General features: G+C 35.4%; 3 protein-coding genes and 1 long non-coding RNA gene across 7 annotated transcripts; 2 read left to right on the forward strand and 2 right to left on the reverse strand.

The window, feature by feature from the left end:
• Positions 1-6511: 6511 nt before the first annotated feature.
• Positions 6512-17865, forward strand: LOC121418882. The gene is made up of 2 exons (XR_005970523.1): positions 6512-6568; positions 17698-17865. It is a non-coding gene; the product is annotated as an uncharacterized LOC121418882 (long non-coding RNA).
• A 14584-nt stretch (positions 17866-32449) lies between these two features.
• LOC121418883 (spectrin beta chain, non-erythrocytic 1-like) lies at positions 32450-92651 on the forward strand. 3 transcript variants are annotated; one of them, XM_041613074.1, is made up of 40 exons: positions 32450-32787; positions 39743-39886; positions 40258-40409; positions 48617-48790; positions 52559-52847; positions 54674-54974; positions 58151-58268; positions 58975-59297; positions 59807-59945; positions 61366-61531; positions 63048-63292; positions 63739-63939; positions 64296-64412; positions 65107-65127; positions 68320-68397; positions 68818-68982; positions 69230-69432; positions 69801-70026; positions 70277-70393; positions 71987-72262; positions 72795-72962; positions 73439-73611; positions 74111-74348; positions 74880-75143; positions 75536-75757; positions 76448-76738; positions 77371-77579; positions 78064-78268; positions 78711-78905; positions 79336-79404; positions 79730-79840; positions 80349-80593; positions 81073-81211; positions 81670-81754; positions 82346-82437; positions 83020-83124; positions 86345-86541; positions 87154-87399; positions 88282-88455; positions 89542-92651. In XM_041613074.1, exons 2-40 carry the CDS (start codon positions 39769-39771, stop codon positions 89747-89749), a joined length of 7065 nt encoding a protein of 2354 aa, XP_041469008.1. In that variant the 5' UTR covers positions 32450-32787; positions 39743-39768; the 3' UTR covers positions 89750-92651. The 3 variants fall into 3 exon arrangements, with proteins under 3 accessions (XP_041469008.1, XP_041469007.1, XP_041469009.1); XM_041613073.1 differs by lacking the exon at positions 32450-32787 and adding an exon at positions 34981-35142; XM_041613075.1 differs by lacking the exons at positions 32450-32787; positions 65107-65127 and adding an exon at positions 34982-35142.
• A 984-nt stretch (positions 92652-93635) lies between these two features.
• Positions 93636-117621, reverse strand: LOC121418884 (REST corepressor 1-like). 2 transcript variants are annotated; one of them, XM_041613076.1, is made up of 13 exons: positions 117315-117621; positions 117156-117212; positions 116386-116391; positions 106009-106092; positions 103150-103364; positions 102490-102617; positions 101779-101851; positions 101294-101403; positions 100551-100752; positions 99339-99471; positions 98287-98453; positions 97875-98044; positions 93636-96480 (listed from the first exon to the last, which is right to left on the reverse strand). In XM_041613076.1, exons 1-13 carry the CDS (start codon positions 117451-117453, stop codon positions 96318-96320), a joined length of 1647 nt encoding a protein of 548 aa, XP_041469010.1. In that variant the 5' UTR covers positions 117454-117621; the 3' UTR covers positions 93636-96317. The 2 variants fall into 2 exon arrangements, with proteins under 2 accessions (XP_041469010.1, XP_041469011.1); XM_041613077.1 differs by lacking the exon at positions 116386-116391.
• Positions 117622-123987: 6366 nt separating this feature from the next.
• On the reverse strand, positions 123988-126788 carry LOC121417992. The gene is made up of 2 exons (XM_041611700.1): positions 126464-126788; positions 123988-124947 (listed from the first exon to the last, which is right to left on the reverse strand). Exon 2 carries the CDS (start codon positions 124872-124874, stop codon positions 124044-124046), a length of 831 nt encoding a protein of 276 aa, XP_041467634.1. The 5' UTR covers positions 124875-124947; positions 126464-126788; the 3' UTR covers positions 123988-124043.
• Between the last annotated feature and the right edge of the window lie 2895 nt (positions 126789-129683).

Consider the following 129683-nt stretch of genomic DNA (forward strand, 5'->3'; position numbering starts at 1 on the left):
AATGGCCATGAGCCAAGAATAGGGAATTCCATAAGTACGTGGAATTTTGATATTGTACATGGACAACAATAACAAATTACAGTGTATGTATCTGGCATCTGTTTGTCAACCAACATTTGCTGTACTTTATAGATTCATGCTCTGAAAGCGTTGTAACTTTTGTAATGAGATTTAAAGAGTGAGACGCCCCCCCCCCCCACCAGAAGACGTCAACATCATATGAATCACAGATAATTTGAAAAAATGTCCTCTGAACAGTTTTAATTGTTGGCCTGCTATGTTCCAGACTGTATGTGCAATATTTTCACATGCAGTGGTCATATTAATGACATCCACTTACAAAATCAGATGATCAGGGAACAAATGTTTTCACAGATTATTGGAAAGGGTGTCAATGATAGATAATTGTTTAAAACGAAGATTGGGAATTTGGACTGATTTCATTTCATCACATCTGTGAGAGTGATCCCAGTACATGATGCTGTTGTAAGCCACTCTATAAACATAACATATAACAATGACATTGGCTTCAGAGCTGTTATGACCAAGACTGCAAAGCATTACCACATGCATCATTAGCAAGGGTTTTTCCAGCATGATATATTGGGTGATATACCAGCAGATGGCATCCCAGCAATGTAAGCACTGGAAGAAAGCAGGAGTCTGGTGCTTGTTCCATCGCCTAGTGACACTAACAACATCACCCCTTCCTCCATCTCCCAATATCACTCGTCACCCACATCAGGAAGGGACGGAGGGGGGGGGTCTATTTACCCTGTGATGCACATTAATCATGGACAGAGATTCAGGAGGGGGCGGTAGGTAGGCCTATAGAGTGTGAAAAATGTAGCCTAATGTGATTTTAGCAATCAGATTAAAGCAATTTGCCTTAATTGGGTTTAATTAGAGGAAATTTGAGAATGTAAACAGCACTGATAGCAAATTTTCTGCACTATGCATCTAATGTAGAAGCCAGCTCCATGATATGTGATAATCATGAGATCTGATAGGAACTATGTAGGCCTATAGATCTTAGGCTCAGATGCAGACAAGCTGCACCTTGAGAGATAATAAATAGAGAGTTCTGAACCTATACTGCCAATTTGAGGAGCACTGTTCGTAGTAAATTAATACTTTTCAAACTTTGATGATGTTCTAATTTTTTTTACTGGTTTTTATGGAACTTTTTTTTTTATTTGCTACTCGCAGTCTTATCTTTTAATCAAAATTTAATTTACCCATGGCTTAATTTTCATTCCCAGATAATCAAAGGCTTTTTGATCTTCTATTTACGTCGGAATTTATATTGTAGTAGTCAAGTAGTCAAGCCTCAGTGACTTTCACAACCATAAACCCTTGGCTTGCACTTTTAAAACATTTGAAGTCAGGATTAATCCTAAAAGAGCTGTTTGTTGAGATACTTTGAAGTATCATTTATATTTTCTGTTGAAGTGATTCACAATAGAAATGGTATTTTCTTGACTCCTTGTTTACAAAAAGTAATGCATGATGAAGGGCTGGCATTTTCACTTTCCCTATTTTTTTTTTTTTTGAGGGGGGATAGTGTGTAGTGTGTAGTGCAATCATGTTGGGGCCAATCATTGCATAAATTTCACAATTTACTCCTTATCACTGTGGATCAGTGTCTATGGAATGAAGAATTGAGAAAATAGATAAATAATGAGGGGGTTTATATAAGCACAGATCAAAAGAGAGATCATGGAGTTATGGACAGATGCATTATTCAATTTTAAAAGTTGATGTTAGAGTATGTAGGCCCTACCTGATATCTTTTTGTAAAGTTAGTGATTTTCTGTTGGAACTGGTGTGGGCCTAAAACTCAAAACAATTAAGCTTATGGAATTTTAGGGATTGGTCTTTCAAATGGTAGTTCTCAAAGAACCAAGCAAAAAGGATAAAAACTTTCATCTTACATATCCACAAGTTATTTTGATTTTTTAAAGAGTACCTTTAAAATAATATCTCAGGAGTCTGAACCCTATATGGTAATTTGTGACCTATGAAAAGAAAACAAAATTGAATTTCGCCTCATCTCTATATCTCCCCAGCATGCAGGCAAGAGGCTTCAACTGCATGCTATCATTTGATCATTAATATTGGGAATGTGTGCAAAATATGAGCGGAATTAGGAAAGAGTGGAAGCTTTCTGGGGTAATGTATACAGGCATGAATGATTCTGTAATAAAGAGGGTTTTATTAGTCACAAGTCTCTCTGGTGAATAATATATAGCTTTGGGTCATCAATTCATGTTAAAGATTGAAAACGGAACACAGATCATGTGTATATAGATTGTTCTTTCACTGTTGAAGATGACATTTTAAAAGGTTAGATTTTTTTTGTAATTCAGTGTTTTTGATCAAATTAGGTTTAATGAAAAATGACAAATATGAATGCGTTGAAAGACATGAATGTTTGCCAAATATTTTAATATTGATTTTTTAAGAAATAACAGGTTGAGACCATTTAGAGTTGGGAGTGCTTCGATAATGTAAACAAACTATGAACTGTTGATGATTACGATTCAAGAGAGATAACAGCTAGAATAGGAAAATATATTCAGGTTTAATTTTTATTTGTGTTGGTAAGTAAATTATGACTTAAAAGATCATATTATGCTTCCTTTTTAAAGGTCCTTGATGCATGATACTTAGCACCGTTCTGACTCCGGTGGAGCTATACCAAATGCACAATTGATATGTATCATGCATAGAAAAACAAATAGCAACCTCCTAGATTGAAAGCGTTCCAATCTGAAATTCAGTCTGACAAATCCTGGTTTCGCCTGCATCTAGAGTTACCTTCATGCATAAAGCTGATGGAGCAGCTACATTCCCTAATCCTCCCAAATACACTTTGTTAAATTGGGTTTTGATTGGATATGTGCTGCTGCAATTCGTTTACATGGGGTATACTGTATCATCCTTTGCGCATTGTCGATGGATATTACTTAGTAACAGACATACATGTAGAAATAGTGAAATGACATTTTATACTAAACCACTCATTCCCTGATATCCCTGCTCCCTTCTCTACAAAATAAAAAGATATTTCATTACAAGTTGTCAATAATTTGTATACTACAATAATCTTATATTTTTTAATATTTTGCATATTTATGATTGAAATGCAGCTTGGAAGATGAAAAGAAAAATTATAGACGACTATAAATTGTTCTAAATAAAAAAAAATGTTTTTTACTATCTTTGAAAATCACTAGGCTATGCAATCTTAGTACTGATGATTATACAGTGTACATCATAGTATTTTAACAAATTTGTACTGTCACATTTTATAATTATTTTATCTGCCAGTGTATCAGATACTGCACCCATTTAAAAGAACGTGCTCTGTTGGAAATTCCCCTTTCCCTGTATTTGAGCTCTCTGACTTATAAATATTCACAATGGGTCAATCTTTGGTCAAATCATCATCTAATTTCCATAGCTTTGCACTTGTCCTTAATGCTGAACTAAAGAAAATCAAACAGACTATGAGAAAAGTCACAAGCCTTTTTTTTGTTTTCATTTTGTTTGGAATAGATATTTTAGCATTTAGATTAAAGGGTAAAAGACAGTAGTTCCAGCAAATAATTATTTCATGATAGTAAAAGTCTTTTAAATCAAGGTTAATTGTCAAAATGTTATCATACATCAAGATCTGGTACATTAATGTAAACTTATCTTTGTAACATCATGAAAACTTAGCTCGAAATCCATAATTCTGATGATCACTACACAGAAAAGCATATGTGGTTCAGTGTATTAATATTGCTTCGAAAAATACCTGACATTTGATGGAATTACATGCTTATTTTGCTCATTTCTTAGCAATTATTTCTTCCAGAGCTATTTGGCACATATTTGTTATTCATACAGTACATACAAACACTTAAGTGGTAATTTCATTGGATTCTGTCCGAATTAATTTTGAGATTGTTACCAACAACTGTCATTTACCTTTAAAAGTATGGAAGTGGAATTAATATGTTACATGTAAAAGTCTGATACTCCCCTTAGAAGTCACTGACAATAAATGATAAGATATTCTCAAACAAGCATTATGCTAATGTTACCAATCCATGAATGTTGATCATCTCATTATACTCTTGAAGATAAGGTGATAGGCACAGCCCCAGTTTCCTCATGACTCAACGGGTTAAGAGACATGTTTATTGCTAAAATTGATTTTAAAACAGAGTGAATGAAAAAAATATGCAAGGTAATGATTACTCTCTTTGAATCCTGAATTCCTTTGTAAAATATAATTTTCGAATTATGTTTTCAGTATTGGTCTTTTCGTTTGGAATTTCATATTATCAGCAGTATGTTTGTCCAATGATTGCCCTATATGCCAGAACCTGTTATGCAGAAAGAAGGGGGGGGCTTTAAATACTGTATTAAAATTTATCATGATACTATGATGGCACCAAGCTGATCAAATGCACAGAGAACTTTTGAAAGGAATGTATTTTGTTTGTGTGATCCTCTACTTTTTTTATTTCTTAGAATGGAATGCTTCAAAGCTTATTTCAACATTAGTTATCTTTATTTAACCTTTTTTTATTGAACAAACAACATTATCTATTGAAATGAACTTTGGTTTAAAATATGAAATAGCAAATACAATATACAGGAAATTTTGTATCTTAATCATCTCTTATCAAACAAATTTTAGATTGGTATCAGAGGGCACGGTTGCAGAGTGCATTTATTCTTGTCTGAAAAAATAGAAGTATTTATTGCGAATGTGTTCCCAGTCACGTAGCGTGGTGTGGTCCCTCGACTGTATGATATGTATAATTCATTTATATTCAGGCAGCCACCTGTTGATATACATCAATAATAACAAATCTATATGCTTTTGATGTTAAAGTACACAATTTTTGTTTCACAACAGATTATAAGCTTGTACATGCATATAAGATCCATAATGAATTGATTTATAAACTTTCTTATTCTGTAAGGTGCCTTACTCTTCTAAAATGCTAATTTGGCGGCTTTGTTCAGCTAACAAATTTTCAGTTGTATGATTCTAACCATGGTAAAATTTAATCATGTTTTCATTACTTTGTAATAAAATAAGCATTTATCCAAATGCAAATATGAAACTCTGGAGGAAGGCCGTTTTTAAAGGCGATTCTGCAGACCACAGACGTAAAATTTGATTGAACACAGAAGAGAATCTTCTTCCAGTTTGGTTGTCAAGTTGACCTCTATTTTTTAGGTCAAACTGTGCAGTGGGTGGGCTTGGAAAATAGAGGAACTGCTTGTACACTGGCAGTTGCCATCGTCTTATTTGTGTTTGCGATTCCCCCATGTATCTTTAAAAAAATCAATAGAATGTACTCATTGACTTGAGCATACTTTGATAAACTGGTTTAAGTGATCCAGGTTCTTTCTTCTGAAAACTGTAAGCCACAAACTCCACATGAACAGTTGCCAAGAGCCTGTTGAAGTCATGCAGTGTGTATCATCTTTTTAATTGCTTGACGGTAATGACTTACAGCTATTGTCTTAATGTCATGACTCAGTTGACCACAGTCAATGAAAGTCTGAGTTTGTGTGCTACTCTATGATTCAGATGTGGCACTTGTCATTTAGCCCTGTGAACCCTGTCATTTAAGGCCTGTTCACACCGCCCGAGCGTTCTTGGAGCGGTCGTGGAGCGGAGATAAAAATCATCACCGCTCGCTACCGTTCACCATTTTCGATTTCGATTGTTTTTTTTTTTGTTTTCGATTTTTCCCCAAATTTTTTGAGCGAAATTCGACCCTCTCTCCCTACTGCTCCACGACCGCTCCAACAACGCTCGGGCGTGGAACTCCTATTATGAATAGGATCTATTCTCGAATCCTCTTTCATATTCTTTAGATTAGTAATTCTGACTGGTTTGATAATAAAATAGTACTCAAATACCCTGTCTTATCCTCATTTTTTAATACTTTAAATAATTGTAAAGATTAATCTGACCAGATTCTGGCTATTTAACACCCCCCCCCCCATTATAAATGAAGAATATATGAGTGTGTATAATGGAAAAAGGTCATGATAACGCATCTTGCCCAAGCTTGAAATTGAATTTCATTTTCCCCATTCATACTCATCGGCAATATATTTAATTATTATTATTCATCCTATTATCACCTGCATTTGCCAGTAATGCCTCTTGAAATTTCTTTCTATTTTTTTTTGAACAGTATAAAAACAATAAATAAATGCTTTAAAGACACATCAGATTAGATATAATTATTTAATTCTGTTCTATCTTTTCATTGATTTCTAGTAAGGAGACAGTACTTTATCATTGTTCAAAAATTTCGTGAAATTATGTTCATTATTACCATTCTCCAAACCCCTTTAGCTTTCCCCTCCCTTGAAAATGCATAACGAATGCTCATTGCATTTTGACCAACTGCATGGACATGCAGAAAAGAGAATGAACATCACTTTATTCAGAATTAAATTGATTCCATTTCTTTCTCATGTAAAAAGAATGAAAGGAGAGGGGAGGAACTCCAACTCACTGATATCTAAGCCTAAATCTAAGGTAAGAAAATGGAATAGATGACATGCCAGATGATGCCTTGCCTGATTACCAGACCTTGATCAAAATCATGGAAAATACCTTTTTATTTTGCTAAACGCTTTTTATTTTACTCTATATGCCTAATTTCATACCCCCCCCCCCCCTCTTCCGATTCCTTGGAATCGCTTCCTTTTGACATGTACTGAAGATACACATGGCTTTTTTTTTTCAAGCCAGGCTCAGAAACTTATGATTTTGAGATATATTCTTTTGTTTCTGTACCCACGATATCCACCATGCTCGACTTGAGTGAAGAAATGCGCAGAGTGAACATGGGAGCATGCCAAATTCAATTCCGTTTATCATATTACATTAGTTGGGCATGCCAAGAGTTTCATGTTGCTTTTTATTGGACCCATGGTGCTTGTTTTGGTGTCTAGCCAGTTATAATGACCTAATTACAGGATGAAAATAGCATATTAATTATAAGGATTGATTTTCCGCATGCCTTTCAAACAAGGGGTTGTTTCAGATTTAAAGAAAAGGACTGATTATAAAGATTAATACATTATGTATCTTGATTTAAGAAATAACTTTAAAGTATATCAAACCATGATAGGTTTCCCCTCATATTGATGTGGATTTTGTTTTCAGTAGCAGATCACTAGAGGAAAATAAAGGTTCAATCATTCAGAAGGTAAAATTTATGAAGAATTGCTCAGGAATTGGTTTTAAAAAACAATTATCACTTGTACATGGATAGTTTTGAGCCCCCCCCCCCCCCCCTCCATTGGGACATTGACTTTTACATTTTGATATTGAGTTGAAATGATGATTGGAATTAGGCCTGTATTCATATCTACTGAATTTTATAAATTTAGTTTTAAGGGAATCTTCAGTTGAGGGAAAGATGGAAAAAAAATTTTTCATCAATTCCTGCAAAGAAAACCATAGTGAAAAAGCCATTGCCCTTACACTTGTACATTCAAAATAGGACAAGAAAGAGCTGAATTTTTCTGCATGATATTTTTATGTAGTCCCATAAACATACACTCCATTGTGCAGTGCAATTGACCTGGAATAATAAAATTTTGTTTTGAATAGGATTCCCAATACAAAATTTTACAATCAAACAAAAAATGGATTTTGCCAATAAAGATAATGTTTTCTAAACACTGACCAGGAAACAATAAGAAATGTTGATTTTTTAAGAATAATTTGCAATCCATCAAAAACCTCAGTGCTATTAGGCCTAGAACTTGTCTTCATCTTTAAACCACAATGCAACCATGACAACTGCGACCTGTTTTAAGCCATGGAGCTTCAAGGGCTGCTAACCTGGATATCATTATGTTACTCATGTTGCCCTACTTCATCTTAACATTAAATGAAATAAGCAGATTTGCTGTAATCAAGTCAATGGAGGATAATCAGAAGGGAAATGTGAATTATCGCTGACTTTATTTATAATCCTGACTTTCAACGTTACTTCTGTGGGTGGTGACATTTGAAGCTAAATATTGCTCATGAGCAACAATATATTTCATTTATAAACCTGACCTATAATGGGTATGGTATGCACTGATAACTGTTAAACAATCTTGTTTTTGCAGAGCTATTTTAGGATGATTTTCTAGGTTTGACATCATCTTCCTGTCAGGATTAAAAGAGTGTGTATCAGTGGAAGAAAATAATGTTTAATTTGTGATAAAATAGCTAAAAATGTCCCAACTCTGTTTCAGGCATCTCAAGGGGAAAAGTCATGATTTTGTTAAGGAAGACGGATCTACGATCAGAAATATTGTGACTAATTCTTGTGGTTTAGGATATAAAATATGTTTAATTCCTTGAAGATGAGCAGCATTTTCAGGCTTTCTCTGAGCTTGGTTATAATGAATTTATATGAGTTTGGCTCTATTGCTCCAATTGATTGTGTAGGCCCTGTATTAAATATCATGCTTACAAACTGATTCAAAAGATTAATTTGTGAAAATTGTGTATCACTACATATAGTATATGTCATAGAGGGAATGGCTATGTAAACCGACTGGTATTCATCTGTAGGCCTATTTATCTGTTGCAAGCTAGAATTGCCATTATGTTGAATTAAAAACACCTCTCATATATGAAGTTTAACCAGTAATAACAAATGTGAATGTGCATATCATTACCAGTAAAAAATCATACAGGGTTTATATTCATCTATATAGAGAGAGGAAAATGAGACATAAAAGAAAGAAGAAAGAAACAAAGTTAAACAGCCATCAATGTCTCGACCAAGCTTTAGATTCATTGTTTCCTTTTGAAGGTACACCAGTACTGTATAGCAGAAGGTAAACACAGACAGTACGCTCTGTCAATACTAGTAAGGTCTTGTCAATAAGGACTTTATATCCACTTTTATTCCCTCTATTCAGGAGTATATAGATGTAGAAACCATGCTGTCTTCCAACACAGGTGTGCTAGGACAAGTTCATTGAGTTTAGTTTCATTTTGTATCTAGGGCTCTAAAGTATATCATGTTCCATGCATGCCCTACTTCTACTTCGGTTCTTGCTTATAGCACTTAACTGATCACATTTACCAAATTTAATTTTAGAGAGTTGACATAATGTCTATTTAGTCTGAAGGAGGCACAGTATTTTTATTTTTCTTTCTTTTTTGGAGGGGGCGGGGGTAAATGATATCCCATAAACATCCTCTTACATAGGTAAATGTACAGTGTACTGTTAAAAATTGCAATGTACTCCAGTTCCCAGCAAAGTGTATAGTGTAGGGCGAATTGGTATTTTTATTTCATAAATATTCTTTGTAGCTATTCAGAATTATGAATTGAAGAATTAAAGGACAATATTTAGTGATCCCATAGAAATTTGAACCACTAATTCAAACTCTTATTGCACAAAGAATGCTCTGACATCTGGGTAGATTAATTCAGAAAAAGGAACAAAAACCCATCACTTCCCTTGAAACATCAGTTATCCAGAAGTTTGGATGTTTGCTAAATTAAATAAACTTCACAAATTAATTCTTGAGTGTGAAGGAAGGTCTGCATATCTCTTGAATTACACAATACCATCAGGGAAATTTAGCAAAGTTCATTCACAAATCGGGAAAATCAGAGGATCCTTTGTGGCTTTAATTGAATACAGCATTCCTTTTCAACTGTATGGCAACAAACTGATGCCCAGTTAAGAACTGCTGTTGTATGTAAAAGTGAGAATAGTAGGAAATAGCAATGAAAAGTATTTTTGAAGCAGATCATCAAAATTGCTTTTCTGTGAATAGCGAAAACAGAGCTATTGAGTTATATCACTTCTGACAGCTAATCTTATTTACTGGGTCAACGGTTCTTCTCATTTCCAACCTCTGAAAAGCTCGGAAAGGAACAATTCCTTTTCTCAAAGAGCATGCTTACAGGTGTGTGATTAAAAGAAGCTCACTAGTGTGTAGTGTATCCAACCATTTCTAATTTGTGATAATCCCTAATTGATTTCAGCTGATTAGTTGGGAGGCTCATATATTCTTCATATTCACCTTCCTGAACACATTCTACCCATCATGTCCTTTCATTTTCTTAAGCCCAAGATTGATTCTTTTTTTTGTCAATAACTGTTCCAAAATGTAGTATAACAAAAGTAATTTTGAAACAATACAATATTTTTTTAAATGCATTGGATGTAAGAAGCAATAGTACACTGGGACTCTTCTTCAACTCCTGCAAAGAAACTTCTTTCAGGTTGTTATTCCTCCTTTCCCTTCATTCTACCATGTAAACAACACAGACCCTCCAATCTGTCCCCCTTACTGTCCCTCTTCATCTCCTTGTCTGTTGCCATGGTGATGAATAGAGATGGAGGAGAGAGAGGATGACATCCAGTAAATTGATGCATCCACCCATGCATTGTTTGAAGACTATGAGCAGGTGAGAAACCCATCTCCAGTGGTGTGAATGCCATGAACAACCATTGCCCAAATTCACTTTCATCTTATTCCTGGGATCACAGGGAAACACCTTTCTCTTTCTTTCTTTCTCATTGAGGGGTACATTTCAGTGTGAATAAGCAATAATAATGGGAGAATAACTGGAATTCCATCTTTCTGTTTGCAATCCAAGCTAATATTGCATGTTCTCGGCAACTTTCGACGAGATTATTGCATTCAGATGATGCTACGTTTCTTAAGATCCTCTGAATTGAAATGTTGATGATAACAAAGATTGAAAAACATTGCTGCATAACGACATTATCACCCAGAGCTTGAATCCATGCGATGTGAATTGTGGAGTATATAAATATTGCCGAGTTGATGAATACGTGACATTGAGCCACTGATGACTTTTAAATCCGTATAAAGTCTACCCCTGAGCACCACATAGGGCCCATTTTTAATTAAAAGATATGACACCTTGCTTCAAAACATCCTCTGAGGCAACATTCATGTAGTTAAGGTTGAAACTATTTGTCCTTCAGATAAAAAAAAAGGCTAGCTGTTTGTATCATCCTGAGTCCCCATCCCCTGAGGATAATGATGAATAAATGATTAGATAGATTATGTAATAAATACATGAATAGATATATAGTAAATAAACAATGGATCCATGAATATATAAGGTAATATTTTATATCAAAACAAAATAACAAGATTAATTTATTTGAAATTTATCCACATTATGCTGCACTCAACCCAGGTGAGGTAAATGGGTATCCAGCAGAATTAATTCCTTGAATGCACCAAGTGCCTTTTGCAGCTGGGGCTAGAGTACATAGTGGGGGTAATAAATAGTAGTTATAAAATATACAACTAGATAATCAGTGCCTCATAAATGCTTTATATTATTATTCATTTTCACATTATGTGATGATAGGAATTTTAAGTAATGAAATAGGCTGATACCAAGGCCCAGGGCCTTTTCATCATTCTCCAAGTAGAATATATATAGACCCTCAGTAGCATGGGTCAATTGCCCACACCATATTGACTGACATCTTACATGTAGATGAAAGTAGTATGATTAATTAAGTTAGATTTTTATCAAATACATACAATTTCATTTTGCAGTATCCCCTGTTGAAATTCCATGAAACTTCTCAGTAAGATGTATGTGGGAGTAGATATCACAAGGTCTATCAAAGTAACTCTCTTATCAATGGAATCAGAGATGTCTTTGAATAGAAGTTGACCTGGAGGAAAGTGCATATTTGCAAAATGATACCTCTTACATTTCTTGAATACAACTTCTACACTAGCCTACAACCATGTTGCCATTCCCATAGACATAAAGATTCGTCTTTAACTTATTGAGTATTTTGCCTTGTGAAATATCAGACAAACTAAAGGCTGGTTGGCTATAGCTTTTAAAGTGTGTCGGATTTGTACATGCTTTTACTATCGATACGCATGCAGGTCCCATATCATTTTTTTTTTTTATTTTGTTTGAATGGGCTAATTCAAATACATTTCACATTAAAAGGAGATTATTTGGTACCTTGATACGTTAGGAACAGGTTTCTGTATAAAATGGAATGGATCAATCCGATCAAGTACAGTTATTGTAATTTTTTTTATCCATCAAAAATTTTCTTTACTTTTGTATACCTTAACATTTATCATATTGACATTTTGCCAAGGAACTTTTGAGCAAGTCTTGTTCAGTCTAGCCTTAAATGCATTGATTGCATAAAGGAAATTGGTTATTTCAGTGTTGAATTTATTCAAAATGAGATTTATTCAGTTATTGGAAAATTGTGTCTTGGGGCCCAATTGATAGAAAATTTAGATTGATTTACATTATTTTTTTTTTCAATCAGATATATTGGGACCAATTTGTGACTTGAATGTTACAAGATTTGTTCATAATGACATTTTTAGGAGAAAAATTATCAGTTCTGCAGAATAAATTGCTTGAGGCCCGTCAATGTTACTGACCTTAATATCTATTTATCAATTTTTCATATTATTGATATAAGTTGTATTGAATGACCAATGTAATACCATCACCATCACATGTCTCTCTAGCTTTCAGTCGTGAAAAACAAGATTTGATTGTAATATATTGACAGATGTTATGATGAAACAACATCTGAGAGTGACCATGACATCCTACAACGACAGATCATTACATGCTTGGTGCTATATTTAGATCAAATTGGCAGAGCCAATGGTCTTGTAACAAGGATTATTGGAGATCTTGGCCAAGGCATGATGGCTGGATGATTGCTGTAATTATTTCTGACCCAATGCCATGTTGATTATTAAATACCTCCAGCCATACATGCAAACTTGTAAGCAAATTCTTCTACATCGAGTATCATGGAGCTAAGATCAGCAATATGATGATGAGGCATTTTTAAATAAACATAACATTTTGAATCAGTGTACTGTGATTTCAAAGGCAGTTTAACATTTTCCAAAATTAATTTGACTATTGACAACATTTTTTTTTAGAGGGGGAGATTCACTTAAACTTAAGTTACATTAGTGTTTAAGAATAATTTGGCATGAATGCTCAGAAAATTCTAAATCTGATATTCAACTATATGGTGAATCCCTTGTGATAAAAGGATAAGTATATGACATTTTATTTTTAACATTTATAAGTATTTATCTAATAATTACCTTTTTTTCATTTCATTAAGTAGTGGATGTTTACATACACTTCTACATAAAATACATGATGGTCATTATGTTAGATAATGTTAGGATTTGACTTCAACTGAGAATGAACCTTTATACTGTAAATGAGGTCTTTAGCCCTCTCGCTGGATTTAATAGGATTCATGTGATGATTTGCCTTCCTTCAATTTCATATAAAGCACAAACAATGAATTCCCTCAAATAGGTTTGAATGTTTGAATCTATTTGAGGTTATCCCTTAAGACTCATGTTAATACTGAAGCATTGAATAATAGTTGTTTGTTTTTCTCCTCGTCGTCAAACCATTTTACATTTAATATCGGCAAGGGAGCACATTACTTCAGCCTAGCTTCTTTACTTCGGTTGCAACATTCTTATTCCCAGAACATCCCATCATGAATGATAAGCTGTCAGTGATATCCGGAAGCTGTTTTCCTCCCCCTTGCATTTTGGATATCTAGAGTAGCAACTCATTTCGTCTGAACTCCCTCTGACGAGTTTCCAAAGTGGATTAGACAAGATATCTGCCTAGACGACAGCTAAGCCAAATAAGATCAGCCAAATGCTAGGGTTGAGTTTTCAGTGAATTGGTTTTTATTTTCATTTTGGGGTCTAGATAAAACATAGCCTGGGTGCTTTGACTGGAAAGTTCACTTTGAAGGGGTTTCTCAATTAGAGATTTAAGTGGTGCTCATGTCAGTAACTTGAAGCAGCTTACCATTTATTGTATGAGAACAGCAGTACCATTCTGCTCCATTAATGCCTCAATAAGAATCAGTTCAACGACCACAGTATTGAATATCAAAACACTGTTAATCATGCATTTTAAAAGTATAATGAAACAAAGAAGACTGTCATACAAAATGTTACAATCATGTATAAGATGATTTTGTTTCTTTATTGTATAACTCAAAGATCTCTATTATCTCTCAACCCTCCGTGAAAGTCACCATTATTTATGATTTAAAGGAAAACTCCCGAAAATCAACAAGGATACATTTTTCATACATGATTGAAATGTTTGTTTTCTAAGCTAATTCATATACAGGGATGTTTGTAAATATTATACATCTGGTACTCTGCTGCTTGAACCCAACAATTTGTTTGAAGTTCACAGTTTGATGACTGCATATGCTAATTGCTATTGATATGTTAATGTTTGTCTAATGTAGTATATTTACAGGTATAAGAAATTAATTTCTCATTGCCTGAATTAATGTATTGCATCAGAAGCACATGAGAATCTACAGTCCAGACATCTTTTGATGCTATAAAGTATAAATGACAGGGAGATACTGGCACATTATAAGAAAATGATATCAACATAAATGTATATTTGCAATTAAGATGAATTGCTGCTTGTGTCGTAAGCCGCCACCCCCCCCCCCCCCACAAACACACACAATTTCCTTCATCATTTCTCACAAAAATCTTGCTATCAAGAAATTGTCACTTTAACCCTTTGAACCCTGAATTATTTGGGGCGGTTGTGACATACACCCTGAATTATTTGCACATAAATGACTTCTCGACCACATTCATACAATCCCCATGATTCGAGACCCAATGGCACCTTCCCCCCCGCTAGTACCCAGCCCGAGCCGGCTGAAGTTGTTTGGCTTCTCGTAGACCTAGTCTACGATCAGAAATATCAAATTTAGTGTCTGTTTTGGGCTCAAAATCACTGTTTTCACCAAAGTGAGATATACCAATTGCTTCCCCATAGTAAGCACGTGACTCGCCATGTATTACCGCACCTACGACACGAGCAATCACAAAAAAGTGGCATATTTTGGTCTTTTTTTAAGCTAAATCCTTCCGAAATCATTGCCGACATTGACTGAAATTATCGACTAAATATTCCCACACGTACTAGAAAGATGACGTCATTTTAGAAGATCACCTGACATTTAGAATCCATGCTTTTGAAATAAAATCGGGTATTTGCGTGTTTTCTGGCAGGCCGGTATTCCGGCCTATCGTGTTCAAAGGGTTAAGACTCGCAAGTCAGTTATTGTACTTATTTGGATACTTTGTTCATCCCATATTTATCAAGGCTGTAAAATCCAAATTTTGATATTGTTAACAATTGCATGCTCCCATGGACCTATTACAACTTTCAAATTAATTTTTTAAGGCCCTTTAAAAGAGAGAAGGGATGAGAGAGAACAAGAGAGAGATGAGAATCACAGATGATGTCTTGAGAGTAGACTAAAAGAAACCCTGTTATCTCTATAGTATATAAGTGTTACTTTGTGAGTCATGGCAGCAGTAAGAGCTGCGTTATGAATCATTCATTCAACCCCCATCTTGGATGACGTCTTTCGATCAAACTAGGCGGGATCTTCAGGTAGTCATGTTAATTTATCTATCCAGATTGTAAGGACATTGTCACTGTAGTCATAGTAGTAGTCATTCCTCCTTTATATGATAAAGATGAAATCAGGAATACATTCATGAGAGCATATTTCATAGTGTTTATGCTTTATTATAATACTGTAAGTGGCTTTTAGCTATCATTGAAGACATTTCATAATAATTATAACAACATTTTATTTACCCCGGTAGCCACTGCTCGACCAGTGGGCCCCATATACACAATGTTATTATTACCCTTCTCCAATCTAAATGCTTAGCAACTAGATCCTTGAGGCAGAAGATCCCATTGTTAAGAGTCTCTGGTATGACGTGGCAGGGATCAAACCCACAATCTTCTGGATACTCAACCACTGAGCCACTGTGAAGAAAAAAAGAATTAACTTTATAGTTATACTTGCATTTCGGATTGATTTGCATATTCCATTTATATTTAGGATTCAATTATATTGTTCACTGCCACTTGAATACATTCGAAAATTAATGTGGCGTTAGTGAATTTGCGGAGACAGCTTGCCATAGTAACATTTGAATTCAAAGTATAATATTCTGTACATGATTTCATTGTCGAAGTCATTCAATCCCCTAAAATGTAATAATTGAATTTTGAATGGAAATGAAACTGATCTACATTTATAGATGGCTTAGGAAAGGGAAATCCACCAGAATAACAGCCATAAGGCTTTTGAAAATTAAATAATTTGTCATGAGCCGAAGTGCCTGGACTTAATAGGTGGAAGTAGAGTTAGGGAACGTGTCGGAATCTGCAGATGTTAAGGGGCTGAGGTGAGAGAGCGATGACAATAAGGAGTAGTGCTCACACCACTGTTATTTCTCCAACCCATCTCTTCCTGCTTGTTTTATTTATGGTTTCTTTGTAGGAACTAGATTCATATTGGATGAGATGCATACCTACACAATTAAGTAGGTCAGCAGTAGATGTAGATGTAGTATATGTTGAAGGCCTTGTAACATGGAGGATATGCAATCAATATCTACAATATATGATTATTTGCGCATGATTTGCCATACATTTATAATTACAATTGATTATAATTTGTATAAATCAATTAATTGCATTTTTATGTCATAGGATGATTCAGCCCAAATGGACGACGAGGGCCATATTTTGTTTGTTTCCTCCTCTCTCCTAGATTTTTCACTGTTTTCTTCTCTCTTTATGTTTGATCATCAATTCCTCTTGATCTACTTCCCTTTAATGGCTATGGCTATGACTCTTGACTCCTCATCTGTATCGACTTGTTTTTATTGATTGTTGTGTATCCCCCCCCCCTTCCCACCAACTCATAAATACTATTTCTGAACTACTGAACTATACCTTAATCCCTTTTCCAACTGTATTGTATTACCCCACTCCATGCCTTCTCTCCCAACGATGTATTTGTTGTTATTGCGCAATCCATCCATGGATGCAAATGACAAAAACCTGCTTAATAGTCAGTGCACCTTTAAATCTCAGAACACCAATCCTTTATGCAAATACTTCTCTTCACCAATATCAATCACTTTGCAACCCCAGCCAAAGACCCTTGCTTTATTTGGTCCACTGATCATTTCCTAATCTCAAATCACTTTTTATCTCATTATCCTCTTGTAAGCAATCCTTGCCTATTGATCATACTCAATGATATGAAAAGTATTTAAGGGAAAATGGGGGGTGGGGTGTGAGTTGTAAAGAAAGATGTACAGCTATTCAAAGCCGATGTAATTGTTCACCGGATTGTTATTTTGGGTGCAGCTTTAGCAGAGCACTGCTAAACACTCTTAAATGCGTAATATATGGGTGACTGCGTCGTGTAATAGCAAATTTTAAGAGTATTTTGAAGTGTGTTGGTATGTGGAATTAAGTGAAGTACGATTTTAGGTAGTCCAAATGGCAATAAAATGATTTTCACATGTATGTCTTGGCATTGGATTTTCGATCATACTTCAGTGTGTTTTGAATGATTGAATGATTGTGGTTAATCCTGCGGAAAGTGAACATTGATTCCAAAACCTATAATGGTACAAAACTAAATATAGCCAATTGATTATTAGTCATGAAAATGAAATGAAATTTTGATGAATTGTGTTTCAACTCTTTCCCCTTTCTTTTATTTTTTGCTTATACACAATAGGTGAGAGAACAGCACATTCACTACCAGAGCGACCGTTGCGTCATCAATGATGAGAAGAACTGTGTGGTCTGCAAGAAACGCATAGGAAACAGCGCCTTTGCCCGCTACCCCAATGGAGTCATTGTGCATTACTACTGCTGTAAAGACCCCAAAGTCTGCCCTGTGGAACCTACATGACCTAATGAAAAAAATTTAAAAAAAAGAGTCTGTAAATCTGTAGATCCTCTGCATTGATGTCTGAATGTGTTTTATTGTCTTAATAGAACATGAAAAATATAAACAAATATGAGAGAGAGAGCTTGCCATTCGCCCTGTCTACACTTTATGTGTGATATTCTCAAAAGCGATTTTATCATAAACCATCGAATCTGTTTAAACTATGGCAAGCCAAGTATGTAATACTTTTGTTTATGATGTGATGCTGGGCTTCTAGGTCCTGTAACACAAATCTTAGCAATTGATCATATGGTTTATGATTGATTGATGACATTAATCATGTGCAATCAATTATAGGAACCCATTTCCATGTCATTGGTCATGAAAACTATTGCACATAACATTTGCAGACAGTTTCTGGTATTTTTAAATCAAAACGGTGCTGCAAAATCAAACATCGTCTAACTGAAAAATGTTTCATATTTGTGTCAAAAGGAATAGATTACGGTTAAGTTAATATCGTATGGTACTCATCACATGGGAATAATTTCTTTAGCACTTTAAATATTACCACTTTCAGATTCTTGCTTTGCCTTCAGACAATGTACACCATCGCCGCAACTTCTGAGGGAGTGAGCCAGCAATATTGACTTTCGCTTCCTACCATTTACTCATTTAACACCTGGGTGGAGAGTGGCAAATTTGGATTTCATTAGGAAATATGGGCCCATATGAATATGTAACTTTACATATGTGTTACACGTTCCTCACCCTGCACTTATTTTTTTTTTAATCTATTGTTGGGGAGCCATGCCTTTAAGCCTATGAAGTAGTTTCTGAACAAGAATATTTCATTTGCATATGATTGGTGTAGAATGTGGGTTTCTACTCTGAATGACCAATAGAAGAAAAAAAATATATATCAAACATCCAGGTAACTCTCTATACATATATAACAAACAATAAATCAGTATTTTTTCATTGAATCAGCTATAGAAATAAAATCACAACCATATTCATATTCTGTTTTTGCAAATACATGTGTTTGGTCTGAAGTAGATTTGTGGTTGTACACACAGTTATGCAGGTAGTATCAAGGAGCTCCTTGGTAGTATTTACTTTTTGTAAGTGAAACAACAATACAGTATTAATTTTTTTATCCTTTCCTTTGTTTTATTTATTCATTTATAATTTTTTTAATTTATTTCCAATATTCAGACTGGAATAAATTTTAAGTACACTTCTGTAATTTTGGTTTAAGTAGTAAACGTGTAGAAATAATGTTTTGAAACTAATAAACATGTAGAAATTATGTTTTTAATTCACTCAACAAACGTTCATTCTACATAATAAATACCATATTAAGGATAAGAGGCTGCATGCACGGCAAGCTAAAGGTAGAGTAGCTAAATGGCCAGTATGTTGAGAATGTCAGAATTATATTGCAATTTTAGCAAGAAAAGTAGAATTACATGTGTTCAATTCATGCTTGAACAGTGGATAGTGTACCCCATGCCCAAGGAGATTTTTTTGCACAAACTCCAAGCTTTGACAAAATGATTGATTCTCCTCTTCACTGAATTATTAGCATTCATCTTTTCTTTAGATATGTCAGAAATGTATTTACAATATAATGGTATATTGGACTTTGATCCAGATATATATTATTCCAGAAAAGATAAGTATTTTCCTGGTAAAAGGTCATGAAATTGTGTAAAGGGTTTTTTCTCAATTCAAGTATAGAATTCTAATATTTATCATGTGAAAGAATGAATTTGGCTCCAGAGAAAAATAATGGGAAATACTGCTAATTGTTGGCTTGATATTTCCTTTATGACTATGGTAAATGTTTATGAATTCATCTTGTTTCAGCATATTCACATCAAAAAGATAATCAAATATGATAGCTGAAATTATTCATATTGTAATATTCTATACTGAAATGTGAAAGGAAATCAAATCCCTGTTGAATGGATCTGTGCCTGGTAAACTGTGTAAACATTCGATTTGAACCAAAATCGAACTATGTCTATGCCTATGTTGCATACAGAGAGGAGAGACAGATAAAGAAGAGGTATACAGAGAGAGAAAGGAGGAGGGAAGGAAGATAGAGGATAAAGAAGGTGCTTCCATACCCACCCAATTACAAAATATATTTTTGAATTCTGAGAAATTGTTCTGGCCTTTAAATATCCTCTAATATGTTTTGTGCACCCACACCCGCCATAACCAGATAAATTACCCATACTTTGATACTGAGCCTGCGACAGGACTCTTGCTTTCCTATGCAAACAATCTGCATTCTTCTTGCCTCTATCTGAAGTTCTAATAATTTTCTCTTAAACTGGTAAGTGTAGAACCTTGGGGAAATCCCTGCAGAACTTTTTTTGTAGTATTCTGAATACTACTGGGGAGTTTAATGTTATATTCTTTGAGGTGTAAATACAAGTACTTTGCGTTTATACTTGCAAAATATCTGGTATTCGCAGATCAGATGAGAAATGCCATATTTTTTTGTAATTTGGTTGGTATGAAATCACCTCAAGGGATGTACATGTAGACCTATTTCCATAGTAACCACATGAAGATTGATGAAGACCTTGGAAGGCATGTTGCGTCTCATTTTATCTGGGTGCCATCAAAGTCAACAATAGGTGGTTTCAGACCGCCTCGAAGTTCGCCAGTTCCAGGTATTCTCTGATCGGGAAATTTACCCCGATCAGAAAATACCAGGTATTTTGGTAATGTGAAAGCAAACTACGCGTAATCTCCCCGAAAGAAAATACCCGCTAAATAGTAGGTACTTGGCGAAATTACGAGAACTTTCGTGGGGATTTTTCCAAGGTCGCAGGTATTTTGGCGATGTGAAAGCAAATTACGGGAACTTTTATCCCAGCGTGTCGTTGGGCGCGGCGGCGTGGGTGGCTGCTGGGCTAGAGATTTTGAATCTCCCGCCTTGCCTGCTTATCAGACCACACTGCGCATGCTCGTAACTTCGGGAACTTATCCCGAAGGATGTGTTTCGGGGCGGTGTGAATGCAGGAATAATTAACGGGTATTTTTTAGCCTTAAAAAGTTCTCGTAATTTAACGGGGATTCTTGTGATCGAGGCGGTTTGAAACCGCCTAGTCTGTATCAACAGCAAGAACTTATCTATCCTGGAAACCTCTAGGGAGAAAGAGCCATGATATAACATCTCATTACTTTGTCTGCGCCATGATACCGCTTGACTATGTATCTATAGGTGGGTTCATACAATTTTTGTGACGAATTATGAATGAGAACAAGGAGCACTATGCATGGTTATCAAAACATCAATTCAAACACACATTCATGCCTTTGAAATGGGCACTTTAAAGTTTATTTGAATTTTTTTGTTGCCAACAGGTTGGATACTTCATATTGGGTCACATTTTAGATTCATAGTGTAGCCCCTCCCCCCCTCCCATTTTTTATGGGGATGACATTAAAAATTGTCTCCATTGTATAGGTATGCCCATATTTACCATGGAAAGTAAAATTCTCATTTTCTGAGAATTCAAAGTCTGATAAATTTGTGATATATGATAAAGCTCCCGAATACACTTGTGTTTGGAATTGAAGTCCATATCGTTCGTTTGCAAGCCTAAAGGTGGGCATGAAAACTCATCTTATGAACACACCCCGTGTCCCCTTAGATTACCACCATTCTTGATCGCTGAATGCATTGCTATGTGAGGAGGCTTCTCAGGGGAAATTTATAGCTCATGCTGATCAAGAATCCGCCGGGTTAATGAGCATCGTTGATGAGCAATAAGCCTTCTTCAACCATCTTCATCTTCCTCCTCCGTACAACAACAACACTTTAATCAAGTCTGACATTAGATGCGTTGTATGAGGAACCTCATGGAATCAATAGAATGGTTTAGCCAGGGATGATGGCAGTAATAGTAATGTTGATGATGGTGGTAGTTGAACATGAGGCATAGGGTCTCTATTACATGAAGTCAACTAAAACAATGTAACACTTTTAGTTTAGATAACTGCTGAACATTTATAGATTTGGAATAGATCGGCCCACTTATGTATATGAGGACATACTGAGGTATAGTCGATATAGTGCATCAATCATAGAGATATGCCACCATTATTTTGTGTACATTCTCTTCAGCGAAGATGTATCAATCTCTATAGAATCTCATTTGGTATTGGCACTTGGTATTTTCATCTAGAGGCATTTTTGCAAAAAATTACATGTCTTGATGTCACTTTTTTTTAATTAAAACATTGATATTTGTCCATTTCTTCTTTATGATGTGTTATCGGAAGAAAATGAGAGAAATATTCTATTTGCTTGTACATGTACATGTATCTTGAAAAATGAAGTTTATGAGATTAATGGTGCTTATGTTTGACAGAAGTCCCCAATGTGTGTGTGCATAAGAATTGTATGACACAGAGTGCATGCTTATTCTTTATTATTCCTTTATATGACACAATAAATTAAATGATTGATATTGTGCCATCTAAAACATTAAAATCACCTTGTACAATTAAAGTACAAGTATGTTATTATTGAATCTATGTAAATTGGTTAACCAGTACCAGTCTTGTTAATAAAATTGATTGACTGTGTTATCTGAAATGAACTTTTTTGCAATTTCGATATCCCTAAGCAAACATGCAGAGGAATGAGAAATCATTCAAATTTATATAAAATTGTCTACTGTGTAGCATAATATACTGCAGTGAAGAATGCTGCTAATTATTATTATTCATTGACAATGCTTTCAATTACATTGGCAATCATTTTTTGTGTATGTTATAGATTTATTTTATCTACTGTTTGGTAATGCTTGATTTAATCAATAATGACTATTTGCCTATTATATTTGAAGCATTGCAAGTTTAGGGCATTGATTTAGTAGCCTCACAGCTAGTTATTGTAGTCTTCTAAATTTCAGTATTTATGCATTATGTATTGTTCTTGTCAAAACGTACTCTCTTCTCATCCTCTTCCACTCCCTTCACATTGTACTTATTGTCCTCTTTTGATTTCCTTCCTCCTTTACTCTTCATTTTCTTGCCTTTCTTCATTTTCTTCTTTGTTTTTGTTGTTTCTTCACCTTCATTTATCCTCTTCCTCTGCTACTTCATCTTCATGTCATTCTCCCCCCTTCCCTCTTTCTCTTTCCCTCTCTCTGTTACAACTTGCATTTCGTCACCCTTTAAAGGGGAAGTTCACCCTGAAGAAAACTTTGTTGTAAAAATAGCAGAAAAAATAGTTTAAAATATCGGTGAAGGTTTGAGGAAAATCCGTTAAAGAGTAAGAAAGTTATTAGAGTTCAAAGTTTTGGATTTGTGACGTCATAAACGAGCAGCTGCCCCATGTGTTATGTAATATAAAATGCATGAATTTCAAAGTTTGTATGGTTGATGACTTAATTTTGTTTTCTTTTCATGATCGGGTGTGAAATGATTTATCTATTGATATACAAAAGGTACAGTGAAAATCATTTTCAATTTTCTGAGAAAATGACATTTCATTGATTTTTTACCATTCGCTATGTAGGAATGCTGCTCGCATATGACGTCACAAGTCAAATAATTGAAATTCTAATAATTTTTAATTATTTGATGAATTATTCTCAAACCTTCGGCAATACTTTTTTAAAATTTTTTCTGCTATTTTTGCAACAAAGTTTTCTTCAGGGTGAACTCCCCCTTTAAGCCTACATCCTGTTCTAGCTACATCTCTTCTGAGAACCAGAAAGGCACTAAAGGGTATCATTAAACATTGACTCTACTCCTTTCTGGCTCTAAACCTGAGGAAAGATCAAAGTGCAGAATGCGTATGAACCCCACATTGATTGTATCCAATATTGCCAGACATCTGACATCACCAGACCATAGATCAGATTGGATTTCAAATTCTTTGAGCTTTACAAATCTCCCTGCACACACTGTATTTGCTATTTGGTTTTTAGTTTGCCAAACCCATCCAAGAAGGGCGAGGCAACCAGGGCAGGATATTGAAGGAAAAAAACATTAAAAAGATTTATGGGAACACTTTACCCATTCTCTTTACAGTTATGAGATTTGAGCTGAGTGCATTGTTTCCGTGTTTGAAGGTGATTTGATATTTCTCCCATTTTTGGTTGTTATATTTTGTGCAATTCAGATATGAGATGAAAACTAAGAGTACGGCAGATATATGATTGGTTCAAAAGCTTTTATGCCATTATAGATAATGGATGTTCGGGTTTTTTAGATGCTCGGGTTTATAATGTGTATGGTGATAACACACTAAATGATGTCATGGTTCTTGGTTGAAGAGACATAATGTATAACCATTGCAATATTTACTCTTTATCAATAGCTGACAATCTTTTCTTTCTGGTTGAAAACTATATGACTATTTACTTCATTATAACTTGAGAGTTGATGAAGGTCTTTAAAAGTGACCAAATGTATGCTTATTCATACATTGCTTCTCTTTGTCATGTAAAAAAAATGGATATGTTGCAGTTTTCACTCAACACAAAGGAAATCTTTTATTGGTCTAACTCTATATTTTGATAAATGTTTGGATATCCAGGCAACATTCACATTAGTACATTTGCTTGATGTGATTCAACTTCCCATACATGACACATGGTAATTTGTGTTTATTATGTTACTAATGCATTAGATAGGAAAATGTGTCAGATGACTGAAGTGATGTATATCCTTTAAACTTATTTGTACATTTCTCCTCCCTGTTTTGCCCCCCGCCCCCTCTCTCTCTGTCCTTTTCTCATACCATCTATATGTCTGTGTATTGCCTGATGCCACTGTCTGTTCTACATAATTCTTCTGCCATCAATATTTTTCTTTTATGTTAATTTTGTACTGTCAATTTCTATATCTATAAATCCCCCTATTGAATACATTGCTGTAGTATAAACCTGATATGTTTATTACAAGCAGGATTACCAAGAATTTTTGTATCAGGCCTATGTAGTGAAATATATGATGCTATAATTATGTTATATTTGCACCATTATGCTATGATTTTTTTTAGTTATTTTGTATATAAGATGATATATCAATAAATATCAACTCATTGAACTTGCTTTGGGTATAAGTGTCCTTTACTGTTTGGTGTTATGTCTTTTTTCTGTGTATCTGAGCTATAAGGAATTATAGAGTTCAGTGACGTTCTGGCTTTGATAGACAATTTATCCTGGTGATTCATTTGACAATTTATTGTGCCATACTGTTCCCTCCACTACATATCACATATCAATTCCAATTATTTTCAGAGTGAATTTCTCTATTTTTTTTATAAAAATGTGTGGTGAAACCAAATGGTGAATCATAACTGATTTTCTTGAGGCAAGAGTAATAGTTGCAAACAGCTACATGTACATTACTTTCCTTGAGATATTAGATTACATGAGAATTTTTTTTTAGTCATTTGAAGAATGATCAATGGCATTCGTAGATTTATGGTCAAATTCTGTTTACTTTTTCATATGGGTGAGTTTTTTCATCAGTCATATTCAAATTCCTTCTTTTGATATAACGTGTTCCAAAAAATGTTTTTATGCATGATGTATGAGTGGAAATGATGATGGCGATGGTGAATATGTTAATAGTAAAGAATTAACAAAACGGTGTGGTCGTGGTTGTAAATGATGATCATTAGGTTCATGAAGTAGCTACTGTGACGTTGTGATGCGTGAATTGTGCACTTATAACAAAACAACAAAAATAAGTTATTTGACATACCTCTATGAACCACCCCAAGGGTTTAAATAGAATTTCACGTGAAATGAAACTAATTGGGATTTCTACCCAGTGATTGGTAAAAACATGACTGGTTCAAAATAAATTGGTTAAAAATTTATTATAATCTATTGATTCCCCCTGGATGTGATGTGAACTGTTTTCTTACATGCATCCCCCCCCCCCCCGACACTCGATTTCTTCATGGTTAATTCATAATCTATCATGGTTCCTTGATTCTTCTTTTTCTATGACTCCAACGCCTTTTATATTATATTTCCTTTAAAAAAATCATAGACAAGTAGCCATCCATCTCTTTTCACTTTTCTGCGCGTTCAGTCAGCACTTGGCCGACAAAGAAAATAACATTGCATATTTTGTTCATCCCTTTCAGAATCCTGGATCATGTTGTGTGGACAAAATATTTTTTTATTCACCCTGTATATCATATGATTGCATTAGTTTACTGACATTACACTGGTATTAAGAGCACCACCCGGCCATGAGTTTGTTTGATTTCGGTATATCAAAGGTTAAGTGATACTAAAAATTGTTGATAATACAGCTCATATAAGACATAATCTGTGATCATATTTTTTCTAACGCATTGAGCAATGCATTGTGGTCTTTGTATGGATCCAGTATACAAGCCATTATCGTGATAAAGCTCTTTCACTGTCATGTTTATTTCATCTTACTTTTTAACAAGGGGGTGGCAGTATTATAAGAGGGGGGGGGCTATCCTAATGTGACGTATACTTTCTCCTCTTGATAGAATAACAGAGATCATTTGGAGTTACTTAGTAACTGATTGTGTTCATCCTTTCCTCCTTTTCTCTTTCATTTCATTTCTTTTGGGGGATGTAAATCCAGAACTATCGTTCTAATACTCTTCATTTTTCTTTCCTCCGTTCCCCCTTATATATATTTTTCTACATGTTGTGACTAACCCCTAATCTGTATCGCCGACGTATTTTTGGCATGATTCTTTTTGTTAATCGCAATTTTAGCACTGCACAAAATTTTAAAGGGGAATTACAGGTAGTCCTCAGTCATAGGCCTATAGAAATTCAATATTTTTAACAGTCTCTTCGGTATTCGTATAACAGTAGTCGATGGCTGCATTTCCTGTAATGCAGGACATCATGTCAAGTTCATTCCTCTGCCAAAATTACTAAATGGCGCCAGTGGATTAGATAAACTGGGGTGGAGAGTGGCAGTTTCCGCAAAGAAAAATGCTTGTACATAGAGGATTATAAACGTACTATTGTCAAATGCGAGGCATTGTTCCCATAATTCCCAATTCAGAATTAAATCAGCTTATATCAACATGAATTTTATAATTATTGTCTCAACACCTGCATGTTTCCTAAATTACAAAGTATGTCATCATAATAGAATTCATCGGGGATTGCAGTTATTTGAAATCTTTATTTTCTTGAAACAAGTCCACTTGTTAACTTAATTCATGCTCTTTTTATATATAAAACTTATATTTTATCAATGATTAGGCTACGTTCGGGTATTGGTCATTTCATAATGCAATAATGAAAAATAATTCAAGGGATAAAAGAAATCACAATCCACAAGGTGAAAATAGAGAACGCGTGCATAAAGTTGTTCATTGTCCAAATCAAAGAAAGGTTAATAAATTAATTGCATTTGCAAGTGACACTGAAATTATACGCATAATTCCTTAATTTGCATGAAGTACAACATGTCCCTGCGCGAATGGCATGAACATGTGGTTTTCTCGTGATGCTCATTATTTCTCACTAATCATCAGAATTTGACAGTTAATTCTTGAGTAGAGAGGGGAATGCTATGATAGAACAAGTGAAATGACATTCGAACGGAAAATAAAATGTCGGATTTGATACGTGCTTTTCATATGGGCAGAAATAAGAGCAATATTAGAAATGATAACGTGAACGATGATACCGTAGTACGATTATTCTCCAAGTTTTCATGTTTATATTGTAAATTACAGAAACTAGACCGTGCACCTTCATCGATTTTCGGATATAAAAAGAAAACAAAATGAAAAATACATCGCTGCTAAATTCACAACAATGTTCAATGAACTTGAGTGATAAGCCTCATCGAATGCAGAATGCGACCCATGCCTGCCTTATTTTTAGCCTTTTCTGACTTTTCAAAATAAGTTTGAATAATTACCACTCTATCCCCTCCCCCACTTTTCCACAAGGCTTAATGGTAAATCGTTTTTATAAATTATGTGTCCGTGTGCTAACTCTTGATATAAACATTAGACAAGCGAAGACAGAGTTCCTATGCAATAATGACATGACTACATTTTCCGAAAATTCCTGATACTGATTAAGACTGACTTTAGCTTGCTATAATATGCTTTCATCTTTTACTGTATTATCCGACTCGAGCGTTTACAGTCGATATATTAAATAGAGCTATGATGAAAGAATGAAAAGGTGACAGACCGGAAAATTTGTCTTTTGACTTCTTAAGTTGATCGTTTGCTTCAATTCGCTTCCTGTTCTTTGTTCAGGTTCTGTGAGTTTGCCTGACAAAAGGTCTTCTATTATCTCCATCGTCCATGGAAGGGGTTATTAATGATCCTACCATTAATAGCCAAGTATTATTCGTTTCTTTTCAAAACGGTGTGCAACCCTGCCCACGCATGAAATTTATTCATCTGGATAAAGTCGGCGATTTAGCCATTTCCTTTGAGGATTACCCAGGTTGTGCTATTTACAGTAAGATTTCTAAATAGCTGGAAAATCATGAAGACTTGAATATGCCTATAAAATAAAATTACCTTAATTTTAAAAATTATAGTTGAAAGAGAATCATTTTAAAAAGAGTTTTTTTTTTAGGAATGCTAGTATAGGCTGCCCAGCTGCATGTTATCTGTGATAATATTGAATTATTTCTTCCGTGACGCCAAATGGCCTTATGGATGTTCAAAAGATTTGTATTCTTCGGTTTATATATCTTTGTGTCAAACTTCCATTCGACACTGCCATGCTATAACACAGAGCAAAAGAAACAAAAGTACAGATGTCACACTCCAGAAGTGAACCCCTAGTACATGATGTAATAACAATGAAAGTCACTCATGTTGTACATAATACTATACAGTGCGTCCCAGAATAAATGAAACCGAGATTTAGCGATCATTTATCATAACTTAATCATAAATAGAATAGACAAATGACCTACCGACTTAAAGCTTAGAATCTTCTCTTTCATCTGATATTACTCAGAATATTTCTTATTCACGCATGAGTGAGCAAAAACAATTTGAAGAAAGGATACCAAAAACTCATTTGGCGGGGGGTATCTGGGTTTCAAAAAGAAAACCACATTTCTGTAAAGTTCAATATCTGCTCTTTAATTTGGTACCAAAATTACAGAAAATGGTCAAGAAATGAAAAAGTTCTGGTCATTTGAAATAAGGCTTGTATTTCCATAATTTCATGAGATAAACGTGTTTTCACCGGTGCACAGAAGCTTTCGCATGGTGAACAAAAGATTTAATGCATGGCTGATCGTCAACAAAACAGAGTATCGAGAGAGTTTGAAAGCCAGCCTGGAGAACCTCTTCATTTTATGAAATTATTGAAATTCAAGCATTATTTCAAATGACCGGAACTTTGTTATTTCGGGACCATTTTCTGTAATTTAGGCATCAAATTAAAGAGGAGATTTTGAACTTTTCAAGAATGAGGTTTTCTTTTTGAAACCCAGATACCCCCCGCCAAATGAGTTTTTGATATCCTTTCTTCAAATTGCATTTGCTCACTCATGCGTGAATGAGAAATAATCTAAGTAATATCAGATGAAAGAGGAGATTCTAAGCTTTAAATTGGTAGGTCATATGTCTATTTTATTTATGATTAAGTAATGATAAATGATCGCTAAATCTCGGTTTCGTTTTTTCTGGGACGCACTGTATAGAGACACTGTCAAGTTAGTGAGGTGGGCGTGTCCCTATACCAGGCACCAGGGATGGTCCCCTCGGGTCATCCAGGGTCAACGAATATAGAGTCGTCGGATAGGTCCATGGTTAAACATCATCCTTCGCTTCAGGGTCCGCACTGCTGGCCCCCTGTGGGTCGTTAAGTATCAGATTACTACCATTCCATCCCACTCTTCTCACATGATACAAGATCGAGTATAGTGGTAACTATGGAGACAGGAGTTTGTCAACATTCCATGAAGCTCAGATTTTGTGACCCGATGAGGTCACGGAAAAACTTGTTCGAAATCTTTCCGTTCCCTTGTTTCATGCATCATGAAAGCATGCAGAAAGTATGTTTACCGGCAATTAAAAAACTACTATAGGTATTAAAAAAAATAAAGCGGATGGAGGAGACGGTGATGCATTGTGGCGAATGAAGGGGATTCTTGTATCTATATAGAAAAGTGAAAAAGGATATAGAATCATGCTTCAGATCGACTCCACAGCACAAAGAGGAGAGTGCCTGTTATTTTACATTTTACATCTTCTGGTGTAAAATTTGTGGTGTCAGTCAAGCACCATGTTTTTTTTGTCTTTGTTTTTTTTTATTATGTGTTTTATTGGTATTCAAAATCACATATAATCACAATATTTACAGGTAATTGGAAATTATTTGAAACAATTCAAAAGCAGTAAAATCACAAAACAGAGATAAGATAAAAAAAATAAATGGAAAAAAAATGAATAAAAAGGGTGACATAAATCAAAATAAAACATTGGACGATACAGGTTACTCTATAGGGAATACACATCGAGATGAATTTACATGTATAATCATTTGTAGCATATTACTCTGTGCATTGTACAAGTCTCAATTTAAGATACAAAAACAAATAGAATGGAAAAGGGGGAACTACCTGTATCTAAAATAAAAGTCAAGCACCATGTTGTTACAACATAATTATTTTTGTGTAATTTCAACGCTCGGGGGGGGGTCAAACTCTTGAGTGTAATTTTGTCTTAAAAGAGACATTTTGTGCCCGTTTTTACTCAGGGGAGACGTCGCAAGGGGAAAAAGACGACCACCTCGTTTGATTTGTGAAGAAAAGGGAAAAGAGAAGGGTAAATGAAAACGCTTTGAAGAAAATAATTGGCGCTATATATTGAATTTATGAGGAAGAAATAGGAATTAAGCCCCTTCCCCCCAAAAAAACATAGAAAAACAAACAAATAGATAGAAATAGAAAATAAATGAATGAATTGATAAATAAATGAATAAATAGATAAATAAATGAATAGATAAATGAATAAAAAATAAATGAATAAATAATAAATAAAGAAGTAAATAAATGAATAAATAATGTTCTAAATCATCTTATCATTCATTATATAATTAATTTCATTAAAATTCAGTAATCTTCTCCCTCCTAATGTCTGATATAAAAATGACTCGGATTCGGCCTATTTTTTCCTGACACCTCTTTCCAAGCCGCGGCCTTAACCTCGTCCTTCGATATGAAATTTATTTCAAAATTTTTAACTGTTTAATATCAGGCATGATTTTCACCAAATCCTTAGGCCTATATTTGGATATCAGGTCCAGATTTTTATGAAAAGATGTAACACCTCAAATTTCAACCGATGGAAACGGTATCAAAAATGAGTTTGTAACACCAATGCCCGCTCCAGTGGGATCATTTGGATATAAAAAAAGGAAATTTCGACAAATTTCATACTGTTTTCATTTTGGATTGATATACAAATCATCTTAAATTCATGGGGAAACTTGACTTGAATTATACGTTATGTTAATGAATGTTTTCGAGTCATAATATAATTCATATTTGGCATTATATAGAATCGGCGAATTGGGTAGCGTTAGATAAGGTTCCACCGTGGACATGATTGCGCTAAGCATTAATGGTTATTATTAAAGTTTCACGTTATTGGTTTAGGGGCGGGGACACTAGGAGTAGGCATGGGGCGACCACCCTCTATGATTTGTCAAGTAGTGGAAAAGGGAAAATAGAGGGAAAGGGGAGAAATAAATGGGAGGAAAAGAAAGAAAGCGGTTTAGGCAGTGTAATACCCCTCTGATAATTAATATTAGAAAAAAATATGACGTTATATACCTTTATGGTAGTTTTGCTCCCGCCCCCAATCAAAATATTCATGTCGCCGCCCTTGCCTCAACATAGTAACTTTATTGGGTACACTGCCTCTGGTATAGACTACGAATGTTTTGAATATCTATCCTGGCATTCAGAATGGTGATTGATGAGGTAGGTTCTGAACTTTTGATGTATTTTTAAGTTCACTATTGGTAGGCCTATACCACACGCCTTTCCTTCGGCGCTAGCTCACGTTGAGTAGAGTTATTCAAAATTGAGGAAGTTATCGATAACACAGTGACGTCATACGAACGTTACCCATTTTATTCTGAACATGCATTGTAATGTAAAGGCCAACTTACTTTATTTTGAAAATACACGTAAAAATATTTTGTCTACACACAGGCCTGCCAGTGTTCTTTTTGTTCCTTTTTAAAATTATACTTGGCATAATAATTAATTCTATATGTATATTGTGACAGGCCCAATGCTGATGTCATACAATAATTGGGCCAAGTTAAGATATATATACTTTCAAAATTTATTTTTTGGTTTGGAGTTAGCGTATTCATTCGTTAACTCTGTCAAACAAAGAAAACGTGGCCCCATCCTATTTAGTTTCAAATCTTTAACGAAAGGAAGTGGACATCTTCTCACATTGTATACCAATATCCGATGCTTTGGAACGCCGCCGGATGCTGCTAAATGAATACCATCATTACGCATGCGCGTGCCCTTTCTCCCGCCAGACTGGATGCCCCTGTACTTTTTTTTCCTTTTTCAAAATTCATTATCATCCCGCATCGATACCACGGTCTCCGTGTATAGTACCAATGGATTATGGTGGTATCATAGACAACATCTACTTCATAACATAGATGAATACTGAAGTGTAAATAATAAGTGAATGTCGGAGATACATTTCTTTGCTGATGAATCTGGGTCGCGAATATGAGTCTGACAGACGCCACGACAACAAGCGTGAAATGTAGCAGTTTCTGGAATATGGTTTGATTCTTGTGTTTTCTCGGAAGTCTTAGTGATGAAGATCTGCCCTATATGTTTCTTCCTGGATAAATTAATAATTAGGAATATAAACACAGACATCGTTACATTGTCAACGAGATCGAGGTAGGCTATTTTTTAAAGGTTTATAGTTTGATTGTAACTATTACATCATTCGCTATATCAAATATGAAATATGATGCTCAGACAGAGGAAGGTGATTATTTTCTTTAATTCTTAACTTTTGATTTCAACCCCTCCAAAAAGAAAATAATAAAAACACAGCAGGAATAACAAGTACCATGTCATGTAGATTATATAGGAGAATACATCTGACACCAACTGAAATTGAGAAGTCATTTAGCTTTGCATCTGATTTGATGAAGTTCTCATGAGTTCTCATATTTCAAAGACTTTCTTGCATTGTGTTTGATTAATGATATGGGGGGGGGGACTTCATAAGACGGTAGAGGGCTTTGTCTAGTACAGAAAATAAGTTTACTCATGTTCACTATTCAGTGGGATGCAGGGGCGCCCATGCTTCGGGCCTCGTTGGGGATCGGGGGAGTGGAAAAAAATAACAAAAGTTTTCGGGCAGCTATAATACAGTATTCTGAGCTCTAAGCGCTCAGAAAAATAGACATTATTTTGAATGTTATAGTATTTTCATGCCAACTTTAATTGTTTGATATTAAATGATTTACTTTTCAAAATTGATGGGCGATTTTCATTGGGGTCACCTCTTGTGGGCGTCATACCTATTTAATTTCTTTATTCATAATTACCTTTTCCCCCGTTTGAGTGTACGATCATGGTCCAAACCTTACATCATCGCCATGGCTAAATACTGATCCCTGCCATCTTTATTAAATCGGTGCATAACCTAGCTTACTTTTCTCTATGAATTTAATCCAAGTTTCCCCAAAACAAGGAGAACATTTTTGTTATTGACATGTAAATCTTTCATAGAAGACCATTTCATGATGGCCGGTTTATTTTTTAACTGAACAGAAGCATAATGAGCCAAACATTTTGAGGAAGCCAGTGGCACAAAGAGCTACGAGCGATCTAGCCGTTGATGATACTCAGAAAATACTATCATATTTCACCCAGGGGCGGCGGAGAAAAGTTGAAAGTGGGGGGGGGACACAAGGAAAAAAGTGCACATTTTCTTTTAAAAGGCCACCATCTTAAAACAAAGAAAAAATGACTTGTCTAAAGAGGCGTAATGGGACAAACATTTTGAAGGGGGAGATATGTACTATCGTGTAAATTTATAAGAAGTGGCGAGCGAGTAATTTTTTAAAAACATTTTATAACGAAAATCTAGATTTTGAGAGCTATATTATTCAGAAAATAAAATCATATCCCCCTTCTCTCTTTCCTTCTTGGTCGTGAAAAATTTAGGGAGGGGCAAGAAAAAAAATTGGCACTTATACGAGAAAGGGCACTTGGTAACACCTAAAATGGGTCCTCGTTAGGTGAACGGGGCACAGTACACGTTCGTGAGGGGGCATTTTCAGTGCTTCAAAAAGTGTGGGGGCACTGTTCCCCCAGCCCCCCGGATTACCGCCCCTGATTTCACAATTTTCTCCTTTTTTTCTTGGTCGTTACTTTTTTTTTGAGGTCCATGGCCCCAAGCCTCCATTTGTACCCCAGTGTTCACATTTCCAAATAGTGTATTCATTTTCCCAGAATGTCCTTAATGCCAAAGACCGGGGGGGGGTAGGCCTATCACTTTCATTGGCGAAATGGCACATTATCAGTTTTTGGAGGAGGACCCCATGGTGCTCACTTCATCTTACATGTATTAGCTCCGGCTTCATTGTGTGGCGCTGGCAATGGATGGCTTCTTTTCACCCCACTGCAGTCTCTATCATTTTCAAAACATAAAGTCATACCTCATTACTTGAAGTAAAGCTCTAACGTAATATTTTTTGCAAAGTAATTAGAGAGTAAAAGAAAGTTCTTTACTTTTGCGGTAAAAATGGGCGTGGTCATAGTGGTCCCGAAGTGTTCTGGAATTATATTTTGAAAGTTTCACTCCAGTGGCTCTTTGACTATTGTTAAACAGTAATCATTAACCGAAATAGGAACAAATCCTTAAGATCATGTTGATTTACTTGAGAGTGCTCCCAAAATAAAACCAAAATTCTATTGCCAATAACATGCAAACAGAATAAGACACGATTGGAAGATGAAATCAACATTTTACACCATCAGCAATGCATACTTGTGTACTTTACCAGCCAGCCAAGCCTCTTCTCTGCGTATGAAACATAGTTCGACTCTTCCTATTTAGTTTGCACGTAAATGGGATACACAGATGAATGCGCGTGGCGTTGTGTTTCGGCTGGCCCGACTGAGGATCTATCGTATGTGGAATGAAAAAGCCTTGGAAATACTAAAAGGACCTGTTATCAAGCTGGATTTTAGGGATTTTAGTTGCAGGAATATACCATCAAGCTATTTTGGATTCAGGTGAGATTGTATTATATTTAATTAAAAGAAGGGTATCTTCGTAATGTTTCCGTACATGTTTCGGGTGTGTGCATCTTGAGTTAGTCAATCAAGCCTGGGTGGATAAAGGTGTTGAATAGGGGTAAAGCAGCCAGACGTAACGGGGGACATAACGGTACACGAAGATCATACATAGTGCAGCTAGCTGTGTGGACTTACCAAGCAATACCATTTATACTCGATAGTAATGTAAATCATGTAACCTGCGAGAAAGGGATGGTACTCAATAGATTATGGTTTGAGTAGTATTATTGTAGTAAATAATCCTTCAGCATTATACAGAAAAATATGTCAGAACTTTGTACGAAGTAAAGACTATTTAAACTTGTAGGCCGATGTTGAGTCTGTCTCAGTGACAGTCTGACTTTTCTTAGCCTTTTCTTAGTTCCGAACTGTTAAGCCTAAGCCCTATATCAGACTTGTCCTTAAGAACTTTAAACTTTTTTTTAGAGTTTGTATTAAGAGTAATACACTGTAGCTAACCATTGTTTTTTTTCTTCTCTTCTTGAATATATCAAAAGGAAAAAAAAATAAGTATAGACTGTACTCTTCTTTTCTTTTTACAGCGTTGGTTTTTAATAAAGGAAACCAGTCGGACCTACATAGTGTCATAGAAAGCCCGGATGCTTTCCTCAATTATTTTTGTGAATCGGATACTGGGGCCAGTATTTGAATATTGGTCAATGGTTGGAGAAAGATTCCATCGCGGCTGATGATTAGTAATAGGTGACTCGAGGAAAACAGCCGATGAAAGCACCTTTTTCAATCTAGTTCATCAGTTACCCAGCTATTCAAAGAGCTGTTAAAAAATTGAGCTTTTTATCAAAACCACTCCATGCCAAGCTTGAGCAGGGGAAATTTCAGCACAAAGAAACAAGAAGTTATGATTATATTTTAAAAAAAAAGAAAAAAAAGACACAATACTTTTAGAAGGAAAAAAAAGTGAAGACTATTTTTTTCTTTCTCCATGTGACTTTCGCTTTTTCATATTTACTTGATTTAAACTGACACTGGCATGACGTAAAAATACAGATGTGTATAGATTACCCCCGCCCCCCTCCCCCCAAAAAATAATGAAATAGGTCCTGAATAAATAAAGGCTATGCATTATACTCTGATGCCTAATGAGACAATGCACAGTATAGTGAGTGATTGTATTACCGACTGGCCTTGTATTTAATACCGAACGCGCGCAGCGTACGCATCAGAAAATAATTTCATACACTTAAAATTTTGCAACATCTTCCTATTAAAGGGAACATGAATAGAAAGATGATAAAAAATGCTGAAAAACACATTTTCAAAGTCTTTAATATTCTAAAAATAAGAAATGTGGTCAAAATAGCTCATTAGTGATTTTGTTGTTTTCTCAACTTTTCCCATATAAAACACATGTTCGGTAATACGATACCTTTTTCAAGTGACCAAAAATTTTCACATGCGAAGAGGGGTCCGATTGGAAGCTGATATCGTTAAAAGAAAAACGATTTCGGCAAAATTGTTACATATTTATATTCTGTAGGTAATTGTGTATTTATGATGAAAGTTTGGTGAATTTTTTTTAAGAATAATGTGTTTGATATGAAAAAATTCATGAAAAGTGTTCGGTAATACGATCCACTTCCATATAGCCTGAAAAAATAAAGCACATAACCTTCATTTCTGTTCCTTTGTTTTATTTTGTGTTGCTTTTGCCATATTTTTGTTTCTGCAACTTGTGCTCTTTCTACTGAAATGAAGAAAAAAATTCTGAATAATGGAGAAAAAATGAATAATCAGAAAGGGCATAAATGCAAACGCTGTTAATATAAACACCAACCATCCCTGTCAACATAGTCGTCATGAGTCTTCATGAGTTTGTACCATGTAAGGTTGATGTATTAAAATTTGAAAAAAAAGGATTGATTTGTGGTGGTGTTATGTGGAATTTAAATTTGATAAGGGCCCCTCCCCCCCCCTTTGTACATGTATGGTTGATGTAAAAGAGGATTGATTCGTGGTGGCATAGTGCGGAATGTAAATTTGATAAGATCCCTCAGCCCTTCCCGGGGGAGTGGGGAGGGGGGGGGGGTAATGTACTTAATATACATGTAAATGTATAAACCTACATACATGTATGTGCCGCTGACCAGAACCCCATTTTCAGTCTAAATTTCCATTCCAGATCCAGAGCATCACCGATTTTGAAAGCCAGATGAATTTCTATTTTTCCCTGTTCCGAACATCCCCAAATTTATTGTTTCTTGTTCCAATGCCTGCTTGTACAAAGCACAACACAGTTGCAAATTGCCATTGACTGCATTCAACGATAGCCAAAGCCCTGCACAGCGATTCGGAGGCCGCTGATTGGTTCATCGCACAGAAACGTTATGACCTATTTCATGCATATTCATGCAAAGTATAGAATTCATACCTTTCCAGAGCATTGCATTTTTAGCAGTCATTGATACTAGACCAAAGTTTAGTTCCAAATCCCCGATTTTCATTTTTGGTGTGGCACATTTCATAATTCGATCCCCCCCTACAGGCCCTCCCCCGTACCGCTCCACCAAGAGCTGGACAGAAAGGAATGTTTTTATGAAGATCCTGCATCCAGGGCTACATTGTACATGAACTTGATGTACATGTATATGTAGAGAAAGTAACGCCCTCGCTTCTAGAGAAAGTAGTGCCCTTGCTTCTACCTTCTAGAGATAGTAAATAATGTCAGTCATAGGTCTGGAACAACATGAACACTAGAATCTATCTGATATCTGGATACATGTACGATCTGATGATTAATCCTGGTAATTAATTTTCATTCCACAGCCCGTGTTCTGATGTCCGTTGAATCACATTAAATTGAAATTAACAATAAAATCAAAAGCAAGATTCATGCTGATGAATTCTGAGGCCAAATTCGGTATTACAGTTTGCACATGTTATAATTTAAAGATTTTACTGAATTAACATTAATTAGCAAACAAATATAGTAATTTGAATAAATTGAGATGGAAAAGAGATGATTTTTTAAAGTAAAAATGGGAAGTCTTTATTATTATTGCTTTTTCATGACCAATTAAAGAGAAGTTGGAGATCTGCGTTTTTAATTTACCAAGGACATGTACCTTGGATTACATTTCTTTGCTCCTTTGAAGTATTTGGTTTTGAGTGGCATGGATAGTTGGTAGAGTATGGATATGAACTATCATCAGGATTATTCCCATTTCCCGAGGCCCCTTTCCACTTCTTTTCCAAATGTGATTTGATCATGTTTACAAGTACAACTTTATCTTGTAATTTTTTTTCAGTGAATGATTCTTGGCATTGTGGTGTTCACTTGTAACCCAATCCATGTGGGGAAGTTACAAAGTGATGCAGTGGTTATCATTGTACACATCAGAAAAAAAAATTTATTACACATGCACACATTCTTTGTGAGAAAACCTCTTGTCTCTGTACTTTTGTACGAATTCGTTTCTTTTGAAGTTACATACATATGACCATTAATTCTTTCTGATCTTATAAAAGAAAAGAATTGGTCTGGAGTCTGAACTACATGTACGTGTAATGTCATCAAAGCCGGATTATTACTGCTGTGAAAAGCTGCAGTATGTCAGACCAATTTGTAGACAGGAGTACATTACATACAATGTTTTAAACTTTGAATGAAAGGCACGAGGTGTACATGAAGCAAGCCCAAGATCCAGTAAAGATGTCACAAGGGGGGGGGGGGGTTGTGATATCAATTCGTGGGCTTGTTATGCAAATAGATCTTTGTCTTTATTTACGTTAGGGCTAGTGAAGCCCGTAAATGTATTTGTCTTTGTGATACTAGATCGAGTCATTAATCCAAGGCCAAAAGTCACAGTCTTGACTTGAGATTCCGAATTCGCTCTTTTTAAGGACATTATTTTGTGCATCAATGATGAATCAGAGCCACATTGCCGTGTGTGTTTAGGTCAGTGTACATGTATAGATGTACAATGAGTAATGATGTTGGATCTTGATAATCTGTAGCAGTCAAAAAATAATGTTTTCATAATTTTGCTGTTCTGTATACATCTGCCTACATGTATACAGGTAAGAACCAACTTAAAGTCAGCAAATTTTTTCTGTAAATATCAAGGAAAAGATGTACAGTAAGTCCTGTTCATGTACGTGTTCGGCGTACAGTAAATCCTACACATTTACAGCAGGAAAAAAAATCACATAGTGGCATTTTGCCCCCAAAAAGCTCAAAAGAGCCCTGGAAACACCCCCATTCACTGCATTGTGTAAGCTTGTCTGGACAGTGTTGCAAATTTAGACAGAATGTTTTGAAAAGTAGCCCCAAAATATATTTTTCCCTAACAAATGAATGTATTATATTAATAATATCAATGAGCATAAGCTCTGTATTTTTATAATATGATCCCTGTTTCGAAATGCATTCTTGTCTAATTCAGATTACATATTTTTTCTAAGTTGTAATTTTTATGCAAATCTGTAATTCAGCAGTCCCATACGACTTTTGTTTAACAACCCAAACTAGATTTCTATTATATTCTATAATAAGATATTTTGTTTTTATTTCATGCAGGAGTAGGAAGACATAGGCTTTGAGCCATGTCGGTAGAAATGGAAAACAATGGTGTCAAGTGGGATAACAATGAAGACGTGGAAAGCAGCTTGGATGATGGAGGAGCCAAGCTGTTTGAGCGTTCTCGAATCAGAGCGCTGGCAGGTAAGAAATCGAAACAACATTTGTCAATAGTTCAGAAGTACAGGAATACATGTACATGTAGTTGGGCATGTACATGTTTTTACAGGGGGATCACTAATCCCTTTGTATGAAACAGAATTGTATTCTTCAACCGTCTGTTATCCAGCTCATTCAATATTAAAATAAAATCATTAGATTCTCTTGTGCTCAGTTATATATATATATTTTGGCAATGAAGGTGCACATGGGCAGTTACATAATTGTTCACTAATTCATTTACTTTTATATGGACTATGGAATGAAAAAGCAATTATTCATGCTTTTGTATTACCATAAAGGTTTCTGTTAATTTATGTACAAGATTGATGATGATTTTTTTTTCATTTTGCCAGATGAGCGTGAAATGGTGCAAAAGAAAACATTCACAAAATGGGTAAACTCACATTTACAAAGAGTTGGCTGTCGCATTGTGGATCTATATACGGATTTATATGATGGACGTATGCTAATCAAACTACTAGAAGTTTTATCAGGGGACAAACTGGTAAGTTGTATTATTTTGTATTTCTTGTATGTTTCTTCTTTACATTTATATGCAAAATGGTGAAAGTCTTACCAAACAAAGTAATATCAGGCCTTTGAAATGTGTGAAATGCAGCTGCACTGCTCCCAGACAAAATGGAAGTGACAGAAAAAAATGGAAAAGCTTATGAAAAAATATGTATTTTACATTGCACTTTACATGATGACCCATGATGAGATACTCTTCTATTGTCCATATTTTCTTGAAAGAATTTCATTTGGCTGTCGATCATGAAAACAAAATATTCCCTTCTTTCTCGACTCTGAAAGATTGACTTCTGGACTTACATGTACATGTATGTGAATTTTCACTGATATCTTTAGTCTGTTTTCTTCCATATTGTTGAACACTTGCCAGAATTGTAAAACAGTACGCTTTTGACAATCATTTGATTGACAGTTAATCCTTTTTACCGGGCCCTATTAAACTCCTATAGGCCTTTTTTCAAAACATATACATGTATAAAATGCAACAATTAGTGCCTCATTGCACTTGAAATCTGTTGTTGGAGCCATGACATCTCGTGCACCTATTCTCTGTCTACAGCCCCATACATGTACTATGTATGCATTCATGTCGGGACTGCTGCCGCGATTCTGTTGTACCTGTGTATATGATGCACTTCAATTTTTAAAATTTCCTGACGTAAAAATAAGTGCGCTGTATAGGCCTACACAGAACTTAACAGTACATGTACATGTACTTTGAATTGAAATCTGATCTATAAACTGGATTGGATATTGAAAGTGAAGGAAAATAAATCAGATTATTATGCCTGCATGCATTGTTAAAGGGGAAGTTCGCCCTGAAGAAAATTTTGTTGTAAAAATAGCAGAAAAAATAGTAAAAAATATTGGTGAAGGTTTGAGGAAAATCCGTTAAAGAGTAAGAAAGTTATCAGAGTTCAAAATTTTGGATTTGTGACGTCATAAACGAGCAGTTTCCCCATGTGTTATGTAATATAAAATGCATGAATTGCAAATTTTGTATGGTTCCTGATGACTTAATTTTGTTTTCTATTCATGATCGGGTGTGAAATGATTTGTCTATTGATATACAAAAGGTACAGTGAAAACCATTTTAAATTTTCTGAGAAAATGACATTTCATTGATTTTTTACCATTCGCTACGTAGGAATGCTGCTCGCATACGACATCACAAACCAAATAATTGAAATTCTAATAACTTTTTAATTATTTGATGAATTTTTCTGAAACCTTCGGCAGTATTTTTTATTATTTTTTCTGCTATTTTTACAATAAACTTTTTGTCAGGGTGAACTTCCCCTTTAACTGTTTCTAAACTCATGAATAATTTTATATGAGGATATTAATCTACACATTGTATTTCTATGACACTGCATCACTGCATTTATAATAACTGATTTCATTGTTGATTTTTTTTAAAGATATATATGACTCATGATTTTGTTAAGTTAGTGGAAAAAAGTGAAAATATGAAGTGTAAAGTATTTATTTATTATATATGATTTGAAATGTTAAATTGAAATGTTATGTTCATGAAATCAGAATAAAAACATTATTCAAAACAAAAAAATCAAGTCTCATTCTTCCCATCTCATTCTCATCGATGTACAGTACATGTACATGTAGGGATGTGTAGATGGAGTAAGGAATCCTATTCCACACATCTGTGCATATACACACAGTGGCTTATTATGTGTTGCTCAATGAATACTCTAGCTGCAAAAGGGTGTGTCTGTTATCCAGGCATACTGCAGTAACATGGTATGGTCGCTATAATGCTGCTGAGATAGAAAGGTTTCTATCAGAGGCTGATGTACGTGTAGTGTATGTACATGTAGTATACATCCACTGTGGGGCCAATTTTTCATTTCAAATTACTAGGTTTTTTCTAGAAATGTAAGTCCCAAAGGTACATGTATACATGTATATATGTACAGAATAACCTTATTGTGAAGTACATGTATGCGTACGTGTACATATACACAAATGTTTACACTATTTGTCAGTGTCATGTACATGTAGGTTACATTAATGGCTGCTGTATGTCCAACATACTATAAAGAGACATTGATTTTAGTACTCTACAATGTGCATGTATGAAAAGGGAGCAAAAATATTGAAAGCGAAAACCAAAATCCCACACGTGTCTTGCATATGACCTCGGGCTGCATTGCACATTAAGCTGGCATGCTATTCATGTACGTACATGTATAAATTCACCTTCATTTTAACTGAGCGCAATGAATTGAATCGTATTGTGACGTCATCTCCTAAAGCCGTGCAACGGTAAATTTTGGATGGTACATGTACATGTACATGTACGTCGTATGTGCATCGGTATGAATGTTTGACATTCAGCCTCCCATTTGCTCGCTTTAATACAACAAGCTATGTACATACATGTACATGTATACATGTACATGTAGGCCCCCTATTACATTGTAGGTGTTGTAAAATACATTCTATACAGGTCTACATGTTGTAAGAATGAGCACATGTAGTCTCATGTAATGGCCTAATATAAAAATCTTGCAAAAAAAAATATTTAATGTCCACATTTTTATTATGTAGGTCTAGGATGAAGATGCGCTAGACATGTACAATAGTATGTAGCATTTATTTTTTTATGTTTCATTGATGCCACACTATCTGTTTTAGTACAATGTCAAAATATAGTAGTGCTTTTAAAAATGGTTAACATCACAATAGCCTTGAACATTTTAAAAAGAAATTGAACATTATTGTGGAATAAAATTTAAAAAGGAGGAAAATAAAAGTCCAACTCTTGCAGACACTTTCAAGATACAATGTATCTACACGTATGACTGAAATTAAAATACAAGCAAATGAGTACAGATTATTTTTTGATAAGTCAAATCAATGCTCAAAGTTAACCAGCACTGAAGTTACAATGTACACATGTATCATGGTATCAAAAGTTAACTTCATCCTCCGAAATAGCATACATATTTAAAGTTGCATGTATTTGAAACTGCTCTATGATGGGAATCACACCAAAATAATTATATAGGAAGAAGAAATGTAAAGTCGATAGATGAAAGTTTGAACAATATCAGACAAACAATAAAGAAAGTTATGAATTTTTAAAAAGTTGTAAATATTGGTAATCACTATACCCATGGAGACTTCAAATTTTGCCACAAATATGTAATGACATACTGTACATGTAGTGATGTACATGTAAGGCAAGGACTACTCTTCCATGTATTCCAATACATAAAATGGCTAAAATAATGTAATTTTTCCAAAAAGTTTATTTCAAATTATATTTTTCTTTATATACCAATATACTACATGTACATCTACATGTACCTGGGTTATATTTAGATTACTACCCCAGGGGAATGGATAAAAGAGAAAACCACAAATCTCTGATCAAAGTACATGGCCTACATGTACTGAATGGGAAAGTTGTCCTTCCCCCTTGTCAGAATTTACTTACCCAGTTGCCAATTTGAATTCTGCTTTAACTTATTGCTTGTCCGATTTCTTTCAAAACTTTCACCATTTTGTTTAATTTATATTTGTCCTCTCCATAACAACATTTTATGGCCAAGGCTGGATTCCCCTTTGACACCTGACCTCTTGGGACTGTTTATGAAAATGAAAACTTTTTTTTTTTAAAGTCAAATTGAATGAACCAAATGAAAAAACACACACATAATGCAAAAAAAAAATACTACATGTACAGTAGATTGACTAAAGGGACTTTTAATTCATGCATATGGGCATCACTATAAACACATTTCCATGTGCATGTATAAATATCTGTGATTTTGATACCCTTTGAAAATAATGTCTTTGTAACTAAAGAATGCTGATGTGTATGATACATGTATGTTGCCGGAAGAAGTTGAGCTATTTGAGTTTGCATGGATTTTTCACAATGCAAGAAAATCAGTTGAGGACTTTGATCCGTTTCGTCACATGTTATATTGACGCGCCAAATTTGTACAAATTGTGAGTTTCGAGAAGAAACAAAGAGAGGGGTGTTTGCTACATGAACTTCATTTTAATATTTTCTTACAAAAAATTGTTCAAGTTGCCCTCAATCCATCCATATTTTGTTAATGAAGTCAATCAACCCTGACAAAACCTTGATTTGAACAATTAAATGAATATAATGTGAAATGAGAAAGTTCTAAAATAGAAAAGTTCTAACATTTACTTCACAAAACATGGTTGATATTCATTAGTGAACCACTGATTTCATCCATTCACTTTGGTTGGTTACTTTTGTATTTTATCATATGAAAAAAAAATCACCAACGGAGGTGGGATATCTCAGTTGGTAGAGCGGAGGTTTCGGATTCGCTTCCCACTTGTTGCATGAGTGCCGTTTGGTATTAAATGTAAAATGCATTCATCTTCATGAGAGAACCCTAAGTCGTCAGGTGTCTGGCTGCTTGTTTAAAAGCATTCATGCTTTCTTAGCAGTCAGGTTTAAAAAAGTCACCACCACCACCACCATTCAGAATTACCTTTGTGGAACACCTGATGAAGAATCATTACTGTCAAATTTGCAAAATTGAAATAATGTACTTCATTGCAATACAAAAATAAAGTATTGGCTGACTTAAAGGTCAAGTCCACCTCAGAAAAATGTTGATTTGAATCAATAGAGAAAAATCAGACAAGCACAATGCTGAAAATTTCATCAAATTCGGATGTAAAATAAGAAAGTTATGACATTTCAAAGTTTCACTTATTTTTACCAATATAGTTACTTGAACGAGCCAGTTACATCCAAATGAGAGAGTCGATGATGTCACTCACTCACTATTTCTTTTGTTTTTTATTGTTTGAATTATACAATATTTCAATTTTTACGAATTTGATGATTAGGACCTCCTTGCCTGAAACACAAAATGTTAAAATAATGGAATTCCACGTGTTCAGGGAGGAATGAAACTTCATTTCACATGACAATGACGAGAAAATCAAAACATTTCATATTTCATATAATAAAATACAAAAGAAATAGTGAGTGAGTGATGTCATCAGTTCCCTCATTTGCATACTGACCAAGATGTGCATATAACTGTTTTGTGAAATGAAGCGAAAGTTTAAAATGTCATAACTTTCTTATTTTACATCCGATTTTGATGAAATTTTCAGTGTTATGCTAGTTGAATTTTTCTCTTTTTATTCAAATCAAGTTTTTGTTGGGGTGGACTTGTCCTTTAAGAAAATTATTGAAATTTTAAAATGTCATACCTTTCTTATTTTACATGTAGTACCCAATTTGAATAACTTTTTAACATGCTTTTTGTACATGTATTTATCAACTGGGGCTTCCCCTTTAATAATGTTTTCACCTTTAAGATGTGCCTATTGTACAGTATGGGCTGCGTACATGTTGTAGGCCTACTGTAGTACATTGTGTGTGTCAGTAAATTACTTTAAATTTTGTGTGTGTTATGTCAAAGAGACATGAAAGGTCAAATGAAAATTGTCTGAATGGTGATTAATATAATGTACTTGTATATAGAAATCATGGCATGAATTCAGTCAAATTGACGATTTGGAGTATGATTACACTGGCTAGCCACCACCCACGTACTAACTGGCATACATGTAGGGCCTACATACTGTATCTCGCTAAGAATCCAGTCGAGTGTGACCCATGCAAGCATCTTCACTGTTTGCCATTGTATGAGTCATCAACATTCACTGAAACGTGGCAAGAGAATAGTGTGTGCAGATGTCTTCTACAGTAGTTATAATTCAACATGTGATCACATAATGTCAAACTCCACCATTAAAAAAAATTCAGGGATGCGTATTGAATGGGAAAAGAATAAATAGAGATGATTGTATGTGAGCATTCATCTGTTTCAAACCTCAAAGTCTTCCTTTCCCAGGGTATTGTTGATAACCTTCAATCTTCTATTGACTGTGGGGGACTGGTATTATGCATGCAGGGTGTTAGGCCTACACCCTTGGAGAGTCTGCTCTGAGCTGAGTGTGCAAACTCATTGATTGTTGGATAAATTTGTGTTTTTAAAGTATAGCCCAAGGCCCGTATTCTAAAGTCGGGTTTAATTCTAAACTCCAGTCTAAAATTGTAGTAACTATGGATAGCTGTTTGTGACATAAGAGAGGTTCATACATGTAGTATCAGCTCATTTGACTCTTATCATCCTAACTGTCTAGAAAGGATAAATATTCACTATTAAAGACTTCGGAAATAGCATAGTAACATATGAAACATACATTCTATGTGAACAAATTTTTACATGTATGGCTTCTCATAATTTTAGCACAGAGTTTAAATAGTCCACAGTGATTCTAAGTTAAACCCGAGTTCAGAATACAAGGGAACCAAGGGGCCCAATGGTGTACATGTACGTGTATGATGTACATGTAGGCCTACACTGTACATTATACACTGTAGATTTAATTTACTACATAACACATTGGTGACGATGTGTAGGGCCTACATGTACATGTACAATGTATGTAGTAAAATGCATGCTTTTTAAAATACAGTAGCAAGGCCATTCTAATGATAAGTTTTCTGTAAAAATGTACATGTGAATGATTTCATACCTACATGTACATGTACTGTAGTTCATGTAATTTGCTCTGCACTGTATATCATTTGTGAGAATTTTATTGCATTTACAGTACATATTCATTTGTGAGAATTTTATTGCATTTACAGTACATATTTGCAGGTTCGGGCGCATATAAAAAGAATAAAGAAAAGAGTTACTGTTATTAATTAACACAAATTATTTTCTATATGAAGGCCTACATGTACATGTACAGTGTAGGGGCCTGTGTAGTGTTTTGTTTGGTTCATGAGACATCACATTGTTGACTATTGGCCCATTAAAAAAAAGTTGCATTCTCTTTCAACTACATGTATAGAAAAGAAAGATTGCACACAAGTCCCAAATACATGTACATGTATTGTAAGCTTCAGGATTCAAATAAAGTTGCATAGATTGCAAATCTATGGCCCCAGATCATACTGTAGGGTCTGTTGCTTAAAAAATTTGCCATGAAAAAATCCAGATGGTAAATTAACAAAAAATTAACAAATTATAAAAACTCTGCCCCCCCAAAAAAAATTGTCATAAGTAGTCTTTCTTTTATGCAACAAGCCCCTTGTTGATTCATTAAATGATCTCTAAAAATAAGACTCAACAGTCAAGGCTAACCGAATGCTTAAAGGCCCCGTTCCAAAGCACTATACGGATGCAAAACGGATGTAAAACAGAAAAATTATGCCGTCCGTTGGTAAACGTTATATCCATTGTGTATTCTTTGCATACATGTACATGTACATGTAGATTTCCATGGTGTCACCATGAAAATCAACATGTGGGACTACACTATTTACCGAGTTTAAAGTCAAATCAGAGTCGGGAAAGAGATGAATATTCTTCATTTTTTTTAAAGTTTTCAACTAAATCAAAATAATTTCAAGGAATTTTGGAAAATAAATGGCCATTTCATGGATTTAAAGATGTAAAATGTGAAATTTTTGCAATTTTTTTAAAATTTATTTTTTTACAATTTTAGGAGCGCGATTTTTTGCTCTCCTTAATTTTTTTAGGAGCGCCAGCCCGATTGGCTCCTCAAAAATGAAGGTCTGATGTACATGTAGTTCATTGATCTGTGATATTGATGACTACCTAAGGCATGGTCACACCGCCCGAGCATTGTTCGAGCGGTCGTGGAGCGGAGAGAAAAAAAATCATCACCGCTCGCTACCGTTCACCATTTTCGATTTCGATTGTTTTTTTTTTTTTTTTTAATTTTTCCCCCAATTTTGTGAGTGAAATTCGACCCTCTTTCCCTACTGCTCCATGACCGCTCCAACAATGCTCGGGCGGTGTGACCGTGCCTTTTCCTGTATGTATCTGCACTTGTCTGATATGCATGATTTATGTTGTATGTATTTTTTCCAGAAGAGAAAGGTTTTGCTCTGTATAGTCCTTTTGAATAATTCTAAAATAGGCTCTGATAGACTGATTTTAAATTTGTGATGTTGCTGACGTCAATTCAATTTTCTTTGCATACCTGAAAATGTAAGATGCTATTGAACATTGCGTACAGTAGGCCTACATTGTATGTTTGTACAATCAGCATACAGTAGGCCTCATGATATGTCATACTAAATTCATTTATCTTGTCGTTTTATTACAGCCCAAACCTACCAAAGGCAAGATGCGCATTCACTGCTTAGAGAACGTAGACAAGGCCCTGCAATTCCTGAAAGAGAAACGTGTACATTTAGAGAACATGGGATCCCATGACATCGTAGATAGCAACCACAGATTGACCCTCGGTCTCATCTGGACCATCATCCTTAGATTCCAGGTAGGTGTCCGACTAGGTCCATATTTGTTGTTGTTGATTTTGCATCACTCAAATACATGTATGAATGTTCACGTCTTATCTTAAACCAGCAGTGGTGCCTCTTCTATACAATAGTAGAAATACCTTTTCCTCAACATATTTTATTGCATGGAAAACGTATTAAGAGAAAGCATCTGTACTTGATTTTCATGATAAAACAATTCTGTAAAAGTGGTATGCATGTACCAGATTCACGAGGAAGTTGTCATTTAATTTGTGAATCCAATGGGGTCACATTTTATTAACTTTTATCTTGGAAATTTTATCATGAAAACAAAACTAGCATCATAGATATGCGTGATGCCTTTTGATTGTTTGCCGTCTTTTTTTGGTTTTTGTTGAAACATTTAAACAGAGACGTGTCATTTCTTCTCTTTCTCCCACCCCATACAAACAAGAATCTTGTTCTTGATAAAAGAAGGTGAAATCATTTGGCAATCAGCACATCAAAATTCCATGTGTTTCAAGTATTCTTCAGTATTTGTGTTGTCAGTCTTATATTATGGGTGGGTACTCTTACTGGTACATGTATATATTGTAACATGGTTGAAGCCGCAGCATCGCTTGTACATGTAATGTAACTGTACCATGTGAATGATAGATAGGGTTTATAAACATGACCTTTCCATTGGCTGCCTGGCAGAATGCATAGTTTGGAATGTGCTTCTCGTCAAAGAGAAGATGTTAAAGTGATTAAATGTTAATTCAAGTTCACAGTCATAAATAGTTACGCATGCTATTTCAGTAAGGTCTCGGAATGTGACAGTGAGCTGGTTAATTTACGTAATACATGTATTCTCCACTCTTGCTTTAAACTGGAGTGGTATACATGTAAGTTCTTTTATTGGATTTCAATGTCATGATGTAATTCTGAAAGAAAAAAACACATTAAGATGTCATTATTTGAATTATTAAAATATGAATAAATATATTTATATCAGAGGAATGATAATGTTCACTACCTATAGAGGTACATGTACATGTATACAGCTACAGCCATTCATGACATGACATGACAGAGAATAAAGTACTTACAATATGCAAACCCAGTGGGGGACATCTGCATTATTTGAAAGGTAAATCCCATTTTATTAGTGAATAATTTTAAATGATGTCTCCCATTTTGTCTTTGTATTCATTTACAAATTTACCAATGCAGTCAAACTGTTTGATAACTTCCGTGTAAGCAAAGTAAGCTAGGATTCGTAATTGGAATAACACATCGAGAGTGCTTATTTGACGCATTAATTCTGCATCACAAATGCACTAGTGGCCAAGCCCAGTCTGAAGCAATATGAAGGCTCGGGCTTTGATGAGGCACCAAGGAGGTTGATGCGGCTTTTAGCTTCCAGTATATTGAATGTGAGATGAGGAGGAGAGAAAGAGAATGAGGAAGGGATGAGGGTCTTTATAGAGATATGTAATGTACATATATAGAGGAAGGAAATGAGAAGAATCCAAACTGTACATGTATGTGTTTGGGATGAATTATTGAATAAAAATATGCATTTATTATTAATCAAGGTCTCAGGGAGTTTATCTATTAAGATATTGATTGAAAAAGACAATGTACATTGCTTTGAACCCATGGAGGAACTTCATTCTACATCATTATGGTGCTCTTTCCTCAAGCTGGTCTATTAGGGCCTAAATCCTAAAGAATAAAAAAACATATTGGAAATTAAATCTTCAAATTCTAGAAATCTAAACTGGAAAAAAAAGGGATTTTCTGAGAGCATTTTAGGAATGCATGAGATGGTGCTTAATAAAATGAGACATAAGTAATGATAAAAATCATATTTATACACATGCAGTTCGTAAAAAAAAAAAATGGGAAAATGAAAGTGTGGGAGTGAGCGGAGAAGAGTGAGCGAAGGTGAAGGCAATTTGCCTGACAGAGAATGCTGCTATGGCATGCTGGCTTATTCATCGTTGGGTGCATGGCCTACAGGCACTAGGGCATTCCATGCTGATGAAATTGAACTACACCCAGCACTTGATGCATAACATTATAAAAACCTCTAGAGCTTGCTGTATGGATGACAGCATGGCTCGCCTATCTTTAGTGGACTGTATAGCGCTTTAGTAATGTAGGTACATGCATTAGCATGTACATGTAGGCCTATACAGTAAAGTGGAAGCTGGAAGAAATACATGTAGCCTCAAAGACGATGATGACAAATTTGCATTACATATTTTCTCGACTGCACAGTGTACATTATACTGTACAGCAATGTACCTAAAAAAGATGCAATTTGTTTATGAAGACATATATATTTAAAAATACAGATCTATACTATACTGTACACATGAAGGCCTACATGTACACTGTATACATGTACATGTAGGCCTTCATGTGTACAGTATAGTACAATTTCACATCAAAAGTTAAAGAAAATATGTTTATGTAGGCCTAATCTTTTGGCAATTCTGTGAAAAAAAACAATATATCTAAGAATAATTTCTTTGTGGACCCCCCCCCCCAAAAAAAACGTGTAATTCTGAAATCACATCTGAAAAGGTTTTAGTGTTAATAAGTATGTCATTGCAACAGTTGTTTACTGTACATGTACTTGTTCACCTGAGCTATTAGAGTACTTACGAAAGTTTGAACTCCAAAGGAAATGTGAATTATTGCTTACAAACAGCCAAGCTATGATAAGAATCTTTGAGGATGTGGGTATAAACTATTCCCTGTTCTATGAACCAATTAGCTTGACTTCCTCCAGAATGGCTCCAAAATTCAAACTTTAGTTTATACATGTACACCCACAAGTCCCACATGTTCATGAACAGCATAAACCTAATATGTAGACATACATGTACTACTGTACATGTATACAGCAATTTGTGTACATGTACATATCTTTATCTTAATAAATACAAAAAAAAACACATAGGATTTACATGTAGAGGGAAAAAATATTTACATTCTTCCAGAGGATACGTTTAGTACAGAGTAAAATTGTAATGAATCTGATAAAAGAGTTCAGTATTACTTTTAATTGCTTTAATACAATAGAAACCTAGATGTTTTACATATTTTATCCTTGAAAGAGTGAATTCAAAAATTTAAAGAAAGAAAAAAATAATGTTTACTGTTATTAACATGAAAAAGTTTGGAGATAACCAAGCAGAAAAAAGTTCTCTCAATTCTTGTTATGAAATATCTTCCTGATTACGTATTTTCAGTACATGCTAAATGGAAAATTCATTAAATGTTCCTCTGGGGGTATCAAAGTGGCACGAAGAGACGCAGGTGCCTTCATTTATCAACCTTCTAAATCAGACACCATCTTGATCACACCCTAAGTTTAGCTGGTGGTGGAATCTTCCATCCATTTTCTGACCCCCCATTTACGTGTTTAGCAAGTAATCATACACATTTATGTATTCTTGAGATGATGGGACTTGGTCAGTCGTGCCTCTACTGGGTTCCTAACATAGAGGTGCTGTTCAGGCAAGGCCTGTTAGCATGATTATGCCACCTTACCTGTATAAGAATGGATTCATTGGAGTAAGTTACATTGTCTCTCGATTGCTTGGACCTTCTGGCTTCTTATTTTTGCTGCTATTTGAAATTTGTTCCACAATTCTGTTGGAAGTACATGTAAAACAGTTGTACAAATTCTCCTTCTATGATTCCTTGAATGTGATAAAATTGTTACTAAGTTTTTATCCTGGAAATAAAAAAATGAAAATTTCTTCTTTTTTTGTATGATTCTTTAGATTCAAGATATTTCTTTTGAAGATGAAGACAACCAGGAGACGCGATCGGCTAAGGATGCCCTCCTCCTCTGGTGCCAGATGAAAACAGCCGGATACGCCAATGTAGACATCCGCAACTTCACAACAAGCTGGCGAGATGGTCTGGCCTTCAATGCACTTGTACACAAGCATAGGCCGGACCTGATTGACTACAACAAACTGACCAAAGTACAACCCGTTCAGAACCTAAACAATGTATTCAATGTTGCAGAACAGAAACTAGGCCTGATGAAGCTCCTAGACCCCGAAGGTGAGTACAGACTGATCTAATGATGATAATAATCATAATGCTATGGAATGTTAGTTGTGCTTTTATGAAAATATTATTAAGCACTGCATATTTTTTAATTCTATCCCAGGTCCCTAGCTCTAGCATAGCTGCCAATAAGGCACTTTTTAGCATTTCAAGGAATAAAGTCCTGCTTGGTACCAATTTAGCACCTCTGTCAAGTATGGTAAAAGTAGATTAATGCTTTGCTGGCCAAAGGCCTAGGGGCCAGACCAGGAATTAAACCCAAATATTGCGATCTTTGGTCTGGAGATGTACTCACTAGATCATGATGCCTCTACATGAACACAGAGCTGATAAAACATAAACATAAAATTTTATACTGTCCTCTAATTTGGATTCACATTGTTTTTGTCTCCTATCATTTTCTGTGAAATAATATTCGACATTGTGTGGTGTTTTTTAGCTCACCCAACACAATAAACAAAAGAAGAGGTTCTAAATGGTCTTCATTAGTGTCTTTTCCTGGAGATAATCAACCAGTGATTTGTCCTAATCATTCTTAATCTGAGATTACATGAACTTAGATGTCTCCCTAAGAGCTCAATAAATCTTCCACATCAGATTCCAATAGACAGTGGCGACACTACCCCAAAGAACTTTGTTTACATTCTGATTTTCCATTAGGATCTGACAGGCATAGCTGCCTGGTACAATGTAGGCCTATTGAATGTGTGTACTTGTAGATAGGTCAAAATCTTCAGTCATCACCAGTTTGAAAGGGGATTATTTACATGTTCTAGATGCATTTGCTTCGGTATTTCCCTGGGGAAATTGAATTCATAGACTGAATCGCTATGGTAGAGTAGAAGAGGTCAGCCACACATATTTCCAAATGAAGATGCAAATATAAATTCTTTGGAATGGGGGAGGGGATGGGGCAATAAGAGAGAACATATAGAAAAGAGAATTGTATCAGCTTTATACAGATTGGAGTTCAAAGTTATTAAAGATTTGTTTTGGCTCAACATTTTAATGATATATTTTAAGAGATTCTCCAGATATTCTCTTGATGAACGGGTGAAAATGCTATGCACTGAATACATGTATGCATGTACATGTACATTATACCTTTCCTGTGAATTCCATTTTTGATTCTGAGTCCTTTATGGATCATTCTCATAAATCAATCCTGCTGCTGCTCTCTTCCCAGTACTAATTGGTCCCCAGCTGTGCTTGGTTAGATGATGGGGTATATAGATTTCAGATAAAGGTTTTATCATCAAATGCGCACATCAAAACTAATTGCATTATTCTATTGTTACATGACCCAGTACCTGTTCAAAAGTATAACTGTCATTTAAAGGGGAAAAGTGTCTACTCGATTTATGCTTGTAGTGTGCTGTTCACATGTTTTTTTTCTGGGAAGGGAGACTTGTATAAGATTTTAATTCACAGTTTGTGTTTCTAAAGAAATAACATGATTAAATAAAAAAATTAATGTAGGCCTATATACTGCTCATGTAAGGATGTACTGTTGATATTGATTTTAAGTTGAATTACACTAGATATTTTTGAAATGCACATCTCAAAAGTGTACTGAATTTAAAAGAAGGGTCCTTCACATCTTAAAAATATGTACATGTATCTTTCCCACAATAAAATAAAACTAGGAAAACGTTTATCAGGCTATTATTCTGTTCCTACTATTTTTTTCAATTAAAAAAAGGTGAAATTAGTTATATTCATGAATGATATGCTTTTACCTATCAAGATCTATTATGTGACAGTTTGGTAGACCCTAAACATCTACATAATATCTTTTCATTTTTTTTGGTCACATTCAGATGTTGTTGTGGACCATCCCGATGAGAAGTCAATCATCACCTATGTGGTCACCTACTACCACTACTTCTCTAAGATGAAGGCCGAGACCGTGTCCGGTAAGCGTATCGGCAAGGTCATCAGTGGCGCCATTGACAATGACAAGCTGATCACCGAGTACGACAAGGTAACGTCAGATCTCCTCAAGTGGATCAGGCAGACCATCGAGATCCTGAACGACCGGGAGTTCGCCAACTCGTTGCAAGGTGTACAGCAACAGCTTCTTGCATTCAACACCTACAGAACAGTAGAGAAACCACCCAAGTAAGATATTGATGTTTTTGGTTTTTGTGCATGTTAATTGTTTTATGTACAGGTGTACATTGTAGGTGTACATGTATTTGCACCAGTTACAATTGCTGCTGTGGAAAATTTTGGGGAATTAAAATCGAAACTAAAACCTGATCTTGAACTTATCCTGATATTAAAGGTATTGTTTAACTTTGTGAGCAGCCGATTTAAAAAATTCTCAAACCAAGATGAAACATGTGTACCAGTGCATGTATTAGAACCAATAAACCCTGAAAACAACCATTATTGAGAATGAAAAGCTAAAACTACAAGGCAAACCCCGATTTTGTAAATAGGCATCTTGTAGACGCCTAAATAGTACACATAAGTGTATGGGATGAAATTAAGATGGTGTTTCTGGTCACTTTATGTTTCAATTTTTGAAGCACTAAATAATTATTTTTGAACGCAATTTCTTTTTGGGCTTCATTTTTGTAACATATCCTAGACACAGGTGACAAGTGTGACCTTCTAGCTCAGATTTTTTAAAAGTCACACCGACGTTAACCAATCACTTTAAACTCAACCATAAAATCTATCACAATCCATACGCTAAGCCTGTCAATAATTCCGATTGGAGCAATTATTGCTGAAGCAGATTTCATGTGACCACTTTGTTGGAGCTGTACTTTTAAGAATCCCCTTGATCTGTCCATAGAGTAGCCATTCCCACATGCATGAGCAATGTTTCCTTTCATATCTGCTCTATCCATGTTCATCTTTTTTCATTGAGGAAATGACTTGTCAGTTTGAGGAAAAGATCTCCTGGATGAATCCAAGAGTTTTGAATATCCACCAGAATCCCCAAGAAGTACCGGAAACATTGCCATTGCCACAATGAGAATGCAAAACCTGATATAAGGGAACATTGAAAGGGATGATCTTCCCATCAATGATAGACAAAGCTGGCTCGCTGCCCGATGGCACTTCTGGAAGGATACTCTTTGTAGTGTAGTTTGTGTCGATGTTGTATGTATCGCTCTCTCTCATGATCAAACCCCCTCACTCTCATGACAGGATAGAACCTTTCCTTCCAAATAGTTGACCTTTTATTTACCTTCAGAGCCCTTAAATAGGTGTGCCTCAATGCCAGTCTGCACTTTCTCCATGTGCTCTAATGTGCTCTGGTGATTAACACCTAGTAACATGCCTTAAACCCTTTTAGGTCCGCGTACCAAACGCAAAAGTTAAAATGTCGTTTGAATTAGGTTATGAAAATTTACACTAGAAAAAAAAACCACAACACTCTCTATCCATATTCACTTCAAACTTGTTAAAGTAATCTTGCTTCATTTAAGCTTTGCTATAGATGGCATCAATGTACTTTGCATCAAAACCTTCTTGTCTGTTCATCCAGACTTTCTCTCCTACCCCGCTCTCTTCTAATTTCTAATCGCATGCTTCTATGGTGACGAAGACAAATATAGACTCTAGGATTGGCAAACTTTCAACTTCTGCTCTTACGTTTGAGTAACGCTTGGCTGGGAGGTAGTGGGAGCTATTTTTACAATATTTCCAAGAATGAAAGAAGGAGCGTTGCAGTAGTGGTGAAATGTTTCTGCAAGATAGCTATGTTATACCAATCTTGAAGTAAATCCATGCATGCGTACGTGTAGAAAAGAAATCCAAAATTAGATTCTGTGTGTTAATCAGCTCTGACATTGAACATGATGAATTAATGAGAGATACAGTGTCTGCATCCCTTGATCAGATTTTTGTTGAATTCTACAGATAGAGAAAAAAGTAACATGAGATTAGATATTTTTCAATGATTAAGAACCCCCCCCCCCCCCCATTGCTAGTTTCTCCCCTTTATCTGCATACCTTGATATTACTCTTTGAGAATGCTTACATGTAGATATATGTCAAAGGATGTTTTGTTTTCATACAGAGACACCACCCCCAAAAAAGAAAAAAAAAGAAGGGAAGCCTTTCCAAAGATTTTATTTCAGCATGAATGATATGGACAATCATGCCTGCACTGGCAAGCCAAGAGCAATAGAGACAGCTGGGACTCACAATAGCTAGGGAATTATGTGATGGAGAAGTGTTTTGTTTGGTTGGGACTACCTTTAACACCACTCTGGATTCATGATGGATGGTGTTCAGTCAGTATCCCTCAAACACTGGCCTGTAATCTCATACCAGTCAGTCAGCCACAAATTAAATAAGCCAGACATCATGTGATGGTGATGCTCCGGCTCTCAGATCTGTCATTGATACCTCAGAAAAAAATAAAGATATTCTTCTCCAATGTAGGCCTGTATTACATGTAGTATTGGTTAAGAGGAAAATAACTCTGTTTGTCAGTGAATGTACATGTTTTATTTTGTTGACAAGGCAACGCGTGTGCATGTACAGACAATTTCTTTCTATAATTTTGTAGGTTTATATTTTTCAAGTTTATCTTTGGTTACATGTATAAGGGCACTTAGGAAAGGCTGCATTTTTTTTTCAGATACATCCGTAATCTAACGATTTAGAAATTTTATCAAATTATTATTCAAATGCTACTGATCAGTGAGGGTAATTTGTTTTTTTTGTTGTAATTCATTTATATAATGCATTTGCCAACAGTTCAGATTTGTTAGCAGATAAAAGAAGAAAGAATAACAGATTTTCTTTGCCTAACACACCTAAACTCCATTCCAAAGGAAGTGCCTTTGAACAAACATGAATGTGTGAATGCTTGTGCATTAATCACAGACACAAATATACATTGGCAGACCCCAGCTAGAAAATAGCACTTTGAACATTAATAGATGGACATGCAGCACACTGGCATGCACAACTGTGTACTCAATTGATCCAGTCTCAATGTAAATGTTGATTTTTTTTCTTCTTGTTTTTCATGATCTTCCTCCCATTAATCAATCAATACATTCTTGACTGTCTTTCTTGTATATTTCTTTCGTTTTTCTTCGCTAAATTTTGTTGTTTTTTAAATCTATTTTGTGTTTAATAATTTAGTGTTTGTATTTTTTCATTCAAGTATTTTTTTCAACCAATCATCCCGTACTGTGCGTCTTACATATCACATAATTCTCTGTCCCATTGTTTGCCTATCCTTGTATGCCTCATATCTACCATTGTTTATTCCCATATCTCTCTCCATACCAATCATTCTCATTTGTATTGATTATTTTTAGATTCATTGAAAAGGGCAACCTTGAGGTGATGTTGTTCACCATTCAGAGTAAGATGAGGGCTAACAACCAGAAACCCTTCATGCCCAAGGAAGGCAAGCTAGTGCATGACATCAACAAGGTCAGTGGCATACCCCAGGGACTCACTGCCAGGGGTTTCTCCTCAATTATGACTATTTGTTACCTTCCAAACATGATGAAATAGATAAAATATACTTTATGAAATCAACAATCACTTTGTTGTCTTATAAATAATCTTGATTCAAATTGTAAAGGAATTGATCAATGATGAAGGGAGTATTACAAGAAAATCGAGGTTGGTAACACAATGTAAAATAGTGAAACTATTCAAATATGTTATTTTCAGGGTATGTATGAATCATTAGTTTTGAAAATGGAAGATTGTTACTCTGAATGTGTGATTTGTATCTGATTGAATAAATTACCAGCGTTGAGTTAAAACAGGTAGGAACCCACAATTTTTAGTGTTATCTTTTGAGTTTTGATGTGATGAACAGATGTAATTCAAATTCATATGAAAGTGAATAATAGGGAGAACATACATGTAGGGTCATGCAGTATTTTTGTATGTTTCCATTATATCTTTATGACCCATTTTGTTGTGATGGTAAAACGATAGCTGGGTGTTATTGTAAAGCCTCTCAGGCTCAGTATCATAAGTAAATTGAATTCTGATTATCCTTGTATGATGGACATTCTGAAGGACATGTGGTCTGGACATATATCATTTTTCTAATGAGAAGATGATGACTGATGTCTCTGTCTCTTCCTCTCTCTTACCCCTTCTCTCCATCCTCCTCACCCAGGCATGGGAGAACTTGGAGAAGTCCGAGCATGGTCGTGAGCTGGCGCTGCGCCAGGAGCTGATCCGCCAGGAGAAGCTGGAGCAGCTGGCCGCCCGTTTCGACCGAAAGGCGGCCATGCGTGAAACATGGCTGAGTGAGAACCAACGCCTTGTAGCCCAGGATAACTTTGGCTTTGACCTGCCTGCCGTTGAGGCTGCAGCCAAGAAGCATGAGGCTATCGAGACAGACATCAAGGCCTACCAAGAGAGGGTGTTTGCCGTTGTTGCTGTTGCCCAAGAATTGGAAGAGGAGAGGTATCATGACATCGAGAGGATCAATGCAAGGTAATTTTTTGTTTCATTGCTCTTTAAAGTCTGATCATTTTTTATAACTCTAAATAAAAATCCAAAACAAAAGAATGTGAAAGATGTAAAAATTCATGATGTAAAGTTCAATTTCAAGAAATTCAAACATATTGAATAAGCTTTTTGTCAAGACTTCTTTTCCATCTTAGTGAATAATTTGATTTTTTCCCCACATGTAATCTCTCAGATTTCATAATAAACGTCAACATTGCAGATGATTTTTTCGGTCAATCAGAATGAATTCACCAATAATGAATGGTGAATTTAGAGAATGAAGTGAAAAAAAAGTTATATTGATGGTAATAAGAGGAAATGGTAAAGAAAGATACCAAAAATGATTCAAATTTTGCTCCACTAGCATGTTAAAACATCCTTTTTATCATTTTTTATGAGAAAAAAATTCAATAATTGGGAATTACTTGTTATTCATCGTATTTCATGCATGTAGTAAAGTTGATGGTGAAATAAATATGATGATTTTCTTTCAGGAAAAACAATATTCTACGCCTATGGGATTACCTGATAGAGCTTCTGAAGGCCCGCCGTGCCAGACTCCAGCTCTCATTGGACATCCAGAGACGATTCCAGGAGATGGAACTTCTCCTAGACTCAATGGAAGAAACAAAGGTATGAAATAGGATAATGTCTTGTATCTACTCAAAGTTTTCAGTACTTCTAGCATAGTTGGCAACTTTAGAAGGGAGTCCACTGCATTACGTTTGAATAAAAAACATTGCATGCAATGTTTAATCATATTGTGCTGTAATGGACCCAGGTGAGGTGGACGGGCACATAGCAGGAATTTATTCCTTGAAATGCAGAGCATTTAGAAGCTGCTCTTTTATAGCCAGGGTAATTATGTTGCATTTATTGTAGAATGCTGTGTGATTTAGTAAGTGTTATACCCTATATAAGCAAGTATAATGATTATCATTGTGATTAATAGTAGTTGATGATGTTGGACAAAGATTTTCAACAAATATGGTGCCCAAGACCATCTTATATTACCCCAGCAATATTATAAGCATCTTGAGATCCAGGTCTGTGACTGTTGATTTTAATATCCAAAGATGAAATTTAGTTTTGATTCACTTGAATTATCTGGAGAAATGACAACTTTAACCGAACGAGTAACATCACGGATCAAATGTAAATAAACCAGAAATGGGTGTCAGCAAATACAACAATTCCTTTGTGTAATAAAGTAGGAGCAGAGAAGTGAATAAGTCATATTCTTGATTGAATCCAGTACACTCTACATCTACATACCATTGCTCATAAAGGTATACATATTCTTATGGTATGGTGGCGAGGTGATGATATTGGTCATAACTTTCAATTTGACTCCAATCCTCCTTGAGATCATAGAAAGGTGAGGGGATTCCGTTCTTGGGTATTATGACGTCAAACAACTGCCCAAGAAGAAAATTGTCTGTATGAATTGGAAGAATTGCTCCTGTATTGGTCTTCATTACTATGTACCTGGTAGTTGTGGTGGTCATGGTGGTGATGGGAAGGTCTTGTTGGATTGATTTCTATGTTGGTCAAGTTTATGATTGGAGTATATTGGCTACAAGGTTTGCCTGCCAATTTGTGTCATTGAGGATTGTACCATTTGTGTCAACACGACAATGGTTCCAGCGAATTGATCATGCAATCATGGTAATTATTTGTATGGTATCTCACCAAGAGTCGCTTCCTTTGATGCTACAAGGGGATGTCTTGTTTTCCCTTGTCAAAGCATATTCTTTCTGTGAGAATGAGTTAAAAAATTAAATTCTGTAGATTTTATTAACCATGTTCATTTACATTTAGACATCATGCATGATATGTACATGTATGTGTACTATATAACACTGCTCCAAAGAAATGAATGGTGAGAATCTATTGATTCTATTCCTGGCCACAACACCGATATTAGGTTATTGGGAGATCTTGATGGTGTACATTTTGGTTTTCGCGAGCTGGTAGAATATATTGCAATTTGATATTGACCTTTGATAGCTGTGAGGATTGACCAAAAGAAAATGACACTTTCAATTTCCAGGTGCTGCTGTTATCGGAGGACTATGGCAAGCACTTGATGGGGGTTGAGGATCTCATACAGAAGCACAACATGCTGGAATCCGACATTGTGGTGTATGGTGAGCAAGTCACCAACATCAACAACCAGGCTGCCAAGTATATGGACCCCAATGGACCGGATGGTTCAGGTATGAATGTCTCCCTTACTCAGTGCATTCTTTGTCATTATTTATTGTTTTCATAATGTGTATTATTGCTCTTATAATATACCCGATCCTTGATATGTGTATGCATGAGTGATGTCTACAAGTGTTTTTATTTTCTATTAAATGTAATCTGGAGTCATTTGTTGGATAATCATTTACTTGATGGAGATGAAACTATTAGATGGAGGTTAGAGCAAAGAAAATTGTTATTTGGAGTATGACCTTCCAAAGTAGTTATTTCAATATTGAGTACTGGTGTATTTTAGAATTTATTTGTTACATGTGAAGGAAGCTACTTGTTAATACATGATAAATAGTTATACGTACATGTACTGTACTTGCTTTGTATGTTATTTCCATACCCTGTTTAACATAGTTCATTCTTCATATTCAGCTTAAAGTTTTAAAGTTTGGTAATTTTCACAAACTGGTCATAAGTAACAACCCCTTCTGTTATTTATGAGATTTGTATATTGAGGTTTGTTGGTGTTTATTTTTATTTTGTGGTGTGTTTGTTTTATCAACATCTCTGTGCTTTTTCAATTATTTACTTAAGAAATGTACACATTTTTCTGTCTTCACACTCATCACTCTGTGATGTATGTGAAGACAGGTATGAAAAATACCCCCCCCCCCAAAAAAAAAAAAAAGTATTCGGAGAAACAAATGACAGGGAGATCTCCATGGAATATAAGTAAAATTCAGTTCAATGGTTTTAGAATAAAGTCACAAACCTGCTCCAGTATTCTTAACTGCTGGAAACAAAGATTAAAATTTTTAACCAGTATGTTAAGTATGGTGAAGGTTTAGGAGGATTTGAACTTAGAAAATCAAAGATTGCCACTGAGACACCAATTCCTCTTTTAGCCTTGTGTGTTAGTGACAGGATATATACAATTAGTAGTTGATTTATCCTGTGGATTATCATTCAGTTAACACATGTCTGGAATTTATTAAAACATTCAGGGTCAATGAACTATGAATACATGTACCTCATTCATTCAATGAAAAATTCAAGGACATCTCAGTGTCTATATAAAGAAACATGTGCTTTAAAAGGAAGAACTTTTACTTTAGATGTTATTCAATTTCAATATTTTTTTTCTTAAATGTGTGATCCTGGCTCATTTTTATTTTATTTTGCAGTTTCATAGCTTCTTATTCTGAAATTAAAAAATAAGGAGATAGTAAAGATGCTTAGCAAATTTCTTTATTACCTTTTTTCCTTTTCACTCTGAATTGCTTTTTTCATAATCAAATGTGATATATTGAGAAGTATATATTTTCATAATTCCTTCTTTTTAAAAAAAGAAGAAAATATTGCCTGTTTAGAGTCTGTGAAATTGCTTTCTAAGTAATTCGGTGCAAAATGTGACATGCCTTCTTATGATACTGTTATGATATTGTTTATCAAAACATTCCATCTGAATGTGATATTCTGTGTAAATATTGATATATATTTTCAGTTGTGTATTTCCATTGTATGATTTGTCTTCAGGGTACCTACCGGTTGATCCAGAGATTGTCGGAAGTCGCATGAACCACCTAGAAGAACGCTACAATGAGCTTCAAGAACTTGCCCGTCTCAGGCGCGACAAGCTGGATGAGTCCCTGCGTCTGTGGCAGTTCTTCTGGGATCTTGCCGACGATGAGAACTGGATCAAGGAGAAGCAGCAGATCATGTCATCAACGGATATTGGACACGATCTCACCACTGTCAAACTCCTACTCAACAAACAAAAGGTAACCCTCCTATTTGATGAAACATGATTTCAGAATGAACCAATTATTTATGCTTTCTTCAAAGCACTTTCTAGAACTAATCAGAATTACTAGAATTGTAAAGTTTACATCATTTTAACAGAATCAAAGGCTGGATATAGGATTTTGGTTTCAACAACTTGTTTTATCTGACAGTAGCCATAGAAACTGCTTTTAAGCCAATAAAAATCAAGGATGATTGTCAGATTTGACAACCTGTTTGACATGCTCCCCTGACCTTCCCTATGATCAGGTACTAAACTGGATTTAAAAACTGAATTAGAGTTGTGTCAGTGTAAAACAAACATGGGTCATTTATTAGATCATTTCTAGCCTTTGAAAATATTCTTTAGGGTGTAGTGGTTAACTGTCTCTAGTAAACTTGAAATTTAATGTCCATGAATTGTTGAATACCACATTATCTATAGGCCTTGGAGACGGAGATATCGGGTCGTCATGCACAGCTGGAGAGCAACATCCGGGTGGGCGAGGACCTGATCGCAGAGGAACACTTTGGAGCACCAAAGATTCAGGACCGTATCACCGATGTCAAGAACATGTGGCAGAGGCTACAGGAGCTGGCTGACCAGAGGAAAGCTCGTCTCCTCGAAGCTGTTGACCTCTACCAGGTAAAGACAAATTCTCTCTGACAGCTTGAAAAACAATCTTCTGATGGTGTTGAATCCATCTTCATGTTTTTCTTATAAATCTGCAACAACCTTCTGCTATTCTTTATTCATCTACTCCAAGTTTACATCAAAGACTGTCTATATCAATGAATGTAACAGAGGGGGGGGGGGGGGGGGGGGGTGGGGGTGGATTGGAGGTATGGTATATGAGTGATTGTATACTCAAGATGTTAAAAGGTGATAAGGATTCTTGATAGAAAACAAAAAGAAGTTTCTTTGATATTTAATTGTTCAGTACAGTACTGTAAAAATGCCAGGATTACTTTAACCTCCTGAATGATTGTTTTCTTAAACAGTTCTTTGCTGATGCTGATGACGTTGACACCTGGATGTTGGATACCCTTCGTCTTGTTTCAAGCGAAGACGTTGGAAGAGACGAAGCCAGTGCCGAATCTCTTCTTAAGAAACACAGGGTAAGAACATTAGCTCATGTACGATCAAGGGGATCATATTTTTACAGAGTTCTAGTTAGAGTATCAATATTGAAATACTGAGGGGAGGGGGGGGGGGAAGGTCTTCTGTCTGCAGTTATCTACATTTTTTTTTCAGTTTATAAGTTCAAATTCGTAAACACCAGTGATGTAAAAAGTATATTTTGAGACCATGTTATTTAAAAAGCAATTTCGTCTGCTTAAGAGGAAAGAGCTGTTAGTTAAGCTTGTTTGATTATTCAAATAATGAATCTTCGATGATTCATTTTGAAATTATAGATATCTGCTGCTTCATAAATAAAGTTTATTTCTGTAGGTTTCATATGTAGTTGTGGTTGTACCTATTTTCTATTTTTTTTAGGATTCACTCAACTAAACCTGTTCCTATTGTGCCATACTTGTTTAACGCTAAATGTGTAATACTCGTTGATGCAAAGAATGAGTTCTCAAGGCTATTCAATTTGGTAGTGCCTATTTTATTTGTTTAGTGGTTTTATTTGATAATGGAAAAACATGTTGTGGTAAATATTGATAGATAATCAAGGCTAGGTCTGCATTGTTTTGTTCTGTTTCATAGTGATTTCTTAACATAATTTTACCTCTATGTTGCATATGTGCATGGCGTTACATTTTTCTTTCATTGATTTGTACATGCCTGTTGCAAATGCGAAACCAGAGTATTCATGGCAAGACAGATGTGAGTTTAGAGGTGGTGTGATACATATATAAAACATAACATTGCAGTTTAGTGTGAACCAATATAGCCATATAAACCCAGACTAAACCCCTTTATAGTGTGAATGCAGTTTGCATGATGATATCAGACGACAAGAATAAAGTGATATTTGTATTTACAGATATCTTCTTTATATCACTGTAGAATTGTGGATGATGATAACTCACTAACTAGTCATATTTGGATTTGAGATTGCTTTAAATTCTACACTTTTTGCATGGATTTATTATATGATTAATCTAATACAAGTTCATAAGTGACCTATAAAATTGGTATTATTACACTGGGAATTGACAATTGTATGAGCATCTACATGTACATGTGTAATGCCCAATTTTTCAATGCTAATATTTACAATATTGCAACGAGTTGTACATTATTACCTTGCGCTTTAAAAATCAAATGTTAAGGTTAAACTTGATATTCGTTTCAAAATGTTCATTGGGGCATAGATTTTCTCACACTTTTCAAAGGTCTGCATCTTATTCAAATACCCATTTTGAAAATCGGATGTCTTGTAGACCATTGGAATGAGTCACAGAGATAAACATGGCTGCTGTGTTTGCACAATGATACAGAGAATGTCAATAACATTATCAGAAGGCCTTCAGAGCAAGGGGTATATTAGCATTACACATGTGCATGCAGTGTTCATTGTGGAGCTCTACTGTTCCTGTCCACAGTACTCATGGGATGACGATGATCACATAACATGAAGAGGTTTTCTAACAAAACTAATGACAGTGACATAATGTTCAGATAAATATATATAAAAAAATGAATATTTACTTAGGACATTTTATTAACCATTTTGATTTATTTATATTTATTTATTTCACATCTTTATACAGGGTAACCAATTCAGCTATACGCGATAAAAAACATTAACAAAGATAAAAAGCTGGTTTGCAATTAGGCCCTGTTAATCAAAATACATTTGAGTAATATTAGATGTATGCAAGGTAATATATACCTGTAAAGGCAATACAGTATGATGGATAGAGTACTACCTTGCTGTGTGATTTGCTGTGAGATGATTCCTAATATATTACCACCACAATCCAGTTCCAATATTTCCACATGACATAGATTGTTTTGTAGATGTTCCACAATACTTTACCTGGTGTTTTATTTTCTTCTTTCTTTAATGAGAAATCAAAATGATTAAGAGAGAGAGAGAAAAAAAAATGTTAGCAATTAACATGTTACGATTTGATCCCAAACTGATTTTTTTTTAAAATAGACTTTCTTTTATATAATGTGTTTGAATAGTAAGTACTGTATAAAAAAAACCCTCAAAATTAAAAAAAAAAGGAAAACAAAATATGTAAATATTAACAAAATGGATCATTCAGATAAACCCCCAAAAATATCACAATAGATTTGTCGCATAAATAGGCAATGTATAGTTAAAAGTAATAGTCATTCATTCAGTCATCAGAATAAAAATGAAAACACAAATTTTACTGAATGAAACTTATGTGATGGTGATGATCATTCAATGCATGTTTCAATGCACGTTTTGACTGAACTGGAATTATCCTTTGTTTACATGTTTATTGATTACAACTTGTTGTTTTGGGTCATTCCATGCCAATTCACCCAATGAATGTGCAATTTTGCACCCGACCGTCTCAGAATTCGTTGTAATTTGGTATACATAAAATTCAACATGGCCCAAGCACAAAACAAAAAAAAATAGTCCAATCGGTCCGTCGGTTCTCGCGCTACGGCCCGCCCTTTTCTCCTTGTTTTGACAAAAATGGGCGTGACCTTCAACTTTCAATGGCCACTGCGTCGTTACGTGTTGACCAATTTTCATGAAACTGGTACCATTTGAAAGGAAATTCAGAGAGGAATCCAAAACATGCATCGAATAATGTATTGAAGCAATTTATAAGGTCATGACCTTTGACTTTAACTTTGACCTTGAGTTTGACCCCCGGGACAAATAATTTTTTAACTTGATTTTCGTGTATGTTAATTATTGGTATGTTATTGACAAAATATGTTAAAATAAATGATGATATTTTATTTCTTCACCTTTAAAAACTCTTCCTAAGATACCATGAAATTTCACTCTAGTCCCACACACTGATATTCATGTTAGTAAAGTGTTTACCAGTTACATGATTTCTTCCAATCTTAAGTTACAGTATGCAAGCACATGAAAAGAAATTAAGCTTAATCAGTTTACAAATACAAGACTAAACCTTTATGCTAATGAATAGGTATCTGTTTAGGCATTTTATGATTCAGCAATATATATCATATACATATATATAAATGTATTTATTTTGATGATAAAAGTGAAGACTTTACTACTATGAATATATATGATATATATTGCCGAACATCAAAATGAATATATATTGATGAACATCAAAATGCCTAAACAGATACCTATTCATGAGCATAAAGGTTTAATCTTTTATTTGTGAACTGATTAAGCTTAATTTCTTTTCATGTGCTTGCATACTGTAACTTAAGATTGGAAGAAGTCATGTAACTGGTAAACACTTTACTAACATGAATATCAGTGTGTGGGACTAGAGTGAAATTTCATGGTATCTTTGGAAGAGTTTTTAAAGGTGAAGAAATAAAATATCATCATTGATTTTAACATATTTTGTCAATATCATACCAATAATTAACATACACGAAAATCAAGTTAAAAAATTATTTGTCCGGGGGTCAAACTCAAGGTCAAAGTTAAGGTCAAAGGTCATGACCTTATAAATTGCTCCAATACATTATTCGATGCATGTTTTGGATTCCTCTCTGAATTTCCTATCAAATGGTACCAGTTTCATGAAAATTGGTCAACACGTAACGACGCAGTGGCCATTGAAAGTTGAAGGTCACGCCCATTTTTGTCAAAACACGGAGAAAAGGGCGGGCCGTAGCGCGAGAACCGACGGACCGATTGGACTAATTTTTTTGTTTTGTGCTTGGGCCATGTTGAATTTTATGTATACCAAATTACAACAAATTCTGAGACGGTCGGGTGCAACCACTGGGTGAATCCAGATGGAATGACCCTTTTGTACGTTGCCATGAGCATGAAATTACTAAAGATGTGATAAAGTATTCTTTATCTGTCATTGTATCAGAAATGCCATTGATTTTTTATAATGATTTTTCTTTTTATAGGATGTTACAGAAGAATTGCAGAACTACGCCAACATTATCGATGGTCTGCACAAACAAGCAGCAGAGCTGGGAGAACAGGTAGGCTTTTAACTTTAAATATTTGACTTTTAATCAACTTTAAATTATACAGTAGTTCAGTGTATTTCTTTAGATTTCCCTTAAGTGTTGATTTATTGAACAAGCAGAGACCTCACTCAAACATGTCTTTATATAGAGTCAAATTTTACTATTATTAATGTGTCCAATATTGTAATGACCATAGATTACCATTACATATAGATATTTTCATGACATATGACTGGATGTATTTGCACATTGTTATTTTCACAATTTGGGCTTGTTTTTTAAAAGTTGCCATTCCAAAAAGTGTGAGGCAGTTTTGAAATATCTAAATGAGTGAGAATGAAACATTTAAAAATTCAGTATAAATCAATATATTAACATTTTTTCTTCAAAATTGCATACATTGACTTCTTAAATTCTATTCCCCTTGAATAGGACCGAGACTCTCCAGAAGTACAGACCCGTCTTGGAACCATCGACAGACGATACAAGGAGCTCCTGGAGCTTGCCAAGCTCCGCAAGCAACGCCTCCTCGATGCCCTCTCCCTCTACAAACTCTTCAACGAGGCTGATGCTGTCGAGGCATGGATAGATGAGAAGGTGAGTAACTACATGTTTATTTCTTATCGTATAATGATGACTCTGCTAAAACTAGGTTTAAAAGACTTTGAGAATATTGCGAAACAGTCTTGAGTGAAAATTATTTGATATTGTTACCCATTGAATGTTTTACAATGGACTTAAAATAACTGACAAAAATGATTAAAAAGGTATAATTGTTTGAACTGAGCTCTTCCTATAATATACTAACACTATCTACTCGGCTTTTTGTGCCATCTTTCTGTAGGAGCATACATTAACTGCTCTTATCCCAGCTGAGGATCTAGAATCCAATGAGGTCATTCTGGCTCGCTTTGACCGTCTGGAGAAGGAGGTAGAGGTCAACGAAGCCAAGGTAGAACTGGTCAACCAACTGGCCAGACAGCTACTGGCCGTAGAGCATCCAAACTCAACAGAAATCACAACAAAACAGAACCAGCTCAATGCCAGGTAAGCTTGGTGGAGAAATGTTGATCTAATAATGCATATGTCCCATCATTTGCAGAAGAATCGCCCGATACAATAACAATTTTAAGATAAAACCTGAAAAAATGCACCAACTTAACTCTTCCTTGGAGGAGGGGGGGGAGCTGTAAAAGCCCTTCAAAATGGTTAAAAATTTCTCTTTCCTAAGTAATCTACCTTTGCTTACAATTCTATAGAAGTACATGTATTTGTGAGGTATGATTTGATATTTGATTTTTTTATGGCAGCCAATTACATTTTGTCTCACCTTAATTTCCAAATATGAATAATTGTTCAGTAGTTTCACACCGTTTCCTTACCAAACAAGTATAAAATTGTGCTTTGATCTTCAGATGGGCCGATCTACGTGCCCTCTTGGAGCAGAAGCGGGATGCTGTCATGGCTGTCACCGAGGTACAGACCTACCACATCGAGTGCCAGGAGACCACCCAATGGATCAAGGACAAGGCTCGTCTCATCCAGGCCACAGAAGAACTTGGGAACGACCTTGGAGGCATCATGGTCCTACAGCGCAGACTCAAAGGCATGGAGAGCGACCTGGCTGCTATCGAGGCTAAGGTAAGTCTATGAGTCTCATCATCCACTTGTCATATTTCTAGCTTTCCATCTTCAGTTTACAATAAGTTTCATCATGTAATAAATGTTAGATTGATGTTGGAACAAACCCAAACCTTATGAACCCTTAACATGATTGTTTATTCATGCATTTGAGAGGAGATATCCGTTGTGTAGTATTCCAACTTCTTTCTTATTTTGGAGCTCTTGGTTCCATGAGTATCACTTTGTTTTATTTTCTCTCTTAACATAGCTTGAAGCCCTTGATAACGAGGCTCAGAAACTTGCTGAGGAACACCCAGAGGATGCTGAACTTATCAAGAAGAGATATGATGAGATCATGGTAGTCTGGCTTGAACTCAAGGAACTGGTGAGTGCTAACAATGCTACCCATTATTTAAAACAATGATAGATGGTAAATGTTGCTTGACATGAAAATCTTACATTGTTTAAGGAGATCAGTCAGACCGCAGGTCCCTGTGCTAATGAGCAAAAAGGCCAGATTCATCCAAATCATCTCGTGGCAGAATCCTCCTCCTTGCAAAATCTCGTGATTCGTGAGATTTTCTTTCTCTTAGAATTTACCTGATTTAACCTCAAGTAAAATGAAATATCATTGCACCATCAGATAGAGTAAATGTTACTCTTTCATGTTGGTCATTTACTTTGCATACAATATTTTGATAAATAAGTGAATTCCTGCCCTGAAAACGTGCCTCAAAACTGAATTTTCTTCCTCTGTTTTCTTTTGCAAATTGTGAAAAACTTTTTATTTTGAGCCTCAATGATATATATATCACCGTAAAGCTGAACTTCTCTACTTTCTCACTATGCCACTCTTGATATGCGGCACCTTTTAATCGGGTCAAGATCACACTTTTCCCACCAAGGTACAAGACGAGATTTATGAATTTTGTAGTTGCATGAAATCCAGAGTTCTGATTGGCTGGATAAGGTTTGCACAACAACAGGCGCGGGTAATTTGAGGAGATTACCACATGGGGAGTGTGACCTTCTCATGAATCCATGCACTGGAACCATTGGAATTTGCCAGTGTGTGATCTCTTTGACCAATCAGAGTGCAGTATTCTTGTTTTCAAGCTGCTTTTTGTACTAGGCCAATGAAAAGTGTGATCTTGACCCGATTAAACCAATTGTTATTTTGAAACCTTTACCATTTTAAAGCATACATATTCAGCTTTATCATGATCTAAAAATATTTTGGGCTCAAACAAAAATAAAGAGTAAAAATTGCAGATTTTGTCAGGTGAAAATAATTATTTTGTAGCATGTTTTAGATCAAATGTTTAACCTATATTACAAAGTCTTTGAATAAATGCAAACACATGACCTGAAAGAATGATTCTTCTTCTTTACAATGATACCAAAATCATAAAATTTGATGCCCAATTAAAGCAGCAATGACTAAATGAAAAGAGGTGTGTTGGTCCGCATCAAGCTCATTAAATATGCAAAACCCCTATAGTCATGAATATCACTTGGATGAAAGAAGCCTTTTTCTTGGGACCTGCCGACTGACTGAGATGGAATAGAGTATAGAAATGTGAAGTCACAGCCATTCATCACCTTAGCAACACGTTTTAAATGTTGCAAAAAATGCTGATGTGTCTCAGTTTCCAATGCTTGTTAACAGTACAAGTCTACTGTTCTAAGGTACTCATCTATGCCTTGTGCATGGATATATCTTGTTTGGAACCATATTGCTATATTGTAACAAGGCACTGAAATCCCCACTTGGATAGTATATGATATGAATGCATATATAAGGAATATTTGAAAATGTAGATGGAGATTTTACTGATTGGTTGTTCTGTGGCCTTAGCCTTTTGTATCAGTATTGGTTGAATAAGTTGTCCTCATTCTTCATTAATGTCATTGTATGTTCAGTCAGTAGTGTGGCCCAATGAGTGTGAATAAATAATCATACTTGTTTTTTTTACAGCTGAAATCTCGTGAAGCTGCTCTGGCCGAGGCCGGTGACCTCCATCAATTCCTGCGTGACCTGGATGACTTCCAGGCCTGGCTATCCAGGACCATGACCACCGTGGCATCGGAAGAGACCCCAGAGTCTCTGGCCGAGGCTGAGAAGTACCTCAACAAACATGCTGCCATCAAGGATGAAATCGATGGTTATGAAGACAAGTATGCCAAGATGAAGGAGAATGGACAACGCATCACAGAAGGACAGACAGACACACAGTACATGTTCCTCAGACAGGTAAAGAGACATCGCATATACTTTTGTTCTAAATGATAGATGTCATACTCTGTTCATGTACCCTCACAAGCAAACATTATTTTATCTGTAATCCCCCCCATCCATCTGTGCCTTGGATTTGATAAATGATGTGGGAATCCCCTGAAGAATAAACACATAGGTCTTACCTGAAAAAGGTAAACTTACTTTTAATATACATTTGAAAAAAAGGTGAGGAAATGAAATATGGTTAAGCGAATAGAATTATAAAATTATTAGCTAGACAGTTCTATTATAGAAATGTGACATTTGGTGAGAAGATGAATTATGTACAAGAACAGCTGAAAGAGAATTTGCTCATTTAATCTGTCTTCAAGTTACTGCTGCCTTGGCTCATTATCTATAACACACAGAATAAAACCAATCTATTTAGGTCTGAACTTAAGTCATGTGAAATGTCTAGCAAAGAGCCATAATGCTTTGATTTATGAAGAACTTTAACGACTGGATGGGTATAATTTTCACTAACTATCCATTTGCATTTTTCTTACAGCGTCTGCAAGCGTTGGATGATGGATGGCTTGAGCTTCACCAGATGTGGGACAACCGTCAACTCCTCCTTTCCCAGGCTCTCAACTACCAGATGTTCCAGCGTGATGCACGTCAAGCTGACAGCATTCTCAACCAACAGGAGAACTTCCTTACCAAAGTGGAACAACCTGTAAGTACTTTATTCTTTCCGATTAGTGTGATACAGTTAAATATGTGGACAAGATTAGACCTGCTAGATGGAAAGCAGGCTAGTTCAAGTCATGTGAACCAATCAAATGAGTTTTCAGACTACTTTGGTAACTGTTTATACAGTGTACAGTGTACGTGGGTTTGATAAAGTACTGCTAATGCATCTTGTCTAGGCTGCAGGATTTACCATGTCAAACTACCTTTAAACAGAACATAATTGCATGAAGATTTCGAAGATTTTCAATCATTTACAGTTTTAGAGAAACTCTTTGTTTGATTTGCTAGCCAGCACTCTGACAATAGAATATGTTAATGATGGTAACCTTCACGAAACAATGATCTTGTGAGCAAGTAGTTTCTTAATGAATTTTTTTTTTTAACTTTTTTTTTATTGCATTTAATGTAACTATGTTGAAATCTGGATTTATTGATCTCTCTCTATCTCTATGTGGACAGAACTCCCTTGAGGCCTGTGATGAAGCCATCAAGAAGTATGAGCATTTCATTGACCAGATGGCCACCAACGATGAGAAGATCAACACTGTATTATCCTTCGCTAACAGGCTGTGTGATGAAGACCATTATGCTGCAGATAAGATCAACAAGAAGGCAGAAAACATTGATGAAAGGTCAGTTCATTGGAATAAAGTCAGACTAAAAAAAAATCAGAATAAACACCTAATTCTTAGAAAATCACAATGTATACTGTAAGCATGATATCACATATGTCTCAGGCGATAAACTGCTTCTTCTTTTCAATAAGAATAGTGTCCTTAACATAATTTGAATTGAAATCTTGTGAAATGTTTGGGATTATAAGAAGCTCTGAATTATTTTTGAAAATGTGATCATGGGCTGCTTTGATACCTTTTTTCATATGGTTTTTAGACATTTTAATTGAATCATTTGGTTAAGAATACATGAAACAGTACATGTAAGTTGAGAAATGTTCCAATATGCTGCATTAGCCATAGCTCCAAGGTAAGAGGAGCCTGAGGACTGTTTTGATCACTAAATCATTCATGCACATGTTTGAAGCATTCATACAAGTAGATGGAATGCTCTGATGTAGCCATTGGATACCTTCAATTCATGGTATAATTTCCTCACTTGCTTTCTTACAAACAGACGAAAGGCCAACCGTCAAGCTGCCGAGGCTATGCTTGAGAAGCTGAAAGACAACCGTCTCCTGCAGTCCTTCCTCCAGGAGGCTGAGGAGCTCGGTCTCTGGGTGGTGGAGAAGATGGTCGTAGCCCAGGAGGAAACCTATGATGGAGCCAGGAGTCTTCATAGCAAATGGCAGAAACACCAGGCCTTCGAAGCTGAGCTTGTCGCCAACAAGGAGCGCCTTGATAAGCTCAAAGAGGTTTGTTACTATTTCAACTAGTCTTAAGAAAAAACTTTTATTTCGAATAAGCATCCATGTTATTTTTATTATGGCCTCATAAGGAATAGTAACGTATAATTGTGCTATTTATTTAGAAGTGTTAGCAGAATATCTACATGCAAGGCGCTCATTATTATGTCATTTACTTGTAGATTTGAAATAAACACATACATGTAGTACAGAACTTCTTCCCCAGGTGGTCAATTTAACTAAAACATCAAAAACAAATAAGTGTCTCTACCCTGCAACATAGACTCTTTGATCTAATACAGAGACACTCTATTACAATGCTAGAAGATTTCTTTAAAGGTTTTAAAATCCATAACAATTTTTCAAAAGACAAGTTTCAATCTTCGTGAAATGATTAATTTGTCCTGACATTACAATGATGATTGTACCAGTACAGTATATAAATACTAAATTCTGTGTGGAAATGAATGAGATGATTTATATTTAAACCCTTTCTATATGTATCTACATATGGTAATGATATATTTTATATCATTGCAGCATGGAGATGAACTCATTAAAGAGAAGCCCGAGACCCAGGAGGAAGTCCAGGCCAAGATTGCTGACCTTGAACAGCAATGGAATGAGCTTGAGAACACTACCAAAGACAAGGGTAAGACCCTGTTTGAAGCCAACAGCCAGGCTCTCTTCACCCAAGCTTGTGATGACATGGAACAGAAGATTGTGGACCTAGAGACCGAGCTTTGTCATGCTGATGCTGCTGGGGATCTTGTCTCGGTCAACAACCTGCTCAAGAAACAACAGGTAGGAATCCTTTCATGAGTTTCAGTGTGGATATCGATGCTGGAAGTCACCACCTATTTTCATTCTCTGAAAATTGGAATATCTAAACATCAATAATTTGAATTGAGAAGGAGTTTTCCTGGGACATAACTTGCCATCAGCAAGATTCCACTGCATGTAGCCTGTAATCTTTACATTGTGGGCCTGAATGTCTACTACTTGATGATGATGATGTCTAACAAGCTAACAAAGATTTTTTATGATTTGGGAATGAACATGAGATTATAAACAAGGTCTGTGCTGTGAAGGACTTGTTTGATCTGGATTTGGTATCTGTCTAAACCAAAAGCATTGATTGTAAAATATATTGTGAAAATAGATTTTGACGGAATGGATGTTGTGTTTTCCTTCAGGTCTATGAACAGTTCCTGGTAATCAAGCAAGAGGAGGTAGAGAGTTTACAATGCCAGGTATCCTCACTAGAGAATGCTGAACACATAGAGAAGGTGACGGCCAAGAAGGAAGCCATGGCCACTCGATTCAGCAACCTATCAGATCCACTCAAGAAGAGGCGAGAAGAGCTGGAGGCACAACAGAAAGGCTACCAGGTTCTCAGGGATCTTGATGACGAGAAGGTAAGATTTTTGTAATCGACACTGGCCTTTGTGAACAGTTTGGAGTAAATTCCAGTAGAGCTTTATTTTGTCACCTCACCATTAAATTTGATAATGTTTTTAATATGTTCAAAAGTCATGTCTTTTTTGATAATGTTGTAACGGCAATGCCATATGTCAAGGAGAAACATTTACAATTCCTACACCTCTTTTTAAGGTGGATCTTTGGATTCTTTTAAAAATCTTTAAAAAGTGTTGATATCAATACAATCCTTCACAAAACTCTTTTTTTTTAAATTCATATATGTAAGAGTAATAGAAAAGTTATAAGCCTGGGATATTGGTTATTGGCAATCCAGGTACATGCAACGTAAGTGCACACATACATATTAACAAATGTATTTAGATATTCAGAGTAAATATGAAATATAAAATGGATTCTGACATGAGTTACTATTGGGAAAAAACATGGAAACATTTCATCAATTTTGTGCGACAAGTCGTCATAACTGAACTTGATTTTGATTGGCTGAGAAGGACTGTTTCTGTCATCACTGTTGGGACTCCTTGTTGGATAAAACGTCTGACAAGTCCTGAAAAACTCCCCTGATGGGTCACACTTGATATTACATATCTCTCACATCCCTATCAACTTTTTCATGTTTTTCATCCGGAACATGTTATTTATACTGTCTTTTCCTTTTGCTTCAGATCTGGGTCCAGGAGAAGCTGCCCCTGGCTACTTCCCACGATGTTGGGAACAACCTCCAGGCAGTACAGACCTTGCAGAAGAAGACCAATTCCCTCAATGCCGAGGTGGAGGGCCACGTGCCTCAGGTTGAGGAGGTGATCGAGAGGGGTAAGGCCATGATTGAACAGGGTCATCCTCAATCAGAACACATCAAGGTCAGCATCACAGAGCTTGAGGAACATGTCATCATGCTCAAGTCAGCCATTACGGAAAGGAAAGATAAGCTGGTTGACTCAAATAAGGCACAACAGGTGAGAACATTTCACATTCTTAAGATGAAGATGTTCATGTTCATTCTTAAGATGAAGATGTTCATGTAGTTAGGTACAGATTCTTATTAATTGATCAAAGTACTTGCAATAACTGTTTCTACATTTTGTATATCGTGGCAGTGTATTTAGTTTAGTGTATTGTGTATGATGGAATGGTTCCTTGCCTTTATTTATGTACATACAATTATCAAGGAAATTGTTGATAACATATAATAACGGAACATCAAATTACCTGCCATGAAACAGTTGCAAAGTGGTTTATTCTGAGTCTGATATTAAATTGTGTCCTGTTGTTTTGTCTCAAAGAAAATGAAATGATCCTATGTACAATTCTCTTGTTCTCTCCATATTTATATTTTTCACATACATAATTTTTTGTGACTATGCTTCAAGACTGAAAATTTCACAAAAGATTTCATGACTTGTTGCATTTTGATTCACTTCTTATAGATATGTGAAAATATGAATAAAGAAGTGAAAATGTGGTTGTTTTGCTGTGTGCTTGGCAGAAATAACACTGATAGAAACAATTCAGCATATTAGGTAGTTAGTCCAGAGAGCGGGGTATTTAAAATGGTGTTACTGATGATTTGTTGATGTTTTGTTTACAGTACTACTTCAATGCAGCGGAGGCTGAAGCCTGGATGAGTGAACAGGAGCTGTACATGATGGGTGAAGAACGTGCTAAGGATGAAGCCAGTGCTGCTACCATGGCTAAGAAGCATGCCATCCTTGAGAATGCTGTAGAAGACTATGCGGAGACCATCAATGAGCTCTCGCATGAGGCTAAACAACTCATCGATGAAGGACATCCACAGAGGTATAACTTCACTAGGCATTTTTCACTTTCAGGGTACCCCAGGGTTGTCACTGGGTACTTTTTAGAGGCTGTCTCCGAAAATTGCCTTACATCTTGCCCTAGGGGTTGAGGGGGATAAAAACGAGTCAGGTTTTATCTTTTCTTTGTCAGTGAGGCATTTAGTACCACTTGCATGGGTGCAATATTACATTGAGTGATGGTCAAAAATTCTGAATGGTGGGTGATCCTGACTGGTGCTGGCAAAAGAAATTTGTCAAAGTCTTGGGGTTTTACAAATTTTTGAACATATGATAACATATTTGTAAGGTTGTAAAGGTAGATTAATCAGGCAGGTTTGTGTCCTTTAGCCAAGCAATATTGTCCACCCAAAATACATATTTTGAAGGTTCAGTGTATTGATATCGTGTATTTCTTGACTGTAGTGTTTAGTAATTTTGTTTTCATTGTAAGCATATTACCTATTCTTTGTATTATGTTCTAACAGTGACCAGATTGCAATCCGTCAATCTCAGATTGACAAACTTTATGCCGGTCTGAAGGATCTTGCCGAGGAGAGGAGAGCACGCCTCCAAGAGACTACCAGACTCTTTGCCCTCAACCAAGAAGTTGATGACATTGAGCAATGGATCGCTGAGAGGGAAGTTGTTGCTGGTTCACATGAACTTGGACAGGACCTTGAACATGTTACGGTATGGTTGGCATTTCATTTTTGTTCCCATATGGGGAGGGGAAGAGGGGTATTCATATATATATATATATATATATATTATAAGAATTTAAATAGGCTTTGTTTATCTATATGTAACAACTGTGTGTTGAAAAACATAAGAATTCTTGGAAAAAAATGACATTTTTTTCAGAGTATAATTAAACATCATTATCGGTACTAATTTGATTTTACTCACTCATTGATAGAAAGTCTCATTCGTTCTTTTATGGTCTCTACTTCTCAGTGGAATGTGTTAACCACTTTCTTTGCATGAGCATTACTTAATGTTAGATAATCGCAGTGGTAGGGATTTCGCAATGGGGAAAGTACCTTCAGAAAATATATGTTTCTTAAGAGATGTTTGATCTTGAAAGTATGTGTAGAGCGATGTGTAATGAATTCATCCTGTATTTGTCACTCAGATGTTGCAGCAACGATTTTCAGAGTTTGCCCGTGACACCCACAACATTGGCACAGAGAAGGTTGCCCACACCAACAGGACCTGCGATACCCTCATCAACGAGGGTCATGCCGATGCTGCAACCATTGCCGAATGGAAAGACCAAATCAATGAAGCTTGGGCTGATCTCCTTGAACTCATTGACACAAGGACAAGAGTGAGTGAAAGATATGATATTTGTTTTTTCTTATGATTGTTCCCCAATGGAAAAATAATACTTAAATGCAAAGACCTGTTGACTCCTTAGATTTAAATTATTACCTTGTAATTTAGAAACCCTGCAAATTGCCTTTAAGTTTAATGTGAAAGTAAAAAATTGCAAAACAAAATACACAAAGTAAGCTCTTCATAGAAATATTTACTTTTCATTCTGTTTCATCCATCCATTTCCCTGGTACTGTTTTCTTTATTACAGTAACATTCATTTGTAATCCTTACTACCTTAGTATAGTTTTCTATCAAACATTGAAATTAATTTTTCCAACTTTTTGTGAAGGTTCATTTCATTTTAATTCAAATATTTGTTAATTAGCCAGATTCTTGAAAAATTCTTAACAAATTTCTCTTCCTCACTTTTGTCTTTCCAGATGTTGGCTGCATCATATGAGCTTCACAAGTTCTACTCTGATGCCAAGGATGTCCTTGCACATATCCAGGTAAGTACTCTATTCAGGAGCACTGTCACTGATCACAATGAATAAAAGGGGTTTTTACTTTAATAATGGAATGTGACTTGATAAATCAAATGAGAAGTAGATATTGTTGGGAAGTATCAATTCTAAGAAACATGTCTTGGAGATATTTCCAAATTGTACTTGTGTAAAACTATAAGTTTCTACTTCATGATATTTATCTATCATGACCCAAGGAAGAAGTGGTAGTTTATTTGGTTATCCCCTTTATTAAGTTTTGTTTTAGGGATGGGAAATAATTCTTTCAACTTCTAAATATTTGTCTTTGAATGTTCTTCTTCTATTACAGGAGAAGCAACAGGAGATGTCAGAGGAATTGGGCAAGGATCAGCAATCAGTAGCCATCTTACAGAGGAAACACGTCTCCTTCCAGAGTGATCTCTCTGCTCTTGGCCAACAGGTACGTCCCCTTGCAATCTCATCACCACAGTAGTTCATTTCCAGTTTTAATTCCCTTTGAAAATTATTCAATGAGTAGAGAAATAAGTTTCAAACCTGTTAGTATTCAGGATCACTGACTTTCCAAAGGAGATGCAGTATTCAGATGTATGATTACATGTCTGTAGAAAGGCTTCAAGCTCCTGATACACTTTTGAAAGTTATTGGGAAAATGAATAAGGTAATCTTTCCCAATAACTGTTTATGCCTGTTTACTCTATAGACATTGGAGGCAATATTTTCTGTTCTTTCACTATATTTTGTCTCTAATTTTGAGAGATATTTTCTTTTTGCGAATTGAAACTTCAGTGAACGTGCCATTTCAGTTAAATTTCCTGAAGTATTATTATAAATACAGAAGTGCAGTTCTCAGAAAAATTGGATGAAGACTATGGAATCATTGAAACTTTACTAGAGCAGCCTCTAAGCCTCTTTCTTTTAATGCTGTTTCAACTTCTTAATCTATTCAGGTGAAAGATGTCCAAGAGGAGGCTGGCCGTCTTCGAGCTGCCTATGCCGGTGACAAGGCTAGGGAGATCGACAACAGAGAGCAGGAGGTGGTAGATGCTTGGAACAACCTCAACTCATCTATCCAGTTCCGATCAGTCAGGCTAGACCAGACTGATGAGCTCTTCAGATTCCTCAACCTTGTCAGGGCACTCATGATGTGGATGGAAGACATTCTGCTCCAGATCATCAACCAGGACAAAGCTAGGTATGAACAAGTCAAACTTTTTAAGTTTTAGAAGATTTTAAGTTGGACGGCAATCTCATTGAAGCAGCTTGTAATTGGTTGAGGTCGCAAAACCTATGTTATCAATTTTGGGATATGAGCTGTTAGCATACACCTTAGTATCTGACGATATGAAGATGTGTAAGACATACTTTTAAACTTGTTTAAATTTCATTACTTATGTTACTGCTTATTATTTAAATAATGCAGTGGAAAATTGTGCGGGTCATTCACCTCATTTTCCTAGCAATTCTCATAAAATGTGGATTACGGTTGGGTTGGGAGCAGGGGTTTCAGTGGAGATATTACTATTGTTGTTGAATGAATGTTGGTTGTTTTCTTATTTGTGTTTGTATTTTATCATGCAAATTGAGATGTATCAGCTTTTAGTAGGGAACACAAATGTATTCCTAAACCTCAATACAAGATATTTATTATAGTATTGGATTTTGTTCCTTCAGGGATGTATCCGGTGTTGAGCTTTTGATGAACGGCCATCAGAACATCAAAGCAGAGATTGACACTAGGGATGGCAACTTCACAGAATGTTTCACCATGGGTAAAGACATGTTGGCAAGAGATCACTACGCATCTAAGGATGTAAGCTGCTTTAATTTGTTCTCTCTGTTTGTACTCTCTCACCCAAGTGAGGTTTTGCTTTGCTTGTAATTGTAGGCATTCATAGGTGGAGACAAATATGTCATGTATTATGTTGAAGGGCATTGCCCTGTACTATATTTAGTATAGTTATATATTTATATGCTGACTCAGTGGAGAAAAACAATCCTTAGATGAAGTATGTATCTTGTTTCCTCTTTTTCAATAACTTGAGTAGCTTTGGAACTATTTTGTGATTACTGCAGCAGTTTGCTATTGTATATTTTCTATTAGGGGTGTGTATATTCTTGAGGATCACAGATACACTTTCATTATATTCCTTGTTCTGACATGTATTTTCTTTATTTTTTTTGTGTGTGTTCTTACTCTCTGCCTATCTCCATATGATTTAATATTCATATTTTATCCTTCTTTCATCTATGTTTGTTCTTTGTATGTAGATCCATGCCAAGCTAGTCCAGGTTGGTAGCAAACGTCAAGAAATGATCGCTGAATGGGAACACAGATGGGAATACCTACAGCTCAGTAAGTACTTACTATTCTAGTCAATTTCAGTTATACACCATCAATGAGAATAGATATATTTACCCCATCAAGAAAAAAACATGTACATTGAACTCTGTCTATGATGTAACTCAGAAAAATATTTTGCTCGATGAGGTATGATGCTATGATCCCCCTTAATTCTTTTTTTTTGAGGGGGTGGGCAGTGATGTAACTCAGCTTTACAGGGCATACATTTCTAATTTCTCATGTATCAGGAGCTTTGCTCATTATTCTACTGATCTATGATGTTATGCATTAAAGTATGGGTTGGGTCTATCTTGTCAATCACATCACTATTTATGTTGATGCCTATATGATTGCTGTCTATAATAACAGATTAATTTTATTTCTTTTGGAATGCGACCCAGTGATATCAATTACTTCATCCACAAGGTTAAGTAGAAGGCTTCAGATATGCAAATTTTTTTAGGTAATACTTGATCTCAGTGATATCAACTTCTACATCTATACCATAGGTAGATGGTTTCAGTTCTCTGTAATTTTAGGTATGTGTTACACATATCAAATCTTGTGCTTAACTGATTTCTAATTGGAATTATTTTTCCTCAGTTCTTGAGGTATACCAATTTGCCCGTGATGCCCATGCTGCTGAAGCCTGGCTGATCAGCCAAGAACAGTACCTGAGAAGTGAAGACTATGGAGTAAGTCATATTATTTCTTCTCTATCAGAATCCATGATCAATCCATGAGTGGGATAGGCAGTATCGCATTGTTGTAAACATAGTTGATACGCAGCATCAACAATGTTCTATGTTCTAGATTTTTCTCAATTCTAACTTCACTCGGGGAACTGCTCAAATCATATTGATATGAGAGCATGACAACTTTTGATTGGATGTAGAAAAGATAGGCAAATCTTTTCAGGAAAGTTCCACTTATATGGGGTCAGACATACATACTAAATTATGATATTGCTCTGATGTATAACATATATCAAAACAGAGTGTATAGTTCATTTGAAGATCCATATTTTGATTTCGAAAAAGAATCTTCCTAATTGATGGAAGGAAAATGGTCAATGATGATGCTAATGTTGTTAGGTATGTAAGTGATAGGTTTAAACATTGCTTTGTAATTTGCATTTTTCAAGTAATTATGTCAACACAGATGTCAACGTATGATTGTTTAGACTGTGTTCTGTAATGAAACACACACAAAAAAAAATTGTATACAGAGAAAAAGGACGGAAAATTGATATTTTTTTGTTTGCTTTATATGTTCAGAACTCACTAGACGAGGTTGAGAAATTGATCAAGAGGCACGAGGCCTTCGAGAAGGCCCTCTACTGTCAAGAAGAGAGATTCACAGCACTCGAGAAACTAACAACAGTAAGTCTAACCCTCACATTCGTCACTCCAGTACATGTTTAAAAGACTCTACTCTATCCTTGTTTATAAAGTGTAGCTGTAGAATTGGATTAGAATGGTTAGATGCCTGCTTGTTAGTTTATGGTTAGAAGAGAACTAATTAAATAGCTCACTAAAAATGATGGGGGAAGAAAATAGGGAAAATAATGAGTAGTATGTCATATTCTTGCATGTAGTATTTCTAACATGTTATTCATGTGATGGTTAATAAGTTGGTCCAGTTTTTAAAATAAATTGCTTGATTTTTTTATATTATTTTTAACTGAGACAATTTAAATGTATTCTAATAAAGATGCTTCTACCAAATAAGTTTAGTAAAGGCTTTCAGTATTGTTATGTAATGGACATAAGTGGTCAACAGTGTCAAGTTATTTTTTTTAATCACAAGAACCAAAAGGAAAATCTTGGAAGTAGATTATCAATATTTAACCCTAAAAAGACTGGGGGGCTTGACATTTTTCGCGATAAACCTGCCGCGCGAAATTTTTTGACCGCAACATTTCGTGAGTGCATGCAGACCCAAAATTACTCAAAAACGTGAATTTGTGTACAAATCCAATGCAAATAGTGTTCTTAGCCAAAATTCATAAATGTATCATTATTTTTACTTTAACTGCTTGAAATCAATTAATTTTATAATTTTTATGGTAGAAATAAAGTCCCCGACAATTTCCATTGAAAAAACAATAAAAAACAAAAAGTCAAAAAACAAAGAAATACATAAGAAATTTAGAAAACAATAGAATACATAAGAAAATAAATGTGATTTTGAATTTTTTTCAAAATCAATTTGATAAGATGCCTATCTAGAGTATGTGAAACAAAATTTAGCATTTCAGGGGCATTATTTTATTAATTAGAGCAAACTTATGATTTTACGCATAAATTAGCATAATTAATGAGACATGAGATTTTTTGCAGAATTTGATGTTATAGTTTTGTAGATAATGCCATGGGTAACGCATGTGCCAATTTTCGTCGCGATCGCGCGATCGACGGCCGAGATCATAAGGGGGGGCTGAATCAGCCCCCCCCCCCCCAGTCTTCTTAGGCGTCGAAATAGCCCAGTCTATTTAGGGTTAATTTGTGTAAATTGATTATCTATACTAATCAATGTGCTAATATTGTATGATATAAGCATATTATGCCAAAGTACTTTATGTTTGTGCAATTAAAGAACAAAATTACCAAGCACACCTTTCCAACCCAAATGCCTGGAATCTACCCTGTTTTATCACATCCTTGCCCTTTTTTTCTCTTTCTTTAAAAGAAGTCTTATTCTTTGCAAGTAAATCTCAAGGTGCATGTTTCTATTCTTTGCAAGTTTTCTCTGGATAAACATCCATGACTATGACATTTGAAACATTCAAACCTATAGAGAGTGTTTTGATTTACTGCAGCAATAAGTTTAACTGGTAAAATTTATATTGTAGTCTGTTCTCCTTATTGATTGTTAACTCACACTCATTAATCATTATATTAGAAATACAACAGCCACCAAATGCTTGCTTTTAGGTAGAAAAATAGGTAGTATGTAGTCTCCAGATTACTATATGTGGTTTTGGATTCATCAAGATTTTTTTAGATTAAAAGTTAGAATCGAGCAAAACAAATAATTCATCAATGCTTTTGCATGTCACTGCTTTGAAATAATTGTAGAAAAATCAGCCAGATCCTCGACTGGGGCCTGTAAGTATCGTTGAAAATAGCGGGATCATTTTGGGGGGTTGACAGAGATCCAAGTTAGATATTGCAAGAATGCAAAAATGTCGCTTTAGGGACAGTACCTCTTATCCAATATTCAGTGAGATGGTATCACTTTGTTTTTGTAATAACAAGATAATTGATATAGTTGATATCCTTCGCAAATCCCAGCTCTCTATCGTAAATATGAATCCAACACACCCTTTCAAAGTGATGACTATGTCATTGGTAACAGTGTTATTGCAATATTGCTTTTTACATTTTCCCATTTTAAAAGAGGATTATTTTGATCCCAGAGGCAAAATATATGTCGTTGCCTTGAAGAGGCATTCTTCCTACATTTTAATGAAACCAAAGATAACTTGAACTTGACGAAGTTGTCGCACTTGCCTAACTTGGATACTCTGTATTTCATTGATGTACAAGAGAATTTACTGCCAAAGCTTCTCTTGTTTCACAGCTCTTCGCAGAGTGAGGTGTTTTCAGTGCGCAAGATTGCTCATGCAAAAGCAAATGCCATCTTCAAATACGCAGTTACTTTTTTACCAATTTTTCCATTTGATCATAGTTCTGAGTTTATATGCCTTAGCCCAAGTCATCTTCTCTCATTGACATCCATGTATACAATACCTCTTACCTGGTAGCAGGCATTCTGTGATGCATATATAATTATATATCTTGTCATGGTTCTGGGTATTGCCTCTCTCAATTCTTGCTGTTTAGTATTACAACTTTTCCAACATTTCATATCTCTCAAGAATCTTCCATGTGATCTTCATGCTTCCCCCCTCCCCCCATCAATAACATGACTGATCTTTATAAAGATGTTCTGTATGATTTCATGGTGGAGGGTTAATTTTATCTTGCGATTCCCATGCCTTGTCTCCATGTTGAAATGCTATATTGAATCTTAAACCTTCACAATGAGTCTTAAGTACCTTTGGCTCCTTGACATCATTAAATGCATTTGAATGGAGATAAAAATATACTTTGCTATTGAAATATCAGCTTGTAAATTTTTATAAAAGAATTTTCTTAATTGGGCAATTAATGGGATGATGTGAAGATGGTTTATAGAGGGTTTTTATTTTGCATTTTCATATGGAAAACTTAAATGAATAAGTTCTTGTTGAATTTTTAAACTAATACTTTTTTGGGGGGGGGGTTGAAGTTAAATTACCCCAGGGAAAATTTTCAATTAAAAAAAAATTGTTATAACTATGAATATGAACAAGGATACAAAGAAAAGGGTTTCATTCTGCTACTCCAGATGCTTCTAACATAAAACTACCCCCAACAACTTGATAAGCATCTTTATAATTTCCCTTCTCCAACCCAGTATAGATAATTTCAACCTCCTTTCCTCCTTTGGCTTGCTTCTACCCTTTCCATAATCCCTAAATTTCTTGATTTTTTTTGTGACTACATTTCATGAGAAACTGGACCTTATTGTATACCCCTTGTTATCTCTCCTTAGTTTGAGCTGAGAGAACTACGCAAACGTCAAGACGAGGCCCGCCGTGCCGCTGGTGAGGATTCTCCACCTATGAAGGAATCACCGTCTCTCAAACACAAGATTGTGGATGACTTCATGAATGAGGAAAGAGAGAAGGAACGAAGGGCAAAGGAAGAAGCTGAGCAGGAACAACAACACCAAGAACAGGAAGAGCTTAGGTATGTAAAGGGTTGCAGTCTTTGTAAAACATGCAGTTGTGTATGTAACCTTGCTCTTTAAGAGTATAATTTCTCTCTTTTCTAATAGAAAAAGAGACAAAATCTATGATATGGTCATGGTTGCTCATAAAATCATTACCAATCATGAATATCGTAATTACTTTTTTTTTTAATATGCTGATCAGGAGGAAAAAAACCTGAAAATGTAATATGCTTGTTAACAGTATTTCTTCACCCAATAATTTTTTAACTAAAATTCATCAAGTACATTGATACTACCTCTTCGACTTGGGATAGAGATTCATTCTAGCAGAATTCCTTAGACTAATTACCATTATCGCCGTTGTCCGATTCTGGCTTACTTTCTCAGGGTATATGAATGTTCACAACTTCCTTTGGAGTATTCAAGCAAGAGTTATCAAATGAATATTTCGTAAGCTTACTAAGATCCATGTGTGTGATGCTGATTTATTTTGAATAACGAGACATCATTTGAATGCTATCTATTTCAGGCATGTATCCACAGAGTATGATTACTATGACAATTATGATTACTATTTATAAATAATATTCTTTATAAGACTTCATCTGAATGTCCTTTATTACGTTCAGGCAAGCTGCCACCAAGTACGTAGAAGAAGTACAAGAGATGGTGAGCCAGGAAGCCGAGAAGGAGGTCCATGCCGGTACAGCTGTAGACGGTGCAGAAGGCCCAGATGATGATGAACCGATGGCTGCTGAAGAAGAACCAGCACCAGGAACTGTACCAGCAGGAGCCTTGGGTGGAAGTAATGAAGCTGAAGGTTTCCTCATGAGGAAGTACCTATTTGAGCCAAGCGGCAAGAAGGCTTCTAACAGGTAGGTCTTCTATTGATAATAATGATAATAATAATAATAAAAATAATAATAATAATAATAATAATATTAATAATAATGATAATGATAATAATAATAAAATGCGACATATATATTTGTAATGCTTAAAACAATGTTTCTAAGCACTGCATACTATTACCCCTGCTATGCTGTTCCTTGTTCTATAATGACAAATTTCTTTGCCTCCTATCTGAGGTTTAGTTTGTATTTCTTAAAAACAGAAACACAGCTTGAGAATACCGTTGATTACTATTTTTTCCCAAATAAAATCACCAGGGTGTCATTCAGAAAGAAGTAAGTGTGACTGAAATCATTTTGAAATGCTAAGTTCCATGCAGTATGTAACACATCACTATGTTGATCAGATAAGGCTCGGGGGAAAGCAAGTTTTTGTGTAGTTATCCATTAGATTTTCCATTAAGTGTTATGTGCATATTGGTGCCTTACATAACATAAAGGTCCATCAACTCGTTGTGATATAGCCCTCAGTTTCAGGGAATCCCTTATCAAATGCATGAAATTCAAGGATGTTGAGGTTATTTACTCGCTAATATAGACAAGAAAACCAATTGCATCAAACATGATCTGAAAGCAAACTCCCAAACTATATAGAATTACTGCATTATCTGAATTTATCTGACATGATCTGCACTCTGACAACAGAAAATTACTAAAAAATCATGTGCATTATATTTAGGTTTTCATTTTGATAAAAAAATAGATTTCAGAGTTGTACCTTGTAGCTAATAGAAATAATCCAGATAGCAGCTTGCTGTAAAGCTGAACTGGGATTTCTGTGCATCGTGTTGGCAGAGTATGAGGCCTTATTTTTCTGATAATTCTTTGTTGTATCCATTTTTGTAGATCTTGGAACCATGTATACGGAGTGACTCATGGCCAATCACTCTCGTTCTACAAGGATCCTAAGAACAAGCTCAAGGAAATCCCATTCAATAATGAACATCCTCTCAATCTGGCTGGGGCTACTGCGGAATACGCAGAAGACTACACCAAGAAGAAATATGTCTTCAGGCTCAAGTAAGTCCAACTATAACCTGACTTTGTTTTGTTTTAATTGTTCATTAATTATTCATTCACTTGCTCATGCATTTATTGACTAATTGACTCTCTGATGAGCTGAAATTCTGATGTGATTGGCCTATAGCTTTAAAGAAGTTTATTTGAGCTTAGTGAATCACTCCTCCTGCATTCCTGTGTCATATGGATCTTGTTTTTAAAATGAAAATCAATTTAAAATGCCTTGTTGACGCCTAAGAAGAGGGGGAGGGGGGGGCTGATTCAGCCCTCCATTTTGATCTCGCCGTCGATCGCTTGATTGCAAAAAAATTGGCACGACCGTCACCCATGGCATAATCTACAAAACTAAAAGTTCAAATTTTGCCAAAAATCTCCATATTAATTAATTATGCTAATATATGCAGAACATCAAGTTTTCTCTAATTACTTAAATGCTAATCTTTAATTCACAGACTCTTTATAGGAATCTGATCAAATGTACTTTTAAAAAATTTCAACATCACAGTTATTTATTGCGTATTTCTTTGTTTTTACTTCTTGTGTTTTTTCTATGGAAAGTCAAGGACTTTATTTTGACTATAAACAAGATAAAAATTTATTTTAATCCGTGAAAGGTAAAATAATGATACATTTATGAATTTTGGCTAAAAACACTATTTGCTTTGGATTTGTACACAAATTCACGTTTTTGAGCAATTTTGGGTCTGCATGCACTTATGAATATTGCATAATTTTGGAATCGCATACCTGGGGTCGCAATTTTGGTCTCAAAAGTTGCACGAGACTTGGAAGTGAAAAGTCAGCGAGCGACAAGGATTTATCGCCAAAAATGTCGGGGGGGGGACTGAATCAGCCCCCCCAGTCTTATAAGGGTTAAAGAAGTTTTTAGAATAAAATAGCACCATATTCCTATCAAAATCTTCGTTAATCATAAGGTTACAGAGTGGAAACACACGTTTTCTTGTGTTTTCTGGAATGTTTTGTTAATAAATTTTTATCTCATCTTTACAATAAATACCCATTCAAAAATTTCAACTTTAAACATTTGATTACCTAGGATTGTTTGATTTTCATTTTCTTTGACAGGTTGGCTGATGCATCTGAATATCTATTCCAAGCAAAGGACAGTGAAGAACTGGGCTATTGGCTGAACCAGCTTCATACAGCTATCTCTGGTACTGGGGAATCTGCATCCAAGGAACAGAGAAGAGCCCAAACTCTCCCAGCGGACTCCACCTCACCAGGGGGCAAGAAGGCCAAGGGAAAGGGCCTCTTTACCCTCAAGCGGAAGTGAGAGCCCCGAGGCGGGGTCAGATAATCAATGGTGACCCCCCTCCCCCTCCTACTTTCCCCATGTATAGCCCCCTTGTACATCATGACATTTGTTGAAGTACTATTACTGTTATCATGGATTGATATTGAATCGGACGGACATGGAAAAAAAAGATATTGGAATGGTAGTGCTCTTTTTTAAATTACTTTTACAGATTTGTCAAGGACTTATTCGCTGCAAGGCTTTTGGACTATCGGTATGAAAGAAAAACTAGGCTTTCCTGCTTCTTCTTATTCTACGGTTGCGCTGTCATGTGGTGATTTAGTGATGATGTTATATATGTATAAAGTGTAGCGTGAGTTCATGATAGACACAACTAAAATTGGTAGCTTGTTGATTGGCTTTATGGCTGTTAGTGTTGAAGTTCTTGTAAACTAGGCATGTCTTTGAGAATATCGGCGCGCTGTGAATGAACAGCGCTGGAGAAGGTCTGACGTCAAGACGTTTGTTTTTCTTTCTATTGAATATATTTAAAAAAGAGACGAGGAGGGTTTTTATCAAAGACGTGCATGCGGCATTCCATATGTAAATCATATGCATAGATTATCTCCCTGCGAGTCCCCTTGTGTGTAGAAATGACAAAGAAATAAGTAGAAAGGCAGAAAGGCGATTCATTCTTTCATTGGACATAACATGCTTTAAACACCCATACTCTTAGTCATTAGGGGTGATACCAAGCCCATATAGCTTAGATTCATTGAGCTTCGGGTAGCGGAGATTTTTACTTGGCATTTTGTATGTCACTACTTGAAACGAAGGCGTGTCAAACTGTAACTTATGATAAGTAGATGAATCGTATCTGAAGTCAGTACTGCCTGTTGATATAATTATTGTTATTATTGTCCAGTACCCGAAACGACGTTACCTTGTACCTCGATGAGGAGTACTTTTGTCTATCCATCTTGTAGGCACACAAAGACCTTAACTGCGTGTTCTGCATTATGTTATATTTAATAGCTGACACTAACTTGTCTTTTTAATATCCAATTGTGATGTAGACAAAATGTATACAGAGGTAAATATTCATGTAAATGATGTGTATGTGAGTATCTTGGTGTTGTAGTTTTAGGCATCTTAAAAGAGAATGTGTATAAATATTAAGTTGTTAATTCTTGCAATTATTATTCAAATTGCTGTTGTATCTTGATAGTTGTATATCTTAAATATTAGGCATGCATCTGAACTGCTGTACAGTATGATCTGTATGTTTAGCGTCTTTGGGAAGAGAGGAAAAGGGTATAAATCTTATCAGCTCTTGTTGTGTGTTGTGATCCAGAAAAATAACATCTTAAATAATAGCTTAGTCCATGACATACAGTCCATTTTATGGGCCTTTGTGTAGTAAATGTCATTTCTTTTCTGCAGATTGTACAAAGAAAAATTAAGCAGTAGGGGAAATTAGTTAAATCAAGATAACATCTAACGTTATGTGTGGTTTTTCTCTCTTCGAAATCATAATTAGAGCTTGCATAAGAAAAAAAAGTATGTAAATGTTCTTATAGTGGTGTGACTTATATCTACAAAAAAATATTTGACTTTTTTCTATTGTACTTAGCTAGAATGCAGGCATGAGTTTGCCTGTGTCACTTGTCCAATTACAAAATTCAAAATGGCTACTTAACATGAACTCATTTAATTGACTTAGCCACTCAGTCAATATAAAACTGGATAAGATAAATTAGGTCACATTAAAAAAAAAAAAGAAACCTGAAATAGTTGCCAGTAGTAAATGTATATTAAAGTATTCTATCTTGATGAAGTATATATATAATTCATCTTATTCAGCCCTACTTACAACTTCTATGTATTTACTTTTATATGTTCAAAATTTATGTAGACTGTATTCAAATCAAAGAAAAATTTTAATTTTCTTTAAAATCATTTATTTGCAATTCCATTGTAGTGCTTATTATTTGCAATAGTGCAGTATGGCTTTTCTCTAAGATGTATTCATTTTTTTTATTTCTCAATTTTTTTTCTTTAATTTTGTAATTAACTCAAGATTTCAAAGCACATTTGCCAGGGATAATTCTCCTGAGCACTGATTTTTTTGTAGATGGAATATTGTTTTCAGACCTTTTTATATCTAGCATGCATGTTAATGAGGATGAAATGTTAAAGAGGAAATTGCAACTGCTCTGCAGTACGATCTATCAATAACGATAATGACTGCTTTATATAGGTGCTCTTAGTTGTAATGTACTATGTCATAAAGAGCTTTCCTCTCATTACACCACCATCGATCCTCACATAAACTGTGCAGTTAGGTGAGAAATAACTGACATTATCATAGCATGTATTCATCTGTTTTTTTGTGCGTATTCTTTATAGGTGATGGACTTACAGCCATTTAAGTGGACATTAGTAGTAGTTCCCTTTATGCATTCAAAATGCGACTCTTTAATACATTGTGAAGTCAGTAAACATGTAATTCCATTCCTGGAACTGAACCATTTTATTTTTCACCTTGCAGGTAGACGAAACAGTTTTCAGAGGTAGTATTCATTAGTTAGCTTAAATTAATGTTGCAGATCTTTTGATATCTTAAACCAATTGCAAACTTAGTTTTGGTATTCCATATGTGTGTAGTGAAGTGTAGTATTCAAATTATGTATTCCATTCTCCCTACAAATCATTTATTGAAATAATTAACTTATTATGTATTCAGCTGACATATTTAATTCATGTTTGAAAGACAAACTTCTACGTAACACAGCCAATAGTAGAAGTGATTTCGTTGTGCCTGGTATAATGTACACACAGGACCATATCCCTCTTCACTCTACGTCTCAAAAAGAAAATTTCTCGAGCCCTTCATTTTGTATGTGTCACGTATTGCCAATAAATCCAAGTGAAAAATGTATTTGTAGTTTCCATCGTTTGTCATTTCATGTGTAGTTATAAGTTTGGATTATAGATAATCTCCATTTAAGGTTATATGATAAAAAGAATATGCAGCCTGATAAATGAGCCCAAGGTCAAGCTTTATAAATAACGTCCACTTCTCACAAAATACATCCAAGGACAGAAATGGAATTAAAGAGAAATGCCAGTAGTTGCAGTAAACACTGATTTCATGAGAAAGTCTCTAAAACCAGGCTTAATTATCAGTATATCATCGAGGATCTAGATCTGGTACAGTTACATAAACTGAAATCTATGCTAAAAAACATTCACACTGAAGATCACCAACATAGATAAGCGCACGTGAGACAGTATTATCATTGCTTTGAATGTCGGCTCGACACTTGACCCGAATCCTGTGCTTATTTCTCAGCAATTACACAATTTCTTCCAGAATCCTTTGGCACATATATTTTATTTATACCAACAGACACTTTGGTGGTCGTTTCATTGGATTCTGTACGAACTCATTTTGATGTCGTTACCACAACTGGCATTTACCTTTAACCACCTTTGGCATAGCTTGAAGGGGTACTCTGGGCTGAAAATAATTTCATCTAAATAAAGAATAAAATTCACTGAGCAAAAAGCTGAAGATTTCATCAAGTTTGAATTTAAAGATGAGCAATACATTTCGTGAAAACGGTTAAAATGAATGTTGTCATGAATATTCAATAGGTGGTCTGATGTCATGTTCCTGCAACATAAGAATGTTCTTATTCCACATTTTCACACATTTGTGTATGATATGCCTCCCTGCATATATAATCAAATTTTTGTTTATTCTTGGAGAACAAATTTGGAATTGATAAGTGTGGTTATGACATCACCAGCTTGCTCATTGCATATTCATGAAGGCAAAACTGTTCAAATCATTATTTTCAGCCTAGAGTCTTTACATATATCAAATATTCCTCAAAAACAACCCAAGAACAGAAATAAATAATGTGCGAACAGGGTTTTTTCTTACAATAACAGTATATATAATATACAAAAAATGTGAAAAATGTGTAGAAGAAACTCCTCACATTCATAAATGAAACCTGGTTTGATGACTCATTAACAGTATAAGACATTGTCACAATGAATGGTGGTATTGGCAGGAGAAAAAAAAATTCCCCCTACACTTAAGCCTCCATATTTACATAGCTACTCAATAAATTACTACAATATATTATGGTATAATTAAGTGCCTACCCAAATTCTGATATCAAAATTCTTCACTTAAAAAGGTTACAAATCTCCCATGTTGAAAGAGTTGGAAAATACATGTAGTGTATACATTGTTTAATTCATTTACCCACCTGGTAATGGTAAATAGAGCCAATTTATAGCCCCAAATTTTGCAGCACTCACTTCTACAGGTAATCTCAAATTAGTAGTATTGTGCTTCTATGTACATGTGTCCTTAAACGCGATTATAAAAGATAACTAAGAAACTAAAGTGAAAATGGATGAACATCTATTTACTTTGTAAATAACCTTTTTCATTGAAGACAAGAATTTGTATAAAATAATCTATATATATATACAAGAACTGTGCTGAAGAATTTAACCAGTCCACTAATTTTGCAACCTCTTTGAGACCATTCAACTATGACACTTGGTGAGAAAATAACTATCAAGTAAATTTCAGCTAGTAAGGAGTTGTCACTGTCCTTTCAACTCTTCAAACTTTCATTTATCTGCCTCTCTAGTTCCCGCTGGTTTGGCAGATGCAAAGAGATAAGTTTAAGATAAGATCTTCACAGAGACCATATTCATGAAAACTGGTTATGCGGTTCCAAAGCAATGTTTCATACTTGCTTGCCATGCCAAAAGTTGCTGAAAGATGTGATTGCATGTACAAATCCAATGCAGATGTGTTTCATGCTAAAAGTTATAAATGCATGAATATCTTAATGCTGGTTATTATCAAAATAGAGTTGCCTATGAATTTCATCGACACATACCCCAATAAAAATATATTTCATTAGATTCTCTCAAGGGGCATTTACACTAAAATCATGAGTTTCAAAGCAAAATTTCAGGAAAATTGACCATATAATTTGAGACTATGTTGTCAATGGTATTTGTGCAAATTTCATTTTTCCGAACACATACTGAGCGGCTGAGTTAACGGGGATGGGAGGGGGGCCTCAATCAGCAGAGAGATGATCAAAAATAGGCCCAGTATAATGAGTACAGTAAGGATTAACTGTTTTCCAGAGTGGAATTGCCCAAAAGTTGTTTAAGGAATTCGGTACCTGACATAAACTTCAACACAAATTTTGGTGAAAATATTTCAATTTCCACATCAAAATCCTGTGAAAAATGTAATCACCCTATTTTTTTTTCTCACCAAGTTTTCTGTTACTTTACTACCTATTCCAAATACACTATCCATAGTTCTCAAAAAGATTTCCATCCATAGTTTCCCCAATATAATTGTACAAAGTATCAATATGAAAAGTACAAATGTTTACATAGGACTGATATCTACAAATGTGAATTGAAACACTAGTCTATTTCTAGACTTCATCTGCAGCTTTTTAAATGTCTACCTTGGATTTACAGTTAAAACTGAAACCCATAAGTCTTGTTTCAATTGCTCAACATCAACATATATTTCAGCATTTCATAAATTAAGGTAATTTGACTATTTACAATCTGACATTTACCTTACTATTCGTAATGCTTTTGAAAAAGAAATTCAATTCCAAAGTTTAAAAAAATAAAAACAAAAACAAACATATTACAAAGCAATCCTTTAACACATTTTTAAACACATTGCAACAACAACAAAGATATTTTCATAAAGTCAGTAGGTAGGATGAACAATGGGAACAAAGAAAGTATCCATTACAAAATTACTATCAAACATATAAAAAAATATATGCAAAACTAGTGAAAAATCACAATAGGCAACATGTGCACTGACACGAGTTATATATCATGACTATTAAGCTTGAAAAGTCACATTGAAAAGAGGACAAACTTGCAAGAAAACAGAATAATCTGAATACCACCTATGCCTGAGATAACTTGTGAAAGGAGCTACAAATGATACATCTTATTCATTTCATCATAATTTAAGCAGTACCTGTTTTTTCCCATTTCTGCAAGTTTTACAGCCAAGTCTTGGCTTCGTTTTCAGTACAATCACAGCCAAGTCGTCCACTTGCTTTCCTCTATTTGTACTTTCAAAATTGAAATATCAACTTTTTCAAAGGACAGAGAGTAAAATAGCACACATTGCATAATCAGAACTACTGCACTTCATTTTGATTCTCACAAGCTAATGTTGTTCGATGTGTCATTGTTCTTAAACTTGTTTGGGAATTCAGTCTTATTGATCAATCTATCAAAACTTGATCATATTAACAAGGCTTGGTTCACAACGTCAATCAGTGGCAAATCATTAGAAAATGAATTGAGGTTTTCAAGAAGTGGCTGAACGGTAAAATGAATGGGGGAAAAAAGGAGCTAAAGGGTTTGATGTAGCAGAAGGAACTTATATATTAGATGAATGGATGCATTACAATTTCCTGAATTATAATTTATAACACACGATAGTGTTCATTCTAGTGGATGAAGCTAGGTTGTAGCCTCCTATGACATGGTACTGGTGCATGATGAGGCAAATCTATTGTGGTGACGGCTCCCTTTGTGTAGCGGCTCCTATGGTAGGAGGATGCCCTGATAAGGGGCCCATGATGGGCGGTCTGGAGCGGGCCAGGGGACCGGATGCTGCTGTGCTGGGTCTCAGTGGTGGGGGTTGCTGGAGGGCACTTCGAGGGTGAAGGAATCTGGTAGGGATAATACATGGATAATCATTTACTTCACACACATAAGAATAAAATTCAATAATTCAACAATCATAAATTGTAAAAGTGGGAATGACTTGAGTAAAAATCACACCCCCCCCTTAATTTTTTTTTAAAGTTAGCAAATTTTATGCTAATATTGATATTTTATCTTTACAGAAATTGATTCTGATCCACTGGAATTTCAACTGGCCTTTGCAATATCAATATCCAACCATAAAAATTTGTGAATGCTATGTTTCCTATATGAACCTAGTCTATGTATCAATAACTGAATCTCTATTTCCTTCAAAAACAAGATCCCAGTGAAAATGTAAATTACACATTCCTACTTGTTTACAAATTTTGATCAAAGAAATTTACACGAGAGTGTATTTCACATAGCATGTCCTGTAATTTACAACCTATAAGAGGTAAATATCATAAAGGCATGTCCTGTAATTTACAACCTATAAGAGGTAAATATCATAAAGGCATGTCCTGTAATTTACAACCTATCCATCAAATGCACCTGGAAAAGGTTTCATCTATAACTGTTATCTGACAATTTTCCTTGATTTTGATTGGCTGAGAAGCACAGGTGTCTGACCAATCATGAAATGACCCCTTGGCCTACTTAAGTAAATCAGCATGAAATAATAACCTTATATTTTCTACTTGATGGTTTGATAAACTGGTTAATAAATGGTAACCCTATTAACAACAAACGTATCAATGGGACTTATATACATATCTGTTGTTTATGAAAATAATCTGCTAATAATAACAGACATCTATATAATGCCATCTGTGTAAAAAAATATTTACTCAGACATACAAAGTTATTACTTCCATGCTTGCATATGCTCGAGCTGTTGTTTAATGTGCAAAATGCATAAAAGGAAGAGCTTCTCATCAACAAACATCTTCCTTAATTCAAGAATACTTTAATAAAACAGGCCAAATAAGATATAGATTTAATTATTTATCCTTTACTTTTCTTTTTTTCTACAAGCTTGAAAGGTCAAAAGAATAATAAAATGAGCAGTCTCTCTCCTCAAGATGCAAATAAAAAACAAATTTGATATCAGAAGCCTCATCAACCTACATTCTTGGAGCAATTGAAGGAATAGACAATTCCTGCAAGCAATTTAACTTTTCTCTATTAAAGTTAAAGGATCTCATCACTCATTAAAGAAAATTCTGACTTGCATAGCAAGTAAGCTATATCTAAAGGCAAATTTATCATGGGAGTACATAATTAATTTATTTAAAAAAAAACATTCATCGCATCAGCCCCACTTTTACTACAGAAACTGCAATAAAGCAAATGATATGCTTGACAATTAAAAATAATTTCTACAAGTATAATTTTGAAAAAAGATAGATCTATCTACCTTGGCTGTTGTGTTTGTAGAGGCGGAGGTTTCTGTGATGCGGGTGACTGAGTGACAACGGGAGCTGGTGCTGCCGTTGGTCTATGCAGAGGGGGTGGGGCACTAGAGATGACTGGAACAGCCAGGGGAGCAGTGGCCGATGGTGTACTGGTAGCACTACTTACAGGTGGCTGAGATTAGAAACAATAATAAACAGTGAAACTAGACAATGATTCCAAAGGAGAACATACAACTTGAGTTGTCAAATTCAGGAAAAAGTATGGAATTATAAAAGCCAGGGGCACTTCCATGTTCACTTGTTATCAGTTATGAAAATGGTTGAGTTCATTTATTTATGTTTCTACCGCAACATCAGGAAAAAAATAGGATATTGAGTAATACCATCCAATCACTCAATTTCTGAATGTCTTACCTCACTAGTGTCTCCCCTTGCTTTCTTCTCTGCTTCATACTCTTCAAGAACTTTGTCAAGGTTAAATCGTCTTCTGAAGGTCACCATAAAGGCACGACACTGTGCAGCATTCTTATTACCAATCACATCAGCCACTGCTTCAAAGTCTTGACCGTACTTCCTTAAAGCTGAAATAAATCAGTACAAGTTAGCCATTATTAACATTATCATCACAAAGGCTAGAAGCAGTAAGTCAGCATCTGGCCATCAAGGCTGTAGGATGGAACATTTAGAACATAATAATAATATCAGAGTCTTTTGGAAGCAAAAGGGGACATTATATGTTAATGTGATTTGTGTTTCATTATTATTTTTTAGTAAAACAGTGAATTTCATAACATATTAAAGGGAAAAGGTGATTTGCCCCCTTCCTTTCCCAATATGCCAAAATAGTCCAAGTTTGCAGGTTGCAAAAGAGCCTACAAATTATAAAAACAAACACAGCACAGGCTAGAAACTGAGGTAGCACAATTTTCATTGGCTCTTGAAACTGCCACTTTACAAAGCCAGGAGGGGAGGCCTGTGGGTACCCCCATTTACAAATGTTGGAAAGTTGGACACAAAACTTTCAAAGTTCTTCCAGTTCTACATCATAATCTCCCCTAATACACATTATCATATTTCCTTGCAATCTCTGTCTGTTTATAGAGTTTAAAATGGGCATTCTAGAACAGTATTTTAACGATAGTGAGAAAGGCCACAACAACGGCATGAAATTTATAAACACCAATTTTTGCCTCCCTTTTATAGAGAAAATAATGATGATTAACATTTTTTAACAAGGAAATCAATTAATTCCATAAGAGTTGCATTAATAAAGCTCATGTAACTGTACAATACATGATATCACAATGGTAAATAAATAAAACATCTGACACAAAGCTTGGCATTTGATCAAAGGACTGATTTGATATGCTTGACTATATTTTATTACGTGCAATCAAGCATGAGAATCAACTGTACAGCCAATTGTTATGCTTTGCATAACAAGCCTCTGATCTATCTTTGTTTACCTTGTACAGCAAGTAGTTGTTCATCATTGGTCCAGCTTGATTTGTTTCTCTGAGCTGGTTCAGGAGGACGAAAGCTATCAACATCTATCATCTTCTCCTTCTGTTGACCAACCAATTGTTTGTTATTCTGGAGCTTTAATCAAAACAAGACAAGAAAATGGGAATATTACCAATAATAAGAAATATGCTCAGAATAATACCCAAGTTCCACATTGTCAAGAACTACCTTTGTTATTAAATTTGAATATATGTTACTAAACATGTCTAATGGCCCTAAAAACTGGACAATTTGAATTTTAAAAATAAATCTGGTAATTCTTGTTGGGCTCCCACCCCAAAAATAAAGAAAGTGGGAAAATTTTGATTTAGCAAGTCATGTCACTTACCACAATCGGTTAATATGGTCTCACTTCATAAGGTCAATGTAGAAATATGACTTAAATGTAATTCATTATGACGCCATGAAGTGTCATTGTGCTCTACGCTGTGTATTGCATTACATTCATTGTTGTACATGTTGTAATTCTCGCATGCACTTTAGACTGTTGAATACCGTCTCGTATTGAATAGCAACTTTTGTTCAGTAGCCTATGTGATATTTGACAGATTCGTTCCTCTTAGGAATACGCTCTCGAATTGTACAGGCAATTGATGCACACCCAAATATGTGTTTTTACTGTATCGTGAATACACTCTAAAAAGATATTTGTAAATGCTCACTAGAACGTTTCTGAAAATCAATATGTAAAACATATAAAATAAAGAAATAAATCTGTTTTCTCTTCAAACCAATAGGAAAAAATGTACAGACTTTTTGTTATCAAACACTACAGGTAAACAATGGACAATGGAATTACTAATATAGAGAAATTTGATAAAAGGAAATAAGTAGTTCAGGTAAAAGTTGCATATCATATATGCAACAAAGCTCAATAATATTTCTTAAAAGTTTGCAGTCAGGCAAATCATCTTACTAACAAAAGAATTCCAAGGTTGCTTGGACAATACGGCACATCAAAGAAATTCATTTGTACTAAATAACAAATTTGAGAGCCTTTAAATGGACACCATTGACAAAAAAATTGTGCAACTTTTTTTTATGCTTCAAGGCTGCTGACTTTGTTGATGAGCTTTGTCTCGACAATGGTTGACCAAGCCTGAAATATAACAGGCTTCCCTCTTTGTCTGGCAGATTACTATATGCCCTCTCACCTGTCTTTTGAGATTAACAATGTCTGCATCCAAGCCCTTAAAGATGGCATCAGCCTGAGTGGTTGCCATAGAAAGAAGGTCATCACGATCTACGTACATCCCTCGCGGTGGTTTCTTCTTCATCCTCATAGGATGATGACGATGGTGAGTCTGGATCTCGTTTCTCACCGGGCCCACGTGAGTACGCATCACACCAGTACGCCTGCAATTAAATGAACAATTGACAAGAACATGAAAATAAATCCTACACAGTTCTTATATCTCAATATTTGTTTTAATGAATTTATATGACTCAGTTAAAGGTTTCAATTTACTTAATGGAATGCCCAGCACATGAGTAAAGATAAAGCTGACATATCAAAATGAAGAGAATTTAATGTCAATGATTTCACATGGGAGCAGAGCTTGAAATTCAACTTCAGAATACAAATGATAACTGTACACAGAATGGCTAAAGTTAAAGGTTGAAGGCCAATTGTACATATGTGCAGATCATGACAAAAAAGAGCAACAAAATATTGTCAATTTTGTGATAAAAAGATTCACAAGGAGCATTTTGAACTTTATTGAGCATTTTGAGATTATTGTACAGTATCGTAATGCACACAACATTTACTGTCCTGGGCCTTAACAATTGCAAAAAATGTGGCATCATTACACTTAAAATACAAGATAAAAAAACACTGACTGAATATTCATACTCATGATATCTGTATATTATAGATTTATGAAATCATGAATACCTCCAGTAGCTGTAGCACGGATGACATAGCTGTCCTTTAGGTGTAGTATGAAGTTGACTGACCGAACTAGCACAATTACCACAAACACTTTTACTCGTCGTCGCTCCATCCTGCAAAAACATGAAAGAACATCAATAGCAAATTTAACATCTTCTTTGAGTATTTGATATAGAATTGATCAACTAATTAAACAGAATAAATACTTTTTGTCTAAAAACACATTTTGTTAAATCATTACTTGATTGTGATTGAAACTTGCAGCTTGTATAATTCAATTGTAATTCTTAAAAAAGATATGCATATAGCCAATACTAGTGAGAAATGTGAGGAATAGACATGACCTATTCTCCAGAATTGCTTTTTTCCCCCAAACAATGTCATTTTCTGGATTATGCTTACTAAATAAATATCACAAAAAAAATCATACCATGAACCCCTCCCATATAATGTCAAATAGCTAGATTCATTAGTATATGGCTGTTTACCTTTGCTGCTTCAGTTTTGTCAGTCTCCATGCTCTCAGCTGGTTCATCTTCTTTAGTAGGCTCTTCTTCTCCACTGGAGGAAAGACAAAAAGGGAAAAAATATAATCTTCCAGAGATGAACACAAACAAAGTACAATAACTGATTTTGTAAACTACAAACAATTCACATAGGTTGGGTATCAAGAGAGATAAAACATGCACCTATCTCCTAGAGATACATGATGACATACAAAATGCAATGACCAGGGTAGGAAATAATTCATGTTTTTAGGGGCTATTTTTCTTTTCCATATTAGGGTGATTTCAGAATTTTGGGGGCTACTTCTTTCATTTGAAGGGCTACTTTTTAGGGTAAAAAGTAATTGTGCAGTAAAGGCAAATATTATTCTTCTGCCACACATAGAATATTGATTTTCTGTTTGGAACAGATCTTGGGACAACTCTAGAAAAAATGGTTGTCCTAATGCATGTATTTTGGGGGAGTTTTAAGGGCAATTTGCCCTCATATATTTCCTATTCTGACAATAACGTAGATATTAAAACTTCATGCAGGGTGGGTAGCTTGAAGTTAATTGCATAGTAAACTGTAAATTTGCAAGTTTTGCAATTGATTAAATCATTCTTATTACAAATCCAAGATTTTGAACCTACTGTACTATAAAATCACAGAATCAAAGACTGTAATACGTGACATGTTTACAGGTAATTTACCTTCCTTCTTTTTGAGAAGTAGGAGCTGATGATTTGACAATCTTTTTGTCCATGAGACTGGTGCGTGTTCGTGTCTTCTTCCATTGGTAATAATATCTCACCAGGCTGCTAATGGACTTGTCAGGCAACTGAAGGAGGATAAAGGTATCATCAAATTTAATCAACAATGGGAAGAGACAAAATAAATCTGAGTGTTGACATTTTTGTCTATGACAATGTATTACATTTGATTTGTGAATACCGGTAAGCATTTTTGTACGTAAATAGAAAAAAAGACTCTTTGAAAATAATATATCAATTGAATATCACAAATTTGAGAACATGAATGAGCTTGTATTGAAATCAATGAATGCTTACTGTATGCTAAATTTTTAGAGCAAGTTCATCTTCATCTATTTCTACTAGTTATTTCCAACAGTTCCACTTCTGGAAAAAAAGAGAACAAATTTTTCAATACTCCACTGTGTATGACTACCTATGACTCAAAAGTGATTAGTGCTCTAATATTACCTTTGCATTATAATAAACAATTTTCTTTAAGGCAATGATAAAGATTGACAGCATGGATACATAATCTTGTAATGATTAATGTCATGCACTATCAAAAATTCTATTTTTCTTTGATAAATTTGAAATTTATGCTACGTCACAAATATTCACCATTTGCCTGATGCGGTGGAAACTCTTTCCATGGAAGCTGAATGCTTGTTCAAAGAGAACCCTGTCCTCCACGGTCCATTCATCAGGGAACGGTGTAAAGTTTGGTAGGTCAGCTAGAGACTTCTCAACGCTGTGCTTGTGCCAGAAGAGCATGCCCAAAGCCTGCTCGGTGTTGTAACCAAACTTCTCCTTGGCCACGCTGATGTACTCATCCACTGTAAATGAGGGAGAGAAAGAAGTTTGTTAGAAAAACCACCTGAATATCACCTGCCATTGAGTGTGTTTCTAAGTAATGGGCTTAAAAAAATTGGGGGGATGTGAAGTGATCCATCGGTCATCTTTTGAGACATACAGGGTGGTATTCTGATAATAAACGTAGGTTTAACCCTCGTCTAAACTAGAATTCAAAACTTAGGTTCAACCCTGGTCTAAACTAGAATTTTAGATCACACTTCTATTGAATACTGGGCTTGCTTGTATTTTCCATATTCGTGGCCAATATAATGTTATGTTAATTAACATCCATACAGAGTACAAAAGTGAGACGTCATTAATTTTCACTTTTTGCATATCAGCGTTTTTTACATATTTTGGTAGAGCATGATGAAAACACCCACAACCCAAACTTGGTAGGAATCGGTCCATGGGGCCCCAAGATATGACCTCTTGAATACATAGTTAGCCCCATTAAAGTCAATGTATTATTGGTCTGGTTCCTAACATTTAATACCAGGCCAATAATACACTGACTTCAATGGGGCTAATTATGTATTCATGAGGTCATATCTAAGGCCCCCATGGACCGATTCCCACCAAATTTGGGCTGTGGGGATTTTTCAAGCTCTACCAAAATATGGTATAAATAAACCTAAAATGCTAAAAGAGTTTTTTGTGACATCATCACTTCGGTACTATGTATTTTTTCATATAATAATTTTTGGAAAACATTTTGCAGCAGAAGAATAATTCTTAATTGATAAATAAGTTGACTACTGGCACTCCATAAAAATATGGTCTAATTTAACCCCAGTTCAACAGAATACCATCCACTGAGTTTTGATTATACAGGGTGGTGTGGAATATCGAGTAGAAACAAGCTTACTGACGACTGGATATTGATCATTGGTTACTTGACCTTGGGAGATTGCAAGTGATTGTCACCGACTCTTAAAAGCTATTGAAATCTTTACTTATTGACTGACTATGCATGTATGTCAGTGAAAATTACATGCCATATTGCTTTGATCAAAAAGGTCCCTGGTGGATGTTGTATTACCATGATACATTTCCATAGTTCTTCAATTGTTCTTTTAATAACAAACAGTTCTCACATCAAACCACCCTCATCTCTTACGTTTGACCGATCTATCTAGAAGTAAATGTACATTGTACAATTCTGAACTCTACACATCAAATCTCATTCAGATATATGTGACAAAACAATATTTCAGACATAACACAATCTTTTTAAAAAGTCTACAGTTGCGTGGACAAAACATCATACCGCTAAATAGGGCGCTATTTATTGCATTATGACATCAAAAGAACTGGTATCATATATCATGATTTCTATTTGCATGAGTCACGTTGAATGATGTCAAGAGTTTGCCTCTGCACAACTCTTGACATATATTTCTTGCCCTAAAATTTTGGCAAACAGACATGTATAAATTTACATGTAAAATATATGGTTGCCAAAATCTGCTTATTTTTGTTGTTTTATGACCAAAACAATTTCCTTTCCCTCACAACACTTGTAGATCTGCTGTCTCATACCCCATTGACTCTGTACAAATACAAGGCAAAAGCAATTTTGTGTCTAGCCCACTTATGAAAATAATCAGAAATATCATGATTTGCGAGGGGACGCAACAGAATATTTGTATCGAAACTTCATTGTGAAATTACTGAGATGGAATAACACTTGTCATACATGTAAGTGCCTTGCATGTAAACTTTAATGTTGAACTGAAAATGACCTTTGACCTTACCATTGGACCTCCCACTGCAGCAAAACATGCAGGTAGCCCAAGTACATGTACATCTACCATCCAAGTTTTGTTGAAAAGTGACTTACGGTTGCGGAGTTAGGTGTCATAAGAGTCTTGCATGTAAACTTTAACGTTGACCTGAAAATGACCTTTGAGCTAACCATTTGACCTCTGTCTGCAGCATAACATGCATGTCCCCCAAGTCCATCTACCATCCAAGTTTGGTTGAAAAGCGACTTACAGTTGTGGAGTTAGGTGTCATAATAGAGTCTTGCATGTAAACTTTAACGTTGACCTGAAAATGACCTTTGACCTTACCATGTGACCTCCGACTGCAGCATAACATGCAGGTCCCCCAAGTCCATCCACCATCCAAGTTTGGTTGAAAAGTGACATACGGTTGCGGAGTTAGGTGTCATAAGAGAGTCTTGCATGTAAACTTTAACGTTGACCTGAAAATGACCTTTGACCATACCATGTGACCTCCGACTGCAGCATAACATGCAGGTCCGCCAAGTCCATCTACCATCCAAGTTTGGTTGAAAAGCGACTTACGATTGTGGAGTTATGTGTCATTGGATTTGTGACGGACGGACGACAGATGGACGACATTTGGATCCCTAAGTCTTGCCTTCACCTCTGGTGGGCGAGACAAAAATTGCTGAGCTACGTGCACCATGTTTGAACACAATATTAATTATATCATTAGGCTACTTTTTAGTTTACATCGATTTTGATGAAATTTCAGCTTTTAAACAAATTATTGTTGTTAATTGTGTTTATCATCATATTATAATTCAATCTATTCGTTAAAGCTGTATGGTATTATCTGGTATACAACTGAACAAATCTGTTTTCTTGCACTTACATTTTGGATCAGAAATTTCCTGACTTGGAGTCCATACAAGTAAAGCCTCTGGTCTGCTGTCTCCACGGCGCCCAACAGGAACATCTAATGCAAGGAAATAAATAAATATCTGGTAATTAGTTATTTTGTATCTGTTTGATACATTATAAATGATTAACCAATACCTAATTGTCATTATATTGATATATTACAACAAGTGGAATGCCTCTGGCCGTCTCACCTGCATCACGCAGTTCAATATAGTAGCAGTGCTGACTTTGCATACTACTCTAACTCGCACAAGATGTTCAGTGATACATGGTTACTCTTATGTCCTCTTTTTATGAACTAGACCAATAAACTTACAGAGATATGATGGTTATTCAACAAAAAACCCCAACATGGCCAAAGTTCATTGACCTTACATGACCTTTGACCTTGATCATGTGACCTGAAACTCAAACAGGATGTTCAGTGATACTTGATTACTCTTATGTACAAGTTTCATGAATCAGATCCATAAACTTTCAAAGTTATGATGGTAATTCAACAGATACACCCAATTCGGCTAAAGTTCATTGACCTTTGACCTTGGACATGTGACCTGAAACAAGCACAGGATGTTTAGTGATACTTGGTTACTCTAATGTCCAAGTTTAACGAACTAGACCAATAAACTTTCAAAGTTATGATGGTAATTCAACAGATACCCGATTCGGCCAAAGTTCATTGACCCTAAATGACCTTTGACCTTAATCATGAGACCTGAAACTTGCACAAAATGTTCAGTGATGCTTGATTACTATTATGTCCAAGTTTCATGAATAAGATCCATAAACTTTCAAAGTTATGATGGGAATTCAACAGATATCCCCAATTCGGCCAAAGTTCATTGACCCTAAATGACCTTTGACCTTAATCATGAGACCTGAAACTTGCACAAAATGTTCAGTGATGCTTGATTACTATTATGTCCAAGTTTCATGAATCAGATCCATAAACTTTCAAAGTTATGATGGTAATTCAACAGATATCCCCAATTCGTCCAAAGTTCATTGACCCTAAATGACCTTTGACCTTGGTCATGTGACGTGAAACTCATGCAGGATGTTCATTGATACTTGATTAACCTTATGTCCAAGTTTCATGAACTAGGTCCATATATTTTCTAAGTTATGATGACATTCCAAAAACTTAACCTCAGGTTAAGATTTCGATGTTGATTCCTCCAACATGGTCTAAGTTCATTGACCCTAAATGACCTTTGACCTTGGTCATGTGACATGAAACTCTAATAGGATGTTCAGTGATACTTGATTAACCTTATGGCCAAGTTTTATTAACTAGGTCCATATACTTTCTAAGTTATGATGTCATTTCAAAAACTTAACCTCAGGTTAAGATTTGATGTTGACGCCGCCGCCGCCGCCGCCGCCCCGTCGCCGTCGCCGTCGGAAAAGCGGCGCCTATTGTCTCACTTTGCTTCGCAGGTGAGACATAAATCAATGCCAAATATTGTTTTTGTATTGAGCAAAATAACTAATTGTTAAAGCCTGGAGTAGTCATACATGTAAGCCTACCATGTATATCGTATTGGGTAGGATTTAGTATTGACTACAAACTGTATCATGTTGGCAATATAATTAGTTATAACTGAATAAACAATAAGGAACATGGTACTTTCAGCTGCTTGCTAAATGACTAGTCCATCCCAAATTTATGTCTATGTAAATGATACCATTGAGAAAAATAATCAAAAAAGCAATTATAACATTAATTATGCATTGAATAAAAAAAAGAAAAAGAAATGTAACTTTTCCATTTTAACAAGCTTTACTATAATCTAACACTAAAAAGATCAATGAATTATTAAAGGACAAGTCCACCCCAACAAAAACTTGATTTGAATAAAAAGAGAAAAATTCAACAAGCATAACACTGAAAATTTCATCAAAATCGGATGTAAAATAAGAAAGTTATGGCATTTTAAAGTTTCGCTTATTTTCAACAAAATAGTTATATGAACGAGCCAGCTACATCCAAATGAGAGAGTTGATGACATCACTAACTCACTATTTCTTTTGTATTTTATTATATGAAATATTTTTATTTTCTCATCATTGTCATGTGAAATGAAGTTTCATTCCTCCCTGAACACGTGGAAATCCATTATTTTAACATTTTGTGCTTCAGGCAAGGAGGTCCTAATCGTCAAATTCGTAAAAATTGAAATATTCTATGATTCAAACATTAAAAAACAAAAGAAATAGTGAGTGACATCAACTCTCTCATTTGGATGTAACTGGCTCGTTCATATAACTATAATTTTGTTGAAAATAAGCGAAACTTTGAAATGTCATAACTTTCTTATTTTACATCCGATTTTGATGAAATTTTCAGCATTGTGCTTGTCTGATTTTTCTCTATTGATCCAAATCAACATTTTTCTGAGGTGGACTTGACCTTTAAAGGTATGAAAAATAGGAAAAACAAATACTTCCAAATCTTAATTACATGTTGTTTATTAAACACAACTGTGACTATGGGCAGTACACAGATGATGGATCCCATGATGTCACACTCACATTTTTCCTTTTCCATTTCTATGAAGGATAATTATTTTTATTTCTTTTATTTTTCACATTTAAACTATAGAGGGGGAAAAAAAGCTTGTCATTGGATCACAATAAGTTAAAGCCTGTCCTTATTTTTGGTAAATCCCTTAAAATGTGGCTATCACAATTCCGGTTCATTACCAACCTATATGAATGTGTATGCCCTAAAATGGTCATAATGAGGATATGAGATGAGAGTGCATTTTATCAGATAAATTTGTGTTTTTACAAGAGATCAAAATATCTGTGTGTTTTTTTATTTGATATCGAAACCAATTTCAGGAAATAACTCCTTAAATCTGTAAGAAAAATGCTCAGTAGCTTGTGAAGTTATTTTTTTTTATATATCGCTGAAAAGAGGCACAAGATATGTTTGATTAAAATAATTACAGAGAATCAGCAATGAAAAAAAAAATAAAATGGCTACTACAACTTTTTTTTTTAATTGGAAATTTAGATGATACTCTTTCATTATCGATCCTTTACCAGAGCTAAAGATTGGTTTTCAGGTGATATATTCTGTGAAGACTCAATTCAATTATTTTAATGGAATCATAATTTTCCATACTGGTATATCATTGGGGCAAAAAGATGAAATATTCAAAAAAAAAAATTCAAAACACAAATTATGGGAGAATTGGTGTGCTACAGTATTGACACAAGAAATCTACCAATCATTATTTTGTGATATAATGATAAATTATGCATTTAAAACCTAAAACTGCCGGGAGGGGGGGGGGGGGGGGTTAAATCAACCACCATTTTCCGCGACCATTCCACTGCGAATTAACTGTGCTGCTCACCGACTTTTTACCTTGAAATTCATAAGAAATTCATAAAACAATAAAATACAGAAGAAATTCATTCTTAAACCAGGATTTTTTTTCATTTGTAACTGTTAGCAATGGCACAGTGTATAATGAATATTACCACCAAAAATTAGCATTCTAGGAGAGTTTTTAGTGAATTAGAGCAAAATGTATGATTTATGCATAAATTAGCACAATTAATTTGTATTAAAAAAATATTATTTTGGAAAAATCAACCATACAGCCTTGTAGATCATATCTATTATCATGCTAATGTTCATGGTGTTCGTGCAATCAATGACCGAGATTTGAGGAGGGTTGATTCAACCCCCCCCCCCCCTGTCAGCTAACACCCAACAGTCCCAGTCTGGTTAGGGTTAAAGGGAAAGTTCACCCTGATTTCTTTTCCACACGACAGACTGTGCATGTTTCTCTGGACAGTGTGTGGTAATGGTAAAATGAAAATGATGAGATACATATCGTACATGTAATCAATAGCTCAGACTCAACCCTCATACAAAATTGGTTTAAAAACAAATTACAGAAACACATTCAACAGAAGTTCACCCTGACAAAAAAATTATTTTAAAAATAGCAGAAAAAGTAATAATATTGCCAAAAGTTTGAGAAAAATCCATCAAAGAATTAAAAAGTTATGTGATTTGTGACAACATACTATGCAAGCAGCATTCCTACATAGTAAATGGTAAAAAATAAATGAAATGTCATTTTCTCAGAAATTCAAAATGGCTTTTACTTTACATGTACTTTTCTTTTATCAATAGACAAATCATTGTACACCCGATCATGAAAAGAAAAGAAAAACCATAAGTCATCAGGAACCATTAGAAAAAATTACATTTATGCATTTTATATTTCATAACATATGGGGCAGCTGCCAGTTTATGACATAAAAAAATCCCAAACTTAAAATTCTAATAACTTCCTTGTTCTTTAATAGACTTTCTTAAAGCCTTCACCAATATTTTTTTTAATCATTTTTTAACTGCTATTTTTTACAACAAACTTTCTTCAGGGTAAACTTCCCCTTTAGGGTTTAATAGGGCTAAATGTAGACCATGTACCATCTGATTTAAATGATCTTCTTTTGGGGGGCTAGCCTATACTTGCTTGGATTTCTGTATTATATTAAATTATTCAAACAAGCTTTTTATTCAGGTGAATTTGGCATTTCACCAAGTATCAAGGTCACATGCTGGACAAATTATTTGCAATGTACTCATAATCCAGAGTTTTATCCATAATTATAACTTAATGCAGAGCAACAGCCTGATAACTTATTGAAAAAAAAATCTGAAAATAGCAGACCTCCTCATATATTTACACAATAACCACTCCTTGTACTAAGCCTGAGTCATATCGATTATTTTGAAAACCGGTGTTCGACAGCTCTAATTCGATCGAACATCGATGCATCGAATATTGAAGGCGGGGAAAATTTAGTCTTTTGTTTTTGCGTCGATGCGATGCGCTTTGCATATGCACTACGCACTGACGGTATGCGCTGGCGTTGGCCGGGTGAGCGTTGCACAAGCAGATGACAGAGCAAAGTTCGTTTGTATTTTCCATGATCACAAAACACACAAAAAAGGCCGGGGACCAAAGCAGAATTCTTCCCAAAATATCTTCAACAATGATATTTGCAGATGACAACATATAAGTTTAAAATGAAACAATAATAAAGACATGAATCACGCAGAGTCGATCCGAATGATTTTCGGTCGACTAGCATTCGCAGTCCATTCACCAGCCCCGTCCGCAGCTCCGTACACTCACTCTCCCGAAACGACAGGCGTGCTTGACGTCAGCGCCAGCAAACAATTGCAATCAACGGAGAGCGCTGTAACTTGCCTGAGATTGTGTAGTTGGATCCAAAATGAGCTCCAAATAAATTCATGGGAATACATACGTAATTTTCTCTGGATGGTCATTTGAATTGCTATTCAATGCTGATATAACAATTGTGAGGAAAGATTGTGGAATATGAGTTATGACGATGTTCGAGAATTAATCCTGATGACAATCCAGTTTTTTAGACGCAATTGAGCATGCGATCAAAATAAATACGAATGTTTCGAATCGAGCCCTAAATACATCTAAATTATTACGATTTAATAAGATTTTATGGTCATACTAAGAAAATTGACGATGTCAGCAAAGTATGTTATGTTCATATGGAAGAAATAATACTGGGATTATTTCTATTTTATCTCTGGACGTCTCCTCCAAGCTCCGAGAAAATAAGCACAATGCGCATGCGTGTTTGATGACGTATGACATATTTCCCCATTCATGAAATCAGAGCCCAAAGTTGGGCACGAACTAGCTTCAAATTGATGGAAAAAAATATCAAACGCAATTTTCTCTGTTTTGTCATGTAAAATGTTATTATATGGTGATATTACGAACTTGAACAGAGTTTTTGCATGTAGACAATGTTCGAGAATCAATCCTGACGTGATGATTATTTTTTTTTAGACAAGTGCACTAGCTCGACTCAAGAAGTCAAGTCGATCGTCATGAGATGTCCGCCATTGAAAATTGAAACGAAATACAAACGTTTCACATCAAGCTCTAAATTCATATTAATGATTATCATATGCAAATTATTGTTAAATATTACGATTAAATAATGTTCTATGGTCATGATTTTAATATTGTTCATGAAAGCAAGATTTATTTTACGTTGATCGCGTCAATTTCCGGCCATTTTCTGGTTTGATTAAAGAACAGTACTGCGCATGCACGATCGATGGCCATGACTTCCATTCATGAATTCATCGTGCATAAATTATCTCGGCACGAGCAGACGAGTAAGACTCGAACTATGATCGAAATAAACTTCAAATTAATGGTGAATAGCATCATAATTACTCATTCGGTTTCATTTTGGGGGCAATAGAAATCAAGTAGTAGTAAAGTTGGACATTACTGATATTTTGATGATTGATTGTGTAAACCAAACGAATCGGCCGGCCGACGTTTTTTTTTTTTTTTTCGATGCACCGATTTTGCAAAATCTGCACCGGTGTTCGATGACATCGATCGAACATCGATTTTAAAATCGATTCGACTCAGGCTTACCTTGTACATTATACATATATGTATGCATGGATAATTTGTTAATGAAAAAACCCCCAAGATATTAGTTAAATGAAATGAGATACTATGTTAGATTCTGAAAAGAGCAGTATTTCGGAAAAAGGGAGAGCTAAGCAAGAGGTGACAATGTCATTTTCTCAATGAAAATAAAGGGGATACAATTGTAAACCAAGCACTCTCTTGCCAATACTCTGCTGTGTGAAATCGGTATTTAGCTTTTTCACAATATTGAAATTTACATTGAAACTTCACATCAATAAATAAACAAATTGTGGAATTAGGATTAGTAGACGACATGTATGTTGATTTCTTTATAAAGTTTCTTTTCTTTTCCATGTTTGCCTGATTCTTTGACTTCTGTAATGAGTGGTCACCATAATGCTAGCCTTTTCATAGGCTTGTTTTTGAGAGGGAAGGTACTTTCCTCAAAGCCAAACATACATGAAGGGGGGTAAGCTTATGAAGGAGATGAGTACAGAGCTACCAAGTCTCACGCATTGTGCGTGAGACTCACGCATTCAGGGTCCGTCTCACGATCTCACGCATGGCACCCATTTTTCTCACGCATCGGGACCCGACAGAAAAAAAAGAGAAAAAGTAGCATTATTCGCTAGATTATACGACTGGCCGACCGCCTTCGCGTCTAGTCCGGCACGCGAGACGAATCGAGTGCAGTCAGCGTACAGCTAGTCCCGGGGGGGGGGGCCACTTACATTGACCAGTGGATACCATGCGCGACCCAAAAAACACGTAAAAAGGATGTCCTTTTCACCATAGGGCACGTTACGTACGTAACGTGATAAAGGTGTCAAAAACACAAAAATAATGAAAAAAGGGTATCTATTTCGCTAGGAAAATTACGTGTTTAGGGTCGAATTTGAGGGGATGATAAAACAAAATTAAAATGTTTTATAAAGGATGTCCTTTTGCCCCAATACTACGTGTTTAGAGTCCTATTTGCACGAGGTGTAGAAGGCGAGGTCGTACTAAACCAAATAAGGTAAAGCCGATGACCGAAGGCCCTGTAACAATAAAACATTCCTGTACTTGTTTAGGGGTTCATTTCAGGGAATATTTACCAAGAGTATCGTTTTGTTTCCAATACTTGTTAAGGGTAGTGTTTCACACGCCAATACTTGTTAAGGGGTGCATTTTCAGAATATGGAAATTACGTGTTTAGGGTGCTTTTCGAGACCCCATGGTTGCGCATGGTATCCACTCGTGAATGGAAGTGGCCCCCCCGGGCAGCTAGTACGTGATAAGATGAATCGCGTGCGTGCATCGCATGGTTTTGTCGAATGGATCGATATCATGATGAAGCCCATATCTCGCCTTTTCGCAACGTACGAGTGTAAGTACTGGCCGCGCGCGCGCAGAGATGCCGAGTCATGAAAATCTCACGCATAACATTTTTTTGAACTTGGCATCTCTGTGAGTACCAAAAAAGACCTGGGGGGGGGGGCAGTCAAATATATTGCTGTACACGTGCATGACCAAAATAACGCATTTAAAGGGGTGTTTTTTCAGTTTTGGACACGCATCCGTATGTGCACTCGTTAAGGGTATCAAAAACAAAGATTTTCAAGAAAAAGGGTGGTTTTGAAAGACTGGTCATAGTAAAATTTTGAATATTTCATCTTTTTTGCCCCAATGATATACCAGTATGGAAAATTATGATTCCAAGACGGGGTCATATTCTGGCAACAGCTTGGGGGCCAAATTGTGTAAATAAAGCCTGGGAAAAACTTGTTTAGGGGGTTATTTAGCACAGAGAGAAAAAAAACTTGTTTAAAGTGTTTGAAAATTGGAAATAATTTGGTAACGCATTGTACAGAAATACATTTGACTGGTCTCCAAAACACAATTTTTGAGATAATTGAGTTCAAAGTTTCAGTGTTTTTACGACGCTCATAACTTCACACTCTGAAAGAAACCAGAACAATTATATAACAGTTTAAAGGATATATTCTGTCTTTTTATAATATGCAAAATTTGTTCGCAGTTTGAATTTATTCTTTAAATATTTGAAATGAAGTGCAGGTATGCATTTCAGAAAATAATGAAAAACAGGGGTTTTTAGGTCACTTCATAAAATCATGCGTTCCATGGACATTAAAAAGTGGCAAACAAACCACGGTGTGAGCCAGTTCATTGAATCCTTCAATACATCTTAAAAAATCTTAAATCTTAAAATCCATATTTTATATAATAAACACTAACTATTAGGCTATGCGCTGCATAAGTGAAAGAGCTATGTTGGGTTCAGTGTGGTTATTGTCTTCTGCCATTATGGAAACTGCTACAGTACAAACAGAATAGTTAGTGCCACTTTGTAAAATCAAAGGAGGGGTAGGCCTATGTGTCGTATTGTGCAAAATTTAAACATGCTCCTTAAGTCCTACATGTATTCTTTAAATCTGAAATTTTGATCTGAAATTGGGTCAGTTAATGACTGGTTTTCAGAATATTCCAGAAAAAAACCCCACTCAATTTTGAAAATTAAGGTTTGTACCAAAATCACTCATGATATACATGTATGCGAGTAGCTCCCCCATATAGGCCTATCATGTAATATAAATTCCAAAAATTCAAATTTTTTGTAGAATGAATGGAAAATATTTTTCTCATAAATGGGGTACAAAACCAGGGGGGGCACTCACATATATTGGTGGTACGGGGACATGCCGCTTTGATGACCCCTTTTCAGACCCAATTTTCAGTTCTCTAAATACTCTACATGACAAAAATTCCATTCAGAAGCCACCCGCCCCACTCGCAAGACCCCCCGTTACGAAATATCTCTGTTCCCTTGCCTTGCCAGAATTGTTCAGCGGAAGCACCGTATGCGAGAATTGCACACAGCTTCACAACTCCCTCTGCAAGCAGCTCCATGCACCGCGTACCGCTACCGCCCACATATACCTGCACAGCGCTAGCGTGCACGTACCAACTACCCCGTGATCCTGTTCCGTATACCCTGTTTTTCACACCTCCCAGTAATTCCCAAAACTCATATTTCACATGTACCGTTACATGTATGGTCAGTTCCCTAGACCCCCATACTTTGAAAAATTGATATTCTGGGGAATTCATATTACATTACGTATGGTTGACAGCTCTGCTAGTTTGTGTCATGTGACATCACAAAATGGTGGATTTTCATTTTTTTTTAAATTTACTTGCTATATATATGTCTAATGGCCAAAATATAAAGATCTATTATATTCTCTGAAATCTATTTTCTCTTCATCACTTGATTTCAACCATTTAGAGTTTAGACCCATATTACAAAATAAGTGCATTATCACAAGTTAGTGACATATCACCAACACCAAACAAGGAATAACCAAAAGTCCCAAAGTCAAACATGTACATACATTCAGACAACTACATATTAAACAGACAAGCAATACTTGAAAACACACAATAATTGATGAAGAAAAAAAAATCAATAAATGCTCTTTATTTTCATTTCTATTTTTTATTCATTTTCCATGATCGTTCAAATCAAAATATTCAACCATTTGAGGGAAAAAAAACAACAAACTAACCAACTCACCTGGAACCAAAACAAGAGGTAATAAAATGTTTCTAAACTGTATGTGATTAGGGACAGCAACAGTGTCCTTCAGTAGATAAAATCATTTTTAATTTGTAAAAAGTATCAATAAAATCAAGAGTATCTGTACACTGGTCATATAGACATCTAATATAGATTTCAAATTCATATAACTTATATAGTTATAAAATTTGATCATTTACCCATTGACATAGTTAATGAATGTCATTTAAACCGAAAATCCCGAACCAAAACAGACAAATGAACAGACAAATAAACAAGCAATACTTACACCCAACTTGACACAAGTAAAAAAAAAGTAAACAAATTAAAAGTATAACTGTACAGATCTAGACCATAAAAATAGACCTCTAGAGTCTAGTTCTAAAAAATAAAATAAGCTAGACCCTACATGTAAATAAACATTGAAATGTGGACTCCTCGAAACACACTGTTGAAATAATTTTGTAAATGGACAACTGTAAAAATTATCACATCATTTTTCATGTATGCATACGGTTAAACACCATGAGTGACCTATATCATTGATAGGCCTCCCACAGGCCACAAGCACAAAAAGCAATATTGAAACTGTGCTCCGCCAGTAAAGTACAGGGGGTGCACAACATATCTATCAAATGTTGATACAAATAAACAATACAGGAACAATTTGGAAATTGGGTAGAAATAATGCTGTCACTATATTATAGTAAAAACCTTCCTGAACAATTAAAAGAGAAATGTACAGAAACAAGGGTAAACAATAAAAGAAATCGCAGTTATAAAAATTGTCTCAGACATGATAATTCATATGTGCTTCACCCCCGGACGGTTGCGTTGCACTGCTTCTCAACCGGGGGTCCCCATCTTATGTCACTGTACATTTCACTTAAACAAATATACAGGTTCTTTTGAAAGTATTCATTTTCATCCATCAACTTAATAATTTCTTATTACTTAAATCACATTAAAAAGTGATTGAATAAAAAAATGGCAATTAAAGTGTTTCGTACTCAACATAAAAAAAAAATTAAAAATACAAATTTTGAAAAGTAAACTTACCAGGTTGAAGTTCTGGAACAATGGCTTGGTATTCAGAACCAACACGCATTCCAGGCTCTGAAAATACAAAGTGTAGACAAAAAGTCATAGAAAGAAATCACCTCTAAAAAAAAGTTAGAAAAAGATCTGAAAATGAAATTAGATTACTTTTAAACCTACCATTATCATCTTCTCCAGAGCTGCTGGTCCCGCTTTCCTCTGATGGATGGCCATTAGAGTTGGCACCCCCGGAATTCGATCCATTAGAACGATGATTATGTTCAGAGCTGGAATTGCTATTCTTGTCTACTACCCCCATATTGATTTAGAAATCCGTCCAATACAACCCACATGTAACGCCCCTGATTAAACTTTGAAATTTCACGATTTTAAAAAGAGTAAATTTAATGCTCGGAAACGCTGGCTGGGGCTCGAGAGTCGACGACGTGCAGCTACGATCCGTTCTTTGCAACGCTTTGTCTATTATGTGCACACACACGGCACTCGTGCGTACGTACGTACATACATAGCGAGCAGTGCGGTTGGTCTTCACTACGTATACGCCACACATTTTTTTTTCACAGGGGGGTCCCTTCCTATGTTTCCTGCCTGTGTAGGGCCCTAGCCCTCGTGTAAAACCACGTTCGCCCGAGGGGGGGGGGGGAGTCACAGGTCACACCCCTTTAACGAGGTGAGTATTGCAGCAAATAAGGTACTCGCCGGGTAGTCTAAGGGACACTAATTAACTAGCGTAATCTACAACAAACAAAAAAACAAATGTAACGTACACAAGCATAATCAATCTGGATATGTAAACAGTGAAATTTAATGTGTTCTTTTCATATTATATTTAACAAGGGCCGAGGAACGAGTTTGAAATTCAGGGAGGGCAATCCGATAGTGTGCGGTGAAGCCAGTGATCAGACCTCAGAGGTACTCTTGCCTCCAACTATAGCCCCCATTAAGCCTTAGGACTCAAGCGTGAAGTATCCAATTTATAGGCCTTTAGCCGTCAAACCTAACATGCACCAGATTCGGAGCCCCGGTTCGGAGCTCAACGATTAGAACGAGAGTGAGGGACTCAGGTAATCCAATATTATAATATAGTCACGATATTCATTTGAGATGGAGACCCCCGGTTTTGTTGTCCACCGAGAGCTCGCTCGCTTTAGTTTCATACAAAATGGTTCCAGTACACAGCATGGTCAAGGAAACAAAACAATAACCATATAGTGATGGCTATTTTTAGGGTCACGGGAATGCGAAGCGTGACCTCCATATTAATCTTGGAATAACCATTAACAATATATACTCCGGTTGGAAATATCTGCGCGTGCAAGTTGTGTTTGTAAAATTCCATTTCCCTAATAATGCCAGGCACATAAGTCCCAAGTAAATCACAAAAATAAGATTTTAAGGCCCGTTTTAAGGTTAAATAGCTGAGGCTTCCAATTCTCATTTTCCACCTTTTACAGTAGGGCCTATCCGAGGGCCTATCACAACGAGGATCGAAATACAAATTATGACGTAACAAGCAAGGCCTACGGGGCCTGCAGGGGTGTTGGTGTGCCCCTCCTGAAAAAAATATTCTGCTGAAAAAAAAATGGTAGGGCCTATAGTTTTACACTACTTAAACGGTGTTATACAGACATCCACAGACAATGAGAGCACAGATTAAAAACTGGAAAATTAACAATCACGATATGCAATATGCATGCCATATAGGCGGATCCAGTGCATGGGAGGGGCCTCGAGGGGCCGCCCCTTCCTCTTTATTTGCGGACAAAAAAGAAAAAGGAATGGAAAAGGAGAGGAGGAAAAAAAGAGGAAAACGAGTGAATAAGGTGAGGTGAAGACTTGCAAAAAAAAAATCGGTGTCACTATAAAATTTCAGTTACGCGCTTTTGCGCTTGCATTGCCTGTTCAATGAGATAATTGTTCAATATGCTGATATGATATGAAGTTTTGATGTCAATTTACAAAACATATTTCAGCTCGCGCGGACATCGAGCTTTCTTTTTTTTTCTTCTAAATTTACAAATTGGTTTTTTAAGTGCTCGCGATCTGTAGAACATCCGTTTTATGGCCAATTTATCAACAATTTCAGCTCATGTTGCACCGGGTCGCATTATTTGATTTGCTAAGTTGTATTGTCGTGTATTCCATTATAAAGTTCTCAAAATATACTTTTCAGGTGTGATTGTTAAAACGTATATAGGCCTATCAGCTGGCGCTGCGCGCTCGCATTTTAATTGGTGAGTTATATATCAATTCTGTAACAAGCTGCTTAAAATCCCCTTTTCGTTACAATTTATAAAAAATTCAGATCGCGATTTGCGCTCGTTCAGGCCTTAATAGAATTATATTGAATGAACTCCACGCTCTTAGCATATTAGATTAATAAACAAGAAGATATTGGCCCCCTTTTTTAGAATGGAATATCGACAAGTTTCATTTCGCGCTAAGGAATGATAGGAAGAAAGTCATCATTTTTTTAAATAATTTATGATGATAAAAGTAATATGCCCATTTATATAGCACAGTTTCAACTGTGCTTTAACTTTGTTATTTTCGGCTGATATAGCTGAGCCGCCATATAGTCGCTAAGCGTTTACTAAGTGTGATCCACATCCACTGTTGGCTACTTCAATTATGTTCTATAATTATTTGAAAATTTCTTAGTGAGGAATATTGATTGCAATATTGGAGTCTAGCTCCCAAATAAATTGATTAAAAGTTTGCAAATGAATGAATTGATTGCAAAATAAACTCCATAAACCTACGATTGTAAACTACTAGTATACAACATGAATTCTGTGACAAATTTCGCCTGAAACTTGGAGGTCAAGTCGGTCAGATTAAGGAAATTTGATGAAAGTCGATGATGACGTTGAAAAAAATTATTAGGCTTATTGCAATTCCCCCAAATACCACCTTTTTTTTGGGGGGGGGGGGAACAACCACGTAACCACTGGTCAGCCATTCTGTACATGGATTCAATACGAAAACTGGCATTTATAGCTAGTTTATTAACAAATGCTATGAATTCTCATTTTAACTGGAACATTTAATCACGAATATAACGTAATGAACCAATTGAAGTTGGCAAGTTGTGGAATTTAAATTGTAGGAAAAATATGGCAGTTGCAAGCATGTGACGTCGCAAAACCAATATCCAGAAAATTCTTGAAGGGTAGTCCATGAAAATCTGAAAATTTCATCAAAGTTAAAATAAGAAAGCATGACATTTTAAAATTCACTTACAGTTTAAAAGCACACGGTGATGTCGGCCTTCAATGAAAGAGTCCAATCCTATTTTTTATTATTATTATATGAATTATACAGCATTTTGATTTTGCAGATTTGACAATATTAATAGAAGGAACTATTCATTAAATCATGTTACAGCAATGGTAATTCCAACATATTAAGAAAGAGAGAGGGTGGGGGTCGATCATTGCTTTAACATTACAATGAGAAAGTTATCACAAATATCAGATTTCGATGAAATTTCCCGCTGCGTCATGCTCGTTTTTCTCTTTTCATTCACATAACTTTTTATGCTGGGGTGGACCGCCTGCTTATTTCTGTACATTTTGAGATGTATTTTCACATAATTTATTGATATCTGTATACTGCGTTCATGAAACCTGTATGCTTCAGTGTTGATTTAGGATCCCCCCTCCCCCTCCTCATCAGAATGTTTAGGAGCGGATCCATTACTTACGAACAAAAAAATGTGCATGTCTTATTATGTGCATTCAATAAATCCACTCTCTCATGTAATGATAATAATTATTATTATTATTATTATCATTATTATTATTACTTGTATTATTATATTATGTTCAGTGTCATCATAATTTTCATCATCATTATTTTTATTAGCATCATCATCATATCACTCTTTCGATATGAAATATAATTATTTATCTTATTTGATTAGAATTAAAGAACAAGTCCACCCCCAACAAAAAGCAGATATGAATAAAAAGAGAAAAATCCAACAAGCCTGCACTAAAAATTTCATCAAAACTTGATGTAAAATAAAAACGCTATGACATTTCAAAGCGTCGCTTAATTCCACACAAAAAAGACACAATCGGGTAATAATGTATAATCTTAAAACAATCAAAACAAAAATTATAATGAGGGACATCATCAAATTTCTCATTTGCATGTCATACATTGCAACTTTTATTTTTATTTCACATTCGATTTTGATGAATTATTCAGCGAATGCTTGTCCGTTTTTTCTCTATTCGTTTTGATAAAAAAAAATCGAGGTTGACTTCACCTTTAAATAATAAATCAATACACTTGGTAGAGAATCAGTGCATCACGTTATTTCTAGGACTTGCAACAATGATACATGTATAATACAAATCATTTTGTTTAAAATAGAATTTAATAATGAAACAACAAATTATCAAACGATAACCAAAAACGCAACATATTGATATTAAACACGCACTAAAAGAGGGGGACACACTGTGCATAGTTATCTGCATCACACGTATTTGAATTTCTCGTTAAGGCCAAGTTCACCCAAACCAAAATTTGACAAATATAGAGGATTACACAAGCACGATTTCATCAAAATCGGATGTAAAATTAGATCGTGAATATTTTAGTTAAGTTTAGCTTGATAATTTCGTAAACTTATTACTGGCGATAAGCGAAATAGAAATGAAATCATATAGTATTTTTCTATTATATTTAAAATACAGTATTTACCAATTTATGTAATTTGATGAAAACGAAGCTTTTGATTGAGTCATAATAAGGCCACAAGGCGATTTCACGCATTCACGATGGAGTAAATTATTCATACATAACTTACTGAAAGGTAGGAGGAAAATTGAAAGCTTTACACAAAATAAATAGGGAGCCACGTCAGACTCCCTCATATTGAATTGTTTTGTGAAAATAAGCAAGACTTTATCAAAACTTTCAAATTTAAATTTTACATCCGATCTCCATGAAATGTTTAGGTTTGATTGATTGATATTTTTTTAAATTTAAATTGATGTATGAGATGGACTTGGCCTTTTAACCTATATACATATACATCATCCATTTAGAATATCATTTCTTTGCAAGAGGTGTATCACTACAAAAATATATCACATTGAACACGTCAAAAAAATGTGCAAAACAATCCTAGCTTGAACTACATGTATATTGGCATAAACGATAGGAGATACAAAATGGAAAAACTTTATCCGAGGAATTGAGGTTACTATTCCGAAAGTTCATTAATCCGACCCTTGGCATTATGACAATGAAATAATGTTAAAAATTCCAAAAAGTGTATTATTCCAAAAGCAAAATAATATTCATTAATCCAAAAAACGAAATGTTTGTTATTTCAAAGGCTTGAGTGTCTGAAAATGAAGTAAGGTTTGTATAGTTCAGACTATCAACCCTTCGGACTAACAAACCGTTAAGGGGGGGGGGAGATAATGATCCAAATGTTCAGATTGCTAACAAACACTTTTTCTTATTTTCTCAAAATAATGAAAATTCGAAAAAAAAAAAATCTATACCAGTATTTAGGGAGGCAACCTAGACATTAGACTAATTTTACTAAATATCTCAGATAATAGTTAAAAATATGTTGTAGGATTGCACATCAAAATTTGACATGAGCCTACAAGCCATGAAGCCAATAGTTCTAGAAACTTTACAACTGCTTTAAAACTAGAATTTTGATAAACGAGCCTAATTCAAACATTTTTATTTTTGATGGTCATGTTATACAGAGACAATATGAAAATATCTTGCGATGTACCCAGTATTCATTTAAAAAAGATTTTAGATAATGTATACAATAAAAGGAACTAAATGTTCAGGACCTGCACCAGGATATATTGTTCGTGGGGAGGAAGGGGGGGTGGAGACGACCTGAATATGACGTCATATTTTCTTATTTGAATTTTATGGGAAGTACATAGCCATACCTTTTATTGTAATACCCTACTTCTGTCTTTTTTCCCTTTTCTCCCCCTTTTTTGTTCTACCTTTAACCACTTTCTCCCTACTTAAACACCCCAATGGCGCCGCCACTGTACATGTAAATCAAAATTTATCATATGAACCAATGAAAAGATTGAATAAGCGACATTGAAAATATGAGTACGGGCTCTCGCATCTTGGACTTTCAAATTAAATATAAATCAATATTATTAACTTGTAGTAGCTTTCTTCAAAAATTGTCCATTAGTAGTATTTTGAAGAATAAGATTTGATTGAGGTACTGAATATAAAATAAGACTGTCCAAAATACCACAACTCAACTTGTAAATTATTTTTTATACATGGGCTGAACAACATAGATACAGTGTATGTAATTTTCATAATATGCAAAATCAACATACATGTAAATTTCATTCAAGTTTATAGAAGAATGAGTACCATATATAAAAGTATATTCTGTAGTGGATAAGTTTATAATCATTTCACAAAATCTATTCATTTTTTTCAAATGGAGGAAAAACATAAATTACACTAGGCAAAATCTTGAAATTTATTTTAAGTCGAAAATGATGACCTTGGGACATAAAACTACAAAACCCATATTTCCTTTATTTTGAAAGAAAAAAATTGAGTCGATCAACTTACGGAACATTGCCCCCCCCCCCCCCTTGAATGCTCTGATGCTGTCCCTGACTGTAGGGTGCTTTTTTGTGCAATACTCCAGTAGTAAGTAACTTCATGGTTTAACTATTAGATTATCTATTCATTACCAGACTACTGTATAACTCTTAATTAAACACCCTTGCCATATTCGATTCTGCTTATCACATCATTCACATGTTTACTGTGTATTCATACCAACATACTATTCTTCTTTTTTTTTGGGGGGGGGGCTATATGTAATTTACACAAATATTGATTAAATTGAAATCATTCTTCTGTGTGCCAGTCTGGTACGACTTGTTCTGTGGCTGCACATGTTGTATTAAAGATGAGCTCATTTCTCTGCCCATCTTCATTTTCTGTATTGCCTTCTATTTCTACTGCACCAGCTACCTGATCACCAGCTGAATGCCTGTGATTCTGCAGAATTGTCTGCAGATTTGGGACTAGTTGAGAGTCTTCAAGTTCATCTGCTAGAAGTGCACTTGACTGACTGGATAGTGGGCTTATCTGAGACAACTCCCATGTAGCAAAATCTTCAATATCAAATCTATCAGGCCACGAAACTTGAGTGACAGAAGGGCTTACAGCAAATATATCTTCATCGGACATTTCAGCAAGGTTTTCAGATGACACACTTTCTGACTCAGCAGCATCATGAAGACTTCCACCACTACTTTCAACTTGGTGTAGGGCACCTTCAATATCCGTAGCAGTATGTGGTTCTCCTGCACATGAAGGTGTACTTGAAGACAATGTGCTGCTCTGGGTGACCTGAGAATCCTCTTGTTCACTGGATGAAAACTTCCAAGAATCATCATCACACCAGACATCATGGTAACTTACATTGCCATTTGGATCCCATTGTGAGCAAGGGGTGCCTGGTAGTTGAGTAGATGATTCGATATGACGATCATTGCAAAGAACACTAGAACAGACGGCACATTGTAAAGCTGAATCCATGCTCAGATCAGCATGGCTATCTTTAGTAGATGTTGAGTCATCATAAAGGTGGCTGTTTGTCTCATGCTCAAAATTTGGCAAATCTTCAAAGCAATACAAATCTGGAACAGAATAAATCTCACCTGGACCTGCCATCGCAATCTGTTGTTTTCTCAATTCCTGTAGTCTCTATTAGTAGTACCCTCACCAAAGAGAACAACGTGGTATGCTGGAAAGGAAAGAAATGAAGGAGCTTCATACAATATAGTCACTGATACCACAAACATATATGTAATAAGTATGAAAAAATTATACATTTCCTCACAAATCTTGATGTAGAAGATAATTGTTACTTCCTACATAATATTTCATTAGAATTCAAAATGGTTTATGTTTCATTTATTACTCCATAAGAACAAGTCCATGAAGAAATGTTACCATGGAAGGTATTTTGGAAGTGGATATTATAAGGTCTACATGTAGATCTACATCTAGATAAATATTGCTTGGAAGAAAACTTAGTGTGGCTAGATCTAGACCTAGAATCTGGGTCTAGACATCTAGATCTAGTTTGATAAGATCTAGACTAGGTCTAGATCTAAATGCCTGAAATTAGGCCTAGAATTCTAGGCCCTAGATACAGTCACACATCAATCATGATCATTGACTGGACCACACTCGGATGACCATACTAGCGTTAGGCTACCCAGTTCGGCAGTTGTGTGTCCGGACTATGAATCAATTTTTTAACAACAGCCATGGCATGCCATTACATTATTAGCCCATTAGGGCTAACATTAAAAGTTAGGACTTAGGGCTAAAGTTAGGGCCAGGCCAAATGGTTAGGCTAGGCTCTTACGAAAAATTAACAATCAAAGTCTAATTTTACTAGTATTTTAGTATCAATTTCTAATGTTAAAACGTTAATGTTAGCCAAAACACTGTTAAAAAATTTATCCTTAAAATAAAAGAAGTTCCTGCAGCAAAGTCTCGAGAACACCTGTAATCTTACCAGATTGCGTAATCTTATAGGAAATTGGTATTTGTTGTATGGAACCTTACAAATTTCCTTAAATAAAACACCCTTTTCCCCTTTTTAAACAGACAAGTTCTGTTAAATTGCAGAAAAATTCCTGTTTTATGAATTTACAGAATGATTCTGTTATTGCTTTCTGCAAAATCTTCTTTTTTCTGTAAAATCAGTTTTTTTCTAACAGTGAAAGCCAATGGCAATAGATCTAGACTAGACCTAGCCTAGGCCAAGGACTCAGGTCTAAGCCCCTGACCCAGGCTAGTAGGCCTAATACTAATTATATAGCCAGGGTAGGCCCTGGCCTGGTGGCCCCTAGCACAAAATTGAAGATGATTAAAATTTGATAGATTTCTAGATCTCTAACTTTAATTAGATCTAGACTAACACTTTTTTCCAAAACAGTGTAGGCCTAGGCCCTACAAAAAAACTTGAAAATGCCTAGGCCTATACTATAGGATTGTGATTTTTTGCGTGGACATGGACCATGGTCAGCCCCCCGCCCCCACTTTTTGGCTCACCCCTCCTTTGAAAACCGTTCTGCGGCCCCTGTTTTTATTTTAGTGTCATCCAAGCAAAGACAAAAAGAAGGCTTTTATTTAGGCCTAGATCTAGGCCTATTTTGTTTAATTTAAGAAATTAAGTGTCCGACCCCCATCCCCTTCCCCATCCTACCCTACGTTACCGTTTAGCGTTTCACAGTCACTGCACTCACCTGGCCGGATCGGGAGCGCCTGGTCCTGGACTCTGGTCTGGAGCCAGTGCCGTGGAGCCTGGACTCTTCTTGGAGCCGTGGAGGCAGTGCCACAGTCACTGGTGTCTGTTGTTGTAAGCGGAGCAGCAACTTGTTGTGGAAAAATAATCTGTTCTACTTCTTCATTCTCAGCTAGCTAGCTCAACATCCTAAGCTCAATTGGTCGACACTGGTACAAAAAAGTAGATCTAGTCTATTGTCGAACTGCTAATCAAATATGATTATGAAATGCATGACTTTTAGCTTTATTTCTTGGAGTTGTTGATTTTTTAAGTCCCGCCGGCCGGCTGCGCTGTCGATCGATTGAACAAGCACGATCGTGATCGATCATTTAACTGCGAGTCAAAAAAAAAAAAATAGCCGGATTCTGTTCTGTATTTTATCCCTTCGTGATTATAAGTTGTTAAAGAAATGTGAGCAGATTAATTTTAAGTTTACATTTGAAATTCATATATATTCCTTTTCTTACCATGTTAAAATGTTTATGTGTAAACTTGAAACAACTATGTTTTAATGATGTCATGCTATATATTTTTTTACATGTGTTATGAGGAAGAAATAAATATGATTTAAAACAAAAAAATAGCCAATGGGGTTTCGAAAAGCACCCTAAACTTAAGCAAAGGCCGAGACAAGTATTTTCCATGTTCTGAAAATGCACCCTTTACAAAGTATTGCAGGGCGGCGGAGCCAGCCCAAGTTGAAAGTGGGGGGGGGGCACAGGGGAAAAGTGCACATTTTCTTTCGAAAAGGGAATAAGGGAAACTATCTTAAAACAAAGAAAAAAAAAGACTTATCTACCCCATTCACATGACTCGTGAATGTATAGGCCCTATATGATTATTCTGTAAACAAGTTTTTATCCTTCATATGTAGTAATAAAAATGAGAATATTGTTTTCTTGTTTCTTACAAATGGTGCTGTTTCTTTACGGGAATTTGCCAAAGTATTGCAAACGCTGGTTGTAATATTTTGTCAAAGGCAGTGCCAGTGGCTCGGTATGGAATTCATCAATTTAAAAAGTGTTTTTCCCCCGAATTCCCGAATCATAATAGGAACACTTTTTCTTTTTGCAAAGGAAAAGGGACACGATCAGAACATTAAAGACAGACTGAAAATTATGAACAAACTAGAAAAGAAAAGGGGCATTTATTAAAAATAAATAAGGGCATATTAAAATAGGGCATTTGAATAGAGGTTAAAGGGGTGGATTTCATTATCAAAAGAAAAAAAACAAGAAGCGATAGGGGCATATCATAAGGGGTTAATGTAAGGGTACTTACCCTAATTGCACAAGGAAGCAGAACGCTATAAAGAAACATGGCGCTCATCGGGCATGATGTAGTGGTTGGTTAAAGACAACTTGTCTGATATGAAGAACAGGCAGTATAAGAAGGCAAAGGGGCACTTGTTAATAACGCATACGAGCCCCTTCTCATGTGAAAGGGGCACATACAGAACACGTCTGTAAGGGGCAATTCTCTTGGGTAAAAAGGGGCAGTGATACGAGAAAGAAGGCAAAGGTGCCCTTTTTATCATAAAGCGGGTCCTTCTCATGTACACAGCAAAAACTGTGGTGTTAACCGGTGTAGGCTACATAGAGGACCACACCAGTTATTTTACACCGGAGTTAAATTGGTGGTGTTAGTCCCGGGTGTTAGTTTTACACATATATGTGTGTTTACAACACCTATGGTGCTATATTTACACTCTTTGGTGTTATGTTCAATCTCTATGCATGGTGTAACACCTGAGGGTGTGGTCCTCTTAGTGTCAGTTTTAACACCACAGTTTTTACAGTGTATGAGAGCGGCATAGAACGCTTTCATGAGTTTTGTTGGGTATAAAGGGGGCACTGATTCGAAAAAGAGCACTTAAAAAAAGGCAAGGGGGACCTGTCACACATAAAACAGGTAACACGTTCATTAGGGGGCACTTTGTGGTAAAAATTGGCACTGCATACTGTACGTGCATGACTTGCCGGTGGAAAGAGCACATAACACGTTTGAGAGGGGGCATTTTTTGGTAAACATTGACACTTATACGAGAAAGGGCACTTGGTAACACCTAAAACGGGTGTCCTCCTTAGGTGAAAGAGGTTCGTGAGGGGGCTTTTTTGCGAAAAAAGGGGAAATTTTCAGTGCTTCAAAAAATTTTGGGGAGGCAATGTGCCAGATCGCCACCTCTGAAGTATTGGCGTGTGAAAGCCTATACCGTTGACAACACTGTATTGGAAACAAAACGGTACACTTGACAGTATTCCCATAATTTGACCCCTAAACAAGTACAGCGATAGAGTATTCTTTTTAATCTTGTTGTTATATATATACCCTTGGAAATTGGACCGCATAAACACGTAGCGTTCCTTGCTAATAATATCTTGTTTTCAGTATTTTAGTGCCTTTGGCACCTTTATTACAAAGAGCGTAACTTCGCCCCCCCCCCCTCCATCGGCCGGCAAAATTAAAAAAAAAAATACGGGGAAAAGAAGAAAGAAGGAGAAAGAAAAAGAAACGTATATGGGTGAATAAGAAATTATTTAATATTTCTTTATCATATTAAATATGATTCTTTTTCAAAACTTTATGAAACATAATTGCGTATAGGCCATAGGGCCTATGTGTTTCACCATTGCTGGTGCCGCATTTTCAGTTAAACGAGATATTTAATCCTGTTGTAGTAAAAACATCCCGTTTCAAGTCAATATACACTAAATATATTTCCTCGCACTTCCAGTTATCATTATGTAGTGATATATTTTTTTCATGACTAGACCTACTTAAAATGAATGACCCCTTTTATGAGTCTGAATATAAAACATTTCTAGTCCGTGCTTACGTTAACATTAATGGATTGGTGAGACATGTCTGTTCTTCATAATTTCCTTTTAAAAAACCGTCAGTGTCCCTTTTTCTAGTCTGACACTGTATCAAAAATTTCAGCTGGCACTTCGCGCTTGCATTATTTAGTTAGTGAAATACGCATGGTTTCAGTGAATTCCTACAAACAAGCCTTGGAATGCCCCTCTTGAGGTCTGAATTTCGAAAATTTTCAGCTCGCGCTCGCAATATTTGATAAGTGAGATACATATCATGTTCATGATGAAAATGACTACAAAAAGTGCTTTATGTGTTTGGGTGTAATTCTATCAAAATCAGTAGGCCTAAGTGCTTGGCACTCG

The sequence above is a fragment of the Lytechinus variegatus genome, chromosome 7 (assembly GCF_018143015.1).
Source record: "Lytechinus variegatus isolate NC3 chromosome 7, Lvar_3.0, whole genome shotgun sequence".
NCBI lineage: Eukaryota > Metazoa > Echinodermata > Echinoidea > Temnopleuroida > Toxopneustidae > Lytechinus > Lytechinus variegatus.

What these genes read in the sequence shown, in the direction of transcription:
- LOC121418884 (XM_041613076.1), bottom strand. Translation starts at nt 117,453, where the DNA reads ATGGGGGTAGTAGACAAGAATAGCAATTCCAGCTCTGAACATAATCAT. An exon ending in TTGTTAATCTCAAAAGACAG is followed by an intron (nt 99,472 to 100,550) that starts GTGAGAGGGCAT and finishes TTTTGATTAAAG; the next exon opens with CTCCAGAATAACAAACAATT. An exon ending in CAAGGGGAGACACTAGTGAG is followed by an intron (nt 98,045 to 98,286) that starts GTAAGACATTCA and finishes TTCTAATCTCAG; the next exon opens with CCACCTGTAAGTAGTGCTAC.
- LOC121417992 (XM_041611700.1), bottom strand. Translation starts at nt 124,874, where the DNA reads ATGGCAGGTCCAGGTGAGATTTATTCTGTTCCAGATTTGTATTGCTTT.
- LOC121418883 (XM_041613074.1), top strand. Translation starts at nt 39,769, where the DNA reads ATGTCGGTAGAAATGGAAAACAATGGTGTCAAGTGGGATAACAATGAA. An exon ending in GCCTTGATAAGCTCAAAGAG is followed by an intron (nt 74,349 to 74,879) that starts GTTTGTTACTAT and finishes ATATCATTGCAG; the next exon opens with CATGGAGATGAACTCATTAA. An exon ending in ATCAACCAGGACAAAGCTAG is followed by an intron (nt 80,594 to 81,072) that starts GTATGAACAAGT and finishes TTGTTCCTTCAG; the next exon opens with GGATGTATCCGGTGTTGAGC.